This window comes from Haliotis rufescens, unplaced genomic scaffold (assembly GCF_023055435.1).
Source record: "Haliotis rufescens isolate VD_foot unplaced genomic scaffold, xgHalRufe1.0.p SCAF_14, whole genome shotgun sequence".
In the NCBI taxonomy this organism is placed as follows: Eukaryota; Metazoa; Mollusca; class Gastropoda; order Lepetellida; family Haliotidae; genus Haliotis; species Haliotis rufescens.
In genome coordinates this window covers 29,684,953-29,802,928 of record NW_025963824.1, presented here as the reverse complement: position 1 = coordinate 29,802,928, position 117,976 = coordinate 29,684,953, and the positions used below count along the sequence as shown (strand labels likewise).

Here is a 117,976-nt window from a genome sequence, read left to right as displayed (position 1 = left end):
AGATTATGACGTAATTGGTGCCAATTCAACTGGGTCCCTGTCTATTCTCAACACAAAAGATATCAAGTACCAGTTTGCGGTAAAACAACATGGCCTAAGACACACTCCGGCGCAGTGGTGACTCAGCATAACACTATGCTGGCTGGCATCTGAGACGCTAGAATCACACATCTAGACCTACACCACGTGAAGCGGCTCTAACAAAGCATGATGACGTCATAATGTTTATCAATTGGCAACAATGACGTCATATTGCAAGGGGCATAAGCCATGGTGTTTTTGTTGTGGAAATAGAACACTTGGTAAATGTGGAAAATATAAATCGTTTTAATGCGAAAAATATGTTAATTAATTGTGATATTTTTATATTTTTGTCTATGACACTTCTAGGTTAACACTTTTAATGTGGAAAAAGTACAAGAAAAATAGGTTAATTTCCGTGTGAACTTGCCCTTTAAACCTCACGTTCGTCTTTCCTTTCACATAATGCTGACATGGTGTGATGATTGCCATATTGTTCAAGACGGCTTTGCACAAGGGTATGAAACTCCCAAAAATTTCAGCCAGACCACAGGACTGGCTAGCTGAAATACTTGCCAGCCCTGACCAAAACCTGCCTGCCCACTATAATCATATGTTTCTCAGGATAAGCTAACGGGATTTCTTTTTGGTTACATTTTATTATTCATCTTTACATGTGAATGAATGATTATCATCGGGAAATATTTAGAATATTGTCACATATGAAATATAACCCGACCGTCGGGCAGGGGGATTTGAAAATCTGGCAGCCCGAGTTAAAATCAACCCGTCTCGGACGGTCGGGCAGGCAGGTATTTCGAACACTGCTTTGCACCCAATCCACCCACTCCTTAAACCAAGCAGTGCATCACAAGACGGAGGATCTAATTAAAATCCTTTAGATTATATAGGTCACACGGAACAAAATGTACATGAAATATAAAAAAATGTTTAATTGGCTTAATTGTTTGGTAGAAAATTTGCTTTGGTCTCCAAGCTTATTGTTTATATTGCAGCGGCCCGGAATCGAATTTTGTATAAACCTTGACGGTCTGGAAGTCACTAGGAGTCAAACACTTCTTTTCAATAAATAAATAGCTTTTTATTCATGTTGGTATGACAATACTTTCATATGGATAGCATAATGGTGTCTCATAGGTAGATCCCTCTGAGTATTAAGGTTGACTGTGCGTGGACCGGTGTCGGGGCAATATAATTATTGCCTGTAACTATAATGGTAGTTTTAGGTGGATGGATGGATGGATGGATGGATGGATGGTAGATGGATAGATGGATGGATGGATGATTGATTGATGGATGGATGGATGGATGGTAGATGGATGGATGGATGGATGGATGGATGGATGGATGGATGGTAGATGGATTGATGGATTGATGGATGGATGGATGGATGAATGGATGGATGGATGGATGGATGGATGGTAGATGGATGGATGGATGGTAGATGGATGGATGGATGGATGGATGGTAGATGGATTGATGGATGGATGGATGGATGAATGGATGGTAGATGGATTGATGGATGAATGGATGGTAGATGGATTGATGGATGGATGGATGATTGATGGATGGATGGATGGATGGTAGATGGATGGATGGATGGATGGATGGATGGATGGATGATGATGGATGGATGGATGGATGGATGGATGGTAGATGGATGGATGGATGGATGGATGATTGATGGATGGATGGATGGATGGATGGTAGATGGATGGATGGATGGATGGATGGATGGTAGATGGATGGATGGATGGATGGATGGATGGATGGATGGATGGTAGATGGATTGATGGATGGGACATTTTAAGTCCCGTTACATGTACGTCCTTGAGGGATCTATTTTCGCAACGTAAAATCACTGAAACAAAGAGCAAGGCGAACCATCTAAGGAGGTAATTTAATTACGCCAAATTGATTCGCTAATTGCCTTCCAACATCACAAGATAAACGATTACGACCTGTTATGGCTAAGGTACGTCATTTCCGCCTGTCAAAAGGAAGAGTAACAACAAGCAACATCGACTAGGAATTACGATTGACAATTCAAAGAGGTCAATTACAAATGTCAGGAGGCAATTGGAATTTACCTGATACATAAGACGTTATAATAACATGAATTGGCTACTGATATGCTTTGACAGTGGCACTGGAAGTCCTATTTAAATGACATAAGATCCTCTGCTAGATTTCTTACCAAAACGAATTTCAAAACATAGAATAAGTGAAAATGAGGTTGGCAATAATATACTGGCATATACCTGCAAAACTAATTACAGGATAATTATGACATATAACCATCAAAATAGAAAAGGGGATTATTTAGGAAATATCTGTTGCTTTATAATTGTTTACAAACAGTCATAACTTGTAAAAATTAAGTAATATATATTAATAATTATACAATCTTCGTCATGGCCATCACATCATTGACATAATTTATTTAGACTGGAATCAGTATTTAGAGCGCAGGCAGCTCGGGTTCGGTATTATTTTGTTAAACCAGGAAGAGTGAATGAGTGAGTGAGTTGGGTTTAACGCCGCTTTTAACATTATTCCAGTTATATCACGGCGTGTCAGCTTAATGTGGGAGGAAAGCCCGAAGTGATGCAGGTCTCAGATAAACCAGGAAGAAGAAAGTGAAACAAATGGTGGATTGGCACTTCGAGAAGCTGATATTTATCAGAATCGATCTATTGTATTGATTCTGTAAAGCTGTAGCATGTTCATGAAAATAAGTTAATTAAACAGAACTGTTGAAATTGCAGGTCCTACCTAAAATCTCAGGGACCATTCGCAGACTGAAAATTGATGTGTGTTGCGCAGTGCATGCTGTGTGCAACACAATCTAGCCCCCAGCACTTGGTTAGTTTGATATAATCTAAAATGTCAACGCCCGGGTCGTTGATCCTATGAAACGGATTCCATTGGTCGTTAAAGACAAATATCGTTGGAAATTATATGAATGGATCACGCAATATCAGTGATGACACCAGGTGCTTTCGAAAAGGGTAAGTATATCCTGTCCTTACCATAGCACTTTCAACTCACACAATTTGCATAAAAAATACAGTAAACTACGGTTATAACGAACTCGAAGGGACCACTTACTTTAGTTTGTTATAACCGTAGTTCGTTATAAGCATATATACAGCGTAACTATAGCAAATAGTCGGGACAAAAAAATCAGTTCGTTATATCCGTCAGTTCGTTATAAGCGTGTTCGTTATAAACGTACTTTACTGTATGTGTATAATACATTCCAACTTAACTAGACTACAATTACTTTGTTGTGATTACAAATCAATCTTGTGTGTTACTTGATCCACAAAGCGTTCTGGACATTCAAACGACCTTATAACAAATGTAACGCATATGTGGTTTACAAGAGTTTACAAGGCACGAGAAGTCTTTGCATGTGCCGGTTGCGTCACTGCCATCATCAGTCGTAAAACAATTCCGTATGTGTCCAACTGTTCGCCTGAATCACTCCACGTCATCTCCTGCCCATGGAACCTGCGGCCGACACTTTGTGGAATGGCAGCCCATCTTCCTGAAGAGCTTGACGTAAGTGCTGTATATTATGTGGCCGCGGCAATACGTGAATGGTCTGAGCTCTCAATAAATCAGTTGTTTGGTAGTTGTTTTGGTGAGTTGGGTTTAACGCCGCTTTTAACAGTATTCCAGTTACATCACGGCGTGTCAGCTTAATGTGGGAGGAAAGCCCGAAGTGATGCAGGTCTCAGACGTTTACCACTTCGGTGAAACCCACAAGCACGGGTATGGTGCTGACAAAACTAGAAACATAATCGGGGCGAACCGGGATTCGAACCCACAATCATAGGTTTCTGGCGCGGCCAAGGGACGCAACTCTGCAACGCGAATCGCGGAGTCTTAGACGACTGGGCCACCCGTGCCCCCATCACGTACTGACTTAACCAACTCAGACGGACATTGATCAGCAAGTAATGTATCTGTATGGTGCATTTATGGGTCATGTATTTCTTCTAGGGGACAGTTATGGGTCAATTGTCTGTATGGAATATTTATGGCTCAAGTATCTGCATGGGATATTTATGGGTCATACGTACAGTGACATGTCAGCTCTTGACATGCACACACTCCAGGCCAGGGGAGGAGTCGTCCATACTGCAACAACAGTATCTGTGCCTTCACAGCCTGAACCATCAGTGCCAGATCCCGCCTCATCGGCACAGGGATCCACGAAGAGACCAGCAGGATGGAGCACTGTCCAGTAGCCAAAGTCATCGATACAAACATTCCTGTTGGATGTAAGTTATGATGAGTTACTCTACAACAAACTTACACTTGAAATTGAATGTTTAAGCCTTAAGAAGAAAATCATTGAAATTCAACATCAGAAGCTGCAGACTGAATAGAATTTACATTTATACCATGTATGCATATCACTTTAAATGGCCAGAGAGTTCATCACATGTTTTCAAAATGTGATGTGTTTGTTTGAACAGACAGATCTGAAACCTGGTTTTCAAAAGAACATTATTTTTACAGAACTCTTTTTCATCAGTTTAAATTTAGTTTACGTTGTGTGAAATTTCATTTATCAATATATACATAGATAACATGTCAGAATTTGTATATTTTTTCATTCAACCATATTCTCATGTTTTACTACTGCTTACAGCAACATTGCATTTCAGGCTTCAGAACTCCTTGTATTTGGCTGCTGATGACATGGTTAAAATCAATAAAATGTAAGACCCCATGCCTGCCGTAAAAGGCGACTATTGTTGTCGTAAGAGGCGACTAACGGGATCAGGTGGTCAGGCTCGTTGACTTGGTTGATGCACGTCATCGATCCCAATTGCGTGGCTCGATGCTCATGATGTCAATCACTGGATTGTCTGGTCCAGACTCGATTATTTACAGGCCGCCGTCATATAGCTGGACTATTGCTGAGTGCGGCGTTAAACAATAAACCAACTAACAATCTATTGAATACCTTTCATAATTTTTATAAGAACATTGTTCCCCAAATATTGGGGCATACAGTTCATGATAGTGTAAAAATAATCCACAGAATTGATTTTAGGAAAAGGGAATTAGTCATCAAATTGTGTTGCTTATGGAGAAACTCATCTTCCCGAGGCAAGGGAGTTAACTGACTATAAAAGTCCAGTTTCCACCCTTGCCGAACTAGGCTGGTATTATGGAGTTACATTTTGGCTGGACTAACGAGTCTATGCATAGTCCAAATCAAAATCGCGCACCGGAATCGAAGTCCGGTTCATAAATTGTCGTGCAGATTTCGGTCGATTGCAGGATTTGCAAAGCATGTGCACCGCCAACTCGTTGTCAGCAGATATTTTCCAAATCTTTTCATGTTTTTAATCAAGGTGCTCACGTGATTTGATGCATTTCGCGATGTAAGACGCGTTTTATCACAATACAGATCTTGATTGTCGATCAGATCGTCCTGACTTGGCGCCACCATTTTGTGTGAAGCAAACGCAAGTGATACGAGAGGTGGAATCTGATTGGTCCATAGGAGAGGCTTAGAAGGGCTAAGAAATGGTAATAGCCACTTGTGCGCTACGATCGAGCCCAGTAATTCCAGCCTAGTTCGGCAAGGGTGGAAACTGGACTTTTAAAGTCAGTTAACTCTCTTGCCTCGGGAAGATGGGAGAAACTGGAAGATGTCCATTTTGGGTGCCTATGTCACTAAGTGTAGAAAGTACTGGCTCCGTCTGTTGAGACTATCACCTGTTTACCTCTGCTGTTAATATAAAAGTCTTATCAATGGCCAGTGTAAAAGATGTATGTGGCTGAAGATGAATATCATATTCTGTACCTGTGCTTGATATGATGACAAACAAGACCAGTTACTTCCAAGTAATTGTGACATGTATTACAGCATTGCTTCTCTGTGTACTTTATCTCAACCTGAACTAATTTTAAAATGTGCTAAATTTCTAAAATATGTATTCAAAATGCGTGAAGAATTTGAATGTGTAGAACTCTCAAAAATAATATATTTATATAATTATATGTTGTGGTTCTTTTGTCTTTACCACAGTAAAATCTGTGTGTCTGTAATATAATGTTTCTCATATGAAGATAAATGTATTATCACACAAGTAAACTGGGCAAATGCAATTGCAAATGAGCACATGAGCATTTTTAATGAACCTGGAGATTCAGAAATTATACATCATATTTTAACAATTACAGTAACAATTTTAATTTTAATAATCAGTTGTGATAAATTGTTTGTGAATTATTTTAAAAAAAGGAAAACCGTGTCAACTGATTCTTATATGTTACTCTACTTTGTTAAAATAAACTGTGTTTACTGATTACTTATTTTGTTGTTGTTTGTTATATTCTTTAAATAGAGCTTTTACTCAATTAAAAGAAGTATTATCACTCACACTGAGAGTGCGTGTTGGCAAAGTCATTCCTGAACGCCAAGTTGTGGCCAGGAATATCTCTCTCTCTCTCTCTCTCTCTCTCTCTCTCTCTCTCTCTCTCTCTCTCTCTCTCTCTCTCTCTCTCACACACACACACACACACACAAACACACATTTATAGACATGTGTGTATTACAGTCAATGTGGTCTATATGGAATTTCCTCAAAATAGTTTTAGTTATTTTACAAATTAAGTGAACAATCTGTCCATTTCATTTATAATTATAGTGAATTCCAAACATTTTTATGCCCATTTTCATCACTCACAACAAGATAACAAATCACGAAAGTCGATGCTTAATTGTCTGATCCTATCCCAGCAAAATTAGTAAATTGTGATGGGTCTAAGACCTTTTGAACTCTAATAATGGTTATCCAGCCTGTTACCTTTGTTAGTTACTGTATACAAGGACTGAAATAGTCAGGCTTTTTATGAATTGCCTAAGTGAATCACATTTTACACATTGACTGTAAGATGTATAGAACAATGTTTTGGGGGGGTCGACAGATGGTGCAATAATCTGACTGTGTCCCATCAATCACTCCAACATATTTCATCAGCTATTAAGCCAGTCACATATTCGATACCATTCTTGTTTAACCTATATCTTCTGATAGGTTCTTTGTCAGAATATATTTGAAATATCCAATTTATATACCGGATTTTTGGTATAGTCAATTTTGATTGATACGTCTTCTAAATTATAAATGTTTCATGATTGGTCGATTAAATTAGCATCTGGGGTTGTCAGTGGCTGTATCCTCGAAGGGGGTTAAAGTACTGAAAAATTATTGTCCTTCTGAGAGGGTATGTAAGTTCCACATCTTTCAAAGTAAATTAAGAATTACCACGTTTTTAATCGCAGAATATGTGTGATTTTAGTATGTTAGGCTAACTTTGCAAACAATCGCAAACACTTAAAGGGATGATGTAAATCCTGCTGGGGTCCATGCAGGTATCAACGGTACTGTCAGTCCCCCTGGTCACCAGTATGGTATCTTAAACTTAAGCAAATAACTAATCACTAAGAAAATATGTGAATATGACTTAAGAAATTGCTGAACCATTTAGTTGCTTGCAGGGGATTCTGAGATTTCTTTGTGGATTTACGAATTCTGAAGTCTTAAGAAAATTCTAAGAAGCTTTGTGAAAATCGCCCCAGAAGTAGAAAACGTATGAAAGTTTCCGGATGTAGTTGAATGTCCTCGTAACAAATTTCATATCTTTGTAGGGAAAGTTTATTCATCAAAAACGAAAACAGAAACGGACTTAGTATACATCCTTGTCTTACCCCAATGTTACAATAGAAGGAATCAGATAAGATGTTTGTGTTAACAAAGTCAAACGCTTTGGCAAAATCTACAAAAAATGCATACATGTTTTCTCCCTTTCGTGCTTAATATCTCTGCACACGTTTCTGCAATATAAATACATCATCAATTGTACATTATCCATGCCTGAAACCAGATTGTGCTTCATGTATCTTATGAAACAATCGGCCCAAAATACTGAACGTTTATGTATAATACTGGTAAAATTCTTACTGGAAACTTTTACAAATTTGCAATGCTTTCTGAAATTTCATTTCCTGTTGTACGTGAATCATTTCTTGTTGTACGTGAATCATTTCTTGTTGTACGTGAATCATTTCTTGTTGTACGTGAATAATTTCCTGTTGTACGTGAATCATTTCTTGTTGTACGTGAAAAATTTCCTGTTGTACGTGAATCATTTCTTGTTGTACGTGAATCATTTCCTGTTGTACGTGAATCATTTCTTGTTGTACGTGAATCATTTCTTGTTGTACGTGAATCATTTCCTGTTGTACGTGAATCATTTCTTGTTGTACGTGAATAATTTCCTGTTGTACGTGAATCCTTTCTTGTTGTACGTGAATCATTTCTTGTTGTACGTGAATAATTTTCTGTTGTACGTGAATCATTTCTTGTTGTACGTGAATCATTTCTTGTTGTACGTGAATAATTTCCTGTTGTACGTGAATCATTTCTTGTTGTACGTGAAAAATTTCCTGTTGTACGTGAATCATTTCTTGTTGTACGTGAATCATTTCCTGTTGTACGTGAATCATTTCTTGTTGTACGTGAATCATTTCTTGTTGTACGTGAATCATTTCCTGTTGTACGTGAATCATTTCTTGTTGTACGTGAATAATTTCCTGTTGTACGTGAATCCTTTCTTGTTGTACGTGAATCATTTCTTGTTGTACGTGAATAATTTTCTGTTGTACGTGAATAATTTCTTGTTGTACGTGAATCATTTCTTGTTGTACGTGAATCATTTCTTGTTGTACGTGAATCATTTCTTGTTGAACGTGAATCATTTCTTGTTGTACGTGAATAATTTCCTGTTGTACGTGAATCATTTCCTGTTGTACGTGAATAATTTCCTGTTGTACGTGAATCATTTCTTGTTGTACGTGAATCATTTCTTGTTGTACGTGAATCATTTCCTGTTGTACGTGAATCATTTCTTGTTGTACGTGAATCATTTCTTGTTGTACGTGAATCATTTCTTGTTGTACGTGAATCATTTCTTGTTGTACGTGAATCATTTCTTGTTGTACGTGAATCATTTCTTGTTGTACGTGAATCATTTCCTGTTGTACGTGAATCAAGCTTGTTACAAACACTTTCGCTGCACAACATTGGTCTGATTGGTTTGTTGTTTAACGCCGCACTCAGCAATATTCCAGATATATGACGGCAGTCTGTACATAATCGAGTCTCTACCAGACAATCCAGTGATTAATATCATAAGCATCGATCCACGCACTTGGGATCGATGACATGCATCAACCAAGTCAGCGAACCTGACCACCAGATCCCGTTAGTCGCCTTTTACGACAAGCATAGTCGCCTTTTACGGCAGGCATGGGTCGCAGAAGACCTACATGTATTCTACCCCGGATCTTCACGGGTCTCGCTGAACAGGTTGGCCATAAATTCGTCAGCTCTATCGTTGACCCAAACATATATGAAAGCCGTCTTATTACCATGAGTTTTTACGGGTTCACACTGTATAGTAGTACGCAAGCTAGCCATGGTCAAAAAGTTGTGAAGATTCATCGCGGGATACTGTCTTGAAGTAACAGCATATTTCAGACAACCCAGCTGAACAGATTACGTAATCTATGACGCTGGCACCTTGATTGCCAATAAACGTGACGTTCCCAGGTTCTGATTCTGACCCCCAGATCGTCCCTTAATGAAATTACATCTGTTACAGATTAGAAAATGTTCATATCAATCCTGCAAAGATTGTTAAGATATGAACATCTGCCCTGTAATTTATACTTTCAAATTTTATATACAATGATATTGTCAATTTTACTTAATGGACCAGAAAATTGGCGTTATGAGAAATGTGATTGTATAGAAAAAGTTCATCTGTTTGCGCGTAATTGGGGTTTGGGCCTCTACCCCAGATGGCACTGTACTTTAAGAATTTCGCAGACAGCCATTTGACATATTTTATTATATGCTATTCTTACTGCATAAATTAAATCAATTTAGCAACAATTATCCAAATCACCCCTTTTCAAACTTAGCATTTTAATAATTCCGTGGGTCTTGAGATGATGCAAAAGATGTATCTTCAAATAATTGTGACAAAACACTGAAATGAACACTACTTGATTGTGATTCAAGAATACATGCTCATGGTATTCGTTGGGATCGTTAATTCAACTCTGCTTTTAGCAGATATTTCTTATGAATATGGAAAGGGTTTTTGCCTGTTGTATTTACTACACATCAGCTGTAAATTTATAACATAATATTACCTATATAACCTATATAAATATAAATTTAATGTTTCCTAACAAAAGCTAATCACGGTACAAGTTGTCGTGTGTATTTAAATATAAATGGGGATCTTGAATTTTGAAAGCTGTACGTTGTGGGGTCTATAAAAGTCATCAAGAAGACGACGTGTCTCGTTCTTTGCCTGAAACTTCTTTTCTTTGTCATTCATCTTGCTCTTTTTGAGGATTTCTTGTAGGTCGAATCTTGAGAGATGACCTGAAGAAAATAACATGTTCAAGTCACATTTACGCATACCATAATTCATGACTGCAGTACTTCGTTGACAGCACAAATATAAATACCAATACTTATAAGGCACCCACCATTTCATATTCTGGGTGTGGGGTGTGGGGTGTGGGGTGTGGGGTGTAGGGTTTGTGGTGTGGGGGTTGTATCAAAACAAATAAACTGTTCCCGAAACTTCAATAATAGTTATAATAATATTGTTCCAGAGTGTTGAAAAAAAAGAACTTGCCTGCCACAAAAATTATATTGTTGCAAGGTATTTTTCTTTCTTTGGTTGTGTTTCAATCAACAATATTTTACCAACTGTGTCTTACGTAGGCCGAGAAACTGAAATATTTTTGAAAACATTGTGTGAGGATCCTCGTGCATGTCTTCCAATCTGACGAGCAGGATCTGGTCTCCAGGGAAAACTTTCATCCAGTCACTGATGAACACGTGGTACAGGCCGACCGGCAGCTGACAATGGTATGAAGAAGATATATGTGACAAATGTAAGTCAACGTCATTATTAATATATATCTTACACATGGAACACATTAGAGGTGGTCAATCCAATTAAGTGAATGTACGTGTTTCCAAATTACTTGACACAAGAATCTTATCAAAGGGTCACATTGGACAAGACCTCTAAAAGATCCCCATGTGACAACACAAATGTAATGCACAAGACACTGTTCAAAGGGGGCATATTGCATCAAGGCACCAGAAGATTCTCGGGTGACAACACAAATGTTGCGCTCAAGAATCTGCTCAAATGGGCATACTGAATAACCTCCTTTCTTCTGTATAATGGTGACTAAACACTACAAAAGTATATGTTATCTAAACATATCATGGTCAGGATTTATGAACACAACACTTGGAAGAAGGGTGTCAAAAGAAAACTGTTTTTCGGGATATACTTATAAAATGAAACATACTTAAAATATAAGGCTACATCAAAATACACCCTACCCTCATGTTGTCGTTGTATGCACAGGTCCTCAAGGAGTACTTTGAACAACAATCTTCAAACGTTCTCAACTCATCGACCATTTTCTGATGGAAGCTCTCTGCTGTTATGTGACCACGTGTAAAGTAGTTGTACCCAGAAATGATCCTAAAGTGAGTATTGGGAAATAGCTATGAACAGTTGACGCAAATGTTGAACACGGGAATCAATATATTGTCTTATCAAATAGTCCATTCTATTTTATTACTGAAATAACTGAAATATATGATTCTACTGCCATTGCGACGATGGCAATATCATTTGAATATTATGCGAAACGATCTTATCAAAGGTACATATACTGAGTTTATACATTCAGTGGTTTAAATGTCTTATAAAGCAAAACACGTCAATATGGCATGCGTCACTATCTATTCTTAAAAAAAACATCAATTACTGTAACTGGGACTTCGTAGGTAAGGTATAAAAGATGGGAACATCGTTCAATTTACTAGAGATAAGAACCTGACCTGTCTGTTGGGTTTCTGACGATGATGATAATTTTAGTGGAGGGGTTGAGATGGTGGATATAGTGCGGGGTGAGGACGCGCGGCTCTGTACAGTTGTAGTTCCCGGGAAGGTAACGCCAGTTGGGGTTGTGCCAAGCAGTTGAGGCCGAACCATCACCTTGAAGCAAGGTCAATCAATTTATAGTCTCCAAAAACATAAATGCACCATTTTTTTCAAGATAACTGTTCAGTGATTGCCAGTAGGCTTTAGTACCCGACTTGGAAACAGAGTTCAGCAAACGTCAATGAAGAATTTAGAAGTCTTTGCCGAATGGAGAAAAGCTGGTAACATCACTATCTCTAGCACGCCGTAAAGCCAAGTGCCGCGTTTGTCCACAATTTGCCCGAATAACTGCAGGACACCTCCTGTCATGGCACCAATATTAAGCCTGCAGGTACCTTGTGGAATGGCAGCACATTTTCCCTGATGAGCTTGGCGTAATATATAGGAGCAATCTTGTTGCCTTGGATGCTCAATTGGATCAAAATCTAGCTTCAGACTCCTGCTGTTGGGGTATGATATCGGTCCATATCAGCATATTCAAGGAGAGTAGACCACCCTGGCAAAATAGTGGAATTAATGTTAAAATTACTTTGTGAAGGTCTATACCTGTTATGATGGGGTGGAACGTTTTGCCTGCATGGGAATCGGTAGATACGCTGCTCTCTATCCGTCTTGCAGCGGGTGAGAAGATGTCCAAGTAACTTTGCAAATGTGAGCTGTCTGAAAATAAAGAATATTATGTAAAGTCTGGTACAAAATATGGGATATTCATAGTGTACCATTCTGTCCATGGTTCCAAACTGCCCTTCCAGTTGCTGATGGGATAATGTGCGGTATACGGAGACTATTGCATGCTGGTTTGCATAATACTGACTTTCAGAAATGAATGTTGGAATATTTCCATTTCCCGACTGACAGTTTATATATACTCGTATATCAGGTTCGTAAGGCAACAAGGACAGAATATCGTGCATTATAACATGTTTCTTATTGTTCACTCGTTTACCTATATGTACTCTCAGCTTAAATCGCTGTTACAAAATTTAAAAATTAAAGGGTATATAAAAAATAACAACACTTACCTTCAAATCGGTGTCTTGAAATCCAGTGAGGTTCCTTCCACTTACCCTTGGCCACCTCCGGATGACCAATCATGGTACTGAAGGTGAAGGTCGTTCCACACTTGGGAAACCCGATAAGATGAAAGTACGGTAGACATACCAAATTGCTGCTGTTGGTTTTCCTCCAACATGGATTCTTATAGTTTGGCAGGAAGTCAGGTATCTTCTGAAACATAAAGAGAAACATTTTCGAACTTAAGGGATCAACCATTTCTTAGAAGACAGAAATTGCTGAACAACCCATATAAGACTTTGTAAGCCTTATGATTTGGTAGTATGAGTTATAGCTCCTATGATAACATAACATACATCTACATCCATGCAAACAGCTACATAATTTATGTATATGGATGTATATAGCGTCTAGCATACTGCAGCACACATTCATGCAAACAACAACAAACTGTACGCAGATGTTTATAGTTTCTAGAATATTATGGCATACGTCCATGCAAACAGCAAACTAGAGTGTGCAGATAGATGTTTCGTGCGTCCAGCATACTGTTGCACACATTCGTGCAAACAGCAAAATAATATCAGCAACAACCCCTTTCCAGTCGGTTGCATACAAGAAAAACCTTTCTGGTGTTCAAACCGGATACGAAAATTTGAAAATGTGTGATCCCATGGCCATCTCCGACGTTTGCCACGTGCTCCGACTACATCACAGGAACTGAGAGACAGGCTGGTGGAGATATGGGATGTCATCCCACAATTCTGTGTTAGCTGTTTGATCCGTTCAATGCGAAGGAGATGCATTGCATGCATCCAAGCGAGACGGGGACACACTACTGACTTGGAGTTGACAGTTCTGTTCTTGCAATCTTTTTCTTATCATAACGTCATTTCTGTGATAGGCAATTGTCGTTAAATGTGTAAACTTGTTTTACTTGCCTATTGTCTGTTTGAAAATATGAATCCTTTCAGATGTGTGCGTCTACTTTGATCAGGTTCTTGATTTATATCATGTCACAAGAACCTTTGTTCCTGAGTTTTTATTTAAGTTATTGTTTATAGCTTCCTCCATATTACAATGTACGTTCATGCAAACAACAATATGATGTATGTAGATGTTTATAGCTTCGAGCATATACCACCTAGATTTCTTGCTGTATCAGCTGCACATGATTAATGATTCCTTTTCAAACAAAGCTTTCAGATTGCCATGGTGCACACTTTGGAATTTACATGAGTCTGGAAAACTCACCAACTTAATGCCCAACATTCAGACATGCAGTTCACCACGGAAGAAGAAACTGACAACCAGCTACCTTTCCACAACAATCTGCAGACAAGCGTGTATCGCAGACCAACCCATACTGACCAGTGCATTCACCACTCATCAAACCATCCCACACAAGTCAAGTGAAGTATAATAGCAACCCAAGACCGACGAGCCAAGAACACCTGCTCCACATCAGAACACCTTGAAGCCGAACTTCAAAATCTTCAACAACTATCCTGCCAGACCAGTAGACCAGACCATCAACACCACCCGCAACACTAGAGACAAGACCCACACCACCAGACAGCTCCTTGTCACCAGCCTGCCCAACATAGGCACAGCAAGCCCTCAAATCAGCTGACTACTTAAACACCAAGCCAACATTGATGTAGTGTCCAGAAAGGACGAAAAACACCCAGAACATTCTCAAAGACAAAGGCAGACCTTCAACAACACCAGATGATCCCACCGTTGAAGTTTACCAAATTAAATTATATGTTATTATCATAAATCTTATTTGGGAAACATCAAGGCCTCTCCCAATAAAAAAAATAGGAACATCAAACCTCAGTAAAGACTCTATATCCGCCATCTCTGACCATAACATACATTGGCACAACATCAAGGTACTCACCGAAAGCCAATACCAACTTCAAGATAACGAAACTCATCAAGGTCATGGGCCATCCTCATCAAAAGACGCCAACCAGCAATCAACAGAGATCAAGGTTATCACAACCCAACGGCCTCCATGAGCTCATCACTAAACAATCTTAATCTCATTTTCATTGACTGTATAGATATGTATAATAATCCATCTCATCCCGTACTGCCTTCCAATCAACTTCTACACACAAATCACTGTATTGTTTTTGCTATCATGCCCAGTTAATCCTATTTATTCCAATATTGACAACATCACGCCTCATACTTCAGCCTTAGCCGTAAACATCAACATATAATCATTCATCCTTGTACAAACATCAACTATCCACATGTATATAACCTTCCTACTTAACAGTTCTGCACATGCCTTGCTTGATGACGGTGTTAATATCTACGCCGTAACGTCACATTCATTGTAATAAAGAAGTTGCGTATCCATAGAACTATCTCCCTTGGTCATCATACCAACTTCTAAATGCCACTTAAAGACATGTTGTATTTCACTGAATATTCTATTTGTGGAGAATATCAGAAAATAGACCCTTCGTAAAACATTTTCTAAAGATGAATATTATATGAACCTACAACTCTGAAGAAATCATGGATTTCATATTTCTTCTTTGTCGTATCGCCAAGTGGCGGTGAACTCCCGTCCCAGGGACAGGCCTGGAAGATTGCACTGTCATTTGTATCTGTCTGACTGATTACACGGCCCTTTGTATCTGTCTGACTGATTGCACGGCCCTCTGTATTTGTCTGACTGATTGCACGGCCCTCTGTATCTGTCTGACTGAATGCACGGCCCTCTGTATCTGTCTGACTGAATGCACGGCCCTCTGTATCTATCTGACTGAATGCACGGCCCTCTGTATCCGTGTGACTGATTGCACGGCCCTCTGTATCTGTCTGACTGATTGCACGGCCCTCTGTATCCGTCTGACTGATTGCACGGCCCTCTGTATCCGTCTGACTGATTGCACGGCCCTCTGTATCTGTCTGACTGAATGCACGGCCCTCTGTATCCGTCTGACTGAATGCACGACCCTCTGTATCCGTGTGACTGATTGCACGGCCCTCTGTATCCGTCTGACTGAATGCACGACCCTTTGTATCCGTCTGACTGATTGCACGGCCCTCTGTATCCGTCTGACTGATTGCACGGCCCTCTGTATCTGTCTGACTGATTGCACGGCCCTCTGTATCCGTGTGACTGATTGCACGGCCCTCTGTATCTGTCTGACTGATTGCACGGCCCTCTGTATCCGTCTGACTGATTGCACGGCCCTCTGTATCCGTCTGACTGATTGCACGGCCCTCTGTATCTGTCTGACTGATTGCACGGCCCTCTGTATCCGTGTGACTGATTGCACGGCCCTCTGTATCCGTGTGACTGATTGCACGGCCCTCTGTATCTGTCTGACTGATTGCACGGCCCTCTGTATCCGTCTGACTGATTGCACGGCCCTCTGTATCCGTGTGACTGATTGCACGGCCCTCTGTATCTGTCTGACTGATTGCACGGCCCTCTGTATCCGTCTGACTGATTGCACGGCCCTCTGTATCCGTCTGACTGATTGCACGGCCCTCTGTATCCGTGTGACTGAATGCACGGCCCTCTGTATCTGTCTGACTGAATGCACGGCCCTCTGTATCTGTCTGACTGAATGCACGGCCCTCTGTATCCGTCTGACTGAATGCACGGCCCTCTGTATCCGTGTGACTGATTGCACGGCCCTCTGTATCTGTCTGACTGATTGCACGGCCCTCTGTATCTGTCTGACTGAATGCACGGCCCTCTGTATCTGTCTGACTGAATGCACGGCCCTCGGTATCTGTCTGACTGAATGCACGGCCCTCTGTATCTGTCTGACTGAATGCACGGCCCTCTGTATCTGTCTGACTGATTGCACGGCCCTCTGTATCTGTCTGACTGAATGCACGGCCCTCTGTATCTGTCTGACTGAATGCACGGCCCTCGGTATCTGTCTGACTGAATGCACGGCCCTCTGTATCCGTGTGATCCCCCGATGCAGAAAGGAAGTTGAAGTTGTACCGTCCGGTTAGAAAGAACGCAGTTACCAATATGAAGACTGCAATGGTGCACTTTCTTCTGTTCTGAAAGTAGAGAAACATTGCTTATGATTTTGAAAAACAACATCGCGAGAGTCAATAAGAAGTTAGAGTTAAAACTAATGATATATTTATATTTAACGTCACATCGGCAATATTTCAGCCATATGAAACTAATGATATATTTATGTTTAACGCCACATCGGCAATATTTCAGCCATATGAAACTAATGATATATTTATATTTAACGTCACATCGGCAATATTTCAGCCATATGAAACTGATGATATATGTATAATTAACGTCACATCGGCAATATTTCAGCCATATGAAACTAATGATATATTTATATTTAACGTCACATCGGCAATATTTCAGCCATATGAAACTGATGATATATGTATAATTAACGTCACATCGGCAATATTTCAGCCCTATGAAACTAATGATAAGATAGTACGGATGATCAACATCTTTTTACAACTGCAGCGACATTAACTTGATGCAAGTTTGATGCACATTAAACGCATGCTACGACCTGTCCCGTATTGAATCAACCACAAACGCAAATAAAGTTTTAATAAATAAGTTTTTATTCCCTCCCTTAAGTTAACTTTAAACCCCAATAACAATACTTAAATGCAAACTAATTAAAAAAAAACTAACACAACTAACTAAACTAGCTTAACTTATCCTATCCTACTTCTAATACGAATGTCCTACCACTAACATACTAATATCTACTACTAATACTAATATCTTACTACTAACAATACAAATATCAAGATACTGCTATACTAATACTTATAGTCTACTTCTAACAATACTAACACAACACTAATATATATGTTCTAATAATAACACAACTAATACACATTAATAACATCATGGATGTATAGATATACAAAAGAAAACCAACAAAGCCTCTCCGCTGTCACTTTCCCATCAGTTATGTACATAAACTCAAGAATTTCTAATGAGTGAGTGAGTTAGTTGGGTTTAACACCGCTTTTAACAGTATTCCAGTTATATCGCGGCGTGTCAGCTTAGTGTGGGAGGAAAGCCCGAAGTGATGCAGGTCTCAGACGTTTACCACTTCGGTGAAACCCACGAGCACGGGTATGGTGCTGACAAACCTAGAAACATAATCGGGGCGAACCGGGATTCGAAGCCACAATCATAGGTTTCTGGCGTGCCCAAGGGACGCAACTCTGCACAGCGAATCGCGGCGCCTTAGACGACTGGGCCACCCGTGCCCCCAGAATTTCTAATGTCACTGTTCAGGTCAAAAGAGCATACATCCTCGCAATAGAGTGGTGATCTTTACACACAGGCGATGTTTTCCCCACGGAGTGGAGGGTGCCTGTGTTACTTGGATGCCACGACTGTGTTCATCCTGTGGCATGCACTGCAACGGAGATACTCCTCTCCTTACGTAATGTTGGAGGTTCGTCTTTCCCCCTACGTACTATCGGGGGCACTTCTTTCCTCCTACGTACTTGATTATAGTGAGTGAGTGAGTATGGTTTTACGCCGCTTTTAGCAATATTCCCGCAATATCACGGCGGGGGACACCAGAATGGGCTTCACACATTGTACCCATGTCGGGAATCGAACCCGGGTCTTCGGCGTGACGAGCGAACGCTTTAACCACTGGGCTACCCGACCGCCCCTTTACTTGATTATAAGGATAACCGGCCTGTTCCGGGACACTACAATATAATATGAGCAACTACTGTCACTTCGGTATATGTCAATACCTTTCAATACATACAACAATGCATCAATACTCCGATTGACATTTTACTGAGTGGAACTGTTTATACTTTAATCACATGTTGTTTTTACAGTGGCTTATCGTTATTACAATCAAGATATGTATATAATTACATTTGGAAACGATGCATAATTATATGCTCTATAACACAATTCTTCATGAAACAAATAAGTGTAAAAACTTACGCCAACCAGAGAAGAAATATCCCACAATGTCAGTCCACGCCTTAAATGAACATACTGATTCTGGCGGACTGTACAAATTATCACCCTGCCCCGCTTTTTAAACTGACCCCAAAGTCCAAGCTACCCCTCATCTCCCCTTTGTTACACCAATTAAATATATATATATATATACAAAATGAGGTAAATGTTCACTCGGTGTACATGTCATATATAATACAATAATAAAGTCCACGTTGGTCCATCATCTTCTTTATATGTACTTTCGCTGTCTCATGACAGCTCTTCAGTGTAACTGACAATGACATATAATGAGGTCATACTTATGATGACGTCATAAATTAGAACTGTGACGTCATAATGTATTTACACACTCCAGCGACGACACCAAGTAATTTAACAATTGTAGGGAGACATTTGAATTAAAATATACAGTATTTGTAAAGTAACAGTGCAACATTTACGATTGAAATGACAAATCTATTAATACATTCTAGAGTTCAATTTGGGTTTCATCAATTGGATAAACATTTGTTCTTTTTCCAGTCTCAGCTGCTTGTTACTTGTATACAATTTATAAAACGGAAACATAGTAAATTTCCCGTTTCCGCAATCATCACTGTGTTTGCTCACACTTAAGCATCGAACTTCAGGGTCTCTAATCTGCTGTTTGTGTTTCACCGATGTAGTTTTCGCCGCATCCCGAACATCTCATAACATACACCACATCTTTGCTGCGGCAGTTCATGTCGGCTTTCACATTGAAACCCTTGCCATTTGCAAAAAGGAAAGTAGTACCTTCACTTATGATGTTACACGTGCCGCATCTTGGTGTGTTACATCTACTTACACATGGTACACTCTCTGTACAAGAATATTTGGATGGACAAAGAATTTGCTTGAGATTTTTTGGTTGCCTTGTACTTTTTATTTTAAATTTATTCAGTCCTTGTTTTATTTTATCGCTTTGCTGTAGAATTGGGAGGTTGTCCCTTATGACTGGCATGATATCACAGTTATTAGGATTGAAGGTGGACACAAACGGTATAATTTGATCGCCCACAGATTTTTCATTAGGTTTCAGGAGAGTATGTCTTGGAATTTTTAACGACTTTTCTATTGCGTCATCTATGACGCGAAGCGGATATTCTAGCTTCCTGAGATACCCCATCAATTCTTTCAATCTTAAAACTCTTTTATCCGTTTCCGACACGATGGTACATACTCTCCGCGCAAGTGAATAAGGAATATTAGTTCGTGTATGCCTGGGGTGACATGAACCGAATTTTAAGTATTGATGGGTGTCCGTTGGTTTGTAGTAGATATCAGTTTTCAATTTAGTATCTTCCTTAACTACAAGGACGTCCAGAAATGTAATTTCGCTCTCGCTAGACTCCATAGTAAAACTGATGGAAGGATGGAGCGTATTAATAATATCCAGAAATTGTCTAAATTTTCAGGAGTTGAGAGCCAAACTAAAAAACAGTCACAGTTGTGACTGACAATGACATAAAATGACGTCATACTTATGATGACGTCATAAATTACAACTGTGACGTCGTAATGTATTTACACACTCCAGCGACGACACCAAGTAATTTAACAATTGTGGGGAGACATTTGAATTAAAATATACAGTATTTGTAAAGTAGCAATGTAACATTTACGATTGAAATGACATATGTATTGATACATTCTAGAGTTTGAGTTTCATCAATTGGATAAACGTTTGTTCTTTTTCCAGTCTCTTCTGCTTGTTACTGGTATACAATTATTAAAACGGAAAAAATACTAAATTTCCCGTTTCCTCCATCATCACTGTGTTTGCTCACACTTAAGCATCGAACATTAGGGTCTATTGACATGAATATTTGATTTGTGATCCACTTGCATCCTGTCTATTGTCTTGTACAAATCTACATGTATACATTTATGTAATAGCATATACTTATGTGGTGGTTTGATGAATACCACTTTGACAGTGGCTATATCACAGTTGATATATGTACATATACTTGGGCAAAAAACCCATACTATGTACATGTATGGGGGTGCGTCCTGATTATTGTGGCCACATAGTTAACGTTGACAACAATATGAAGTGCATTACATGTACTTCTACAACACTGATTATTATATACTACAGTAAACTACGGTTATAACGAACTCAAAGGGACTACTAAGTTTAGTTCGTTATAACCGTAGTTCGTTATAAGCATATATACAGCATAACCACTAAAATAGTCCGGACAAAGAGTAAGTTCGTTATATCCGTAAGTTCGTTATAAGCGTGTTCGTTTTAACCGTAGTCTATTGTAGTTATATTAGACACGTTCCCATCTTATGTTAATAAAAACCCACTATATCATACGGATCATATGTTCAGTGTCATTGTGATATAACAGTAGAACGTGTACATTCAAACTCGCTTTACACGTACTGTACATGGCATTACAATCAGACATCAATTTTGCACACCACTGGCCCACACGATAAACTTAAAGAAATACTTTATTCCTTGATCCATGGGTCATTTGTCACTGAGCCTGGTATAGTTACTCCTCTGTTCTGGCCAATTTGTCGACAAAATATAAGCTTATGTTGCCTGAAGTTTACATAGAAAGCAATATCGGATAGATCTTCAAGAGAAAGATTTTGCTGAACATAGGACAACTGTATTACTCACCCAACTCTTCCTCGGCATTATAATACATCCAGGTTCACCTATTCTGATGCTTTTGATTCACCCAAGACGCGAACATGCAGGTTTCTGCATAAGAATGAAATGTTTAATACATTTAAACAGCTGGTGATCTGTATGCAGCTACAACAGATGTCGTCTACATCAGTTTGCAGGTGTCGTGACTAAGACAACGTTGGGTTGATTTACGATAGGAGTCAATTTTGTCTTCCATCAGCCCTAAACATACAGAATCGTCTACATCAGTTTGCAGGTGTCGTGACAAAGATAACGTTGGGTTGATTTACGACAGGATTCAATATTGTCTTCTCGCCATGGTCGTTTAACGGAACAGGTGTTTCAAACTGTAGTTGTCAGAAAGTGTTAGTTGTGAGTGAGTGAGTTGGGTTTAACGCCGCTTTTAACAGTATTCCAGTTATATTGCGGCGTGTCAGCTTAATGTGGAAGGAAAGCCCAAAGTAATGCAGGTCTCAGACGTTTACCACTTCGGTGAAACCCACGAGCGCGGGTATGGTGCTGACAAACCTAGAAACATAATCGGGGCGAACCGGGATTCGAAGCCACAATCATAGGTTTCTGGCGTGCCCAAGGGACGCAACTCTGCTCAGCGAATCGCGGCGCCTTAGACGACTGGGCCACCCGTGCCCCCTTACTCATGTACACTTGTCGAAATAAGAAAGTGTGTATTTTGGAGGTGAGGAACACGTAGCTAGCTCATAAAACAGCACATTCCCTCCAATTCTCTGCGATCAGGTGGTCCTAGCCAAAAGCACGCACCTGTATCTTAGGGCATCGAGTCTTGGTCTTTGTCTGCATGACGGCTGTCTGTTAATAATCGACTCTGGGCAGGACAATCCAGTGATTTACATCATGAACGTCGATCCACGCAATTGGGATACGATGACATGTGTCAACCAAGTCTCGTTAGTCACCTGTTACGACAAGCATAGTCGCCATTTACGGCAAGAATGGGTTGCTGAAAATAAATTCATGGGTCCATGTCCCTTTGCCAAAGCTGGAACCGTCTTCCACCTCACTCTGAGGTATTCAAGAACTATCTTCACTTCTTCAGACAGGCATACCACTGAATGGCATGTCAGAACTATGCTTTTCTTTGAGGAGTTATCAGTACCTGGAGACAGGCGCTCTACAAATGACTTTCAACATCAACAATCTGAGATGAAAAAGACGTCAAGATCAACATTTCTAAACCAAATTAGCATCTCATAACCAATATCAACCTCTCATAAACAATATAAATTTCTCATAACCAACATTAACATTTCATGAACAACATTAACATCTCATAACCAACATAAATATCTCATAACCAACATTAAAATCTCATAACCAACATTAACATTTCATAACCAACATTAACATTTCAAAACCAACATTAGCATCTCATAACCAACATTAACATCTCATAACCAACATTAACATTTCATAATCAACATTTACATTTCAAAACCAACATTAACATTTCATAACCATCATAAACATTTCATAACCAACATTAACATCTCATAACCAACATTACCATCTCAAAACCAACATTAACATCTCATAACCAAGATCAATATCTCATAACCAACATTAACATCTCATAACCAACATCAATATCTCATAACCAACATTAACATCTCATAACCAACATTAACATTTCATAACCAACATTAACATCTCATAACCAACATCAATATCTCATAACCAACATTAACATTTCATAACCAACATTAACATTTCATAACCATCAAAATATATTTCATAACCAACATTAACATCTCATAACCAACATTACCATCTCAAAACCAACATTAACATCTCATAACCAAGATCAATATCTCATAACCAACATTAACATCTCATAACCAACATCAATATCTCATAACCAACATTAACATCTCATAACCAACATTAACATTTCATAACCAACATTAACATCTCATAACCAACATCAATATCTCATAACCAACATTAACATTTCATAACCAACATTAACATTTCATAACCATCAAAATATATTTCATAACCAACATTAACATCTCATAAACAACATCAATATATCATAAATAAGACCCCCGTGGGGACCCGTGGTAGAAAAGAATGTGTCCTCTGCACCCCAATGCTGGTCGTAAAGGGTGACCGAATTGGGCAACCCGTTTGCCGTGGGTTGCGACCGTGTCGGTGGAGTCTGCTGATTGCAATCCTGTAAAACTAGATCCTTTTGCCATCTCGAAAGGCATTCAACGTGTCTGTTGAGAGGTAACCAATGTTACACGTTACACGTTCTGGTTCACCCTTGTGAGTGAGTGAGTGAGTGAGTGAGTGAGTATGATTTTACGCCGCTTTTAGCAATATTCCAGCAATATCACGGCGGGGGACACCAGAAATGGGCTTCACACATTGTACCCACGTCGGGAATCGAACCCGGGTCTTCGGCGTGACGAGCGAACGCTTTAACCACTAGGCTACCCGACCGCCCCTTCACCCTTGTGGAATATGCACGAAGACAGAAATCTGTCGATCAGCTGGGTCAACAGCAGTTTAACGCCCAGGTTGTTGTTTCGATGCACAGGACACTGAATTCTAGCAGTGGCATTTCAGGGACCGCTTGCTGTCTATCTGACATGACAGAAGAAGAGATTGCTGCTGAATTGAAACATCAAGGGTTCACTGCTGTTAAGCGGTTTAGTAAAAAATCAGAAGATGGAAACTTTATCCAAACAAATACTTATTTTTTCACTTTTTGTCTTGCCAAAATTCCAAAGTCTATCAAAGCCAGTTACGTTAACATCGGAGTGGAGGTTTATGTTTCAACACAGGGGCAAAACCTGCACTCACAAGGCTATAGATGCTTCCGTTGCAGTGGAACTCAAGAGGGTTCAGAGTGCATGAGATCAAATGTGCCAACTGCGACGGGGAGCATGCAGCCTTGTCATAATCCTGTCACAAATCTTGAAAATAAAGCATACTCAAAATATTTCTTATTCTGATGCCAAACAATTAGTCCAAATCCCATCTAAATCTCCCTCGAACAAAACGTATTCAGCGGCAGTCTCTTCCCCGACTCCAGTTGTCAAAATCACCACAGCCTCAACTTCCTGTCAGAATTAAATCTGACCCGTGAAGATCCGGGGTAGAATAGGTCTTCAGCAACCCATGCTTGTCATAAAAGGCGACTATGCTTGTCATCAGAGGCGACTAACGGGATCGGGTGGTCAGTCTCGCTGACTTGGTTGATGCATGTCATCGATCCCAATTGCGTGGATCGATGCTCACGATGTCAATCACTGGATTGTCTGGTCCAGACTCGATTATTTACAGACCGCCGTCATATAGCTGGAATATTGCTGAGTGCGGCGTTAAACAACAAACCTTCAAACAAACAGACTTAAATCTCTTGGGTCAAGGATGACCCGTTTATCGTCGACGAAGCACAGACATCTCACACTATGAAATCTACAACTGCTTCCCAGACAGAACATCTTCCATCATCACCATCTTAGGTTCTGCGGTTTCAGCATGTCCCCATGGTCCCGAGTATGGTGATCTACCTTCAATTGCTGTTGATCTATAGCCCGTTTTTACAATGTATTGTTCTGTTTAGTAATAGCTTTTTATTGTCACATAAGGGTTTTAAAAATAGATATCTGTGATAAGTCTTGGAATTTCACTGTCCTTCTAGAGTTGTGGCCAGACCCTCAAACTGCCGACATACCCCTTCCATAGTAGAACAAAGCAAACGTAGGTTTTTCTTATGTTTTTGTATCCAACAGACTAGAAAAAGGTGGTTGTGGTCAAATGTTTTGATGGCAGATACTGTTTTGGGGTCAAAATGCACTTTTCTGTTGTAAAAATAGAAAAAATCAAATAAAGTCCACAAAGAGGTAGTGTATGTTATTTCTATCATTTATGTGATCGTTTACACATAGTAGACTTGAATTATTATTATTATTTAAATCATAGCCTCTCGCAAATTGAGTTATTAGTACAAATAAGCTATAAATATGGTAAATTATGCTCCGTTTTCATTTTCCAATTATTGGAAAAAGAGCCGTAATGAATTATTAGTATTATCAACCAAACAATTTGATACGTCTTATGGTGTGCTTTTTTAAAGGTTTGCCTAAAATCAATGATTATTTAAACCACCGAGGAGGTACATTTGAAGGTCAAGTTCTAAATTAATACATAAATAGTATAAAAAATGCTACAAATGGACATAAAACTATCATTACTGGTTCTTGGTATGCTTGGTAAGCCCTATAGGATATACGAAGAAACAAACAACAATGTGCACAACAAGATCATAATAACTGCTTCCCCTCAAAATTGACAAGCAGAGGGTACTGTGGAATCTCAAGACACATAAACGTATAAGGAAATAAGGTCAACTTCTTTATTATGAGGAACACAACGTTTCAGAGCATATGCTTACTCCTTCATCAGATGAATTAATGCTTTGAAGCTGAAAACATATTTATTTACCTGTAAGAACAACAAAGTAATAAGATAAAAAAGGTGGAAACTTTACAAGGGATGCCAACAGTTAATTGGCGCTGATATGTGATTTTCAGTGATCTATTCATATCATTTTCACGGCTATTTTGCTGTTACGCCCAATCGAATCTGTATTGGCGGACAATCGAGACTGGTTGTTCTCTGTTGTTGACGTTTTATAACTTTTTTTAAACTATTGTGTTCTGTTATACTGAATTTTAAGCGTCGTGTCTATAAGATGTTACCACAGATATAGGCTGTAATAATGTGTTATTGTTTAAATTAGGTTTTAAACATACTAAGCTGTAAAGAGGCTTTGGATTTTTGTCGATGAAAGGAACAAAATCTTTGTGTGTTTTCACTCTACACATTAATGACATGTAACACATGTCAGGGGCTCAATATCCCCAAATATCAAGATCATTATGTGCGGCATATAGTTATTGGTGTCACTCATTAGTTACCCCCTCCCGCTCGCGAGTCACCACGAGGTACGTTTACATATACAGTAAACTACGGTTATAACGAACTCAAAGGGACTACTATTTTTAGTTCGTTATAAACGAAGGACCAAGCTGAGCTTATGCCATACGTTGTAGTCCGTCGTCCATAGGTAAACATTTTTTCAAAGGACTTCTTCTTCCGAACCACTTATTGGAAACTAACAAAATTTGACTCAAATCATCCCTAGGTGGTGGGGATTCAAAATTGTACAAGTGGTGGGGCTGACCCCACAAGGGGCTGAGGGGCGGCGCCAAATGGGGGTATTTTGGCTATATTGCTTTAAGCATTGCCCTCTCTCGACACTTACTGATTCCTTGATGTCCCGCACGAATCTGCTCGAGGATTTGTGATCGGAGAGTAGGAGGTATCACCAGTCTATTGCCTTTTAACAACAGATCATTCACCATAGACAAATCATGTCTCACTTTGTACAGCTGCTTCTCCTCTGTTGACAGGGAATGGTATGCAGGCCATTCGTTCTGTAGGAATGTGGATATTCTGCCATACACTTTCTCTTGTCCTGAGGCTATTTCTGTTAACTTCGCATCAGAAGCTGATAGTTGTGACACTCCTAGATCAACATAGAGATCAGTCTCTTGTTCAAAGTGTTTGTCTTCAGTTAGGAGGATTTTATCCACCAGTGATCTTGACAGTGTATCTTCAATTGCCAGAATTTTGCCAGGTGTGTGGAACACAGAATAACTATATCGCATTAACCTCATTCTGAAACTTTGCAATCTTGGAGACAGATCTCTGAGACATTTGGATCCAAGTATGGAAACAAGAGGCTTATGGTCAGTCTCTATTTGGAACTGTTTTCCAAGCACATAATCGTTGAACCTTTCTGTTGCGCAGGTAATCGCCAGAGCTTCTTTTTCGATCTGTGCGTATCTTTGCTCTGTATCACTTAGAGACCTGGATGCAAAGATTACTGGTTTCCATGATCCATCAGATTGTTTCTGTTTCAGCTCAGCTCCAATACCATATGATGATGCATCTGCTGATACAATCGTTTCTCTTGCTGACTCATACAACATCTCAGTTGGTGCATCACATATTTTACATTTGACTTCTTCAAATGAGGCTTGTTGGACATCACTCCATAGGAATGTACTGTCTTTATGTAGCAACTCTCTCAGGGGTTTGGGACCTTCAGCAAGTTTGACAGAGAACTTTGACATTTGGTTTGCGATACCAGGAAATCTTCTCAGCTCAGTTTTGTCTGTAGGAGGTTTCATGTTGACAAGGGCTTTGACTTTATCCGATCAGGTTAAACACCATTCTCACTGATGACATGTCCAAAAAACTTCAGTTTAGTCTTGCTGAACTCGCACTTGTCCCTGTTGAGCATGATGCCATTATCTGCTAGACGTTTGAGTACTCTAATGAGACACTTATCATGCTCCTCTTGAGTCGGGCCATGAATGAGTATGTCGTCCACCAGTCAGATTACACCAGAAAGATCTTTCAGGATTTGAGACATTGTTCGTTGAAATATCTCGGGTGCACTCGAGATTCCAAATGGTATCCTTTTGAACCGATATCGGCCAAATGGAGTTATGAAAGTTGTTAACTTGGATGCTTTGTCTGACAACTTCAGCTGGTAAAAGACTGAATTAGCATCTAAGCGAGTAAAGTACTTAGCACCTTTAATCTGACCGAGAATATGATCAACTGCAGGCATAGTGTAAATCTATCTCTTCACCCTATTGTTGAGCTGTGTCACCAGTCTGATGGATGTGTAACTGGTTCGATGACTTGCAGATCCTGCATTTTCTTGAGCTATTTCTTTACCTTTTCAAGGAGTGGTATGGGTACACGTCTTGGTGTGTTTAGAGAACAGGGTACAGCATTATCAGTTAGTTCTATGTCATGTTCCCCCGGAATTTCACCCAGGCCTTTGAACAATGATGGAAAGTTTCTCTCCACATCAGTAATTGTGACTGAGTCTACAAACTTGATCAATTCAAGGGCTGTTAAGGCTGGTCTCCCCAGTAGACTTCTGTCAAGGTTTCTGATCACAACATAGATGTCTTGTGATGTTACCTTGCTGCCTTTGGGTAGCTTCAGAGTAAACACCCTTGTGATGTTGAGTTTTATTTTAGCTGGGCCAAGTAATTTTTTCTTGGTCTTTTCAAGCTTGACATCACTAAGTCACAGGTATCAGATATGACAGTGACATCTGCACCACAATAAATCTTGAAGTTCATCATGGTGTCATTCACTTGAATGTTTGTCACCCATGGGCCTTCATCAATATTTCTTGATATATCACTCAGCTGTCCAATGAAAAATTCATCTTCATCAGAGTCAAAGCCTAGCACACATTCATCTACTTTTCTGCCACTAAGACAAACAGAAATATAATGTCCCTTTTTCTTACATTTGTGACAAATAGACTCGCGTGCAGGACAATCTTGCCATTTGTGTGCAGGTTTCGTTCAGCATCGTTGACAATATGGTCTTCTTGACTTTCCTGAATTGTGTTTTTCATTCTTGGAAGCATGACCAAGCCTTTGAAAAATATTCTTTGATGATTGTCAGTGTGGTTTTGTCGGTCTTCTAGACTTGACTGCATTCATTGCTGCCGTACTTGTGTCAGTCTTATGAAGTTGATATTGTTGATTCTTAATCATTTCTCGTTGTCTTGCCATCTGTACAGCTTTGGCTAGTGTCAGATCATTATCTGCTTGCATTTTGGTACTTAATGCACTGTCTCTGATTCCTACGACAATGTTGTCCCTTATTAGATCATCGTGTAGTGAACCGTGGTCACAATGACGAGCTAAAACGTTCAATGTATCTTCTTGTATACGTCTGTTAAATACAGCTCTTTCATCTCTGAAACTTATCAATCACTGTTTGATATGACTTCATTTCTTCAGCTGTTAAATTCAGAGATGACAGGATATCCTCTGCTTCATCCCCCACATGAGTGAATTGATTTAAAACTTCATCTGCTACTGTAGTCAAAATTTGGCTATATTGCATTAAACAACTACTTCTTTGGAACTAAGAGATAGATATCAACCATATTTGGTTGTAAGCATCCCTAGGTGTTGGGGATTCAAAATTGTACAAATGGTGGGGTTGACTCTCCAAGGGGGTGAGGGGCGGGGCCAAATAGGGGTTATTTGGCTATATTGCTTTAAAAAACCTTTTTCTTTGGAACTAAGAGATATATAGCAACCATATTTGGTTGTAAGCATTCTCCGGTGGTGAGGATTCAAAATTGTACAAATGGTGGGGCTGAACCCCCGAGGGGCCGAGGGGCGGGGCCAAATAGGGGTAATTTGGCGTTATTGCTTTAAACGACTTCTTCTCCCCACCGTATAAAATATGTACAATTGCTGAGTATAATGAGAGGAATGCACATATGCATCCAGGACTAGTCCTGTTCATCTGTCCGGCACTCCCAAAGGAGTTATAACCTTGACCATAACATGCAAACCGATATTATCCCCACCCTGAAATGAACAGATATATTGTATTCATTTGTTGGTTATGAAGAGAATAATACATTTATGCCAACAGGATTCACCCTGGGGTCCAGCCTTGCCTCTGGAAACTTAGATCAGGATCATAACATGACGGTTCAGATCTTCATGCTACATTTGTAGAGAAATACACGTTCATGCTGTCAGATTTGCCATCCACCCCTTTGAAATGCTGACAGAGTCAAACTTACGAAATATTTGCAGTATTATATACATGTACAATGCAAATGTATATTTTGTCATGATTGCGTCAATATCCAGGTGAGCGATACAGGCCCTCTTGTTTATGAATCGATATGTAGGCCATCGATGTATTCATACGCACGTTTTTGTGTGAAAAGGCTTAATATATTGGAAAGGGGGTTCTGTAGCATAAAGGTATCTGCGTCCTGGTATCTCAATGGGCTAGCACTACAAAACCGGCATTAGTCCGGACTATTACCAGTACACGCACGCATGCATGCACGTCGCTTACATGCTTGTGTTGTTGTTTAACGCCGCTTTAAGAATGCGATCGCGGTCTGGAAACCTTCAAGTCTGGACCAGACAATCACGTGATTGACATCATGAACATTGATCTATGCATTTGGGGTGAGTGCGTGAGTGAGTATTTTTTTAGGCCCCTTTAGCAATATTCAAGGAATATCACGGCTGGGGACACCGAAATGGGCTTCACACATTGTAGCCATGTCGGGAATCGAACCCGGGTCTTCGGCGTGACGAGCGAACGCTTTAACAACTAGGCTACCCGGCCTCCCTTCTACGCATTTGGGACACGAAGACATGCAATGAGCTAGGTCAGCGAGTCTGAAAACCCGATCCATCTAGTCGCCTCTTACGATAAGAATGAATTGCTGGGGATCTTAAACGCGACGGTAAACCTCCTACAAAGGATACAGTGGGCCAATTGAGTTCTGTCCTGTGATCTCAAATGACCTAAGTCGTCTGAGAAGCTGTTTATACGGGCAGTAAAGTAATAAAGTAATGTGACATTCGGGGGTTCAATGGAGTCTGACACGTTTACAGCCTAACTGCTACCTACCCCGGGTATATATAAAGGGGGGTGTCTGTGTCACCCCGTCCCGGGTTTCTGTGATGATGATGGAACTATTGATGTTCATTGGGTGGCTAGCTTTGACCGGTGGGGACACGCTGCCCAAGGAGGGGGCACTTCCCCAGAAGGTGACTTATGTCAAGTAAGTGTGAAGCCTTGTTATAATGTTTTAATTTCTTGTTTCAATGTTGTACCATGTATCGCGTTGTACGATATTAAGAATAAGCCGTTTATGATATGATTTGTTTTGGGGTTTTGGGTTGTTGTTTTTTGTTTGACGCCGCTATATTCCAGCTATATGATGGCGGTCTGTAAATAATCGAGTCTGGACCAGACCATCCACTGATTGATATCATGTGCATCAATCCAAGCAATTAAATTTTTTGTTTGTTTGTTATTTAACGCCTCACTCAGCAATGTTCCAGCTATATGACGGCGGTCTGTAAAATATTCGATTCTGGACCAGACAATCCAGTGATTGACATCATGAGCATCGATCCAAGCAATTGGGATCGATGACATGCATCAACCAAGTCAGCGAGCCTGACCACCCGATCCCGTTTGTTGCCTTTTACGACAAACATAGTCTCCTTTTACGGCAAGTATGGCTTGCTGAAGATCTATTCTACCCCGGAATCTTCACGGGTCGTAAATGATATGAAGAAAGATTGGTAGAAACTGACCGTTTGATTTTAAATAATTTATCCAAGAAATATCTTTAAAAATATTATATTTCAGACTGTTTCAAACAAAAGAAATTGTCTGTCACATTGTTCCAAGGTGTTTTCTTGCAATTAATTAAGCCAGGTAGTTTTAATTAAATAAATATCGGTTTTGCAGATTTAACTGAAAAATATGATCTTGTCTCAGCCGTAAAAAATTCCATTCCACTCCAGTCACCGCCTGCTTGCAGTAACTCCTCAAAACAAGGAACAGGCCGACTTTCTAGCCGAACTCGAGAACAGCGGTCACCTTGGGGTAGGTCTTGGTCACTGCATGAACTAGTATGTGTGACGTCGTGTATCGAAACACGTAACCGCGTATATGTTCGTAAGTATGGAAGAATTGTCTGAAAACAAACCGTCGGGCGGAACAAAGCACTTGAAAAAGTTCGGTTCCAAATTCAATTTAGCGGGGTTGATTCTACAGGTAACCTAGCTCTACATTGAAAACACAGTATGTTTATCTCCTAATTCACCTGATGAAGGAGTAAGCATATACTCCGAAACGTTGTGTTCCTCATAATAAAGAAGTTGACATCAATTAATTCACCTTTTACACTACTGCTTGAAAACTGCACCGCCACCACACCTGTCGAAAGAGGCGACTAACTGGATCGGGTGGTCAGGCTCGCTGACCTTGTTTGATGCATGTCATCGATCCCAATTGCGTTGATCGATGCTCATGATGTCGATCACTGGATTGTCTGGTCCAGACTCGATTACTTACAGACCGCCGTCATATAGCTGGAATATTGCTGAGTGCGGTGTCAAACAACAAACAAACAAACCAGCGAGCTTGCTTCATCAGACAACAAAACTACAAACATTATCAAAACGTTACTGGGCTGAAAGCAACCGTTTCGTGTTTGTGTCAGTCTAAGCCACCATCAAACGCGGATGTATACTTTCTTTTGCCCGGTAGTGTATGTTTGTGGTGTCGTGTATATGATATTGGGTGGGATTGTTGCGTGAATGTGGTGAGATAAATAAGAAGAAGAATGTTTTTTATACCTCACGTTGAAAATGCTGTGTTTATGAGTTTGTGTGCGACCGTGACACAAGTGTTTAACATTTGTACATTGTTTATGAGTTTATGGGTCTTCAGCAACCCATGCTTGCCGTAAAAGGCGACTAACGGGATCGGGTGGTCAGGCTCGCTGAATTGGTTGATGCATACCATCGTATCCCAATTGCGTGGATCGATGGTCATGTCAATCACCGGATTGTCTAGTCAAGATTCGATTATTTACAGACCGCCGTCATACAGCTGTAATATTGCTGAGTTCGGCGTTAAACAACAAACAAACAAAAACACATATTATGTATGTGTGTGTGCATTGGTGCCTCAGTGGTCTGGTTGATATAACGTCTGCCCGGAAAGCGAAGTGTCGGCGGTTGAATCCCCGGCCGCGGCTTACCAAAAGATGGCACTTGTTGTTACCCTGCCTGGCGCTCGGCAAAAAGGAGATACAACAAGGACGAGTGGGATCGGAGTCAGTATACCGTGTCTGAGTGGGGTAAGTATGTTAAACTGCGGCATGGTATGTCAGTTGTACACACGCACACGCAGAAACACAAACACACACACACATACATACATATATAATCTCACCTACTTGTAGCTTGCTCGGAAGGATTGGGGTCAGGTGCGTGCATTAAGAGATGCAACTATGTGCGTAAATGGCCGCGATGCGTAAATTTCAACGTTGTGTGTATCGGCGTGCATGCAAGCGTTGCAGTTATATCTTAATGAGAGCAGCTGGTGAGAGTGACTTTGTGAAGGCCTGTGTGCATTGTTTCTGTGAGGGTGTGTCTGTGATGGGGGTGGGGGTGTGAGCGGTGGGGCGAGGTCGGACAACACCACGTTGTGATATGTGTCAATCTATGTGTTGGCAGCTAGACGTGTGGATAGAGCCCCGGGTCAACCACCAGGGTCGGGTCAGGGTGCCTCCAGAGACCTACCAGAGATTCGTCGATCTCATCAACGCGGCGGGCATTCAGCATGAAGTTAAACATGAAAACATTCAGGAGTGAGTTCATTGACAGTTCATGAATGCATATTTTTCATAAATATTTCACGAAGCAACAATGTTCATTAATAGTTCATGAATGCATACTTTCATAAATATTTCATGAAGCAACGATGTTCATTAATAGTTCATGAATGCATACTTTCATAAATATTTCATGAAGCAACGATGTTCATTAATAGTTCATGAATGCATACTTTCATAAATATTTCATGAAGCAGCGATGTTCATTAATAGTTCATGAATGTATACTTTCAAAAATATTTCATGAAGCAACAATGTTCGTTAATAGCTCATGAATGCATACTTTTCATAAATATTTCATGAAGCAACGATGTTCGTTAATAGTTCATGAAATGCATACTTTTCATTAATATTTCATGAAGCAACTATGTTCATTAATAGTTCATGAATGCACACTTTCATAAATATTTCATGAAGCAACAATGTTCGTTAATAGCTCATGAATGCATACTTTCATAAATATTTCATGAAGCAACGATGTTCGTTAATAGTTCATGAAATGCATACTTTTCATTAATACTTCATGAAGCAACTATGTTCATTAATAGTTCATGAATGCACACTTTCATAAATATTTCATGAAGCAACAATGTTCGTTAATAGTTCATGAATGCATACTTTCATAAATATTTCATGAAGCAACGATGTTCATTAATAGTTCATGAATGCATACTTTCATAAATATTTCATGAAGCAACGATGTTCATTAATAGTTCATGAATGCATACTTTCATAAATATTTCATGAAGCAGCGATGTTCATTAATAGTTCATGAATGCATACTTTCAAAAATATTTCATGAAGCAACAATGTTCGTTAATAGCTCATGAATGCATACTTTTCATAAATATTTCATGAAGCAACGATGTTCGTTAATAGTTCATGAAATGCATACTTTTCATTAATATTTCATGAAGCAACTATGTTCATTAATAGTTCATGAATGCACACTTTCATAAATATTTCATGAAGCAACAATGTTCGTTAATAGCTCATGAATGCATACTTTTCATGAATATTTCATGAAGCAACGATGTTCATTAATAGTTCATGAATGCATATTTTCATGAAGCAACAATGTTCGTTAATAGTTCATGAATGCATACTTTCATAAATATTTCATGAAGCAACAATGTTCGTTAATAGTTCATGAATGCATACTTTCATAAATATTTCATGAAGCAACGATGTTCATTAATAGTTTATGAATGCATACTTTCATAAATATTTCATGAAGCAACAATGTTCATTAATAGTTCATGAAATGCATACTTTTCATTAATATTTCATGAAGCAACGATGTTCATTAAAAGTTCATGAATGCATACTTTCATAATATTTCATGAAGCAACGATGTTCATTAATAGTTTATGAATGCATATGTTTCATTAATATTTCATGAAGCAACGATGTTCGTTAATAGTTCATGAATGCATACTTTCATAAATATTTCATGAAGCAACAATGTTCGTTAATAGTTCATGAATGCATACTTTCATAAATATTTCATGAAGCAACGATGTTCATTAATAGTTCATGAATGCATACTTTCATAAATATTTCATGAAGCAACGATGTTCATTAATAGTTCATGAATGCATACTTTCATAAATATTTCATGAAGCAAGAATGTTCGTTAATAGTTCATGAATGCATACTCTCATAAATATTTCATGAAGCAAGAATGTTCGTTAATAGTTCATGAATGCATACTTTCATAAATATTTCATGAAGCAACAATGTTCGTTAATAGTTCATGAAATGCATACTTTTCATTAATATTTCATGAAGCAACTATGTTCATTAATAGTCCTAAATGCACACTTTCATAAATATTTCATGAAGCAACAATGTTTGTTAATAGCTCATGAATGCATACTTTTCATAAATATTTCATGAAGCAACGATGTTCATTAATAGTTCATGAATGCATATTTTCATGAAGCAACAATGTTCGTTAATAGTTCATGAATGCATACTTTCATAAATATTTCATGAAGCAACAATGTTCGTTAATAGTTCATGAATGCATACTTTCATAAATATTTCATGAAGCAACGATGTTCATTAATAGTTTATGAATGCATACTTTCATAAATATTTCATGAAGCAACGATGTTCATTAATAGTTTATGAATGCATACTTTCATAAATATTTCATGAAGCAACAATGTTAATTAATAGTTCATGAAATGCATACTTTTCATTAATATTTCATGAAGCAACGATGTTCATTAAAAGTTCATGAATGCATACTTTCATAATATTTCATGAAGCAACGATGTTCATTAATAGTTTATGAATGCATATGTTTCATTAATATTTCATGAAGCAACGATGTTCGTTAATAGTTCATGAATGCATACTTTCATAAATATTTCATGAAGCAACAATGTTCGTTAATAGTTCATGAATGCATACTTTCATAAATATTTCATGAAGCAACGATGTTCATTAATAGTTCATGAATGCATACTTTCATAAATATTTCATGAAGCAACGATGTTCATTAATAGTTCATGAATGCATACTTTCATAAATATTTCATGAAGCAAGAATGTTCGTTAATAGTTCATGAATGCATACTCTCATAAATATTTCATGAAGCAAGAATGTTCGTTAATAGTTCATGAATGCATACTTTCATAAATATTTCATGAAGCAACAATGTTCGTTAATAGTTCATGAATGCATATTTTTCATTAATATTTCATGAAGCAAGAATGTTCGGTAATAGTTCATGAAGGCATACTGTTCATTGATAGTACATGGAGACATAGAGTTCATTACTAGATCAAGAGGACATACCGTGTCGCCTTTGTTAATGGTTATTGGCGTCTCACAAGATTCAGTTCATCAATAGTTGATGAAGACATACAGGACGCCTTCGTTGATGATTAATGGCGTCTTAGAAAATTCAGTTCATTAACAGTGCATTCATTATTAATGCTTCATGAAGACGTACCACAATCAGAATTGCACTATATCATGAAGGTATCCTGAATTAATTTTATTTGTTTATTGATCTTTCTTTGTGTCGTATCGTGAACAAGATGTATGGTGAACCGCATTGAATTGTGATGTACGAGGGTATCGTTTCCCCTTCGCTTCATATTAAGTTTCAACCTTTTGTTATCTTATTACTTTTGTTGTTCTCACGTCTACATTGTTCTTACATCAGTCTATCACCCGATGAAGCATATACTCCGAAACGTTGTGTTCCTCATAATAACGTTTGACATTTCATATCAGTCTCCTGGACAATCCCCCACAAGAGAAGTCCTACAGCGGGGTCCAACACTACTTCAACGGCATAGTCGACCACACAAAATACAACGACCTCACTACGGTGAGTAGGGCTGACCGGGTCATCTCGGTGCCGTTACGTTAAAACATGTGATGTGACAAGCGCTGAGAGCACCGCGGCTTTTCTGTTTATACTTCCATCAACGCAAAAAAACACCCTTGACCTCAAGTAAGTTTATTGTCCCAGCACTACATAAGGACACTCCGCTTGTTTCGAACTGTGATACCTCGATATAATGAGGATCGTTCCTAGGAATTGGGGCACGGCTTGCCCAGTCGTCTAAGGCGCCGCGATTCGCTGTGCAGAGTTGCGTCCCTTGGGCACGCCAGAAACCTATGATTGTGGGTTCGAATCACGGTTCGCCCCAATCATGTTTCTAGGTTTGTCAGCACCATACCCGTGCTCGTGGGTTTCACCGAAGTGGTAAACGTGGAGACCTGCATCACTTCGGGCTTTCCTCCCACATTAAGCTGCCACGCCGCGATATGACTGGAATACTGTTAAAAGCGGCGTTAAACCCAACTCACTCACTCACTCACTCACTCCTAAGAATTTGCGTTGACGCGGTTACCCTGTCCTGAGTGATGACTTCACAATCCTAATGCTGCCCCACCCGTTTTCTCTTTCTGTTTCAGAACAATAATAATATGAATGTATTAATAATAGTAATAATAATAATGAATTAACGATGGTCCTCGTTTCAAAGCTGAAACATTCAAGATAACTTTCAGATCAACAACTACATCACCGGTTTCGCCAACAGCTTCAGCGGAGTGTCGACGGGGACCCTGGACCACACGACGTATGAGGGGAGATCGACCAGCTACATCCATGTACGTATAATGTATTCTGGTGTCACGATACGTCCATGGTAAACAAGTACGTGGTCACATCAACGTCAACCATAGGCCGACCCAGAGGGGAGATCGACCAGCTACATCCATGTACGTATAATGTATTCTGGTGTCACGATACGTCCATGGTAAACAAGTACGTGGTCACATCATGGTCAACCATAGGCCGACCCAGAGGGGAGATCGACCAGCTACATCCATGTACGTATAATGTATTCTGGTGTCACGATACGTCCATGGTAAACAAGTACGTGGTCACACCATGGTCAACCATAGGCCGACCCAGAGGGGAGATCGACCAGCTACATCCATGTACGTATAATGTATTCTGGTGTCACGATACGTCCATGGTAAACAAGTACGTGGTCACATCATGGTCAACCATAGGCCGACCCAGAGGGGAGATCGACCAGCTACATCCATGTACGTATAATGTATTCTGGTGTCACGATACGTCTATGGTAAACAAGTACGTGGTCACATCAACGTCAACCATAGGCCGACCCAGAGGGGAGATCGACCAGCTACATCCATGTACGTATAATGTATTCTGGTGTCACGATACGTCTATGGTAAACAAGTACGTGGTCACATCATGGTCAACCATAGGCCGACCCAGAGGGGAGATCGACCAGCTACATCCATGTACGTATAATGTATTCTGGTGTCACGATACGTCTATGGTAAACAAGTACGTGGTCACATCATGGTCAACCATAGGCCGACCCAGAGGTAGGTGGCCCCATCCCACCACGCCCCACCCCACCCCAGCCCTGGGTCCGCCCCTCCCCACCCCACCCTACCCCTCCCTCCCTTTTTGAAAACCAATTTTAGTATATTGTAGCCAGTAAAATTATCTGAGAGAGGATTTTGATATTTGGACACCTCTTTAAAAAATGCCTGGATCCGCCCTTGTCAACGTTGCAACCACGTGACCACAATGTCCAGCCAGTGGATAAGAAAAGAAAACATCAAGTGTTAATATTGATAAAAAAAATAATAAGTACTTAGATCGAAAAGAAATAATCTATGAATATTAATATATTAAAGAAATATTTCAAGCTGAATACTCAACTAACTGTGATCTTGGTCATCGTTAACTCTCAATTTATGGAGACCCAAAAACAATACTAAGTGTTTCATGGATCAGTGACTCGAAATGGAGAAGGATGTCGTCACACGCATCCGTTGACAAAGGTGCACTCGTCATATAAACAGTAGTTTTGTTTGATTGTTTATTTGTTGTTTAACGCCACACTCAGCAATATTCCAGCTATATGACGGCGGTGTAAACTGTAGTAACGACACACAAATCAACAACACACAATTTAATTATCTTTAAGGACCTTACAGATGGATTGAATTATCGATGTATTTAAATGCGGAATATGACGAGCTAAAATATAAACAATTAAACTCCGCTACAGGTTTGGCTTTGGCTCTATATCGATTTAAACAAAAAAGAGACAAGTATTCATCATTCTGCTGAAATACTATTGCAATAGGTGTACAACTATTGAACAAATATTGCATTAGTTTTGTAGCAACTGCTAAACTATTGCAATCGTAGTCCAGTGTTTGTTTGTTGTTTAACGCCGCAATTTTCCAGCTATATGACAGCGGTCTGTAAATACTCGAGTCTGGACCAAACTATCCAGTGATTGAGATCATGATCAATTATCTACGTTTGTTTGTTTGTTGTTTAACGCCGCACTCAGCAATATTCTATCTATATGACGGCGGTCCGTAAATGCTCGAGTCTGGACCAGACAATCCAGTGATTGACATCATGAGCATCAATCTGCGCAGTTGGGATACGATGACATTCATCGACCACCCGATCGCCTCTTACGACAAGCATGGCTTGCTGAAGACCAATTGTCACCCGGATCTTCACGGGTCTACGTAATTAGGATGCGATGACATGCAACAACCACGTCAGGGAGCCTGTCCACCCGATTCACGTTATTCGCCTCTTACGACAAACATAGACGCCATTGACGGCAAGCATGGGTTGCTGAAGACCCGTTCTAACACGCTACTGGAATATTGCTGAAAAAGGCCTTAAATACATACTCTCATGCATGTTCGTTTAAATAACATGGAAAATATCAACCAAAATGGAAAAAAACCACTGAGTATATTTATTTAAATTTAATAATTTTTTCTTTCAGATTAACAACCCCAATGTTTCTGGCAAGAAGCGTATCTTCATCGAAGCCGGGATTCACGCCAGAGAATGGGTTTCACCTGCCTCCTCGATGTACTTTGTAGACAGGGTGAGTAAGTTTGGAGAGAGGTTGCGTCCAACTTTGAAGATAGGGTGAGTCCAACTTTGTACACAGAGTGCGTAGGGGCGGTCGGGTAGCCTAGTGGTTAAAGCTTTCGCTCGTCACGCTGAAGACCCGGGCTCGATTCCCGACATGGGTACAATGTGTGAAGCCCATTTCTGGTGTCCCCCGCCGTGATATTGCTGGAATATTGCTAAAAGCGGCGTAAAACCATACTCACTCACTCACTCACTCACAGACTGGGTACCCCCACCCCTGCTGCCAATGCCACTGTGCCAGACAGTCAGCGGCACTCGGGTTTCTTTTAGCTTTCTCCAATATCTGGGCTCCAACGACTTCTGTTTCTCTACAGATGCTTCACGAACGATCCATCCCCGGCAGTCAGGCCGAATTTTTGTACAACAACTTTGAGTGGTACATCGTTCCTGTCACCAACCCTGATGGGTATACCTACACACACGCCACTGTAAGTACATCGTCCTTGTCACCAACCCTGATGGGTATACCTACACACACACCACTGTTAGTACATCGTCCTTGTCACCAACCCTGAAGGGTATACCTACACACACGCTACTCACTGTAAGTACATCGTCCTTGTCACCAGGTCTGATGGGTATACCTACACACACGCTACTCACTGTAAGTACATCGTCCTTGTCACCAACCCTGATGGGTATACCTACACACATGCCACTGTAAGTACATCGTCCTTGTCACCAACCCTGATGGGTATACCTACACACACACCACTGTAAGTACATCGTCCTCGTGACCAGGTCTGATGGATATACCTACACACACACCACTGTAGGTACATCGTCCTTGTCACCAACCCTGATGGGTATACCTACACACACGCCAGTGTAAGTACATCGTCCTTGTCACCAGGTCTGAAGAGTATACCTACACACACCACTGTAAGTACATCGTCCTCGTCACCAGGTCTGATGGATATACCTACACACACATCACTGTAAGTACATCGTCCTTGTCACCAACCCTGATGGGTATACCTACACACACATCACTGTAAGTACATCGTCCTTGTCACCAACCCTGAAGGGTATACCTACACACACACCACTGTAAGTACATCGTCCTTGTCACCAACTCTGATTGGTATACCTACACACACCACTGTAAGTACATCGTCCTTGTCACCAACTCTGATGGATATACCTACACACACACCACTGGAAGTACATCGTCCTTGTCACCAACCCTGAAGGGTATACCTACACACACACCACTGTTAGTACATCGTCCTTGTCACCAACCCTGATGGGTATACACACACATACCACTGTAAGTACATCGTCCTTGTCGCCAACCCTGATGGGTATACCTACACACATACACCACTGTAAGTACATCGTCCTTGTCACCAACCCTGAAGGGTATACCTACACACACACCACTGTAAGTACATCGTCCTTGTCACCAACCCTGAAGGGTATACCTACACACACACCACTGTTAGTACATCGTCCTTGTCGCCAACCCTGATGGGTATACCTACACACACACCACTGTAAGTACATCGTCCTTGTCGCCAACCCTGATGGGTATACCTACACACACGCTACTGTAAGTACATCGTCCTTGTCACAAACCCCGATGGGTATACCTACACACACACCACTGTAAGTACATCGTCCTTGTCACAAACCCCGATGGGTATACCTACACACACACCACTGTAAGTACATCGTCCTTGTCACCACCTCTGATGGATATACCTACACACACACCACTGTAAGTACATCGTCCTTGTCACCAACTCTGATGGATATACCTACACACACACCACTGTAAGTACATCGTCCTTGTCACCAACTCTGATGGATATACCTACACACACACCACTGTAAGTACATCGTCCTTGTCACCAACCCTGATGGGTATACCTACACTCACACCACTGTAAGTACATCGTCCTTGTCACCAACCCTGATGGGTATACCTACACACACACCACTGTAAGTACATCGTCCTTGTCACCAACCCTGAAGGGTATACCTACACACACACCACTGTAAGTACATCGTCCTTGTCACAAACCCCGATGGGTATACCTACACACACACCACTGTAAGTACATCGTCCTTGTCACAAACTCTGATGGGTATACCTACACACACCACTGTAAGTACATCGTCCTTGTCACCAACCCTGAAGGGTATACCTACACACACCACTGTTAGTACATCGTCCTTGTCACCAACCCTGAAGGGTATACCTACACACACACCACTGTTAGTACATCGTCCTTGTCACCAACCCTGATGGGTATACCTACACACACCACTGTAAGTACATCGTCCTTGTCACCAACCCTGAAGGGTATACCTACACACACACCACTGTTAGTACATCGTCCTTGTCACCAACCCTGATGGGTATACACACACACACCACTGTAAGTACATCGTCCTTGTCGCCAACCCTGATGGGTATACCTACACACATACACCACTGTAAGTACATCGTCCTTGTCACCAACCCTGAAGGGTATACCTACACACACACCACTGTTAGTACATCGTCCTTGTCGGCAACCCTGATGGGTATACCTACACACACACCACTGTAAGTACATCGTCCTTGTCGCCAACCCTGATGGGTATACCTACACACATACACCACTGTAAGTACATCGTCCTTGTCACCAACCCTGAAGGGTATACCTACACACACACCACTGTAAGTACATCGTCCTTGTCACAAACCCCGATGGGTATACCTACACACACACCACTGTAAGTACATCGTCCTTGTCACAAACCCCGATGGGTATACCTACACACACACCACTGTAAGTACATCGTCCTTGTCACCAACCCTGAAGGGTATACCTACACACACACCACTGTAAGTACATCGTCCTTGTCACCAACCCTGATGGGTATACCTACACACACACCACTGTAAGTACATCGTCCTTGTCGCCAACCCTGATGGGTATACCTACACACACACCACTGTAAGTACATCGTCCTTGTCACCAACCCCGATAGGTATACCTACACACACACCACTGTAAGTACATCATCCTTGTCACAAACCCCGATGGGTATACCTACACACACACCACTGTAAGTACATCGTCCTCGTCACAAACCCCGATGGGTATACCTACACACACACCACTGTAAGTACATCGTCCTTGTCACCAACTCTGATGGATATACCTACACACGCACCACTGTAAGTACATCGTCCTTGTCACCAACCCTGATGGGTATACCTACACACACACCACTGTAAGTACATCGTCCTTGTCACCAACCCTGATGGGTATACCTACACACACACCACTGTAAGTACATCGTCCTTGTCGCCAACCCTGATGGGTATACCTACACACACACCACTGTAAGTACATCGTCCTTGTCACCAACCCCGATAGGTATACCTACACACACACCACTGTAAGTACATCATCCTTGTCACAAACCCCGATGGGTATACCTACACACACACCACTGTAAGTACATCGTCCTCGTCACAAACCCCGATGGGTATACCTACACACACACCACTGTAAGTACATCGTCCTTGTCACCAACTCTGATGGATATACCTACACACGCACCACTGTAAGTACATCGTCCTTGTCACCAACCCTGATGGGTATACCTACACACACACCACTGTAAGTACATCGTCCTTGTCACCAACCCTGATGGGTATACCTACACACACACCACTGTAAGTACATCGTCCTTGTCGCCAACCCTGATGGGTATACCTACACACACACCACTGTAAGTACATCGTCCTTGTCACCAACCCTGAAGGGTATACCTACACACACACCACTGTAAGTACATCGTCCTTGCCACAAACCCCGATGGGTATACCTACACACACACCACTGTAAGTACATCGTCCTTGTCACCAACTCTGGTGGATATACCTACACACACACCAGTGTAAGTACATCGTCCTTGTCACAAACCCCGATGGGTATACCTACACACACACCACTGTAAGTACATCGTCCTTGTCACCAACTCTGATGGATATACCTACACACACACCACTGTAAGTACATCGTCCTTGTCACCAACTCTGATGGATATACCTACACACACACCACTGTAAGTACATCGTCCTTGTCACCAACCCTGATGGGTATACCTACACACACACCACTGTAAGTACATCGTCCTTGTCGCCAACCCTGATGGGTATACCTACACACACACCACTGTAAGTACATCGTCCTTGTCACCAACCCTGAAGGGTATACCTACACACACCACTGTAAGTACATCGTCCTTGTCACCAACTCTGATGGATATACCTACACACACACCACTGTAAGTACATCGTCCTTGTCACCAACCCTGAAGGGTATACCTACACACACACCACTGTTAGGACATCGTCCTTGTCACCAACCCTGATGGGTATACACACACACACACCACTGTAAGTACATCGTCCTTTTCGCCAACCCTGATGGGTATACCTACACACATACACCACTGTAAGTACATCGTCCTTGTCACCAACCCTGAAGGGTATACCTACACACACACCACTGTAAGTACATCGTCCTTGTCACCAACCCTGAAGGGTATACCTACACACACACCACTGTTAGTACATCGTCCTTGTCGGCAACCCTGATGGGTATACCTACACACACACCACTGTAAGTACATCGTCCTTGTCGCCAACCCTGATGGGTATACCTACACACATACACCACTGTAAGTACATCGTCCTTGTCACCAACCCTGAAGGGTATACCTACACACACACCACTGTAAGTACATCGTCCTTGTCACAAACCCCGATGGGTATACCTACACACACACCACTGTAAGTACATCGTCCTTGTCACAAACCCCGATGGGTATACCTACACACACACCACTGTAAGTACATCGTCCTTGTCACCAACTCTGATGGGTATACCTACACACACCACTGTAAGTACATCGTCCTTGTCACCAACTCTGATGGATATACCTACACACACACCACTGTAAGTACATCGTCCTTGTCACCAACCCTGAAGGGTATACCTACACACACACCACTGTTAGGACATCGTCCTTGTCACCAACCCTGATGGGTATACACACACACACACCACTGTAAGTACATCGTCCTTGTCGCCAACCCTGATGGGTATACCTACACACATACACCACTGTAAGTACATCGTCCTTGTCACCAACCCTGAAGGGTATACCTACACACACACCACTGTAAGTACATCGTCCTTGTCACCAACCCTGAAGGGTATACCTACACACACACCACTGTTAGTACATCGTCCTTGTCGGCAACCCTGATGGGTATACCTACACACACACCACTGTAAGTACATCGTCCTTGTCGCCAACCCTGATGGGTATACCTACACACATACACCACTGTAAGTACATCGTCCTTGTCACCAACCCTGAAGGGTATACCTACATACACACCACTGTAAGTACATCGTCCTTGTCACAAACCCCGATGGGTATACCTACACACACACCACTGTAAGTACATCGTCCTTGTCACAAACCCCGATGGGTATACCTACACACACACCACTGTAAGTACATCGTCCTTGTCACAAACCCCGATGGGTATACCTACACACACACCACTGTAAGTACATCGTCCTTGTCACCAACTCTGGTGGATATACCTACACACACACCACTGTAAGTACATCGTCCTTGTCACCAACTCTGGTGGATATACCTACACACACACCACTGTAAGTACATCGTCCTTGTCACCAACTCTGATGGATATACCTACACACACACCACTGTAAGTACATCGTCCTTGTCACCAACTCTGATGGGTATACCTACACACACACCACTGTAAGTACATCGTCCTTGTCGCCAACCCTGAAGGGTATACCTACACACACACCACTGTAAGTACATCGTCCTTGTCGCCAACCCTGATGGGTATACCTACACACACACCACTGTAAGTACATCGTCCTTGTAACCAACCCTGAAGGGTATACCTACACACACATCACTGTAAGTACATCGTCCTTGTCACAAACCCCGATGGGTATACCTACACACACACCACTGTAAGTACATCGTCCTTGTCACCAACTCTGATGGATATACCTACACACACACCACTGTAAGTACATCGTCCTTGTCACCAACCCTGAAGGGTATACCTACACACACACCACTGTAAGTACATCGTCCTTGTCACCAACTCTGATGGATATACCTACACACACACCACTGTAAGTACATCGTCCTTGTCACCAACTCTGGTGGATATACCTACACACACACCACTGTAAGTACATCGTCCTTGTCACCAACCCTGATGGGTACACACACACACACACACACACACACACCACTGTAAGTACATCGTCCTTGTCACCAACTCTGGTGGATATACCTACACACACACCACTGTAAGTACATCGTCCTTGTCACCAACCCTGATGGGTACACACACACATACACCACTGTAAGTACATCGTCCTTGTCACCAACTCTGATGGATATACCTACACACACACCACTGTAAGTACATCGTCCTTGTCACCAACTCTGATGGGTACACACACACACACACCACTGTAAGTACATCGTCCTTGTCACCAGGTCTGATGGATATACCTACACACACACCACTGTAAGTACATCGTCCTTGTCACCAGGTCTGATGGGTATACCTACACACACACCACTGTAAGTACATCGTCCTTGTCACCAACCCTGATGGGTATACCTACACACACACCACTGTAAGTACATCGTCCTTGTCACCAACTCTGATGGGTATACCTACACACACACTACTGTAAGTACATCGTCCTTGTCACCAACTCTGATGGATATACCTACACACACACCACTGTAAGTACATCGTCCTTGTCACCAACTCTGATGGATATACCTACACACACATCACTGTAAGTACATCGTCCTTGTCACCAACTCTGATGGATATACCTACACACACACCACTGTAAGTACATCGTCCTTGTCACCAACTCTGATGGATATACCTACACACACACCACTGTAAGTACATCGTCCTTGTCACCAACTCTGATGGGTACACACACACACACACCACTGTAAGTACATCGTCCTTGTCACCAACTCTGGTGGATATACCTACACACACACCACTATAAGTACATCGTCCTTGTCACCAACTCTGATGGATATACCTACACACACACCACTGTAAGTACATCGTCCTTGTCACCAACTCTGGTGGATATACCTACACACACACCACTGTAAGTACATCGTCCTTGTCACCAACTCTGATGGGTATACCTACACACACATCACTCTAAGTACATCGTCCTTGTCACAAACCCTGATGGGTACACACACACACACACACACACACACACATTCACACACACACACACACACACACACACACACACACACACACACACACACACACACACACACACACACACACACACACACACACACACACACACACACACACACACACACACACACACACACACACACCCTGGTGTATACCTTTACTTAAGCCTCATCTATCCACCTATCCAGTGTACATGCCATGGTCACATTGCTGTGTTCTCCAGGACCGTCTGTGGAGGAAGAACAGGAACACCTGCAGTTCCATCTTCGGCCGCGGTGTGGACCTGAACAGAAACTGGGATGCCAATTTTGGAGGTATTGTTCATGTCAATAGTGTCTTTTGCAAATATCACAACGACCCTTAAACGGTGAAGACCGCATCCGTGGTCTAGTGGTAGAGCGTCCGCCCGGAGAGCGGAAGGTCCGGGGTTCGATCCCCGGCCGCGTCATACCAAAAGACGTTAAAAGATGGTACTTGTTGTTACCCCGTCTGCCGCTCGGCATTAAGGGGCTAAAACAAGGACTGGTCGCCTCGGAGTCAGTATACTGTGCCTGAGTGGGGTATTCATGTTAAACTGCGGCATGATATCTCAGTGTGCTAGCACTATAAATCGGCATCAGTCCGGACTAGTACAAGCACACACACACACACACACACACACACACACACACACACACACACACACACACACACACACACACACACACACACACACACACACACACACACACACACACACACACACACACACACGTGCATGCACGTCGCTATATAAGTGCAATAATCTTGGATGCGACCTTAAACCCAATTTCACCTCACCTCACCTCACCTCACCTCACCTCACCTCACCTTAAACGGTGTAGCTGTACCGGGTCCAACACAGGTGGAAATGGGGAGCGAGTGTTGCCTTATGTCTTAGGGGGAAGATTCTGATTAGAATAGGTTCAGAGGGGACTAACGGGATCGGGTGGACAAGCTCGCTTACTTGGTTGATGCATGTCATCATATCCCAATTGCGTGGATCGATGCTCATGATGTCAATCACTGGATTGTCTGGTCCAAGCTCGATTATTTACAGACCGACGGTATAGCTGTAATATTGCTGAGTGCGGCGTAAAGCAACAAACAAATAAACAGACACTGGACTACGGCTGCAATAGTTTGGCAATTGTTACAAAACTGATGCAATTTTTGTTCAATAGTTGAACACCTTTTGCCGTAGTATTTCAGTAGAATGATGGACCCGTCAGGAACCGGGGTAGGAAAGGTCATCAGTAGCCCATGCTTGCCGTAAAAGGCGACTATGCTTGTCGTAAGAGGCGACTAACGGGATCGGTGGTCAGGCTCACTGACTTGGTTGATGCATGTCATCGTATCCCGATTGCGTGGATCGATGCTCATGATGTCAGTCACTGGATTGTCTGGTTACAGACCGCCGTGATATAGCTGGAATATTGCTGAGTGCGGCGTTAAACAACAAACAGACAAATCAGTAGAATGATGTTTACTTGTCTCTCAACAACAAACAACAAATCTTTGGGGGATGCAATCACACAAAAAATACAGCCGGGCTTACCAATACGTCCATTCTCTTCTTCTTTATACAGTAAACTACGGTTATAACGAACACACTTATAACGAACTGACGGATATAACGAACAACTTTTTTGGTCCCGACTTTTTGCTGTAGTTATGCTGTATATATGCTTATAACGAACTACGGTTAAAACGAACTAAAATTAGTAGTCCCTTTGAGTTCGTTATAACCGTACTTTACTGTATTATCAAGACCATATATGAATTAGTTGGTTGCTTCAAATAGGAGATAAACAGTATGTACAGTAAAGTACGGTTATAACGAACTCAAAGGGACTGCTAATTTTAGTTCGTTTTAACCGTAGTTCGTTATAAGCATATATACAGCATAACTACAGCAAAAAGTCGGGACCAAAAAAATTGTTAGTTATATCCGTCTGTTCGTTATAAGCGTGTTCGTTATAACCGTAGTTTACTGTGTTTTCAGATTTGCAGGTGTGTTAAGTATAATAATTCGATGCAATGTATATTATTTAAAGTGTAATGCATCGGAATACTCACTCAAAAACACCCACCAATTTTAAAACGATTATTGTTTGTAAATACAAATATTTTATACTGATAATGTTTTCTTATTAAAATTGGATCTTCATGCTCGCTACCGCTACACGAACATCTGAGGACCTCCCGTTACAGGTCAGGTCATGTCGCGAACTTTGACCGACCAATGAAATGGAAACAGGAAGTCAACATCAGCCAATCAGAAACAGCTTTCTCAAGCTTCAAGGCACTAATTTTAAAATGGCGGCTTCCATTCCTTACTAAGCTTTGCAAAATATGTTCTCAATTCAAAATTTGAATTTGTACACCTTATATAGAAAATTTTGGTATGTATAACGGAAGGCCGAGATGGTATGGCTGTACTTCCCGAGGGCTATGGAAAGTCGCTTCCATTCCAGACTACGCTTTTAAAATGTTAACAAGGATCTCGATTCAAAATTTGAAACTGAACAAATTTATAGACAATTCTGGAATGTCAAATAGATGGTCGAGAATGCATGGCTGCACTTCCCCGTGCTTTAGCAAGTTTCCACCGTTTCAAAAGTTGATCCTATTGAAGCGAGATTATTTTTGACGGAATCGGTCGTACAGCTCTTAACTGTCGTTAGAAATAACCCGTGTTTATCTGTGCGTGGTTGCATGATCAGAAAACACACCCAGACTGTAACTTTCGCGATCTCGTAAGCGACGCTCTTGTCGGTCGGGTGAAAGGTCGTTCTGACACGACCTGTAAAGGGATGTCCTCAGATCCTTGTGTTGTGGCGAGCACTAAGATCTGATTTTAATGAGACTGAAATCTCTCTTGCACTCTTTCCACATGTTCTCATCGAATTACATAAGGTCACTCTGGAATGCAATGACGTCAGTGATATTGATATTGATATTGATATTGATATGTAATGACGGTTTGGTTTTTTAGTCTTCAGTAGTGTATATATCGAGGGATGTGTTTTGTCTTCCTCTCCAGGCACCGGATCTTCCTCCAGCTGTTTTTCCGACACCTTCCGCGGCGCCAGCGTCTTCTCCGAGGCGGAAACGAGAAATATCCGAGACTGGGTCTCCAGTATCCAGAGCAACGAGGGCCCCATCTCCGCCTACCTCTCCATCCACTCCTACTCCCAGTACCTTCTCGTGCCCTACGGATACGCCGAGAACACCGTGCCGGATAATAATGCTGAGATTGTACGTATCTGGTGTGGTCTGCTTGATGCAGCGGAGAGCGGATTGTCGGTAGTTCGATCCCCGGCCGCGTCATACCAAAAGACGTTGAAAGATGGTACTTGTTATTACCCTGCCTATCGCTCGGCACATAGTGGATAAAACAAGGACTGGTCGGCTCGGAGCCAGTTTAATGTGTCTGAGTGGGATATCCTTGTTAAACTGCGGCGTGGTATCTCAGTGGGGTAGCACCTGCATAATTCCGGACTGGTATAAGCGCGCACACACACACACGCACGCACGCACGTACGTCTCTAAATAAATGCAATACTTTTGAAAGCGATGTCAAACCCAATGGAATGTTTAAATTTGAAATTTACTCGATATTCACATGACCGCGAAACTGACGTTCATATGAAAGAAACAATTTGACGTTCAAACGTTATTAACGCAACTGTATTTTTGAAATGACGTAAACATCGACGGACCAGTTCATGGGAGTTCCCTAGCACGAATACACACAGAAGCCACAAGGGAAAATTCCAATATATCCAAAATATACAATTTTGTATATTTGGTATTTCCAAAAATACACAAGTTTGTATATTTGATATGACCCCAAAAATACAATTTTGAATATTTGGTATTTCCAAAAATATACAGTTTTGTATATTTGGCATATACAAAGGATATCCAATGTTTGCATATAGGGATAGATCATTGCTTTATTCAGTTTCGTTTTACTTTAGTAAGGAATTCTTTTGTTTCATACAGTATGTGGTGTATTGAAAATATTGAAAAGTATGTACCGGACAGTATTCTTGTGTATGTGGGGCGGTCGGGTAGCCTAGTGGTTAAAGCGTTCGCTCGTCACGCCGATGACCCGGGTTCGATTCCCGACATGGGTACAATGTGTGAAGCCCATTTTTGGTGTGCCCCGCCGTGATATTGCTGGAATATTGCTAAAAGCTGCGTAAAACCACTTCAGGCTTTCCTCCCACATTAAGCTGGCGATATGACTGGAATAATGTTAAAAGCGGCGTTAAACCCAACTCACTCACTCACTAATTCATCTCTCATCACCTCATGTCTCATCATCATCTCTATATCTCACTACGAATCTCTCCTCAGAGGAGGATCACGAACCTCGCCAAGGATGCCATCAGGAACCTCCCCTACCAGAAGGAGTACGTTGTAGGAACAGCACCTGAGATACTCTGTAAGTGCTGCCTTACCTATTTGTTTCATTCGTCACCGACAGGGACAAGCAGAATGACGCCTCCTTGTCATCACTAAAAGTACTTGCACCGTTGTTGTTGGTGGTGTTGTTGTTGTTGTTGTCTACAGATTAAATTGAATCAATCACATTAGTTACAAAAGGGACAGAGAATAATGATATAAATGATTTCGTTAGAATTATCAAAAAGGTCAAGATCAGGTTTGTTGGCCTCGATATGTCTGAGAATGTATACAGGCCTATTCCTAAGAATGTTGTACTTATCATTTTCCCTCTACATATTCTGGGTCGTCCCATGGATGGACTTTTATCATCATCATCATCATCATCATCATCATCATCATTTCTATTATTATTATTATTATTATTATTATTATTATTATTATTATCGGCCCCTGTGCTTGCAGACGTTGCATCCGGGACGTCCTCAGATTGGGCCCGCCTCAACGCCAACATCCCGTACGCCATGACCTACGAGATGAGACCCGACGCCAACGCCAACTCCGGGTTTGAGCTTCCGGCCAGTGAGATCATCCCAACCGGCGAGGACCTCTGGGTGTCCATGCACGCCATTGTGTCGGAGTTGTAGCCTACAGCCCCTGCCCGCACCCCAGACTAAATCTCGCCTCCACTCCCTGTGATATAACCCTGACACACGATTGTTTTTTACTATTTTACCTATATATATTGCTTATGTGTTGCAATGATTGTGTCGAGAAAGTGTCAATAGTTTCGGAATAAAACTGTTTCATAATTTGTTTCGTTATTTCGACGGTTTATATGGGAAAGGAAACCCAGAAATAATATTTGAAATAAAGTTTCCTGGATCTTTTTAACCAGAGGTGAAAACATGAATGCGTGAATATTTGTTGCTTGAAGCTGCAGCCAGCAATATCCAATCTGTAACACGATGTAACACGATGTAACACGACGGCCTGCAAATAACAGTGACCCGAACAGGAACACCAGTAGCAACAAGCATGTCGTGACATCCATGTGATAACGCTTGACAAATAGATCTTCATTTTAGTCGGACCCGTGAAGATCCGGATTAGGATAGGTCTTCAGAGGCGACAAACGGGATCGGGTGGTCAGGTTCGCTGACTTGGTTGATGCATGTCATCGAATCCCAGTTGCGTGGATTGATGCTCATTATGTCAATCACTGGATTATCTCGTCCATACTCGATTATTTACTTTCCGCTGTCATATATATAGCTGGAATATTGCTGAGTGCCGTTAAACAGCAAAGAAACAACAACAACAAACTAAGCATGCAGCTTTGTCATAGGTGCGGGCGAAACGATTGTAGTTTTGACCGAGGAGGTTTGAATTACTTTAAACCCATAATATATATTAATTACTTCCATTTGTTTCCTTTCTTATGAATTGATTGTATTTGTTTTCTGACATACTTTGAAAACGCATATTCGAATTTATATAACAGTTGGCAAACTAGCCACAAGAATTAAATACTAAGTCGTTCTGGGTATTTAGTAAGAGATAATCAAACACAACAATGTCGTCGTTAGGTTTTTGAATCTCATTTGTTGTGTTCCGAGAAACTGAAACTGTCAAAATCGTTGTCTTGTCATTCATTTCGAGTTGAATTATGTCTGGTTGGTTTTTTTTGCCGCACTCAGCAGTATTACAGCTGTATGACAGCGGTAAGTAAATAATCGTGTCAGGACCAGACAATCCAATGATTGACATCATGAGCATCGATACACGCAATTGGGACACTATGACATGCATCAACCAAGTCAGCGAGCCTGACAACTCGATCCCGTTTGTCCCCTCTTGTGACAAGCATGGGTTGCTGAAAACCTATTCTACCCCGGATCTTCACAGGTCAGTTAATTATGCGTTTTCAGTTTGTATCAGTATATATACCAGTTGTCGAAGAGTATCAGAAGCGGTCATTTCAAAACTCACATCATTTTATAGATTTGTTAAACGCTGACATAACAACATTCCAGCTATATGACTGCGGGCTGAAAATAATCGAGTCTGGACAATACAATCATGTGATTGACATGAGCGGAGATCTACGCAAATGAGATATGACATGCATTGACCACTTTGGTGAAACCCACGAGCACGGGTATGGTGCTGACAAACTTAGAACATAATCGGGTGAACTGGGATTATTGCCAACGATCATACGTTTTGGGCGTGTCAAAGGGACGCAACTCTGACCAGTGAAGACGACCAGGCAAACCCTAACCCGGGATAATATAATAAAAAGGAGTGGTTAATATGCGAATTACTGTAACGGAAAACAATTCGCATTCACGTTTCGTTATAAAATATGTGTGGTCGTTTCATGCAGATTTTTCAAAACGGTGTCAAGAAATTTGCAAAATGGTGGGAAGGTATATATCATAGTGGATAAAACGCGTATAAAATCCCAATTACCTCCCTTCCCCTAGCGTCACCGCCATGTCTCGCTAAGACAATCGCAAGAAACAGTCTTGTCTTTTGTTGCTAATAATAATAAGTACTGTACACCAATGCTGATGGCAAAACCAGGTATTTACTCTCTACGTAATTGACGTTATTTTTTCTCTAACCTTTAAAGGTAGGCACAAAGTTGTTGACAGTTCTAGCAAGTTTGATGTAGGGAATTCAAAAATTGGTTTGTGCACGAATGTTTTTAAAAAAGATTTGTGAGAAAGGATTAAAAAATTCCTCTACAGGACAAAATACTGTTTAATCCCAAATTTGCCTGCCACTGGCACTTGTTTTGAAATCCTAGATACAGACATGATGGAAGAAACATTATAGAGATTATTAGCAGACTGTGTGTATGAGGAATACAACGCATGTGCATCAGCCTTTGGTTGTTGTTGTTGTTGTTGTTGTTGTTGTTGTTTTTTGTTTAACATCGCACTCAGCAATATCCCAGCTATATGACGGCGGTCTGTAAATAATCGAGTCGGAATCGATGACACGCATCAACCAAGTCAGCGAGCCTGACCACCCGATCCCGTTAGTCGCCTTTTACGACAAGCATAGTCGCCTTTTACGGCAAGTGTGGGTTGCTGAAGATCTATTCTACCCCAGAATCTTCACGGGTCTGGAATCTAAAGACATATTGCTATTCACAAAAACTGCATAGGAATACAAGCCCTGAGTCCTTTTATGGCATGGTGCCAAATGTTTTGCAGCCATGTTTGTTTACATAAGCCCTTGCACTTCGGGAAACCACTAACTAATCACTTAGGAAACATTTTGCTATAGTTTGTTGAGAAAGTATACACAACATATGTTTACAGAGCTTACTGAAAGTAGTTCCTGCTAGATGGCCTCATTTACATATTTATCGGATCGTGAAACCATGTAATAATAAAAATGTGTGTACTCATATTGCGCTCAACTCCTAACACAACGTGTATGCTCAAAGTGCTAACATGTTTACCCCGGTCAATGGATCAGTGTGTGTCACATTCGACTGTTTCATTCTCAGCTCCCTGTGGATCATGCAACCTAAGCTGCCTGTGAGGTGCTAGAAGCTTAACAACCAGAATACCATCTCATCCTACCGGGTACCCATTTACTGCTGGGTGAACAGGGGCATATTTCGAACAAAGTCACTTGCCTCAGGAGACACGAGTCCTAGATGTGCTTCATCGCATGGATAACTAGCCATCATATGATATATTATTTTACGGACTATATTACATGATGAATTTGAAATATACAGTCATATGTACTGGAGTTCAATAAATAGGACGGTTTATAGTTTCGTCTGATACTGCTTTGGGCATTGTTTCGGTCACTGTAAATGATTTAGAACCCCTTTGCCTCTGTTGTGAGGCGAGGTGACGGGAAAATTGGTTTAACGACGCGTCCAAGATTATTGCATTTATTTAGCGACATGCATGCTCGTGTGTGCGTGTGGCTGCTTGTACTATCCGGCCGATTTATACTGCTAGCTCACCATGCCATACCATACAGCAGTTTAACGTGAAGACCCCTCTCAGAGTATACGGACTTGTTTTAGCCCCATAATGCCGAGCGCTAGACAAGGTAACAACAAGTACCATCTTTTAACGAATTTTGGTATGGTTTTTAATCGAACCCCGGACCTTCCGCTCTCTGGGCGGACGCTCTACCACTATAAATTGCTGTAAACTACTTAACAACCAACACTTGCACAGTATTTCCCTTATTTCGCACTAATCTGTGTGAACCAAACACATTATATCAAATAAAAAAAATTAAAAATGTATTGCTATTTCGACCGACCATAAATTATTGGTTTGGAAAATCTGTATGACCATAAAATTAACAAATGTGACCCATGCATCACAAATCAGGGATTTGAACAAGGGAGGTAACGGCACAGGATCAAAGCACTGGTTGTTGTTGTTTGTTGTTTGTTGTTTAACGCCGCACTCAGCAATATTCCAGCTGTATGACGGCGGTCTGTAAATAATCGAGTCTGGACCAGACAATCCAGTGATTGACATCATGTAACATCGATACACGCAATAGGGATACGATGACATGAATCAGCCAGGTCAGCGAGCCTAACCACCCGATCCCTTTATTCGCATCTTACGACAAGCATAGTCGCCTTTCACTGCAAGCATGGGTTGCTGAAGACCTGTTCTACTCCGGAACTTCATGGTTCTCAAAGCACTGGATCATCCATGCGGTGTTGTGACGTGGTTTGCCCACTTTCAACACATTCGAGAGGATTCAAATAATTGACTCCATGCATTATACGCATTAAGAGAAATATACTCGTTCTTACTCTTGATGAGCCACTTCTTTAACAGAAAGACCACACTGTATGTATGTGGGGATCGAAGCCAGATCCTGTGTGAGAAACCAACGCTTGAATTACAGGGCTACACAACACCCATCTCCGACATGCAACCACCCATAGCCAATGAGTGAACGAGTTGGGTTTAACGCCGCTTTTAACATTATTCCAGTCATATCACGGCGTGTCAGCTTAATGTGGGAGGAAAGCCCGAAGTGATGCAGGTCTCAGACGTTTACCAATTACGTGAAACCAACGAGCACGGGTAAGGTGCTGACAAACCTAGAAACATAATCGGGGCGAACCGGGATTCGAACCCACAATTATAGTTTTTTTGGCTTGTCCAGGGACGCAATTCTGTACAGCGATTTGCGGCGCCTTAGCCAACTGGGCCACCCGTGCCTCCCACCCATAGCCAGAGTCTAAACTGAACATTTGAAATGATGTTGAATAACGATTGCTTGTCCGTGACACCTTGAACATCACTCCACAACATTCTGAGTAAACATCCATCTTCGATAATAAACACAAATAAACACAGAAGTCAGTGCCACTTTTTAATGTTGTATTTAAAAAATGAGATTATTTTCACATCATTCAAACAAAATGACACATCATTGGCGCATAGTCAATAAGATAAATTGCGTAACAGAGTTTTTGATGACGCACCCATGCATCACGTTTCCATGGCAACGAGACTACAAAAAGCGCTACAAAATACATTCCCTACCATGATTATCAACATTAATAACACTGTCTGCTCTTAATACAATGATCACCTGATAGGGTCCGCGTCTAACCCACTGGTACTCCATATTGGAGCTTAAAATGGCTCTTCAATATGCAAAACAAATCCCAGAAACTTGTTGAACAGAGTACCTGTTGCCATAGCAACAGGACCCCGAGAATACATACATACATACTTACATACATGCACTGTGGTACAAATACATTTACAGAGAAAATGAACACTGTGAAATAACCAGATAGTGCAAACTTGAGCCTTTATACAGAGCAACAGACTGGACAGGCCACGGCAAGTAGCCAGGCCAAGGGAGACAACTGGTGGGGGGAGAGACACAGCTGATACTGCTGCCTCCAAGTAACAATATTCATAATCAGTCTACAAAATGCAGTTCATATTGAGCAAACTTCCAATTATTAAATAATAAACAAGCATTTCATATTACATACAAATTTACAGTAGGTTGTCAGTTGCACATTTAACACTTTCTATGCCTCCCAATCTGTTCCCAAACTCTGTTTCAAATATGCTAGAACAAATGCCATTACAAGTCGGGGATTTAAAAATTCCAGCTTTCCAACAAAATGCAGACATCTTTTTCTGAGATCGCATTAGTATTATGTTTGGACAAAACACCATGAAATATGAGATTCAAGTTAAGCACTTGGTCAAATTATGCAGATTACCACTCAGAAACGGGACACAACTTCCTCTATTGATGGGACAGCTTGACCAACAGAAAGCTGGGAACAGTAATCACCATATTGCACTGTAGCCTCACGTCAGTCTCAGGGTGCCATGATGCCATGTTAATCCTAACACACCATGTCCTGCAAGTTCAAGGTCACCAGGATGCCATGTGTGTCCAAGGTCACAGTGATGCCATGCTGCCCAAAAGGACACTTCACTGGCTCCAGGACACCATCCTGGTCCTCACAAAACAGCACCCTTGTCATTGTCCAGAGGCGTTACTCGCTATTTCCAGTCTTATTTGTTGGGGGGTTTATTAAAGGAGATTTCGTCCATTATGGCGTCTTCCAAAATCAAGTCACCGAGGTTACTTTTCAGATTTTCAAATTTTGAAATGGCACTCCTAACTTTACCTGCGAGGCAGGGGGGTCTAAAGTTAGAAGAACATCTTCCATAATTTGTAAATCTGACCCACCGTTCCCTCAAGACTAGAAAAACAGTTTCAAACACTCGAGTTGTACCTACATTATGCAAAATCCAAATAATTCAAATAGTCCCTACATTTCAGTGTGAACTGCTCCAATATTATCAAGAGAGGCTCTGCTTTACCCCGGATGTCCCATAACAGCAAAGATCTAGCATGTCACCTCATGGCAACACTGATCAAGAGACACCATTGGGTGCATCTGACCAGTCTCAACTAGATCTGACCAGTCTCAACTAGATCCAACCAGTGTGGGACGAAGGGGGAATCCAGGTCTCTCTAGCAGAAAGAATATATGTTGCACCTGGCCCATTCAAACAAACATGTCAAACTTGTTACAAAATCACAGTTACACTATTGAACAATAGGACACTGGCACAGAAAAAGATCCTGCTTCCTATAATGAACAAGTCCATGGTTGCGACACAAGAGTTGACAAACAGATAACGCTAGGCACTAGTTGTTGGTAGTTATTCTGGGATTGAACTAGGTCAATTAAAGTAACATCGCATTATCACTAACATATATACCACAATACAAAGATGGGTGATTATGTTTCTCTCAAAACGTAGTTGAGGTCCGAGACAATTTTGACATTACTGTTCAGGAGGTTATTTAAATTGAATTACATGGGTTTCAAAACAGTGTCCTATTTTCCACACTACATTTTGGCAATGGCAACAAAAGTGGGCAGTGTAAAGGGACACAACTCTGTAGAACTATGTAAGGGAGACAACTGTTCCCCTTGCAATCACAAACACCTAGTTAAACAATGAAATCAACACACAGGCTGCTACCGAAGCCATGGGACCTATCACTCAATCACCAGAAGTAAGCCACAAATACAGGATGCATTCCATGAAGAAACATCAGTCATGATCAAATGATGCGAGTTGTAGAAAGCCACACACAAGTCGGTTCAGGCAGCACAAATGGAAAACAAGCTGTACTCTTAGCAATGTTTCAGCCATTTTCTCTTCCAAAACCCAAAAGTCTCAAGAAACCAAACGCTGGGAGAGGACAAACGAGCATCCTTTCTCAGATATAAAAATCTCAAATATCGTCCACAAATCCAAAGGGACTCTGGCAACTGAACAGACTTGTGTGCGGTGTTACAGAGTACATACAATACCATTCCTCCCATGGTGACAAGTGGTAACAGGGCTATATTCCAGTGGCTTAGTTGAGCACATCATGTGAATGTTCCGTGTAGAAAAGTCGCTACTTACCTTCCACCTGTTACGAGTAATTATTCTAAAACGGGACACAATCACTCAGCCTCCCACAGACATGAAGAAGGTATTTATATATTTATACACAAATGTATCAAGTTGAATCGCTGTACATGCATGAAGCTCTCTCCCGGCTTGTGTTAAACACAGGTACACACACTGTGTACAGACATCTAATGATTGGAGGAGTCTACAGGTGGCACACTTCACCGAACGAATTAAATCTACCTTCTTATGCAATTGCAAAAGTTAAAATACAGCCATGTGTATCACATCTCCACGACAACAGTCGGCCTGGTGAAGATGTACAAGCTCACCATGACAACAGTCGGCCTGGTGAAGATGTACAAGCTCTCCGTGACAACAGTCGGCCTGGTGAAGATGTACAAGCTCTCCGTGACAACAGTCGGCCTGGTGAAGATGTACAAGCTCTCCATGACAACAGTCGGCCTGGTGAAGATGTACAAGCTCTCCGTGACAACAGTCGGCCTGGAGAAGCTGTACAAGCTCTCTGTGACAACAGTCGGCCTGGAGAAGCTGTACACATGGTTTGAGGGTGACAATTTTGTCTAGTCCAAAGGCAATTGCGTAAATTTGAAAAAGTCTTGACTTACAGTAATTCACATACAGAAGCAACTCAGGGCTCACGACATTCATGCTGGATTAATTCTGATATAAAATGTACACACACATACAAATGCTCAGGTTTTCAAATTCGTCTGAATTCAGCTCTGATGAAACCAATTAGAAACACTACTACGTACAACAGAAATACACAAGTCATCATACACGCAAAGAACATATAGTAGGGAGTTGTCAGCATAGATATTAGTTCATGTGAAAATTTGAATTCGGTAATCAGTACAAAAAGAACCATCTAACTAGTTTAAGTAGGACGAGTCCATTTGGAAAACACCTGTCATTTGGAGTCTCAAAGATTTATAACGTTACCTCAATTTGGATACTTTACACCAACAGTAATAACGTCATCAAAAGTACGGAAAAAAAATTAAGTCAATTTTAAGTATGAACGGGATTAAACAGCTAAATTTAAACGACCCATCTTGATAAGGCTTAGTAGATTGCACAATGGAGGTATTGTTACTGGATGTGCTACCAGCTACTTTATTCTAACCCATGCATGCTGGTGACTTTTTGCCTAGAGTCAGAAACTGACCTAAGTGAATTTCTCAGAGTCTGTATGCTGCCTTATAGCTTTGATAAGCCAGTAGAAAGAATGCAGGCTTGTGGTCATAACTGTGTGTGCTCTGTGCCTATTTCACCCATGAAGTCCTTCCGCCAGTATCGGTTGTCGGATCTACAGGGAGACAAACACCTCAATAAAGGCCACATGCACACACACTCATACAACACATCCAGTAGTCAAGGGGCACAACTCTAATTGCACATGCATACGTATACATACATTACAAATTTCATTTGGCAAGGATTGTCTCCCTTTCAAACTATTATCTCCCCTTCCCCCTTTTCAACAATGGAAAATAACAAAGAAGCAAACACGCCATTTCAAACTCGAGCCTTGGCATAAAATGATCTTTTCGAAATTTCAAACTAATTCTATCAAAGTAAAAACGTCAAAGGGAGACAACTCTCATCCAAACACACAATAAGTCTAGGATATATGAATATCTTGTGATACGAAGCAATATCAGTTTCTTTCAAACCAAAAATTATTGACAAAAATTGCTATCACTGGTTTTCCACCAACTGCTAGAGCAGTCAATGACTGTAGAAACAGCAGCCTGTGGCAGTATTGAAGTGTTGAGCCATGGTCAGTCAACACACGGTCTGCAGACAGCCACTAGCCTTGGTCTTCTGGTCAATGGGGTAGGCTTGGACAACAGGGGGACGTTGCACCTCTCCTTCATCGTGTATCATAAGCCCAGGACACAGTCAATTGTTAAATGCCAGATACAGCCATTTTCAAAATGTAAGCATAAAATGCCGGTCACAAGACAAATAGTTGGTTTGTGTCACTCATGCGAATCCTGTCCAAAGGGTACTCCTTCCAGCACATATTTCCTGGAGAGCCCTGGACGCCGGTCAACTTGGTCAGTGCTAGAACAACTACACAGCCCCGAAGTCCTTCGGTTCTGACTCCACAGCCGTGAGACAAGATGCTCCACGAGGCACCCATGTGCTGAATCAGACCTTCTTGGGATATCTCCACGGTGATAAACCATCATAATTACAATAATAGTAATAATAATAATTATTATAATCAAATTCACCATAATAATTATAAACATTCACACATCTGGACATCAAAATATTAACACTACTTTTCTTACACATAGAGGGTCAATATGTATCAAAAGCGAATAACAGCCTGTTAGATCCAGGTGGTATGAAAATTGTGGCAGCACAGTTATACATAAGAACTTTTCACACAACAATTACTATACAGTCCTCTTTTGCACGTACATTATCATTCTCATGGTCAGTAGTGATCAGTGTTTGCAATCTAAGTGCTCGGAGAAATACACCACAGAAAAGGTGATGTCCAATTTCAGTAATTTGACCTACACTGACCCTGTTCACGACAGTGAACAAGGCGGAGGCTGGTTAGAAAGGTAAACAAAACGGGTTGCTGGTGTATTGCTCAGAGCACGCAGCCACTGGGGAGTTGTACTTAGATATAAACACAAGCTGACACCACAAACATAAGAAGTTGACACATTTTCCGTTAAGGAACAAACACAAGTGTTGTCCACTGTTAAAAGCTATGTACAATTTTCTGTACCTACAAGTGGGAACTGTACGACGTGCAGGCGTCGTAGACGATCCGTACTGTGCCCCTGTATACACCTTCAGAGGGACAAAGTCAGTATGTATTTCACGTCTTCCTCCTCTGTGAACTTGTTACCATGACGACACAGGAGGGTCAAGGTCGACCTCCCACATGCCTGCAAGCCCTTCTAAATGATCCTGGGCCCTCTGCTGAGCAGTTTCACCTCGGTGTGGACTCACAAATAAACATGCCCTTCAAGTAAATTTCAGTGCCAGCTAGACAGCTGGAAATAGATCAGTCGCACTTAAAAACAGTCGCTAAGTGCGACTGGCCCGCTCTCCTTTCTCCCTCCCCCTCTTCGACATTTCCTGGATCGTACCTTCAGTCCGTGAGATGACGACCCCAGCTGGGTAAGAAAGAGGTGGTTGTGTTGTTGAATTATCAAAATGGCAGAAAGTTGTCCATGGTTTTGTATTCAACAACAATAACAACAGATGCTGCCACTTAGCGTCTGCCAGTCAGACGGGGTGTCACACGTGGCTTGCAATCAGGTGGAAACAAAAAAATTGTGACAGAGGAAGAAAACAGGTTGAATGAAGGTTGACTGATACTCTGGCGCGGATCCTGGGCGAGTGGTAGTTCTGTGCTGTCGGAGAAAGCCAAAACCCCACTACACGATGCTACATGGCTTCAAAACCTCATTCCCATCCCCTCCCTCCCTCCCCAGCCCATGTTCCAAGCCGAACAGTCTCCATGCGTCAAACTGGTAACGTGGTCATCCTCTGACTGGGACAGTAGATAATATCACAAACATCCATCTATATTGATGATGATGGCAAGTGCGAGAGAGATACAGAGATAGACGCTTGTCACAGATCATCTGCGTTCACAATGTACGCACAGGAATCAATCGTTTCAAGGTAGGGGGGGGAGGGGGGGACTGTGCAGGTCAAAGGAGACTTGACGTAATGGCGACACCAGTAGTACTGGCTGAATCAACTGCATCATGAATCGATCAGCGATCAAGGACACTTTCACAAAAAGACGTTAATTGCCAACTTTAAGCTGCCCGGCTCAACCCGTCTTCAGACCAGATTGTACTCCTTCAGATTCAACTGAAGTATGGTGTCTTTCACCGCCGCAAATACAAATCGGATGTTCTCCGTATCTGAAACAAAGGGGGACAAATAAGAACAACTCTTACATCCCATCAGGGCTCAGCCCCCCGGCAAACAATTTAAGCATCTATGCCTGGGATTTTGTAACGAGATAGTGTGTGAGTGAGTGAGTCTGGTTTTATGCTGCTTTTAGCAATATTCAGCAATATCAGAGCGGGGGACACCAGAAATGGGATTCACACATTGTACCCATGTGGGGCATCGAAACCCGGGTCTTCAGCGTAATGAACGCTAAAGCCAGGCTACCCCGCCGCCACTTGTATCCAGATAAAATAATATTTTCAGCTACAGCTACAAAAGAGTGAGTGAGTGAGTGAGTGAGTTGGGTTTAACGCCGCGTTTAACATTATTCCAGTTATATCACGGCATGTCAGCTTAATGTGGGAGGAAAGCCCGAAGTGATGCAGGTCTCAGACGTTTACCACTTCGGTGAAGCCCACGAGCACGGGTATGGTGCTGACAAACCTAGAAACATAATCGGGGTGAACCGGGATTCAAACCCACAATCATAGGTTTCTGGCGTGCCCAAGGGAAACTCTGCACAGCGAATCTCGGCGCCTTAGACGACTGGGCCACCCGGGCCCCCTAGCTACAAAAGAAGTTGCACTTATATTATTTAAAACTATGAATATTATTTAAAACTATGAATCTGAATTCCTTTTTAAGAAAAACACCTTGCAACAATGTCATTTTTATGGCAGGCAAATTCCTTTTTTATTCGATAGCCTGAAGCATAATTATTTTTTTCGGTCCCTAAGATCAACTTGAGGAACAGGATTAAGAGATCGATCTGTTTTGACATTAATAGGACAGGGACCAGGCTAAATAAAATAATAGTCTTGGTTCTCAGGACCACCCCATCATCATAAAGTCTGCTGCACATCGTTTTTATTTCCATTTTCAAAAAAATATATAAAAATCATAATACTTTAACACAATGCACAAAAAATATGGAAAATGGCAACAAAATGAAACATGCAATGAACTTTAGGATGATGTGGCAGCCCCATATTTACCGTTTTAGTGAGTGAGTGAGTGAGTGAGTATGGTTTTACGCCGCTTTTAGCAATATTCCAGCAATATCACGGCGGGGTTCACCAGAAATGGGCTTCACACATTGTAACCATGTCGGGAATCGAACCCTGGTCTTCGGCATGACGAGTGAACGTTTTAACCACTAGGCTACCCGACTGCCCTTTTTACCGTTTTAAGCACCCCCAACTAACTTCTTGACCAATCTGTGAGTAATCATTACAAGTGACCTTCCCAATACCAAATATTTACATGAAGTTTATATTTTCTTGTCCACATTAAAATTCACAGAAAACAGAAGCATAGTGGGAATGTATAACTGTCCAGTGACCATATTGAAAATATATAGTTGGTTGGTTTGTTATTTAACGCCGCACTAAGCAATATTCCAGCTATATGATGGCGGTCTGTGAATAATCGAGTCTGGACCAGACAATCCAGTGATTAATATCATGAGCATCGATCCACGCAATTGGGATCGGTGACATGCATCAACCAAGTCAGCGAGCCTGACCACCCAATCCCGTTAGTGGCCTTTTACGACAAGCATAGTCGCCTTTTACGACAAGCATAGTCGCCTTTTACGACAAGCATAGTCGCCTTTTACAGCAAGCATGGGTTGCTTAAGACCTATTCTACCGCGGATCTTCACGGATCTGAAAATATATAACATTTTAATATCACTGAGCCTATGTCTATGTCCAATGACGGAGTACAAGCGACAGAGCAAGGCTCACCTGTAGCACAAGTGAAGTGCGAGTAGATTATTTTGTCCGGGTCAGGGTTGAGCTCCACAAACATTTTAAGAATGAACTCGCGTGCTGCACCAGCATCTTTCTTTGGACCTGAAACACAACAGTAAAGCATCAGTGATGTGCTGCAACAATAATAACAGCCTTCAAAATTGATGCTCTTCCAATAACCATGACCACACAACCGTGTTGAGGAAAAATAAAACCCAACCAAATGTAGTTCGTTCTCAATGACAAATATTATAGGTGGTTTGATTGTAAAGGCTATCATCACGCACCATTGTAAAACCTGTCATGCTGTTTACAAATTACAAAAAAGTGTGCTACCTGACTGTCAAACGGCAAAAATAAAAGCGTCGGTAGTATGTGTCGGGGTACCCCTATGGCTAAGAAAATATTCACAAGCGATCATTGTTACCATAATTACTGTCATGTGAAATAAAAAAATTATATAATCATACAAATACAAACAGTCCCCACTTGTCTGTTCCCCACTCTTCAGGTGAGATTATTTTATAAATCATTAACTGTTGGACATAATGGGTGCCTACTGATGTCATAGTAAACTTTGACGCAGCAGCAACTTAGTCAGTGGGGATCATTCAGAGAAAACAATTGTAAACTGTAGTTAATGAGCACATATTGCCTACCTTCTGAAAGCCAAATATTGTATTTACCCGTATCCATATATATATATATATAAAAAAATAAATAAAAAAATAAAAAAATAAAAAAATAAAAAAATAAATAAATAAATAAATAAAACAGGAGAGCCAACGATGTATCATTATTACTTGGGACACTGTTTCAGACAACTATGGATGAATTAATACCAGGTACTGTCCATAAACAAAACAGCATTTGGCCATTTTATATTATCTCATAAAAACCAAAATGCTTTACTATCAAAATCAGAATAATTACATCAATTCTAACCCAGACTTAATTTATTTCAACAGCTGTGTATAGCAGGATAGACAGAGTTACCTCCCTTCCACCCCGCTTGCATCACAGAATGACGACATACCTCATTAACATAGAAAATGCTAACGTAGGGACGGACAGAGTTACTTCCCTTTGACTAATGTATCCAAGATGACAGAATCAACCGTATGAAGACCATGAGCAAGAAATTTACATATTTATTTATTGTGACTCAGTTTATCTTTGTTCTTTTCAGTTTGAGAATGTTCAACATATTCATTCACTGTTTCAAAAAAAAGTAAATGCAGAACTTTTTTCAATCATGTGATCTACCTATTCTGGTCAGAACAATACAATGCATTACTTCACTATTCATTTCTTCAATGATTTTATCACACAAAATTTATTTCTGCAACGAAATGAAACATGTAACTCTTCACCCCAAAAATGAGGAATGAATCTGTATTTTAGAAGGATATGGCTTGCATATATATTATATAACCAACGCTGCACTTATCTCAATAAAACAATTCAAATAATATCAACCAAGTCTGACCACCAAATCCAATTAGTCACCTGAAATGGCAAGTATAGCTTTGTTGGTTGGATGGTTTGTTGTTTTACGCCGCACTCAGCAATATTCCAGCTATATGATGGCGGTCTGTAAATAATCAAGTCTGGACCAGACAATCCAGTGATTAATATCATGAACATCGATCAACGCAATTGGGATCGATGACATGCATCAACCAAGTCAGCGAGCCTGACCACCCGTTCCCATTAGTCGCCTTTTATGACAAGCATGGGTTGCTGAAGACCTATTCTACCCCGGAATCTTCCCGGGTACGGCAAGTATAGGTAGCTGGGGACCTATATTCTTATCCAGAATCCCCATGGGTGACCTTCAAAGGTAACAGGTGCCGAAAGACCCACCCTTAAACTCCGGCAAGTAGTATACTAAAGTATATAATGACAGTATCTCACCTGAGTGTCTTTTGATATCAAATATATCAAAGAGTGTTGATATATTTGAAATCAAAAGACATCCAACATCATTCTTCAATTTTTTTCAGTTTGTAGACAGTAATAAGCAGTGTCTTCAGTGTAAAAAAGTACTGCTAACAGCTTCAGTAGCAGAGCCATTAGTGATGTCATTTGATTGTGACGTCACAATGGTCTGCAAAGCATTGTGATGCAATTTCATTGCAGCGATATCTACAGTGTAGATATCGCTTGACTTCATCCAAGCGATATCTCCTGTGGGAGCCAGTTTTGGATGATAAAATGATATCAAATATATATATACAAGTTGAAAGAGGTGAGGTGATATGGGGTTTAACGTCACGTCCAAGAATACTACACTTATAGCGACATGCATGCATGTGTATGTGTGGCTGCTTGTACTAGTCCGGACTAATAGCCGATTTATAGTGCTAGCCCACTGAGATACCATGCCGCAGTTTAACATGAATACCCCACTCAGACACAGTATACTGACTCCGAGCCGACCAGTCCTTGTTTTAGCCCCTTTATGCCGAGCGCCAGACAGGGTAACAACAAGTACCATCTTTTAACGTCTTTTGGTATGACGCGGCCGGGGAACGAACCCTTCCGCTCTCCAGGCAGACGCTCTACTACTGGACCACGGAGGCGGTCACAGCAACCAATGAAGTCACAATACTTTGCAAGGCATTGATGCATTTTCTTTGCAGGATATGTCCTTTGGAAGCCAGTTTTGGAAGGTAAATGTTACAGGACTCACCATCAAACTCAGGGAAGTAGTCGACTAGATGAGAGTGCATAATCTTCTCTTCTAACAGATCCTTCTTATTGAGGAAGAGGATGACGGAGGAGTTCTGGAACCACGGGTAGGTGATAATCGTCCGGAACAATGCTTTCGATTCCTCCATCCGGTTCTGGCAAACAAAACAGAACATGTTACACCAATTTGTATATTTTGGGGTTACATACATCGACTAACTTGATAAAATTGTAAACTTTACATTAAATTGTATATTAATATACTTATCCAATCTCACATTATGCAAATCTTCTTAATGCAGCAGTAGAAACTAACAGTATAAGTCCACTAGTCCTTATAATGATAACGTATAGTAAAACCCATAAAAATGGCAAATTTCTACTAGTCCTTAAGATACCTTCACTATTGGGCAAATTGGCAAGGACTACAGGACTAGTGCCAATTTCTAACACTGTAATACCTTATTCCGATCCTGCTTTGTACGTTCATTCGACCGCGGAATTATCTGACAAACCTTGGCCAACATGATACAGCTCTGATTTTACAATGTTTCCTACGACTCTTCCTGCAGAGACCATGACGAAATGTGACATTGTTCCAACCATTACATGACATTGGCATCGCTGCCCCGACCACTGCTTGAGAAGCGCACTGATTACACTACGTTGGCTGGGCGTGGGTAGATGACAAGAATTTCCTCATCAACAAAAGAGATACATCTTTAATACCGTAAAGGCAACGTTTCGGTATAGATCCTGATACAGTTTTTACATAGACTTGCTACTGTCATTGCGCTACAATCGCCTTGTAGAATGGAGCCCTGGACCACAATGTGTTCAATCACGTCACAATGCCCTATGAACAATAGTGAGTGAGTGAGTTGGGTTTAACGCCGCTTTTAAAAGTATTTCAGTTATATCACGGCGTGTCATGATAATGTGGGAGGAAAGCCCGAAGTGATGCAGGTTTCAGACGTTTACCACTTCGGTGAAACCCACAAGCACGGGTATGGTGCTGACAAACCTAGAAACATAATCGGGGCGAACCGGGATTCGAACCCACAATCATAGGTTTCTGGCGTGCCCAAGGGACGCAACTCTGCAGTGCGAATCGCGGCGCCTTAGACGACTGGGCCACCCGTGCCCCCAATGCCCTATGAACAATAAATACAATTGATAGCCTCACCAGAGAAACACTAACTCCTCCTTACCTCACTATCTGATTCTACCAACACTTGATCATATTCACTTAAGGCTACTAAGAACATGATGGACGTCACGTTTTCAAAACAGTGGATCCACTTCCGTCTCTCGGACCTCTGTCCTCCCACGTCAACCATTCTGGAATGAGATGAGATGATTAGGCGATTCCTCGACATGAAAACACATATAGAATGAAGACTTTTTTAATCACAGCACAAGTTGAACTGTTCCAACAACATATCGCGAGTCAATTTTGAAGATCGGTCAAACTCAACTACAGTGTAATTAATCAAACAAAAAGAAAATATTTTCAAAAGATGACTGCTACAAATTATACTTTTTGTGAAATTGTAAACAGTGAATGATTTCCTAATATGCCCTTGACGTAAAGTTTGAACTTTGCAAGGAAGTTAACAGTGTCATATATTTTTTTTATTTTTTTTTTACGCTGCACTTAGCAATATTCCAGCATGTTTTCATCAAATCTCATGGAAACTTCTTGACTATAAATATTTCAGAGTAGGTTCAAAGGAAAAGGCTAGCCTAGACATGTGTGTGAAAAGGCTATTATTAGTTATGAACTTGAAACGCTAATTACAACAAAATTTGCAGTATTTGACGGACAAAAACGATTGGGAAGTCATTAAATGAGCGGTAAATAATTTAATTTAGCATGTGTGTATCTTTACTATCGACACAGTAATATGTGTATCGTATCGTCACATTAAAACTCATGATGCACTCGTGCACTGATGTATCGATTCACCCCAAGTCTCTACTCACCTAAATATTATACTATCCAAATCAAATGGATATTCTATGATGCCGGTTGTGGGTACTCTCACACGGAGGATGTCAGGTAACGTGGGTAGGTAATCAGTTGCTGCTATTCTGTCCACATTGTTCAGATAGCTGAAACACAGAACACCTCCATTTCAGGCAACACATTTTTGTTTCATCAACAGCATCACGAAAACAGAATCACTAAAACTGTCAAGATGTGTTCCATTTGTTTATTTGTTGTTTAACGCCGCACTCAGCAATATTCCAGCCATAGGACGGTGGTCTGTAAATAGTCGAGTCTGGATAAGATAATCCAGTGATTGACATCATGATGTTTTTGTTAGTTTGTTGTTACGCTGCACTCAGCAATATTCCAGCCAAATGATGTTGGTCTGTAAATAATTGAGTCTGGATAAAACAATCCAGTGATTGACATCATGAGCATCGATCCATGCAATTGGGATACGATGACATTCATCAACCAAGTCAGCGAGCCTGACCACCAGATTCCCTTAGTCGCCTTTACGACAAGCATGGGTTGCTGAAAGCCTATTGTAACAAGGAATCTTCACAGAACTGAATACTCAGTAACACATGGGCGCTGATATACCTAACAAAAAATATTTAGTGATTTTGGGGGACATTGTTTTTATCATGAAGACTGGGCAACACCATGTCATAAAAATATCCTCAAAAAATATTCAAGACTTTCTTTGTTCAGTCTACAATACACGGCTTTGACATCAACTGAGTTCAGGACGAATGCTTATTGCCCATCCAAGAACTATTAAACTTTGAAAGACAAAATACTCTGTGATGAACTCAACATAGGTTTCAAAAATGATCACAGGTCATTGATTATTATTGTTAATCTACAAAGGCACAGTTCATATTCTTCAGATAATACGCTCAGCAATACACAAACATCAAAGTAAATATGAGGTTCAAAATATGTGCAGTTTCAGGACTTGTTTCCAGCGAGGGCATTGCTAGATTTTGGCAATCTACCAAATCAAAGATTGCTACAAAACATGAGCTAATGAATCAGTTAATATTTGCAAGTGACAAGTTTAATGTAGCATGACGAGTTTTTGCTCAAGGAAAAGATATTTCTGATATGTTAGCTGTTTAACGCCACACTCAGCAATATAAACATGGCTCGGTTTGACAATCCAGTGATTGATATTGTGAGCAAAGATCCATGTCAGGTTAAGATGACATGCTATCAACTAAGTCACCGAGCCTGACCACCCTATCCATAAGTCGCTGTAGCTGGCCAGTTTTTGCTCAAGGAAAAAGATATTTCTGATATGTTAGCTGTTTAACGCCACACTAAGCAATATAAACATGGTTCGGTTTGACAATCCAGTGATTGATATTGTGAGCAAAGATCCATGTCAGGTTAAGATGACATGCTATCAACTAAGATGTTAGCTGGTTAATGCCGGACTCAGCAATATAAACATGGCTCGGTTTGACAATCCAGTGATTGATATTGTGAGCAAAGATCCAAGTCAGGTTAACCAAGTCACCGAGTCTGACCACCCTATCCATAAGTCGCTGTAGCTGGCAAAGGATATTAAAATATTTGTGGGCTCGTTGACTGAGCACTGCTCATATCGAACAGTTCCATGTTTGACAGGGGTTCTACTCACTATTTAGCAGAGTCGGTGAGCTGGTATTCTCGACGTCTGTCATAACACTCCTGGATGCCTTGGTCTGCCCACAGACACTTGATAGCTTCCACATACTGGGGCTCGAACGTTGTCACCGTCTCGTAGTCAACATTTCGGATCATAATTGCATTATCCTGAAAATAAGAGGGCATGTTTAGTGTCATCTGAACTGCTTTCAATTTCTGGTAGGTATGGCAGTGCACACCTGCTTGCAAAATGTTTGAAGAGTGTCTGATACACCTCAAATTGTTTGTTTGTTTGTTTGTTTAAAGCTCCACTCAGCAATATTCCAACTATATGACGGCGGTCTGTAAATAATAGAGTCTTGACCAGATAATCGCTCGTGCTCGTATTGATAATTAATGAACAGAATGAAGAAAATCACTACAAATCACACAAAAATGAAACTTATTTACATTATCCAGTGATTGATATCATGAGCATCGATCCACACAATTGGGATCGATGACATGCATCAACCAAGTCAGCAAGCCTGACTGCCTGACTGCCTGACCGCGTTAGTCGCCTCTTACGACAAGCATAGTTGCCTTTTACGGCAAGCAAGGGTTCCTGAAGACCTATTCTACCCCGGATCTTCACGGGTCACATGCACTGGGCCAGGGTGGTGGTCTTGACATGCGAGTACTAGAACCAGACATCAGCCTGATGACCCAACACCTTAACCTCTTGGCCCCTGTCCACCCCTTAAGTTGTGTTTGTTTGCTTGTTGTTTAATGCTCACTCAGCAATATTCCAGGTATATGAAGGTCGTCTGTAAATAATCGATTCTGGACCAGACAATCCAATAATTGACACAAGCATCAGTCCAAGGAATTTTGATACGATGACATGCATCAACCAACTCGGCGAGCATGATCACCTGATCGCCTCTTACGACAAGCATGGGTTGTTACAGACATATTTAACCCGGATCTTCATGGGTGCCACTGACAGGACATGGCTATTGCAAATCAGCTGTCTGTACTTGACAGATGAATGTGAAGAATCTTGGTGCAGGTAAAACAGCTGTCAAGTACAGACAGCTGATTTGCAATAGCCATGTGTCTGTAACAACCCATGCTTGTCGTAAGAGGCGATCAGGTGATCATGCTCGCTGAGTTGGTTGATGCATGACTCGTATCAATTATTGGATTGTCTGGTCCAGTCATCCTGCACATATGCTACAGTTTGTCAGCCTAAAGATGGCCCTGTCAGCTGTCTTCAACATCAACATACATCATCATCCCTCTACAACATCTACAACTTCCTTCTTGTCTGACTCAGGAATTTGGACATATTTAGGACAGGATTAAAGTTTCTTCTTAAAACAGAAAATACTTTTATCAACATGGTCACATAGTACTCATCTTGAGTCAAATTTATCATATTAGATCTTATAGGCTCCAAATTGAGTCACAGTGAAATTAATATTGTTTGTCCGTTGCTTAAAGTCGCACTGGGCCTTATTCCAGCTATATGACGGTGGTCTGTAATAATCAAGTCTGGACCAGACAATCCAGTGATTGACATCCTTAGTGTCATTCTTTGTCTTTGGGAAATGATGACATAATAAAACAGCAAGGCTGAGCTCTCAATATCCTCTGCTGTGGGATTGATAAATCACCCAAAACATTATGTAGCCATTTCAACAGTGGCATTGGAACAATGAGTGGGTTTGGTTTAACTCAGCATTGAACAGTATTTCAGTTATTTCACAGCATGTCAGCATTATGTCTGAGTTCGATGTTTTGTCTGTTTGTTTGTTGTTTAACGCTGCACTCAGCAATATTCCAGCCTTATGACGGCAGGCTGTAAATAATAGAGTCCGGACCAGGTAATCCAGTGATTGATATCATTAACATCGATCCACGCAATTTGGGTACGATGACATGCGTCAACCAAGTCAGCGAGCCTGACCACTGTTAGTGGTCTCCTACGACAACCATGGGTTGAAGAACTTTTCTAACCCGGATCTTTACGAGCAAGCTTGATGTGATACAGGTCTCAGATGTTTACCACTTTGGCAAAACCCACTGGCATGGTTTGACAACTGTTGAAACGAAATGGCTGAAAGTGGGATTTGAAGCCACAATCACTGTTTCCAGTGGGCTCAAAGGAGGCAACTCTATAAAATATATAAAATTGCTGTACAACGGTTAAAGGGAACTCATACAAGTAAACCAACGCCACTTACGGTCTGATTATTTACTGAGTTCACATCTCTGTAAGCAATCTTTAGAGTCTCCATAGCCCTGATCATGGCGTTCATAGCCATGAAGATATTCTGGTACACAATTTTGATGAAGGTGCGCTTGTCATCGTCAGAGTAGCCTGCGCCATGGATAATTCGCATCTGTTTTATGAAGGTACTCTTCCCTGACTCTCCTGTCCCTGTGAACACAAACATGACACACGATTAGTGACAGAATCAAACACGGATCTGTTCATCATTATTGCACTTATATTTTGTTCGTTTGTTGCTTGCTAGACAGCACACTCAGCAATATTCCAGCTGTATGATGTCAGTCTGTAAATTGTAAATAATTGAGTCTGGACCAGTCTGGACAATCCAGTGATTGATATCATGAGCATTGATCCACGCAATTGTGATATGACATGCATCAACCAAGTCAGCGAGCCTGACCACCTGATCCCATTAGTCGCCTCTTACGACAAGCATAGTCGCCTTTTACAGCAAGCACGGGTTGCTGAAGACCTATTCTACCCCAGGTCCTCAGGGTCTGCACTAATATAGCAATGTATATGTGTGTGCGGCTGAATGCATTTCTGTACCAACACAAACAAATGGGAATGACAGTGTTCGAAATATTTTTAAAACCCCAAAAGACAGTCGGCCAAGTGACACGTAAGTGTTGCCTGCCAATCTTCAAAGTTACCTGCCCGTATTGAGATATTACAAATATTGAAAAATCATAAATGTAAGAGACAAATCGCTTCATGATTCTGTTCAAATAATGCAAACAACTACCAGAGTCTACAAGGAGTTATAATAAAACAGAATACGTAAGTAGTCATAAATTTATCGACAAGACTTTCGATCTGGTGAAGGAATAGTGATTAACATCAGCAGAATCCATCTGATAAATTGGGACACAATGACATGCATCAATCAAGTCAGAGGTGAGGTGAAATTGGGTTTAACGTCGCGTCCAAGATTATTGCACTTATTTAGCGACGTGCATGCACGTGTATGTGTGTGTGTGGCTGCTTGTACTAGTCCGGACTGATGCCGATTTATAGTGCTAGCTCACTGAGATACCATGCAGCAGTTTAACATGAATACCCCACTCAGACACAGTATACTGACTCCGAGCCGACCAGTCCTTGTTTTAGCTTTAGCCCCTTAATGCCGAGCGCCAGACAGGGTAACAACAAGTACAATCTTTTAACGTCTTTTTGTATGACGCGGCCCGGGATCAAACCCTGGACCTTCCGCTCTCCGGGCGGACGCTCTACCACAAGACCACGGAGGCGGTCCAATCAAGTCAGAAAGCCTAACCGAACCCATTAGTCGCCATGACAAGCAATGGTTGGTGAAGGCCAACTGTAAGGCGGATCTTCACCGGTCAACCTTTGACTGCATAGAATCAACACTACACCTATCCTAAATGTTCGGGGAGCAGGGTATGAGTAGCTCCAGTTGTTCGCCCATCCTACAACACAACAATCAGCCCACTGCTTTCTCTGTTTATCTTGACAAGGTGGGCATCACAGTAAGGTAAACTACCAATGACTTGACACATCACAGTTTAGGATCGGTCTGGATCTAAGCTAAAAACTAACTGCAATATTTCACATAATGAGTGAGTGAGTAAGGTTTTACGCCACTTTTAGCATTATTTCAGCAATATCACGGCAGGGGACACCAGAAATGGGCTTCACACATTGTACCCATGTTGGAAATCAAACCCGGGTCTTCGGCGTGATAAGCGAACGCTTTAACCACTAGGCTACCCGACCGCCCCTTCACATAATGGGTTTCACATGCTGTTCTCGAAGAGAATCCTCACTGGTATAATAACGGTAACGCTATTTTTCAGGGCATTATCATTTGCAGAAGCAAAAGGTCTTCCATTAACTGCCCGACGAAAGAGCAGTTGAAAAGACCATGGGCTTCAGCAAATGATAATGCCCTGAAAAATAATGTTACCGTTATTATAGCTAAAATGGATGGAATTTTTTATCAAATAAAACGAAACAACAATATCGGGTTTGAAACAGTTACTGCAATCAACACGAATGTCACTGACCCACTTTTCAAAATATGGAAACGTCATAGAACAAACCAGATTACGTAACTATTGAACGTGACGTCACTGATCCTATCCAATGACATCACCTTACAATGGCCATGATAATTTTTTAAATAGGTACCCCATCACCCCCAAGATGTAAACCCATTTTTAAAATATTTTAAATAAAGACGAGGGCACTGTACATGCTGTAAGCATGATGAATGTTTGGCCAACTAAATGATATGTCATAAAATGTCCAAATATGTCCTAAGGTGATCTGCCTCTAGCAAAATGCCTGCATCGTGAAGGATACATATTTGTATGTAGCTGTAAAATGATGGATATAGTGACATGTAATCAACCAAGTCAGCGAGCCTGACCACCCGATCCCGTTAGACGCCTCTTACGACAGGCATAGTCGCCTTTTACGGCAAGCATGGGTTGCTGAAGACCTATTCCACCCCGGATCTTCCCGGGTCTCATGAAAGAAAGAAATAAGTCAAGTAGGAAAACATATCGATACAAAACATATTTCCACAGCATATTTGAGCACACAAAAATGACCACTATGGCTCTCAAGACTTTGGCATCCCCAGAATCCATCACTGTGAAAATCCATCAATCCTCATCAACAAGCTTCACATGACCAGCATATCTCCGTTTCATTGAAGCATATCTGAATGCATCTTCCCGAGGCAAGAGAGTTTACTGACTGTGAAAGTCCAGTTTCCACCCTTGCCGAGCTAGTATTCATGGTAATGAAAAAAACCTGTTTTGCTGGATTTAATAATCGACACAAAGCATTACGTAGATGTAAATACGAAACAAGAAAACAACTGGAAAAGTACTAGTCTGGATGTGCTAGTTTTTTTTCAGTGCTCAATACAAAATGTACTTTACAGGAGGTAATTTGTAGGCACTTTCAACATTCAAAAATAAAACTAAGTCCATTGACATGGCAGAAACAGGCCATAGGCATTATGCTAATTAGCCTGGAAAAAAGTTATCAAAACAATAAAAATAACAGCTATGTTTATGTACATAATAATAATGACATGTAAGTTGTTGTTTGAGAATGGAATATGTTACTTTTATGTTCTTATATTTTGACGATGATTCACTATCCCACTATGCCACTCACAAATCACTAACCACTGACAAATCACATGCACGTGGGTTTCAAGCACCTGTTTCACCTGTCGTCAAGGTGTCATAGGTCATGGACATTCACCTTGATCTACTAACACCTGGTTATGCTCAGTTTCACCATAGTCTGTTTTGTTCATATTTTTACACACTTTTACGTGTAAAAAGACATAAAAACCTTTGATACGCTGTATTTGTGCCAAGGCCCAATTAGTACTAATTGAGTTGTTTGACTATTTATACATTTTGTATATTAACTGCATTTATTTAAAATCTGAGATCGAAAAAACAGGTTTTTTTCATTTCCGTGAGTACTTTAGGCTAGTATTATGTATGGAGTTAGATTTTGGCTGGACTAACGAGTCTATGCATAGTCCAATCAAAATCAGGCATTGAAAACGAAATCCGGTATGTAAACTGTCATGCAGATTTCGGTCGATTGCAGAATTTGCAAACCATGTGCACCGCCAACTCTTTGTCAACAGATATTTTACAATCTTTTCATGTTTTTTTATCAAGGTGCTCACGTGATTTGATGCTCTTCGTGATGCAAGATCCGTTTTATCACAATATAGATCTTGATTATTGATCAGATTGTCTTGACTTGGCGCCATTTGGTTTGAAGCAAATGCAAGTGATATGAGGGGTGGAAACTGATTGGTCCATAGGAGAGGCATAGAAGGGACATAACTTAAATTGAGCCCAGGCCTTTCTCAGCAAGCATTGGTTGGTGAAGACCTTTTCAACCCCGGATCTTCACGGGTCTCAAAATTAGTGAATGGATTGAGTTTATTAGCACCATTGTCCAGATTTACACAGTGAGCACTTCAGTTGTTACATTTTTTCATCCATAAACGCAAAACAATACATTGAAGACAATTCCTAAAACAAGGACTTTCCAATCCGTGATTGCCCATAGTCTGCCCCCAAATCTCCACCACCCCCCTCCCCAAATCTTAGAACCCAAGGCCATTTATACACCTGGATTCTCCATGGCAACCGACATATGTCTGTACCACCAAGATCTGACCTTCCAGGAACCTCCCAACCAAGTATTCTCCATAGCAACCGACACAACCCCCCCGATCTGACCAACCAGTGACTCTCCTCACACAGGATTCTCCATAACAACCCACACAACTATGTACCCCCAGATCTGACCAACCAGTGACTCTCCTCACACAGGATTCTCCATAACAACCCACACAACTATGTACCCCCAGATCTGACCAACCAGTGACTCTCCTCACACAGGATTCTCCATAGCAACCGACAACTATGTACCCCCAGATCTGACCCAGGATTCTCCATAGCAACCGACACAACTATGTACCCCCAGATCTGACCCAGGGACCAACTCATCCAGCATCACCCATGGTGCAGCATGAGCCTAAACCTCAGCTACAAAGACGTCCACAACACCACGACTATAAACCTCAGCTACAAAGATGTCCACAACACCACGACTACCACAGGGCACAAGTGAGTGAGTCAGTATATGGATCCTGCCGATAAAGAGGGAATTATTGAGTCAGTGCTTACAGCTCACAGAGGAGTACATGCAGCAGGAGCCACACCCAACAAGCAGCCCGCAACAACACATCTTCATAGAGCATGTATTCTCCACCAGTCTGTATTGATCTGTAATGACTGGAGTCCTCCATGCATTGTACAGGGTTGCCTGCCTGGCTGGCTAGCTGCTGGCTGCTGGCAGGCTGGCTGGCCGACCGGCAGTGTTATTATCAATGCTCGTTGTGGGATGAATGACCGACAACTCAACCAGTGGGTCACACACGGTCTGTTTGCTGTCTTCAGCTCTAGGTTTACTATCCACCAGCTTCAAAATCATTCCCAACAAACTTTCCATGGCTATCATCATGGGAAGACAATGACACAAGGTGTTCCTGTGACAATCTACGTTGCAGAACATTCAGGTACTTATCAAGTCACCACAACAGCAGTGTTTTAAACCACACAGAAATACGCGTCCACTAGGCACCAAAGTCTGGAATGGACTCAAGAAAAACGTATTGGGAAGTAATATTCATTGTGCCAAATTTGTGACAAAAAGTAAAAAGGTCCTGTCTTTAAAGTAATTATCAAATAATACAGTACACTACACCATTTCATTACCTGACAGGGCCCCATATTTCCTGTAAGGGCCCTTAATATTAATTGTTTGGGTTTCCCTGGATGCATAATTCAGAGCTACAGATAAGTAGTGTATTTGTGTAAAATATTAAAAACCCAATTTCTTTCAATTTACTTGCAAGCAGAAATGTGTGCATTAAACAAAAAACTCAAATGTTTCAAAACACCTCGCGTAAGCACATGTACAAAGGAGCTCATTTCCGAGTCAAGCCAATATATTTAGAACACTTATATACATCTAAAACATTATTTCGTTTTGTTAAATCTTAAAATGTTCACTAATTTTGGGAAAAACCGATTAGAGTCATGAATAGGTGAGTATAAAAATATTGGTTACGCAATGAAAAATTTCATAACCCAAGTAAAATAGAAACCCTAGAGTATCGGGTAAAAGCTCAATTGCTCATAAAGTTATCTGGAGCTCTGATAATTTTGTAGGTCAAGGTAAAACAGTATTGCAGTATCATTTTTCAGTATCAATCTTCAACTGCAAATTGTCCTTGATGGTCACCCTAACGTCACCACCTACCTCACTGGGTGAGTGAGTGAGTTTGGTTTTACACCGCTTTTAGCAATATTTAGCAATATTAGCTTAAACCACTAGGCTACCGGACCACCCCGCCTACCTCACTGACCTAAGACAGTCAGAAATGTTTTTACCTGAAGTTCAGGGTTAGAACAGGTCCTCAGCGACCTATGCTTATGCCGTAAAAGGCAACTATACTTGTCGTAAGAGGGGACAAGCAGGATTGTGTGGTCAGGTTCGCCAAGCTGGTTGATGCATGTCCTTGTAACCAAATTGCGTGAATCAAAAGTCATGATGTCAATCACTGGATTGTATGGTCCAGATTCTATTTACAGACTGCCGTAATATAGCGGGAACATTGCTGAGTGTGGGGTTAAACAACACGTAAACAATCAGAGTGAGTGAGTATGGTTTTACGCCGCTTTTAGCAATATTCCAGCAATATCACGACGGGGGACACCAGAAAAGGGCTTCACACATTGTACCCATGTCGGGAATCGAACCCGGGTCTTCGGCGTGACGAGCGAATGCTTTAACCACTAGGCTACCCGACCGCCCCTTAAACAATCAGAAATTAATTAGTCAATGAAGAGATTTTCACAGCCTAAATATGCCTGAAAAGCCTACAAACCCAATAGTGGCCAGACACACCTAAAACCCTGAATTTGTAATAAATTTCTACTTGCCCTCTGATTATCCCTATCATTACGGCACCCATATTGTTAATGTTTCTCATGTTTCTCAAGCAGAGTGAGTGAGTGAGTGAGTGAGTGAGTGAGTGAGTTTTAACGCCGCTTTTAACATTATTCCAGTTATATCACGGCGTGTCAGCTTAATGTGGGAGGAAAGCCCGAAGTGATGCCGGTCTAAGACGTTTACCACTTCGGTGAAACCCACGGGTATGGTGCTGACAAACAAGCAGCAAGAGAGCGAAAATAAATGAATAAAAATATTTAAAATATTTTTCATCGAAAGTGTGTTCAAGTTTTGAAACCTTGGCTATAGTCCTTGAGGTAAATCTATTCGCTTTGCTCTGTAACCAGATTTTTAATATATACAGCTTAAAAAGATCAAGCTGACCTGGGTTTTTTAATGAGTCAGTAATGGCTGGATTATATTATTATTATTACCACATCGGGGCATACATTTCCACAAAGGGAGAGGAAATTGAGATAAGAAAAGATCTTATTATTTCACGTCGGAATGTAAATCCAGGGAGGGTGGGTAAAAAGACAACACAGGAGTGAGTGAGTATGGTTTTACGCCGCTTTTAGCAAAAATCCAGCAATATCACGGCGGGGGACACCAGAAATGGGCTTCACACATTGTACCCATGTCAGGAATCGAACCCGGGTTTTCGGCATGATGAGCGAACGCTTTAACCACTAGGCTACCCGACCGCCCTGGCAACGCAGGAAAAACTATGGACAGCGTTAGACCAGGAGGACAAAGCTACAGGCATATGGCTAGAATATTGCTGAGCGTGGCGTTAAACGAACATAGACACTTTCACGGCAGAATATTGACATTTCACCAAAAACTCACACTAGCTTAATCATTTCTGAATTTCTCACAGTTATTCATGTCACACTGCATTGAACTATGTGAAAATTGTGAAAAATGTGATGTCGGGTAATGTGGGTAGGTAATCAGTTGCTGCTATTCTGTCCACATTGTTCAGATAGCTGAAACACAGAACACCTCCATTGCAGGCAACACATTCTTGTTTCATCAACAGCATCATGAAAACAGCATCACGAAAACTGTCAAGTAGTGTTCCATTTGTTTATTTGTTGTTTAATGTCGCACTCAGCAATATTCCAGCTACAGCAGTCTCTAAATAATAGAACCTGGACTAGACAATCCAGTGATTGACATCATGAGCATCGATCTAAACTATTGGGATACAATGACTTGCATCAACCATGTCTGCGAGCCTGACCGTCCGGTCCCGTTAGTCGCCTCTTACGACAAGCATCATCATCTTTTACAGCAGGCATGGGTTGCTGAATGTCTATTCTGACCCAGGTTCAGAAAGTTCTGATCCCTGCTGTTATATTATTAGGTTAATTCATACATACTGTGATAAGATCCCTTTGTACAACGGCACCGAGGGTCACCAAAACATAATGAGAATGCAATTACATACCTAGTTCTTAATTCAACTAGCTTTCAGCACACTGTATAATAAAGGCATACTGGCACTATTCGTATTCAAGCCACATCAACATACAGACTAACTTGCAACATCTCCCCAAGGTAAGAGTGTCCACTAGCCTTGTTATCAAAGTCTTGTTTCCACGCTTGCCACATCAAGCCCACTTTCCTGTGCTGAATATGATTGAACTATCACACATATCGATTGTCCAATCAGAGAACGTTTCACAAAATCAACATCCACGACAAAGTACACCTTCGTATGAAAGGTATTTACCGCTGTCTTTGTTGATACGAATATGTCTTTTTCATCTATTAAAGCCCTCGAACGATTTTTGTGTCAGGGGTGAAATCCCGAATGTTTTCGTTATCTGATCGACTTGTTCATTGCCTGTGGTAGTCACTATCTTTGTGAACCTATACAAGATAAGAACAGAGATCTGACTGGATATCTCGCTTTCATTGCAAGTGGCACAACTCGTTATCCACACGAGGTGGTGTCAGGGTTGAACCAAGAAAAGGGGCCTTGATGTGGCAAGGGTAGAAACTAGGCTTTGATATAGGCCAGTGGACATGCTTGCCTCGGGAAGATGTAGAAACTAGGCTTTGATATAGGCCAGTGGACACGCTTGCCTCGGGAAGATGTAGAAACTAGGCTTTGATATAGGCCAGTGGACACGCTTGCCTCGGGAAGATGTAGAAACTAGGCTTTGATATAGGCCAGTGGACACGCTTGCCTCGGGAAGATGTAGAAACTAGGCTTTGATATAGGCCAGTGGACACGCTTGCCTCGGGAAGATGTAGAAACTAGGCTTTGATATAGGCCAGTGGACACGCTTGCCTCGGGAAGATGTAGAAACTAGGCTTTGATATAGGCTAGTGGACACGCTTGCCTCGGGAAGATGTAGAAACTAGGCTTTGATATAGGCCAGTGGACACGCTTGCCTCGGGAAGATGTAGAAACTAGGCTTTGATATAGGCTAGTGGACACGCTTGTCTCGAGAAGATGTAGAAACTGGGCTTTGATATAGGCTAGTGGACACGCTTGCCTCGGGAAGATGTAGAAACTAGGCTTTGATATATGTTAGTGGACATGCTTGCCTCGGTAAGATGTAGAAACTAGGCTTTGATATAGGTTAGTGGACATGCTTGCCTCGGGAAGATGTAGAAACTAGGCTTTGATATAGACTAGTGGACACGCTTGTCTCGGGAAGATGTAGAAACTAGCCTTTGATATAGGCTAGTTGACACGCTTGCCTCAGGAAGATGAACTAGCATGTAACAGCTAGTGTAGAATTGGATCCTTGTGGGATCATATTGTGATTGTGTGGTATGGTCTCTGTACAACATCACTGCTTCTGTGACCAGTGCCGGGCAAAGAATCTGTCTGACCACATGACACCCGGCACTTGACCTCAAGAGCCTGTTTCCTATTGCCACTTCAAACATCAAGCACTGCACACTGATACATGTATCACAGATCATCACCGTGACTCCGACACCCACTACATACCAGTCACAGGGCTCTGACATCTATCACAGATCATCACTGTGACCCACCCACTCACTACACACCAGTCACAGAAGTGAGACATGAGACAAGAGGCAACTAGCAGGATCGGGTGGTCAGGCTCATCATAAAACAATTGCATAGATCGATGCTCATGATGTCAATCACTGGATTTTCTGGGCCAGATCGGATTACATACTGATCAACATCATACAGCTAAAATATTGCTTAGTATTGGGTTAAACAACAAACATATGGCATGCTTCATTTGACTTCAAGGGGTCTTAATGTTGGTTTGGTTGGTTTGTTGTTTTACGCCGCACTCAGCAATAATCCAGCTGAATGACTGCAGTCTGTAAAATAATCAAGTCCGAACCAGACAATCCAGTGATTTTTAGCAATATTCCAGCAAAATCATGGCGGGGGGACACCAGAAATGGGCTTCACACATTGTACCCATGTCGGGTCTTCGGCGTGCTGTGCAAACGCTTTAACCACTAGGCTACCTGACCGCCCCTAGTCGCCTTTGACAGCAAGCATAGTCGCCTTATAGCTACCACTTCTGATGACTACAACACCCTTCCTACCATGTGAGATATGGTGTCCTGTCACAGTTCATCATGCACCCTTAGATGTTTCCACTCGATGAAGTATGAAATCTAGAGCCCGAATTTTACTTCATTTTGAAACAGATTAGGTTCAAGTAAGTGAGTGTGGCTTTTAGCACCTTTGGGCAATATTCCAGCAATATCATGGCATGGGACACCAGAAATGGGCTATTCTACCCCGGATCTTCACGGGTCAGAAGTCTTAATGAAATCATAGGATCATGCCAAGAAGTGTTGCCCTTACGAAAGTTGGGGATTTCCCTGTCTAAATATACTCTTCAGCAGTGAGTCATGACACTAAGGCATGAACAATCTGACATTCAATTGTATTAAAACATAGAATAGAAAAATAACCAGGGCCCGACTTAGCTATATGTAACATGCACAAGCGCAACCCTTTTATTCTAAAATGCAACCTTTTATTCTAAAATGCAACCTAAATTTCTAAAATGCAACCATTTATTCTAAAATGCAACCTTTTATTCTAAAATGCAACCTAAATTTCTAAAATGCAAACTTTTATTCGAAAATGCAACCAAGTGCAAGTGAACAAATTTTGTGTCTTCATTAAACTATTTTTTGCCTACACAACATAGGTTTTTGAACACACTCAATACACCTAAGCTTTCTTTACCATAATACATCCCTAATCCCTGTGTGATTTGTCATGCCCTCTTGGGCTTGACGTCATGAAGCTGTGGGTACTCTCAAGATCATGTACTGTACAAGAGTTTCATCTCTCACTGATGTTGCCAATCGTACCACGTTATATTAAATTATGCAACTAGTGAGTGTGTATGGTTTTACGCCACTTGTAGCAATATTCCAGTAATATCATGGCAGGAGACACCAGAAATGTGCTTCACAGATGGTACCTATTTCGGGAATCGAACCTGGGTCTTCAGCGTGGTCAGCAAGCGCTTTAACCACTAGGCTACACAACAGCCCCTATGCAACTAGTGATAATATTTATACATCATTTGTATCAAGTGAGTTGTGTTTTAACGCCGCTTTTAACAGTATTCCAGTTATATAGCAGCGTGTCAGCTTAATGTGGGAGGAAAGCCCGAAGTGAAGCAGGTTTCAGATGTTTACCACTCGGTGAAACCCACGAGCATGGGTATGGTGCTGACAAACCTAGAAACATAATCAGGGCAAACCGTGATTCGAACCCACAATCATAGGTTTCTGGCATGCCCAAGGGATGTAACTCTACACAGCGAATCGCAGCGCCTTAGACAACTGGGCCACCCGTGCCCCCCAAACTGTATCAAGAATCATGACAGTCATCAGAAATTTTATATTTAGATAAATTTATCGGACCAAGGCACAACCTGATTCTGTCTGGTGCAACTAGATTTTAATGTCAACATGCATGTGATGCAAGTTAAATCGAGTCCCGTAAGTCGAGCCCTGATGAAACACTGGACTCGGCAATATTCCAGCTCTATGACGGCGACCTGTAAAACAATTCTTGACCAGGCAATCCAGGAAGTGATATGAGCAATTAACCATGACATGGATCAAACAAGTAACAAAACCCAAGCTTGTTGTAACCAAGTTAATGAGGCTGACCACTTGATCCATGCCATTGTATCCCAATTGCGTGGATTGATGCTCATGACGTCGATCACTGGATTGTCTGGTCCAGACTGCTATCATCTAGCTGGAATATTGCTGAGTGTGGCATTTACAAAAAAAAACAAAAAAACAAAACAATAATGAAACCATTATTAAAGGTGCAAAAACACTCAGATGGACAATTTAATATGATTGTAGTGAGTGAGTATGGTTTTATGCTGCTTTTAGCAATATTCCAGCAATATCATGGCGGCATACACCAGAAATTTAGTCCACTAGTCCTTATAATGTTGAAATATAGCAAAACCATTATAAATTATTAAAAGAACAAATTTCTACTAGTCTATGATACCTGAACTATTAGGCAGTATTGCATGGACTATTCGAGTAGTGCTAATTTCTATCGCCGAGAATGCAATTTCATTGCAGTCAAATATACTTTTCAGTGCCACTGGGAGTCATGCAAATTACCGTATTTATAATAAGCGCCCTGCTCTATAAGCGCCCACGGCAATATTTGCTAATATATTAGCTAGTGAACAATCTCAATAAGCACCCCTTCCAATTGATTAATGTACACAAGACTTATTTATTTGTGTATAATACGCACTCGTATGTACCCTTAATTATGGGCAAATAAATCCTAGAAAAATATTATATCTGTCGTATATAAACATTTCAGGCTGTCAGAATAAACAACAAAATTTACGATCTTTCAACTCAAAATAATATTCTAATAAGAGACCCCTATTTCTAATTTTGAGAGCGCCCTGGGCGCTTATTACGTCGAATACGGTATTTCATTTTTATGTTTATAAAATGTGACTACCTATCCTGTAAGTCGCCTCTTATGACAAGTATGGGAAGCTGAAGACCAATTCTAACCCAGATCTTCCAAGGCGACATCCACTTTCAATTTTTTACGCTTAGAATGTGATTGTTGACATCCGGCAAGATGAAGGCCATCAATCAAGATTCCCAACCTAGAGATTGACAGTCGTAGACAACACAATCTTCTCTTAGATAGATATGGTAATCAGTTTATCGAGCGTAACTTCCTTGTTGCCTATCTCAAAGTAAGATTAAACATGATGATGTAAAATATCACATGTAGTGTGAGTTCGATAGCCAGCCAGAAACATCCATGTTTACAGGCAACTTTCTGGGACCTAACTTTCTCCACTTGAGGTTATTATTAATATCATGTTATTAATTTTAAAACACATTTTGTGAATAAAAGCAGACATGAAAGTCATATCTGATATGATTTCAAAGACACATGTTCTTGTTTTGTTCGTTTAACGCCACGCTCAGCAATATTCCAGCCATATGACTGTGATCTGTAAATAATCAAACCTGGATTACACAATCCAGTGATTGATATTGTAAGCAACACTATCAGGGTTCAATGATAACATCAACCAAGTCAGTCAGTCAGACCACCATTAAGTTGCCTCTTATGACCAGCATTGGTGTTGGGGCATTATTCTTATAAGATTTCCATGTACTAATCAGTGGTTAAACAGTTGTTCTCCAGACCCGTGAAGATCCGGGGTAGAATAGATCTTCAGCAACCCATGTTTGCCGTAAAAGGGGACTATGCTTGTCGTAGGAGGCGACTAACAGGATCGGGTGGTAAGGCTCGCTGACTTGGTTGATCCATGTCATCAATCCCTATTGCATGGATCGATGCTCAAGATATTAATCACTGGATTGTCTGGTCCAGACTCGATTATTTCAAGACCGCCGTCATATAGCTGAAATATTGCTGAGTGCGGCATTAAACAAACAACAAACCAACCAAACCAACAGTATGTACCCTCTTCTGGTCTTAAATTGTAATCGGAACCACATTATTTTTCTAGACCTACAAATCTCCCCAGTTAGTTGGCATTACCACTGACATACAGAACCTGCAGGTTTCGACATTCTTTATATTTTAGTTCCGATGGCACGGTTAAAATCGTAATGGCACAGGTACAGCAAGACCCCAGTGCCTCAAGAAACCTTGTCTTGTTAACACCTTGTGAAAGTGTTTGTCTGAAAACTACAAATGAAACATTTACCAGTGCCCTGTGGCACTCTTGAAATTATCAAAGCTTTCTTAGGGGTGAGCTTTTGGGCTTTTCACAGCTTCGACCAATACTTGAGTCCTATTTCAGCATGCTGGTGGAAAGTCCAAACTGACAAGTATGAAAGACGTTTACCATTTTAGTACAGTGCTGGTGTTGTTGAACGGTTAAAATTGGGAACTTGTCCCTGAGCAAGAGTGAGTGAGTGAGTATGGTTTTACGCCGCTTCTAGCAATATTTCAGCAATATCACGGCAGGGGTCACCAGAAATGGGCTTCACACATTGTACCCATGTCGGGAATCAAACCTGGGTCTTCGGCGTGCAAGCGAACGCTTTAACCACTAGGTTACCCGACTGCCCCTCCCTGAGCAAGAAACATTAAAACTTCACTAGCCCAAAGTCATAGTCGACTTGTCAAAATTATCGTCCAAGCATGGCGTTTTATCACGAAATAAATGAATGTTCTTGTCCACTGCTCAAAGCCATTGGAAATTTTGAACCCAGTGTTTCTGTAATTCCAACTTGCATCTTTTCATACTTGACTTTTATTGCCTGTTATTTTCTTTCACTTTAATCAATTTTCGTATCCGTTGTTTTTCCAACCATGCATAATGAATGCATCCACTCCTAGGCCGTAATCAAACAAAAAACAATCATTTTAAGCTAATAGAATGTCATTTGCAGTTGGCTACTTATATTACTGATCAACCAATCAGAGAGCATGTACTAAAGCATGACAGAAAACAGAACAAGGAAGTAAACAAAACACTGTTTACAGTTGGATAGGTCATACTCGCAAGATTCCCACATTGTCAAAGCTAGACTTAGTACTTGTTTTGAATATTTAATCGCAGTTTACTAAAGGCCTGGTAACTCTTAAGGTTATCCATGGACCTCTAAACCTGATTTTGTTTGTTTGCTTAACGATCGCATGTAAAGAGTACACATACCCATTTTCCACACCCCGGTGCCGACAAAGGAGAGAGTGGATTGGGTTTAATGTTTTTTACAACAGTATTCTAGTTTTATCACGGCATGTGAGCTAAAAGTGCGAGAAAAGTCCTAAGTGATGCAGGTTACAGACGTTTATGGCATGGTGGGTATAGTGGCGGGTATAATGGCGAGTATCTTGACGGGTTTAGTGACGAACCTAGAAACATAACCTGGGTAAACCAGGATTCAAACCCATGATCATAGGTTTCTGGCAAACAAAAGAATTATGGTCAGAATGGATTCTTGTTTTTATTTTAAAAACGGAGGCCAATGGACTCTGTTGTAGACATTTACCTATGTGTTTGTTAGATCCGTAGTCAGTAATGATCCAGTTATACGTCAGCAGTCTGTAAATTATGGAGTCTGGACCAGACAATCAAGTGATTGACATCATGAGGCTTCTGTGCTTATCTTAATACCGGCCCTAAATCACCGATGCAATATGTCAAGCACACTATCAGTGCTCAAAATATTTCTTAAACCCAACTTGTCCCACAGGGCAGGTAGATATTTTGTTCTCATCTTGCAGTGTTTTAACTTGCTTTGTAAAATTTCTTAAGTCCCCGCCATCTATGTTCCTTTCCCCTCTATTCAAACTTGCTCAACCATGATTCTTGCACAGTTTGTTTTCTGTATTCTACAGTCAAATTGTTTTTGAGAAATTTTCCTTTTTTCGTCCTGCCTGTTATTGTTGTTTATTTGTCGGTAGCCCCACCATCCCCGTTCAAATTTTTCTGTATGTCAGCCATTTCCAAAATCAATCATCAGCAGTACACTATGGCTTTGACAATTGAACATCAGTAACGACTCACTAACAACAAATATACAAAATTTAATTATCTCCCTTTAATAACTTGTTTCGATACCTGCTTCACAAACGCACTTCCTGTTTATTTCTGTAACAGACAGTTGCCAAGTAAGTCGTCTATCTATGATATGAGCAACACGTATTTCGTTCTTATTACTTAGATTGTGGGTGAGAGAAAACGTGTTTTAGATTCGAAAATGATTAGAGGTGAATTGATACAATTGAAGTACATTTACTCGCCCTGGAGGACGAGCGTTTCTCCAATTCTTTCTCAACCTGCACATGCTGCCACTGATCCATGACATCCGGGGTAGAATAGGTCTTCAGCAACCCATGCTTGCCATAAAAGACGACTATGCTTGTCGTAAACCCTGTGGGGCTATAACCCTGATTGTATAGATCGTTACTCACAATGTCAATCAATGGATTTTCCAGACAGGATTATTAAATGGCTGCTGTTATACAGCTGAAACATCGCTGAGTTGGGTGTTTAAAAACAAACACGACACTCACACATTGAAATAAGACATAGAGAGACATTGTAAATCATGGACTAGTAGATAGTGACAGATAGACTGCATGGGGCAAAAGTTAGAAGCGGTCATAAATAACCAGTGTTCGAAATAATAACAATGGCCAGGCTGCCATCAGGGCCCACAAACTTCAGAACCTGCAGGCCCTCATTTAAAAAACCCTACAGCTTATTGTGACAGATAAACTGAGACATAAATTTACTGCCTTCTATAAGAACCCATACAAACCTGAAACAACAGGACCAATACGAAATCTACCTGCCATGGGCCTACAGGCAGGCACTTATTTCGAACACTGTTTTTTGGGGTTTTTTTTTTTTGGGGGGGGGAGACAATCAAGCAGTGTTGTAAGCAACTCAGTAACACTTTCTCCATGTACATACTCCTGGTCAGGCGTTATCTCCGTGCATCTGGAAAATATTTCTGTTCAAATTGTTTTCTGGCTCCCAATGACTTCAACCAGTAGCCCTGAGCCATTGTGCTTGGCTTCACTGTAACAAGGTTGCCATGTACATAGTAGTAGTGCAATACATTGGAGGAGGCTTGTACATCATTGGTCAGTGATTTTGTTCAACTTTTCTTTAGGGTGTTGGGGGTTTAGTGATGAGTGAGTGAATGTTGTTTTATACCAGAGTATCCATCTTGCTTCATCATTTCTGTAGTTCTCCAAGGTGCTCAATTTGCTGTGCAGAGTTGCGTCCCTTTGGTTACGAGCAACCTATGATTATGGGTTCGAATCCCAGTTCGCCCCGAATACATTTCTAGGTTTGTCAGCACCATTCATGCACTCTTTGATTTCAGCAAAGCGGTAAATGTCTGAGTCCTGCATCACTGCAGGCTTTCCTCCCACATTAAGCTGACACACAGTGATATGAATAGAAAAATGTTTAAAGCAGCTTTAGAACCCGGTCACTCATTGCTGCTTGTTAATAATTTGTTTTTATTAAGACGACCTATGTGCAAGAAACAATCCTCATTGGGGTGCAATGACATTCAATTCAGCCATTTCGCAAACTATCCACAAAATCCTCATTATTGCATGTGTGTATTAGTTTATTTAATGTCCCACTTAGCAGTGTACAAGGCACTGACAGCAGTCTGTAAATAACCATATCTGGACCAGACATTCCAGTGATCGATACTCCGAGCAACATTCCAGGCTGTTGGATCCCCATCACATCATCAAGTCACTGAGTTTGACCACCTGACACATTTTGTCACCTGGAATCCCCACAGGGATGCATGGTCAGGGCTCAGTAAATCAAGCATAGTCGCCTTTTACAGCAAGCATGGGTTGCTGAAGACCTTTTCTAACCCGGTTCTTCAGGGGTCAGAGGACACGGGTGGCCCAGTCGTCTAAGGCGCCGTGATTTGCTGTTCAGGGACAGGACAGGGGGTCAAGCAACTGAACTTCCACTCTCCGGGCAAACACTATCAATATTATCCAGTAGTATCATGGCATGTCAGGATAACTCCTGTGGGAGGAGACCACGACCAGAGAAGCTTACCTCTTTGTGAAAGCAAAGAATGACACAAAAAGCTCATAAGATGCTGCCAAAACCAAGGGATGCAACTCTGCACATCGAATTGTCGTGCCTTCAGCATCTGCTTCAATATGCAGATTAAAATCAATAGGTATACCATATTTCTACCAGAATCAGTGCCTGATGGCCATTACCCGTCCAAACCATACTTTTTCACCAGCAATGAGACCTGTGAAGATCCATGGAAGAATAGGTCTTCAGCAACACATGCTTGCCGTAAACGGTGACTACGCTTGTCGTAGGAGGCGACAAACGGGACCGGGGGGTCAGGCTCGCTGACTTGGTTGGTGCATGTCATTGTATCCCAATTGCGTGGATCGATGCTCATTGTGTCAATCACTGGATTGTCTGGTCCAGACTCGATTATTTACAGACCGCCGTCATATAGCTGGAATATTGCTGAGTGGGGCGTTAAACAACAAACAAACCAAAGCAAATCACCAACAATTATCCAGTATATATACCAGAGAAGAGAAAGATAGAGCCCTCACAATATATTATCTGGTTAAGTTAAAATAGAACTGTTCTGTACAAGTGAAAGATATGTATAACCTCTTGGTTTCTCCCATGTTGTATAGCTCCACAAAAGTTGTTGGAGATCAAGCTCCACCTCTATAGTGAGTAATGGGTGCGTATGGTTTTACGCCGCTTTTTAGCAATATTCCAGCAATATCACGACGGGGGACACCAGAAATCGGCTTCACACATTGTACCCATGTTGGGAATCGAACCCGGGTCTTTGGCGTGCGGTGCGAACACTTTAACCACTAGGCTACCCGACCGCCCCTTCAGCTCTATATGGCTGCCATACATTTGTAGCTCATGATGCACCATGCTGTCAACTCGGAGCTACCTAAATATCAGGTTTGTTTGTTGTTTAACGCTGCACTCAGCAATATTCCAGCTATTTGACGGCGGTCTGGAAATAATTGAGTCTGGACCAGACAATCCAGTGATTGACATCATGAGCATGGATGCACGCAATTTGGATACGAAGACATGCACCAACCAAGTCAGCAAGTCTGACCACCCGATCCTTTTAGTCACCTCTTTCGACATGCATAGTCGCCTTTGACAGCAAGCATAGTCGCCTTATAGCAACCACGTCTGATGACTACAACACCCTTCCTACCATGTGAGATATGGTGTCCTGTCACAGGTCATCACCCTAAGATGTTTTCACTCGATGAAAGTATGAAATCTGGAGCCAATATTTTACTTCATTTTGAAACAGATTCAAGTGAGTGTGGCTTTTAGCACCTATGGTCAATATTCCAGCAGCATCATGACATGGGACACCAGAAATGATCTTCACAGATTGTAGCCATGTGGGCATCAAACCCAGGTTTCCGACGTGACGAGCAAACAATTTAACCACTAGGCTACCGAACCACATCTTGGTTCAAGTATTTGGCAAACTAGAAAATAACACTGGGACTAAAGGTTTCTTTGGAGTTTTTGCACCTTGAGTAGTCATGGAAGAGAAGTATCTTGCGGAAACTTTACTGTACCTAAATTCTTCTACAGATATGCGGTTGCAGATGTTAACAGTTATTAACATATATTGATAATTTTAAATGTCTTTATATGTTGAGATTTTTCATGCTACACTATTTGCACTCTTCAGTGCTTCTTAAATTTAAGGAGCTTCCAGCTGCAATAAAAGACTTGCACTGATGAAATATTGAGTGTAGACTTTAATAATATTGTACTGATTATGACAAAGCTTAATGACTCTGAACAATGATAGTTTTGTGGAAACAGTCACACTCTTCATGCATCAACTTCAAAACCCAGTACATGAAAGTGAAAAAGCACTTTTTTCCCTCTTAACAAGGCCACAGAAAGTGCTTGATCAACATGAACATAAAAATTTGAAATCAGATTGAAATTAACGTCAAGAATCTTTCCAAGCACAAATGCTTTCCATTGACAATATAGTTCCGAGATTTGAATATTTATTTATTTATGTTTCAGTCAAAACCAAAAAGAGGGGTCTGCTTTGCAAATTAACACAAAATCATGTCACTTCTGTCAAATCCAATATACCCCCACAGAGCATAATATGCAGGACACCCCTAACATTAAAATCGGTTCCAGCTAAAATACACTGATAAAACATTTTATTTACACTCATCAAATAATTTACATAAATAATTTGCAAAAATAGACCATTTATTAATGCTGGTTTCAGAAGCAGCCATGACAGTATTGCACCAAGTCAATGATCATGCTCGATAGTACATTTGACAACTGTCAAAACATAAGGGTGCCGCGCATCCCAAGTCCACGTACACTCCCACTGTTGGAGAAACACATGGAGGTAATACCATGGTGTAATTTGCCTGCAAATCTCTAAGTGTATCTTTACTTCAAGATCTGGAGAGTCTGTTGGCGGAAGATGCGACTTGGTACGGAATTGTCTTGGATTTCTAGCCCCCAACAAACGCCGACCCCTTGTAGCATCTCGTACATTTAATATTACAAATGTACAGCGTTATATCACAACTGAGGTGCATCTGCACGCGCTACACCCCATCTGCATGTGCACAGCCATCGAGGAATATAGATCGTTCTAAATGAATTATATATTCAACCATGTTCCGTATAAATCCAACATGGCGTCCCACGCTAAACTTCAAGCCAAACCTACAGCCGGCATTGGGATATTTTACACATAAACAAAGCTGCAAACTCACCTTGCGTTCGCTTACTACCTCAATTCCTATAGTGCATAGATGCATTCAGCATAATAATGTCAAACTGGGTCTAAACATTTAATTATTGGCCAACATGGCTGCTCAGTAAACCCTGCATATGAAGACAGACGTTTACTTCACGAATAAAAACACATGTATTATGTGGTCAAAATGATGTATTTCTTTAGCAAATACTTACCTAATAGAAGCAACTTCAACTCGCGTCTAGCATCCCGCTTGTCTTTGCGCAGCTGGCGTTCTATTTCCTGGTTAATTCGCTTCTGCTCTTTCAATTCCTCTGTTAGACAGCACGCCATTTTGACGACGAGATGTCGTTCTCGCTCGCCAGTCAATAGTTGTCGCTCGGTCCTTCCGTCCGGCGATGCAGTCCAGAATCACTACTGTCCCCCCTTCCGTCCCCCAATTCCTCTCAATAAACGTCGGGGGCACGGTCCTAGTTTCACCTTGTCTTACTCCGAGCGAATTGTTCAAAATTCGCAAATTCAGCTTCGACTATGGAGTTATACAGTTAACATTAGGGTGTGGTAGCGAAGGGGGGTTTCCAATTGTAAAACTTTCCTGTCGGTAAGAAATAAAAACGCATGTAATACAATATGACGTATGCATTTGATAAAAGAAATACCAATGAATGAAAATACCAGAATGTACATTAGAGAAACCTTACCTTGAAACGCACACGAACGCGCAATAATGCGCAGGTTGATGTACGTTCAATTGGCGGAACAGCCAGAAAAGCAGAAATTATGGGATAGCAATGAGTATGAGGCTACACTCTCGCATAATGAGGCTGTGTGCTCATTACGGGAAGCCGGTATCGCCCGATGCTACAGCTACCGTTACGAAAGTATGGCAACATTTTGCAATTCACATACTGAAATCATTTTTGCGAAAGGATTTAAGTCATTGCTGTAATATGGTTATACATGACGTAATATGTCTTGCAAACAAATATAATTTCTTAAAATGCTAAATTGTTATGAATGATAATAATGAGTTTATGAATGAACCGCAAAGTACATATTAACTTTTTACTTGTTCATAAGATTCACAATATTAAAAATGGAACCAAAAGAAAAAAGATATCGATCTATCAACATCTACAAAAACAAGGCGAATAATCTTTAAGAGTTGCTAAATACAAAATTAAGAAGAATTATTTGAAAATATATATGTGTGCATAAATTATTACGTTTGCCAAGTAGTACGGTTAGAAATATTCATAGACAATAAAAATTCATATTCTCTTTATAAACTAACCAATGCAGACGAAATATATCTGTTATTAATGAATTATCAACAAATGCTACACTTTGTTACTAAATGATTACAGTGTTTCCACCCCTACAGTTTGACTTTGAATATAAATACATTGTTCAAATTTGTACACTACCATATCACGTGACTATGGGATAAACGCTATTACAAGACGGCGCAAGTTAGACAGCCATATCAATATTATTAGTTTTGTGATATGTTTCATAAAACTAAACAAGCACTGTGCGCGGTACATATTTTCACAGTTGGTTTGCAACCCGCGAAGACTCGTGTTAGAATAGGTCTTCAGCAAACCACGCTTGTCGTAAGAGGCGACTAACGGGATCGGGTGGTCAGGCTCGCTGACTCGGTTGATGCATGTCGTCGTATCCCCTATTGCGCGGATCGATGCTCATGATGTCAATCACTGGATTGTATGGTCCAGACTCGCCTATTTACAGACCGCCGTCATATAGCTGGAATATTGCTGAGTGCAGAGTTCAATAACAACTAACAAATAAATGACATCAAAAGCTTATGTTGCTGGGGACCAATTCTATCAAGGATCCCTCATCATCAGTATTTGGTACAACAGTAAATTGTTGCAATACTTTCATCACGTTCACCACCGTCATATCGCTTGGATATTGCTGAGCGCGGCGTTAAACAACAAACAGACAAACATATTAATTTTTGTTTGTATATGTTCCCAGCAATATTACAGTGGACATTAATGGCTTGAGCGTTTAATAATATTTCTACATCATCGCGGGAGACACTACGAAAACACCATTATCGGGAATCGAACTCCTGGCTTCGGCATGACGTGTGAATCCTGCAACTGACCGGCTAATTGTTGTTTGTTTGTTTGTTTGTTGTTTAACGCTCAGCTATAAGACGGCGGTCTGTAAATAATCGAGTCTGGACCAGACAATTCAGTGATTGACATCATGAGCATTGATCCACGCAATTGGGATCGATGACATGCATCAACCAAGTCAGCGAGCCTGACCACCCGATCCCGTTAGTTGCCTCTTGTGACAAGCATAGTCGCCTTATATGGCAAGCATGGGTTGCTGAAGACCTATTCTACCCCGGATCTCATGGGTCGACCGGCTATTTGAACGACCAGGCGTTATAGTGGGTTAGCGGGTAATTGCAAGATGGGGTGTTATTCTTGGTAGTTTATGTGGAACTCAGTAATTAACTTCATGCATTGCACCAAGCATTCGGGGAATCTAACACCAGATATAAACAAAACAGCCTCTTCGAAAGTGGGGTGACTCGCGGCAATGTCGTTACCTTATCGTGCATGGCAAGCACGTGCAAATCATGCGGTGGGTTCGCCTTCTCATTGTAAAAATAATGGACTTCACCTCGCACGAGGTCAATCTTATACGGACTGTGATTGTGTGTTTCACAGGTGTTTCTTACATTGCACGTGCAATTCATGTGCCTGGGGGCACACCCGATGTGTTTTGTTTGTTTGTTTGTTTGTTTGTTGTTGTTTACCGCCGCACTCAGCAATATTCCAGCTATATGACGGCGGTCTGTAAATAATCGAGTCTGGACAAGACAATCCAGTGATTGACATCATGAGCATCGATCCACGCAATTAAGATACGATGACATGCATGAACCAAGTCAGCGAAACCTCCCCCGATCCCGTTAGCCGCCTTTTACGACAAGCATAGTCGCCTTTTACGGCAAGCATGGGTTGCTGAAGACCTATTCTACCCTGAATCTTCACGGGTCTCATTTTTGGCATTGAAACGCTAACTGACAAGCAAACATAACTGGTGGATCGATGTTCATAATATATATCACTGGATTGTCTGGTCCAGACTCGATTATTTACAGACCGCCGTCATATAGCTGGATATTGCTGAGTGCGGCGTTAAACAACAAACCAACAAACCAACATAACTGACCGCCCACTACCCTTTCGGCATAGATGTGTCTTTATTGTTTAATTCCGCACTCAGCAATAGTCCAGCGTTATGACGACGGCCTGTACATAATGGCGTCTAAACCAGACGATCCAGTGATTGACATTATGACCAACAATCCACGTCGTCGGACTACGATGACACGCAACAACCACATCACCGAGCAACTTAACTCGTCTCTTGCGACCAGCATAGATTGATGGGGACAATTATAGATATATCGCTGCTATTTTATATAAATCGCCCTTTAAAAGATATACGATTTCGATATACCGGTTCCACGAAATACCGGATAAATCACAGGTACTCACTGTTTATGAGGTTTCAAGGTTCTCGTCCAACGGTAATATTCCCTCAGGCAACGAAATGAATATATAAACTGTCAGTATTCATCAACCGATGTATTACCTAATCGTAACCCAAGCTCCGTAACATTGCTAAGATCCGTCCAACATACCTGGTCTTATTCGTTGCGTGCCATGCAGAGCGCGAGACGGCGACGACTCATCAACTGTCACAAGTGATGTCTATTCGCAGGAGTGTGTTCATTACATCCGTGCTTTGATGTGCCGCGCCCTGTTGCCGCTTGCTGCACGTGTATCACTGACCTACAGATGAACGGCTCATAAGTTTATACCTCACATAATCGATGCTCTCATGCAACCAAGCCTGTCTATTGGTATTCGGCATCTTAATTACTTGTGCATAGCATGGGCGAGGCAGAGTGGTCGGCTTGTATATTTCTGTACATGTCATCTCTCAGCTGACGCTGAGTGAAATGCACTATCGTCTCATTTTTTTATATTTGAAAATAATTCACAAATATTCACAAGAAGTGAACGGGATTTGGGGACAAGTTTTTCCAACTTAGATTGCCCTCCCCCTGGTATTTTCAAAATTTCACAATTTCAAATTCAATATATATGCACACTACAAAAGCCCATTAGGACCATTTGGTATTTAGGTATTTTTCTTTTTTAAAAGTCTACATGGAATAACCGAAGGGGGATCATTTTAAACTGGTGGCCGATAACACGAACATCGAAGTATTCGAGATGCGAAAACATATCTATAGTCCACAAGCATGTTTGTTGTTTGTTTGTTGGTTAACGCCGCACTCAGCAATATCCCAGCTATATGACGGCGGTCTCTAAATAATCGAGTCTGGACCAGACAGTCCAGTGATTGACATCATCAGCATCGATCCAGGCAGTTGGGATACGGTGACATGCATCAACCAAGTCAGCGAGTCTGACCACCCGATCCCGTTAGTCGCCTCTCACGACAAGCTTGGGTTGCTGAAGACCTATTCTACCCCGGATCTTCACGGGTCCCAGCGGCAAGTGATAAACATATGTTGTGTAACGCCGCGGTCAGCAATATTCGACCTCTTTGGTGGCGGCTTGCAAATAACCGAGTCCCGTCTAAACAACGTGAGTGAGTGGGGTTTTACGCCGCTTTTAACAATATCACAGCAGTATCACAGCGGGAACACCAGTAATGGGCTTCACACATTGTAACCATGTCAGGAATCGAACCCAGGTTTTCGGCGTGACGTAGCGAACGCCTTAACCACTAGGCTACCAGACCTCCCCCGTCTAAGCATCGGTAAACGCAATCGTGGTACGACGACCGTTATCAACCCGATACACCGGTCATCATTTTACCCGGCGTAATCTATCAACGATGCACTGTGGATTTAATCTGCCGATGAGTCACTTACCGCCTTCGTGGCATAGTAGATAGAGCGTCAGCCTGGAGAGCGGACGATCGATGGTTCAATCCTCGACCGCGCAATATAAAACAAAAGACGTTAAACAGTGGTACTATTTGTTGCCCTGCCTGGCATTTAAGAATTGACCTTTACTTTGTGTGAGTTCATTGGAGTATGAACCTTCATAGAGTGAGGGCCAAACTGTATGAACGTCGGAGCTTACTTGCGATTGTTATCACCTCAAAGGATGTAGGCCAAGATCTGTCTGAACACAATTTTATTTAGTACGTGTGACTTCATGTTTACACTTACAGCCATACAACAACCAGCTATATCGCGGAGTAAAAAGGTTCCTCAAAAAGAGAGGTGACATGGGCGTATGGATGCACAACTTGCTCTCCAGAAACATCTTACGCAGCACATGTGTTCAGATCATATCCTCATTAGATGAGAAAGGCCTGTAAAGAACTACCTCAGTAAGTCAGGCACAATGACAGCGCGTCGGAATACATTTACATCAAGTACAAGACGTCAAAATGGCCGACACGATAAACGTGACGGGAGAGATTTCCGAAGTTGTTGATGAACCTTTGGCGGTTACATGTGTTAGTCATCATTGATCAACTGGCCGATCATTGAAAGGTGAATAAAGATGCGTCAAACAGACACAAAGGTAAATTCATAGATTGCTGGAGACGGTCAATGTCAGCCTAGGCACGGATCGAGTCGATACTACGATAGTTTAGATGTGCATTTCTTCGTTTGTTCATTAGGATGGGCCGTAGCGAGGATATTCGTGAACAATCATGCAGTCACGCTCTCTGACATTTCTCAAAGTATACTGAACCGTTGAGACCAAGAATAAAGGTTCTAAATGATCAGAAAGAACGCTTATGCATGTTTTCGTGCTAGGGAATTCCCAGGGGTTTCCCCAGGAATGTGGAAGTAGTCCGTCAGTGTTACGTCATTTCAAGAACACGGTCTAGTGAAAAACGTATGAACGTCAAATTGTGTCGTTCATACACTTATGAACGTCAATTTCGCGGTCATGTGACCGACCTCTCGTCCAATGGAAAAGCCTTATATCGTGTAAACTTCAAATTAAAACATTATTTGGCATTAAATGCATAGAACAAAGACTGATCGGCTCGAAGTCAGTAGCCCCTGCATGCCGAACAGAAGACAGGGAAACAACAAGTAACACCAGATCCCGTTAGTCGCCTCTTACGACAAGCATGGGTAGACGACGACCAATCTTTAAGGGGGAGGGGGCGGTCGGGTAGCCTGGTGGTTAAAGCGTTCGCTCGTCACGCCGAAGACCCGGGTTCGATTCCCGACATGGGTAAAATGTGTGAAGCCCATTTCTGGTGTCCCCCGCCGTGATATTGCTGGAAAATTGCTAAAAGCGGCGTAAAACCACACTCACTCACTCACTTAAGGGGGCATCCATATTTGATTTTTACTTGATTTCGAATTCTCCCGCAACATTGACAGCCACGATGGAACTGGACTGATACAGAGTGTGATACGAATCTAAAACTATGATTGTTATTATTGTTAATTATGGTATTGTTGTTGGTCATTGTCAGTGTGACATCATCAGTGTTTCTGGGTTAAGGGAGAGTGTTCGACGGATCCACGCCCTACCTCACCAGGCTTTCGCATGATCCTGACCACGCCCAGGCCGCGCAGCTTACTACCACCTGTCACTCAGATTGAAATATACATGGATATGTACAACGCGTCAATCAATCATACACTCGCTGTACTGGTGGCACGTGCGGTCGATGTACGTGTCATTAGACAGTTTGCATCGATTGTTGTTTTTACGTATTCTGCGTTCAGTTGGTTAAGATGTTTCCCCACGTCTCTGGGGCCAAAGTTCAGGGTTACATTCATGAGAGAGAGAGAGAGAGAGAGAGAGAGAGAGAGAGAGAGAGAGAGAGAGAGAGAGAGAGAGAGAGAGAATATCATTATTTGTTTTATAGTTTACCAGCAATGACAACATACAAGAATTATATGTATATTATATGAACAATGATAACAATAACTAAGTTATAAGTATATATTTATACGGAGAGAGAAAGAGAGAGTGAAAGAGAGAGAGATTAATTTATTTTTTTATTTGTAGTTTACCAGCAATGACATGACACATACGAAATTATATGTATAATCTTATATGAACAATGATATCCATATAAAATATATGGAGAGAGAGAGAGAGAGAGAGAGAGAGAGAGAGAGAGAGAGAGAGAGAGAGAGAGAGAATATCAATTATTAATTTTTATTTGTAGTTTACCAGCAATGAAACGGTGTAGCGAGACCCAGAGGGAGAGAGTCTCAGTGTTGTTGGCAATGACTGCAGCGTCAAGCTTCGTGCAACATAATCTGATTCATATTTTCATATAGATAGAAACGGCCCAGAACAATTAGCACCTTAACTTTTCATTCAACCGTAACAGTAATTTCAAAATATTTAAAGCGAAAAGTATACCAAACCCATTGTAAATCAAGCTACAACATATGAATTCTATCATCGTTGTCGGTTACCGACTTTCTTCACGCTCTGATTACGCTAAATGTGCATCACCAATGAAAGATACACATGTACTTGAAACTGACACAAGAGAATGACCTTCATCACACCCAGACAGCTATCAGCGGTATAAGAGGTATATTATAGGCAGCGAGACGAATAGAGAATCTCACCCGAGTGTCTTCTGAAATCAACACAACACAAGTCGATCCACGTTTGAAAATCCGAGGCTTGCCGAACAGTCTTAAACTTTTATCGACGAGTGTTGAAATATTCGGTATCAAAAGACACGAGGGCAAAATTCTATTCATCGCCCATAAATTTCAACCTTTTCACTTTGTAAACAGTGTCTCGAGCGTCTTGTGTCTAAAAGGTTGCAGGGGCGGCCGGGTAGCCTAGTGGTTAAAGCGTTCGCTCATCACGCCGAAGACCCGGGTTCGATTCCCGACATGGGTACAATGTGTGAAGCCCATTTCTGGTGTCCCCCGCCGTGATCTTGCTGGATTATTGCTAAAAGCGGCGTAAAACCATACTCACTAACTCCGGCGTGATGTGCGAACGCTTTAACCACTAGGCTACCGGACCGCCCCACAGACCTATTATAGCTAAAATGGAAAGAATCATCAGTAAACTGCAGCATGCTATCAGAAATCAGCGGGCCACTGTAACTTGATAATGCCCTCATATTGCTTGACGACGGGCCATTATCACGCCCGTTGTTAGGTGACGTCATAGGGTAGGGATAGGTGACGTCAAGTTCAATAGTGACGTCATTTGGTTTGTTCTGGGACGTTTCCACATTTGTAAAAGTGGGTCAGTGACATTCGTGTTGATTGCAGAACATGTTTCAAAACCGATATTGATCCTTCGTCGGGCAGTTAATGGAAGACCTCGGGCTTCTGCAAATGATAATGCCCTGAAAATTAGCATAACCCATATAATATGAGACCGTATACCATCAGTAGCAGCCATTTTGGATATTGCACCACCCTCCTCACACATGGTACAGAAACTCGTTATTCGACACTATTTTGTGTTTTAACATCACTAATTGTGATGCGCAAATACATCAATGTTAAAGAAACCGCAATCATGACTTTAATAATAAACATTATAGAGTAAAAAAGCTTGTCATTGAGTTACATATAGCAACATCATGGAACACAATATTGAATGACGTCACAAACAAGAAACGTGATGCCAATGACGTCACATAGCACAAGAATAATAATAATAGCAGCCCGTCTTTAGGAGAAAGCGGACTGCTTTCAAGTTACAGTTGCCCGCAGATTGCTCACGCCTCAAACTTTTAAATATACAGTAAACTAAGGTTATTACGAACACGCTTATAACGAGCTGACGGATATAACGAATTAATTTTTTGGTCCCAGCCATTTGCTGTATAGATGCAGTATGTATGCTTATAACGAACTACGGTTAGAACGAACTAAAATTAGCCGACCCTTTGAGTTTGTTATAACCGTAGTTCGACCGTATCTTTGGTATAGTTTTAGATGCACGACATATGTAAAAACAAAAGAATTTCCTGAGGGATAGATCCTAGACCGAAGTACTTGAAGTCATACGCGCATTCTGATTGGTTTGTCGTATTTTCGCACATAACATTCTTCTTCTTGTAGGTTACGGTTGGTTGGTTAGTTGTTTAACGCCGCACTCAGCAATATTCCAGCCATGTGACGGCGGTCTGTAAATAATCGAGTCTGGACCAGACAATCCAGTGATTAATATCATGAGCATCGATCCATGCAATTGGGATCGATGATATGCATCAACCAAGTCGGCGAGCCTAACCAGCCGATCCCGTTAGTCGCCTCTTACGGCAAGCATGGGCGCTGAGACCTATTCTACCTCGGATCTTCACGGGTCTTGTAGGTTACGGAAAGGAGCGAGTGGTGACGAATGGGTCGAGACTTTATGTTGTGTAATGTATCAACGTGCCGTTGCGATTTAAGAATTAAGATATCGGTTTTTACGTTTATATCTCCATAAACAGAAAACATATTGAAGTCAATTCTTATAAATACATATAGTCAAAAATAGTTACTATACAAACTGCTTATTTAACAATTAACACTGTAGATAACAGTACTAAATCGGTGACGTCGTTCAGCGCAATAATGCAACACAAGCCCCGCCCATTCTATTATCAGCCAATCAGGCAACAGTAATTTCTAATTGGGCGTGGCCTAAAAAGATTCGGTTAATGGAAATATAAGCGCAAAAAATATTGTTTGGTTTTCCAATCAAATGCCAATCGCTTGTCAATTGATTAATTATGAAAATAAACAAAATATGCTGTTCAATGTTAAAATGGTGCGAGTTTAGGGTGTGAATGAGCATGCATCGATCAACGCAATTGGGATACGATTACATGCACCAACCAAGTTAACGAGACTGACCACCCGATCCTGTTAATCGCCTTTTACGGCAAGCATGGGTTGCTGATGACCTATTGTAACCCGGATCTCTTAACTCGGCACGGGTCTGGGCAATATTTCCATGTCAGTGAGATTGTTGAGGGTCAGCGCTAATGGGGAGTTAAGTATGAGCGATATTATAGGACTGTAATTTAGGTATATACGGTCCACGTACGTAATCCGAGCAGGAAACCTTAGAAATCTCTCCATACATCCCTGACGTTGTCTAGTCCTCGCTATAGTGAGGTCGGGTATCGTTGTGCAGAGGTCGTCTTACTTAAACGGAGGGCGCCGAGGCGTGGCAGTCAACGGTTCGTTCCGGACTGAATGTCGGAGAAAGTGCCACCCGACATTCAACTCCCGAGGACGAGATTGTATCTTTAATGACCTACAGATTTAGATTTTATGAACATTCCTTCTTTTGTCTCATACCCATCGGAGGTAATCATACCGGCCCTTGTCGAACACTTACGGCAGATTCGGAAACCGGTTTCTCTGGCTTGTGTGAGTAATATTTCCGAGGTGTCCCCTCGTATGAGTTATCTACCTTTATACAGAAATTGCCAAGCTCCTCCCAGCGATAGTACGTTCCCGGAGCTCTCTATACTATCGCTGCCACCAGTCAAAACTCCCCACTGTCAATAGGTGGCCACAACCATGCTTGGAGTTGAACTCGCAACCGAATGACCGTTATGTTTACAAACAAGTGTCGACTGTCGTGCGCCGAATACACTTATCGCTGCTAAATTACTTTCTTCGTTTGTCAATTTGAATTTCTGTTTCATTAAAACTATCGTGTTATTGATATAGTAAGAATGTAAGGGAGAAGTTGGTTGATTTTCCGTTAGTCTGCAATCTCGAACCAATCTGATGATCAAAACAACAAAGTAAATTCATCTTGAAAACATGGTCAGTCGTAAACCTTTTAAAATTGAAATATGATGGCATTCCCAAAGACATAAACAAAAGTATAAACGTTACTTCATATGGGGTTGGAGGGCAAATTTCAAGATTCTTGTAATGGCCGCGCCCACACTGGTGGCAGCGATGTTACCGAGAGTGTAACGAAGGTGTCACGCGCTGGGAAGGAGCTTGTGCTTATCTACATGAGAGTAATCTGCCCTTAGTCTGAAGCTTTTCCCCTTGGACTGAACCTGTTTGTTTGCCTTGTAGGAGTAACGTGCCCTTGGGCTGAACATGTTTGCTTGCTTTGGAGGGGTAACGTGCCCTTGAACTGAACTTGTTTGCCTGAATTATAAGAGTAATCTGCCCTTGGACTGAACCGGATTGCTTGCCTTTTAGGAGTAACCTGCCCTTGGACTGAACCTGTTTGCTTGATTTTTAGGAGTAACCTGCCCTTGGACTGAACCTGTTTGCTTGATTTGGAGGAGTAAGCTGCCCTTGGACTGAACCTGTTTGCTTGATTTGTAGGAGTAACCTGCCCTTGGACTGAACCTGTTTGCTTGATTTGTAGGAGTAACCTGCCCTTGGACCGAACCTGTTTGCTTGTATTGTTGGAGTAATCTTTCCTTGGACTGAACCTGTTTGCTTGTATTGTCGGAGTAATCTTCCCTTGGACTGAACCTGTTTGCTTCTATTGAAGGAGTAATCTTCCCTTGGACTGAACCTGTTTGCTTGCCGTGTGGGAGTAACCTGCCCTTGGACTGAACCTGTTTGCTTGTATTGTTGGAGTAATCTTCCCTTGGACTGAACCTGTTTGCTTGCATTTTAGGAGTAACCTGCCCTTGGACTGAACCTGTTTGCTTGTATTGTTGGAGTAATCTTCCCTTGGACTGAACCGGATTGCTTGCCTTGTAGGAGTAACCTGCCCTCGGACTGAACCTGTTTGCTTGGTTTTGAGGAGTAACCTGCCCTTGGACTGAACCTGTTTGCTTGTATTGTTGGAGTAATCTTCCCTTGGACTGAACCGGATTGCTTGCCTTGTAGGAGTAACCTGCCCTCGGACTGAACCTGTTTGCTTGTATTGTTGGAGTAATCTTCCCTTGGACTGAACCGGATTGCTTGTATTGTTGGAGTAATCTTCCCTTGGACTGAACCTATTTGCTTGTATTGTTGGAGTAATCTGCCCTTGGACTGAACCTGTTTTGCTTGTATTGTTAGAGTAATCTGCCCTTGGACTGAACCTGTTTGCTTGTATTGTTGGAGTAACCTGCCCTTGGACTGAACCGGATATCTTGCCTTGTAGGAGTAACCTGCCCTCGGACTGAACCTGTTTATCATGTAGGTATAATTTGAGCTCGGTCTGACCCGCATTCCTTGCCTTTGGGGAATAATTTAACCCTTTCAACTGAATGTTCCAACTTGTTACAGAGACAGGCATCACAAATCTCACAAACAACCTTGGTCCATATTCACAAACAGTCGTAGTTGTGGCCTTGTCATTAGAAACGTCCGTGACATGAAAATCGTTGTCAAGTAGCCTGTAGACCACGCGAGGATTCAGCCGGGGAACTAATTGAGTGACAACTAATATTGATCACTATAGGGTGTGGCCAGCACTGTGAACACCCGTCCATCTCCTGATTCTATTGATTGATGTTATCATATTAGTCGTAAAGAGAAGCAATATGGCAAGATGACGTGAGGTACAATCAGGACATGTCATGCTCCCAGGATGGTTCGCAAGGTGATTAAAGCGTTCGCGTTGACACGCAACCAACAAAGTCAACGACGTGACCACCCGATCCCCAGTGAGTGAGTGAGTGAGTTGGGTTTAACGCCGCTTTTAAAAGTATTCCAGTTATATCACGGCATGTCAGCTTAATGTGGGAGGAAAGCCCGAAATGATGCAGGTCTCGGACGTTTACCACTTCGGTGAAACCCACGAGCACGGGTATGGTGCTGACAAACCTAGAAACATAATCGGGGCGATCCGGGATTCGAACCCACAATCATAGGTTTCTGCCCCCCAACTGTCCATGTTGTTTATGGACGCAGTCAGCAATATTCCATCCATATGACGGCAGTGTGTAAATAATTTATTCTGGACCAGACAATCCAGTGACTGACTTCATGAGCATCGATCCACGCAATTGGGATACGATGACATGCATCAACCAAGTCAGTGAGTCTGACCACCCAATTAGTCGCCTCTTACGACAAGCATAGTTTCCTCATACCACAAGTATGAATTCCCGGGGACCCATATTCTTACCTGGAATCCCCAGGGTGAATCGAGAAGTCAGTTTGGCTGGTTTGTTGTTTAACACTACACTCACCAATATATGACGTCCGTCTGTAAATAATAGAGCTTGGACCAGACAATCCACTGATTAATACTGGGATGTAGGGGATCATATTTTTATAAGCATTATGTGTTTTAAGATTATTGAGTATTCTGACACAACACTGGGAAACGTTCTATTGGTCAAAAAAGATTCAGTTGAGGTGTCTTATATCTCAAAATATTTTTTAACAAGCCCTTCCACAAAAAGACAATGCGCATGAATACACCGATCTAGCTATAGACTACACATATACATATAGTAAACAAACTTGCCGACGTGGGGCGTTAGGGTAACCAAGTGGTTAAAGTGTTCGCTCGTCACGCCTAAGACCCGGGTTCGATTCCCCACATGGGTACAACGTGTAAAGGAATTTCTGGTGTCCCCCGCCGTGATATTGCTTGAATGTTGCTAAAAGCGGCGTAAAACGATACTCACTCACTCACAGATTCACTTCTCAATCTCAATTTCATATCAGATATCTACTATCACTGTGTCAGGGCCACAACAGTCACATTTCGTTCTCGTGCTGACGTCAAAGGCTGTGAAATCATAATATTGCCGACTCTTTTCCAACCAAAAAACTGCGGTATTCAGTCAACTGTCAGGGAGCAACATCTTGACTTGTAGTCCTTCACTCACTCACTCACTCTTCGTACACTGTTGGGGGCACGGGTGGCTCAGTCGTCTAAGGCGCCGCGATTCGCTGTGCAGAGTTGCGTCCCTTGGGCACGCCAGAAACCTATGATTGTGGGTTCGAATCCCGGTTCGCCCCGATTATGTTTCTAGGTTTGTCAGCACCATACCCGTGCTCGTGGGTTTCACCGAAGCGGTAAACGTCTGAGACCTGCATCACTTCGGGCTTTCCTCCCACATTAAGCTGACACGCCGTGATGTAACTGGAATAATGTTAAAAGCGGCGTTGAACCCAACTCACTCACTCACTCACTCACTGTGGATCGGGTGGACACTTCGGCGACTTGATTGATTGCGTTCGCTCGTCACGCCGAAAAACCGGGTTCGATTCCCGACATGGGTACAATGTATGAAGCCCATTTCTGGTGTCCCCCGCCGTGATATTGCTGGAATATTGCTAAAAGGGGAAAAAACCATACTCACTCACTCACTCGTTTATCAGGATGAAGCTCAAGAGATGATGTGCAGTGAGAGGTACTCGAAATGTAATGACACAGACATCCTTGAACAATGCGTTATTAAATAATTGACAGTATGTTTGACATTTTAGACCCGTGAAGATCCGGGTTAGAATAGGACTCCAGCAACCCATGCTTGCCGTAAAAGGCGACTATGCTTGTCAAAAGAGGTGACTAATAGGATCGGGTGGTCACACTCGCTGACTTGGTTGATGCATGTCATCGTATCCCAATTTCGTGGAACGGTGCTCATGATGTCAATCACTCGATTGTCTGGTCCGGCCTCGATTATTTACAGACCGCCGTCATATGGCTGGAATATTGCTGAGTGCGACGTTAAACAAACAAACAAACAAACAAACACCGTTTCCTTAAATTGAGATTTTCAAACTTCAGCATCATATAGCTGTTATTGCTGAGTGCGGCGTTAAACAACAAACAAATAAATAAATAAACAAATAAACAAATAAATAAATAAATAAATAAATAAATAAATGTGGAAGGAAAAAGGTAAACACAAGTGTGCACACTTAGGGTATATCTCTTATCTCCACAGCCGGGGGTTTTGACACGCCTCTAATATCACTGATACGTGTAATCCAGGCTTACAGTTGATACTAACCGGGATTAAAGATTAAAGGGGCGTGAGGCTGGTTAAGAGGCTGGGCGTGTATTGTATCTAAATATAAGTATCGCATACCTTTGATCTGTATATCTATATCAAAATTAGCTCAGCTGGATCGGGACTCGGCTGTTGACATGGTCAGCATTGTGACGTCACTGGTTGATAAACGCTACCGTTAATTGTATTATGCAGCATTATGCTGAGCTGTTGGTGTTATTTCAGCTTTTTAATAAAGCTGATTGTTGTATCTTGCAATATCAATGTTTTTTATATACATACATTCTTATATAGATCCGTAGTATAATCGACAAATTTTAAAAGGAACGGATATATGATATGACTTGATCCGACAAGTCAACAGGATTTGAGGTGGGCATGGTATTGAAAAGATGAAATGACACTAAACCGAAATACCCCCACGCGTCTACGAGGACTTACTCTCACACAGACACACACAGACACACACAGAGACACAGACACACACACACACTCATACAGACACACACAGACACACACACACAGACACTCATACAGACACACAAACACATACATACACCCCCCCACAAACACAAACACACACACAGGCACACACATACACACACATACACACAGAGGCACACAAACACACACACACACACACACACACACACACACACACACACACACACACACACACACACACACACACACACACACACACCCAGCATGCAGCCACAAGGGGCCCTTGCCATATGCTGTCCGTTGACTGTATAACATGCCACATGTTTGTTTGTTTGTTGTTTAACGCCGCACTCAGCAATGTTCCAGCTATATGACGGCGGTCTGGAAATAATCGAGTCTGGACCAGACATCATGAGCATCGATCTACATGACATGCATCAAACAAGTCAGCGAGCCAGACCACCCGATCCCGTTCGTCGCCTCTTACGACAAGCATAGTAGCCTTTTACGGCAAGCATGGGTTGCTGAAGACCTATTCTACCCCGGATCTTCACGGGTCGCCGCATATTTAGCCCTGCATTCGGCCGTTCATCCTCGATAATCCAGAGATTTATATTTCCATTACATTAAGACAAACTCAGGAGATAAACAAACGGTGTTTTTTCAATCTATTCAGACCAACAGATTGTTTATTAAAGTCTCATCTCACATAAAATGGTTACATACAAAAGTACATTATAAAATCATTAACCCCGAGGCACCCAATAGGGTTAAATGAAAATATAAAGCAGTATTAAACTAACAGTAACATGTGTACAGGATCAGACAAAATATTTGAACCATACTACAGTAAAGTACGGTTATAACGAACTCAAAGGGACTACTAAATTTAGTTCGTTATAACCGTAGTTCGTTATAAGCATATATACAGCATAACTAAAGCAAATAGTCGGGACCAAAAAGTAAGTTCGTTATATCCGTCAGTTCGTTATAAGCGTGTTCGCTATAACCGTAGTTTACTGTATGTATAGACACTGAAACAGACATTCTACATATATTATAAAGTAAAAGACTTTAAAAAAAAAATATTATGCTAAAATATAATTACACAAAAACGACTGCAACTAAAACCATTTGTTATACAGTAAACTTTTTTCTTTTATGCACCTTTTGGCTGTAGAATGAAAAAAATATCTGGGCTTGACATCATCACAATCACTTAATGCAGGGGCGGTCGGGTAGCCTTGTGCTTAAAGCGTTCGCTCGTCACGCCGAAGACCCGGGTTCGATTCCCGACATGGGTACAATGTGTGAAGCCCATTTCTGGTGTCCCCCGCCGTGAAATTGCTGGAATATTGCTAAAAGCGGCGTAAAACCATACTCACTCACTTAATGCACATCACAAACATCACTATTACTATTACACACACGTTGACACCGTGTAAAAAAAGATCTGAACGAAGTTAAGTAGAAAATGGACAGTGGATTCAAAAAGTGGAGCTAAGTTACCTGTCACCTGTTAATTAATACACTGGATAATCGACCCGTGAAGAGAACTGGTTTTCAGCAACCCATGCTTGCTGTAAAAGGCGACTATGTTTGTCGTAAGAGGCGACTAACGGGATCGGGTGGTCAGGCTCGCTGACTTGGTTGATGCATGGCATCGCATCCCAATTGCGTAGATCGATGCTCGCTATGTCAATCACTTGATTATCTAGTCCAGACGCCATTATTAACATACCGCCGTCTTAGAGCTGGAATATTGCTGAGTGCGGCGTTAAACAAACACACAAACAAACAAACAAACAATCAAACAAACAAACAAACAATCAAACACTGGATAATCGAGGATATTGACCATTGGGCGTTCTCCGTCTCCTTGAAGGGAGATTATCAGATAACTTGTATAATTTACACACACAGCATCTTTGTAGCTTATACATATGATGGGACTTTGAAGCTTATACATATGATGGGACTTTGTAGCTTATACATATGATGGGACTTTGTAGCTCATAAATATGATGGGACTTTGTAGCTCATAAATATGATGGGACTTTGTAGCTTATAAATATGATGGGACTTTGTAGCTTATAAATATGATTGGACTTTGTAGCTCATAAATATGATGGGACTTTGTATCTTATAAATATGATGGGACTTTGTAGCTTATAAATATGATGGGACTTTGTAGCTCATAAATATGAAGGGACTTTGTAGCTTATAAATGTGATGGGACTTTGTGGCTTATAAATATGATGGGACTTTGTGGCTTATAAATATGATGGGACTTTGTGGCTTATAAATATGATGGGACTTTGTAGCTCATAAATATGATGGGACTTTGTAGCTCATAAATATGATGGGACTTTGTAGCTCATAAATATGATGGGACTTTGTATCTTATAAATATGATGGGACTTTGTAGCTTATAAATATGATGGGACTTTGTAGCTTATAAATATGATGGGACTTTGTAGCTTATAAATATGATGGGACTTTGTAGCTCATAAATATGATGGGACTTTGTGGCTTATAAATATGATGGGACTTTGTAGCTTATAAATATGATGGGACTTTGTAGCTTATAAATATGATGGGACTTTGTAGCTTATAAATATGATGGGACTTTGTAGCTTATAAATATGATGGGACTTTGTAGCTCATAAATATGATGGGACTTTGTGGCTTATAAATATGATGGGACTTTGTAGCTTATAAATATGATGGGACTTTGTAGCTTATAAATATGATGGGACTTTGTATCTTATAAATATGATGGGACTTTGTAGCTTATAAATATGATGGGACTTTGTGGCTTATAAATATGATGGGACTTTGTGGCTTATAAATATGATGGGACTTTGTGGCTTATACATATGATGGGACTTTGTATCTTATAAATATGATGGGACTTTGTAGCTCATAAATATGATGGGACTTTGTAGCTTATAAATATGATGGGACTTTGTAGCTTATAAATATGATGGGACTTTGTAGCTTATAAATATGATGGGACTTTGTAGCTCATAAATATGATGGGACTTTGTATCTTATAAATATGATGGGACTTTGTAGCTTATAAATATGATGGGACTTTGTAGCTCATAAATATGATGGGACTTTGTAGCTTATAAATATGATGGGACTTTGTAGCTTATACATATGATGGGACTTTGTAGCTTATAAATATGATGGGACTTTGTGGCTTATTAATATGATGGGACTTTGTAGCTTATAAATATGATGGGACTTTGTAGCTTAAAAATATGATGGGACTTTGTAGCTTATAAATATGATGGGACTTTGTATCTTATAAATATGATGGGACTTTGTAGCTTATAAATATGATGGGACTTTGTAGCTTATACATATGATGGGACTTTGTAGCTTATAAATATGATGGGACTTTGTAGCTTATAAATATGATGGGACTTTGTAGCTTATAAATATGATGGGACTTTGTAGCTTATAAATATGTTATGTAACTCCGTTGTATATGGTCCTGTGGCCTTTCATACAATAAAGAATTGAATTGAATTGAATTGAATTGTCAAAACTTTATTATAAACTGAACAACTTTAGGTATTATGCACAGAAAAGACACACTCGAAACTGTTAACTCACAGACGGCCAAATGTGGGATTTTACTGGCGCATCACATCTGTCATTTCACTCAGTTTCAGCACATTTCCACCTTCAGCATATGGGGTAGTCCTGTACCATGACAGTTGAATATATTTATTTTATGAAAAATAAATAAATCTAGAAATGCATACAGAAGCAAGTCTAGCCAGCTCAAGCTAGCTCTATTCCACTGAACTCAGCACAGGGAATTGTTTTTTTATATTTTTATAGTCAAGAAGGATATTGTGTAATATAAGATTTCAGAGACTAAATGTTAGTCTACATATGGGGGGTCTGGCACAGGTCCATGTAGATGACAGTCAAGTGATAGATAAGGTTCAAATTTCATATACCCCGCTGGGAAATGCCAAACTTCTCACCAATGGGAATACAACTATATGATTATATTCTGTCGTTACTGAACACCTATCAGACGCAGTTAAGAGCAGGGTGGTAAGATGTCCGTGAAATGGTTGGTTGGCCATACTGATGAAGGTATTCAAGATACACGAGGGAAAGGTACGCTTGTAAGGTAACTACGTCGTCAACCGGCCCCTCAGGGTATACAGTGTGATGTGCTCTGTGTGCGAGTTTTATGTACCCGTCCACAACTAATGATATCAGATATGACTGATAAAATAAAGTAGTAAAGCTTTATTCTACCTTAGATCTTCACGGACCAAGTAGAAAACTTCATATATCAACATATTAAGGAGCAGCCATTTGAAATTCAGTGCGAGGAGGGAAAGGGGGGGGGGGGGGGGGGGGGGGGGGGGGGGGGGGGGTGGGTTCAGATCCTTATTTGTGTTTATATTGTGTGGGAGGTCAATTATTTTTTCCAACGCAAGCAGGCACTCGATTACTTTAAAAATAATAACACATATATGAAACGTATTCTTTGTATTCTTGTTTCAAGAAAAGAGCACATTATTATATTTCCTACAATGTGAGGCATTTGTAAAATTAATTTCAGGAAGACAGGGTCCAGATGAATTTGTTATATTTAACCCTAAAATTTCTTTCTAAAAGTACAACATTATCAGCAAGTAATTTATCATCGGCAAAAAATGAAACCATTCGCTTCTTTCAATAATTTCACTTATTTATATACAATGAGAATTAATGTTGTTATTTCTGTTGTTCCTCAGTTTAGCAGAACAATTCCGTAATTTCTCTACTACAGCATTTAGGTTTGTATGAGTCTAGAAATTGCTGAATAAGGGAATTCGTATGTTCGGTGCTGAAATTATCTGAAACGTTTTGCTTACCCAGGTTAATCCACGCACATCTAGGAATGAGAACGACGCCTTTGTTTGTTTGTTGATTATGTTGTTTAACGCCGCACTCAGCAACTTAGGATACGATGACATGCATCAACCAAGTCAGGGAGTCTGACCACCCGATCCCGTTAGTCGCCTCTTACAAAAAGCATAGTCGTCTTTTACGGCAAGCATGGATTACTGAAGACCTGTTCTACCCCGGATCTTTACGGGTCGCGTCCCCTTGGAGCGTTCGTCGCTATATAAGGGCGATAAACTTGAACGCGACGTTAAACCCCGTTCACCACCCCTCTAGGGAAAGTATAACATGTACTGTATGTTTTCAGACATACTGGCGAGGTTGTTAACACTTGGACTATAGCCTAAGTCACAGAAAGTAAGAAGATAGTCATTATCGATCTATAACGGGCAAACATTGTATACACTTGAAAATTGAATTTGACCACAAAATTACAAACGTTATCAAAACATTACTAGGCCAAAAACAGTCCCCGTAACATTGCAAACCTAAGGTCCAAAACACAACTATGATACAAATATTAAATACATCACCATTGAATATCCATTTCTTGTGTGTCTTATTTCTAGTCACCATTAAAGTGGATGTATACTTTCTTTATCCCAGAAGTTTATTTAATACCTACATTAATGACAATGACGTCACATCCGGTATAGGAGTTGGTTAAACAGCAGCTTCTGAGGTAAGATTTTTTGATTGACATTTCACGAAAAAAACCCATCTGTAATTGCTGCTCCGGATAACACATTCGTAAAATATTTGAGATTTTTTTCAGAGCTGCGCTTCAACGCTTTCACAATGCAGAGAGGGCTAACTGAGTTACCGCCCTTTATGTACACCTCCTTCAGCACTCTGCTCGTTCTACTGACGACTGTGTGTAACGGAATAATGCGAGTAGATCCGAGCGACTGTTTCTGCTGTGAATTTGTTCAAGCTCTGGTTCTCAGTCCAAGGGTTTTAGCGCATTAATTGATATTTAAGTAAAAACTCATTTAAGTGTATTTTGATTAATCAAAGTATGTCTGTTATAGTTGGTTAATGGAAATTTTCTCTCTCTCAAAACCTCCTCGTCGAAATAAGACTTGATATAAAATCAAAATTAAACTCTTCAGCAAAGAATTTTTGTTTTTGTTTTTGTTGTTGTTGTTTTACGCCGCACTGATCTATATGACGGTGAGATGTAACGCTTATCTTTCGGACAGGGCCGTGACATGAATTTGTGACTTGATATCAGTCTAGGCGGAAATAAAAAAGGAAGAATGTTTCTCCTCTTTCGTGATCTCTATTGTGGTTGTGTCAGTATACCAAGTAATAAAAAATAGAACGCTTTACCACATGTTTGTTCTAAACAAATAAACCAATATGTTTTTGTTAGGCCCAATGCCACAATGATGCCACAGTGGCGTCAAGGATCCCGAACCCGAATTATGCAGCGACCAAATTATGCTGATATTGCTATCTAAACGTTCCAGCTCGCATAATGTATAAAAACTCTCAGCCCAGCTTGGTATCGGTAAGCAGAATGATATTTGGAGAGCCTGAAAAAATATATTCGACATCCGTCGTTCCCTCTACACCACCATCACCACCACAAGCGTCAGATCATGTTCAGTGTCTGGTTCACCTAAAACATGGCGCCTCTCACTCAATCCCTGGATTGTCTGGTCCAGACTCGATTATTTACAGACCGCCGTCATATAGCTGGAATATTGCTGAGTGCGGCGTAAAACAACCAACCAACCAACCTCCCGTCATTCGAATTCATGATGTGATAATCCGCACCATCAGCTGCCGCTTATCAGTGAGTGAGTGAGTGAGTGAGTGAGTGAGATGGGTTTAACGCCGCTTTTAACAGTATTCCAGTTATATCACGGCGTGTCAGCTTAATGTGGGAGGAAAGCCCGAAGTGATGCAGGTCTCACTTCGGTGAAACCCACGAGCACGGGTATGGTGCTGACAAACCTAGAAACATAATCGGGGTGAACTGGGATTCGAAGCCACAATCATAGGTTTCTGACGTGCCCAAGGGACGCAACTCTGCACAGCGAATCGCGGCGCCTTAGACGACTGGGCCACCCGTGCCCCCTGCCGCTTATCAGAATCATGGTTAAACGTATTTCCTTTTCCCCAGCTCGTTTCAGTGGAAGCGCCCAACTGCCATGGTTAAATATGTTCATTACGTCCCCGGGGCGGTCGGGTAGCCTAGTGGTTAAAGCGTTCGCTCGTCAGGCCGAAGACCCGGGTTCGATTCCCGACATGGGTACAATGTGTGAAGCCCATTTTTGGTGTCCCCCGCCGTGATATTGCTGGAATATTGCTAAAAGCGGCGTAAAACCATACTCACTCATTACGTTCCCTTGCTGAACTATACTACTAAAAAGAGGTTGAGAACCATCAGATGCGTTCAGATTCCTAAAAGTTAAAATGACAAGCCTTTTTGACCACAATGTTAAAGATACACTCCATTTCTCATGCCCCTAAACGGTGTAATGTAACGTGCCAATACCTCTTCTATAACAGGACAAGCTGTTTATGGACAGGTACCAGCAGTTACCTAAGCTGATGAACCAGCTCGATATATATTTTATATATACACAACCCCGCGAAGATGCGAGTTAGAACTCGTTTTCAGCAACCCATGCTTGTCT

The 117,976-nt window shown here is 41.3% G+C and overlaps 2 protein-coding genes across 4 annotated transcripts; one reads left to right on the top strand and one right to left on the bottom strand.

Moving 5' to 3' along the window:
* The first annotated feature begins 31,373 nt into the window (after positions 1 to 31,373).
* LOC125379167 (zinc carboxypeptidase-like) lies at positions 31,374 to 53,209 on the top strand. Its single transcript, XM_048395258.1, has 11 exons — positions 31,374 to 31,512; positions 32,267 to 32,348; positions 33,989 to 34,122; positions 37,399 to 37,495; positions 38,185 to 38,286; positions 40,482 to 40,586; positions 40,951 to 41,064; positions 48,187 to 48,277; positions 51,028 to 51,242; positions 52,350 to 52,437; positions 52,863 to 53,209. Exons 1-11 carry the CDS (start codon positions 31,412 to 31,414, stop codon positions 53,042 to 53,044), a joined length of 1,311 nt encoding a protein of 436 aa, XP_048251215.1. The 5' UTR covers positions 31,374 to 31,411; the 3' UTR covers positions 53,045 to 53,209.
* A 4,563-nt stretch (positions 53,210 to 57,772) lies between these two features.
* LOC125379166 (guanine nucleotide-binding protein G(q) subunit alpha) lies at positions 57,773 to 98,850 on the bottom strand. Of its 3 annotated transcripts, none has more exons than XM_048395255.1 (9): positions 98,707 to 98,850; positions 95,225 to 95,604; positions 74,635 to 74,831; positions 72,420 to 72,574; positions 70,765 to 70,893; positions 69,990 to 70,119; positions 68,780 to 68,933; positions 66,079 to 66,186; positions 57,773 to 64,299 (listed from the first exon to the last, which is right to left on the bottom strand). In XM_048395255.1, the coding sequence occupies exons 2-9, from the start codon at positions 95,340 to 95,342 to the stop codon at positions 64,217 to 64,219; spliced, it is 1,074 nt and encodes a 357-aa protein (XP_048251212.1). In that variant the 5' UTR covers positions 95,343 to 95,604; positions 98,707 to 98,850; the 3' UTR covers positions 57,773 to 64,216. The 3 variants fall into 3 exon arrangements, with proteins under 3 accessions (XP_048251212.1, XP_048251214.1, XP_048251213.1); XM_048395257.1 differs by lacking the exon at positions 98,707 to 98,850 and adding an exon at positions 98,561 to 98,691; XM_048395256.1 differs by lacking the exon at positions 98,707 to 98,850 and adding an exon at positions 95,711 to 95,825.
* Positions 98,851 to 117,976: the final 19,126 nt, after the last annotated feature.

Bases quoted from the DNA above. Each gene is read 5' to 3' on its own strand.
- LOC125379167 (XM_048395258.1), top strand. From the start codon at position 31,412: ATGATGATGGAACTATTGATGTTCATTGGGTGGCTAGCTTTGACCGGT. The intron at 31,513-32,266 runs GTAAGTGTGAAG...ATTCCACTCCAG, and splicing joins CAGAAGGTGACTTATGTCAA to TCACCGCCTGCTTGCAGTAA. The intron at 37,496-38,184 runs GTGAGTAGGGCT...GATAACTTTCAG, and splicing joins AATACAACGACCTCACTACG to ATCAACAACTACATCACCGG.
- LOC125379166 (XM_048395255.1), bottom strand. From the start codon at position 95,342: ATGGCGTGCTGTCTAACAGAGGAATTGAAAGAGCAGAAGCGAATTAAC. The intron at 72,575-74,634 runs GTAAGTGGCGTT...TCTTATTTTCAG, and splicing joins ACTCAGTAAATAATCAGACC to GATAATGCAATTATGATCCG. The intron at 70,120-70,764 runs GTGAGTAGAGAC...ATCTCATTCCAG, and splicing joins TTGGATAGTATAATATTTAG to AATGGTTGACGTGGGAGGAC.